This window comes from Pongo abelii, chromosome 6 (genome assembly GCF_028885655.2).
Source record: "Pongo abelii isolate AG06213 chromosome 6, NHGRI_mPonAbe1-v2.0_pri, whole genome shotgun sequence".
Classification (NCBI taxonomy): Eukaryota; Metazoa; Chordata; class Mammalia; order Primates; family Hominidae; genus Pongo; species Pongo abelii.
Window position 1 is genome coordinate 6,150,984 of NC_071991.2, and position 144,179 is coordinate 6,295,162.

Sequence of the window (144,179 nt, forward strand, 5' to 3'; positions counted from 1 at the left end):
CTGTGGTATTATTTGTACTGTCTTAGATACAACTCTACTATAACACAAAAAGCTATAACTGTAATATCTCTGAGATACTACAAATAATATCACAGCGAGTCTACACATAGTGTACACCCACTGAGATTTACAGTGATATCTCCCTATAGGACTACAAATATTATCGAAGTTTGTGCACCCCCTGTGACCTTAGGAGTAACATCCTTCTGGATATCGGGAATAATAAGGCATACACAACCTGTGACATTTTGTACACTCTTTGTGACATTCAAAGTCACAGCCCCCTAGTATATTAGGAATAATATCAAAGGCAGTTGACGCACACGGTGTACACCCCATGTGACATTAGAAGTAACATCCCCCGAGGATATAATGAAGAATATCAGAGAGTCTAACTGCACGGGGACATGAGGAGTAACATCTCCTAAGGACAATACGAGTAATATCAAAGGGTGTACACTCATTGTGAAATTAGTAGTGACTTCCCGCAAGGATATTACGAATTTTATGACAGGGTCTACATGCCCTGTGACATTAGTAGTCACGTTTTCCTAGAATATTACGAAGAATATAAAAGGGTGCACAGGACCTGTGACTTACGAGTAATATTTCTAGAGAATATTAAACGTAACACCACTGTGGGTAAACCCTGTGTGACATTAGCAATAACATCCCACAAAACTATAACGAAAAATTTGACAAGGTGTACACCCTCTGTGACATTAAAATCAACACTTCCCTGGAATATGACGATATTATCACAGAGTGTACATTCCCTGTGATATGAGGAGTGACATCTTCTAAGGATAATACGAGGAAATTGACAAGGTGGAGAAACGGTGTGACACAAGGAGTGAGATCCCACTAGCATATTACGAATCATATCAAAGGGAACATACCTCATGTGACAATAAAAGTAACTTCTCATTAGGAGACTAACAAAAACAACCCAAGGTGTACACACATTTTGACATTCTTCTTTAGGCCCGCTAGGATATTGGGAATAAAACAAGAGTGTATAGAGTCCTGTGACATCAGGATTAACATTCCTCTACAATATTAGGAACATCGCAAGGTGTATACCAACAGTGACTTTAATAGTGGCATCTTCCACAATACGGAAAATAATGTGCCAGGGGGTCAAACAAGAGTGGCAGAAGAGAACACCGTTTAAGAGTAATGGATTAATACACGCCGGCGATGAGAGGAGTAATATCAACGATCTCCCCCCCCGGATACTACGATTCACATCGTAGGGGGGAGAGGGAACACCCTGCGAAGCGTGGAGCAATAACACCCCGATTGGGGAGTGGGAGCCAGCCCCCTAGTCCCCCCCTGGCTCCCAGGAGCCCCCTCGCAGGGGGGTGAGGCACCCCCCGCGAGGCGGGGAGTGGGAGCCAGCCCCCTAGTCCCCCCCTGGCTCCCAGGAGCCCCCTCGCAGGGGGGTGAGGCACCCCCCGCGAGGCGGGGAGTGGGAGCCAGCCCCCTAGTCCCCCCCTGGCTCCCAGGAGCCCCCTCGCAGGGGGGTGAGGCACCCCCCGCGAGGCGGGGAGTGGGAGCCAGCCCCCTAGTCCCCCCCTGGCTCCCAGGAGCCCCCTCGCAGGGGGGTGAGGCACCCCCCGCGAGGCGGGGAGTGGGAGCCAGCCCCCTAGTCCCCCCCTGGCTCCCAGGAGCCCCCTCGCAGGGGGGTGAGGCACCCCCCGCGAGGCGGGGAGTGGGAGCCAGCCCCCTAGTCCCCCCCTGGCTCCCAGGAGCCGCGGTGGACTCACTGCCTCTTTAGCATATTGTGCGTCATATTATCTCCCCTCTGGAAATTATGAACTATTTCACAGATGGGTGTACACCCGTCTTTATTGGGAGGAATATCATCCTCTTGCTCTCTGAATATTAGGAACGGTATCATAGGGGTGTTTCTACTCCCTGCGGTATTGGGTGTCATATCCTCCTCTCCCGCGTTGCAGTTAGAAACAATATTAGTGGGGCGTGTCCACCTTCTGTGATATTTAAAGTAATATCATCCTCTTCCCTCCAGTATCATGGGTACAATATCCCTGGGGGGTGTACACTTTCTGTGATATATGTAGTCATATCACCCCCTCCGCCCTGGATTATCATGAAGGACCATCTCGCACGGGGGTGTACACTTCCTGTGATATTGGGAATAATATCCACTTCCCTGTCTCTGAATATTAGGAAAAATATCACAGGGTGGGTGTCCACCTCCTGCTCTATTATGGGGAGTAATATCTGTCTATTATCGGGAGAAATATCATCCCCTCCCTTTCAGGATATTAATAACCATATCACAGGGTGGGTGAACACAGCCTGCGGTGCTGGAATTATTATCATCCTCTGCCCCTCGGGTTACTAGGAACAATATCACAGAAGAGGTGTACAGTCCCTGCGATATTGGGAGTAATATCATACGCTTCTCCCGTGAATATTAGGAGCAATATCACCGGGTGGCTGTACATTCATTGCTATGTTGGCAGTCACGTCATACTCCACCCGCTGGATATTAGGATCAGTGTCCCAGGGTGATTGTACACCTACTGTGATATTAAAACTAATGTCATGCTCTCCATGCCTGGATATTAGGAACAATATCACAGGTAGGTGTCCACCCCCTGCGGTTTAGGAGTCATCATATTATGAATTATTAAACATCAGCCCCATTAATAATTATCAATGGTAATATTAATTAATAGTAGAACTTTATTAATCATTAATGATTATTTTAAAGATAGGATTCTGCATGATTAAAATTAATTCTTACTATTAATGTCATTTTTAATAATCTTAGTTATTAATGTTATTAATCATTGTCTTATTACCAACATCACTTACGATGGATTTAAGTAACATTAATGACGGATATCATTATTTTATTATTAATATTGATATTGCTATTAATTATTAATAGTAATCATTAATATTTTTAATCCGCATGAAGTTTTACTGTCTCCACTGTAGTTATTAATATCGATGATTACTATTAATTGCTATTATATTTATTATTTATTAATATTAATAATTAATAAAACTGTTCCCGATATCCGTGGGGGAGAGGATATGACTCCCATTATCGCAGAAAGTGTACACCCCTCTAGGATGTGACTCCTAATAGTCAGGGGGTAGAGGATGACATGATGGAAAATATCGCACTGGGTGGACATCCCTCCTGTGATCCTGTTGCTGATCTCCAGGCGGGGAGTGGACGGTATGAATCCCACGAATCCAGAAGGTGTAGACCTCCCCGGTGATATTGTCCCTAATATCCAAAGGGAGGAAAATTATCGTCTCTTCCCCTGGATATTAGGGAGGGTATGAGAGGGGGAGGGTGTACATTCCCTGCGATATTCAATGTAATCTTATCCTCTCCCTCCCAGGGTATTAAGAACAATATGACAGGAGGGGTGTACACCCCCTGCGATATTGGGAGTCATATCATCCTGTCGCCCTGAGGAGAGAAGGCATTTCTCTTTCTGTCTCCTGTCTCTGAAGAGGAGGACGAAGTAAAAGTTGAAAAACAAGAGGAATGAAGCCAGTGGCAAGACCAGCCGGTGCCACTGATGAGCCGGCCTGAGGTGAAAAGATGAACCTCCCCCACCCCCACTCGAAGCACATGTGCTCTGAATCCACCACGAAAGACCCTTTCAGGTGGAACCTCTTAGAGTTGTAAGCCCTGAGAAAAGGGCCAGGAACTCTGTCTTCCTTCGGGGGGAGCTCCGCTCTTAAGACGCGTCTCCTGTCTCCTGGAGAGGATTAAAAGGAACATGGTCCTCCTGGAATCCGGTGTCTGAGGGGTTTGTCCGCGGCTCGTCCTGCTCCGCTTCTTGGTTCAACATGACCGGGAATTGAACCTGAGCCGTGGCAGTGAGCGTACCGATTCCTAACCACCAGACCACCGGGGAACTTAGAACTTTGTGGGAAATAGATTGCCTGACATTAGAAGTGGCTCGGCCGTCAGAAGGAAGCCTGGACAGGTCCCTTGTTTCTCAGGTGTGGCACAAGGGAACTGGGAAAGGATACCTAGACCAGTTCCCATACATAGACACCTGGTGACGGCTGGTGCTAGAACCCCCACAGTGGCTTAAGAGGGCAGGCAGCAGCAACACTAGTAGCAAAGGGACAGATAGCTAAGGAAGGATCCTGCTCCACCCGCCCACGGAAATCAACTCCTCAAGTTCTGTTCGACCCAACATCAGAAGGTCCACTGCAGGAGATAGCACCAGTGATCCCAGTGGTGCCCTCCCCTTCCCAGGGAAAGAGGCTCCCCACTCTTGAGCCCACAGTGCTTGCGCCTCCGCAAGACAAGCCTATCCCTAGGCCATCCAGAGTAGACAAGAGAGGAAGTGAAGACTCGGGAGAAACCCCTCCCTTGGCAGCTGGTTGATGACCCAAAACGGGGATCCAAATGCCCCTGAGAGAGCAGCGGTATGCTGGGAGAGATGAGGATGGTCACGTGGTGGACAGGCGTGTTTTTCTCTACCAGCCCTTCACCTCTGCCGACCTTCTCCACTGGAAAAACAATAACCCGTCCTATCCCGAAAAGCCACAGGCTGGAATTGATTTGCTCCAAACTATTCTCCAGACCCACAACCCCACCTGGGCTGATCGCCACCAGTGGCTCATGTTCCTCTTTCACAGAGATGAAAGGCGGAGGGTGCTCCAAGCAGCAACTGAGTGGCTAGAGGAACAGGCACCAGCTGATTCTCAAAACCCCCAAGAGTACGGAAGGACCCAGTTACCAGGAACCGACCCCCAGTGGGACCCAAATGAAAGAGAGGATATGCAAAGGCTAAACCGAGACAGGGAAGCTCTCTTGGAAGCATTCAAGAGGGGAGCTCAGAAGGCCACAAACGTTATCAAGGTCTCTGAGGTTATTCAGGGAAAAGAAGAAAGTCCAGCACAATTCTACCAGAGACTGTGTGAGGCCTACCGTATGTGTACTGGCTTTCATCCCCATAGCCCTGAAAATCAGCGCACGATTCACGTAGTTTGAGCCAGTCAGAGCGCAGAAGACATGTGAAGAAAACTGCAGAAACAGGCTGGCTTTGCAGGGATGAATACATCACAATTCTTAGAAATAGCTAAACAGTTGTTTGTAAACAGGGATGCAGTAAGCTGTAAGGAAAACCACAAAGAGAGTGAACGTCAGGCCCGGTGAAACACCGACCTGTTAGCTGCAGCAATCAGAGGGGTCCCCCCAGAGAGGCAAGGGAAGGGGGGCCCTGGGAAAGAAACTCAGCTTGGCTGTCAGAGTTGGCAGCGTGAGCAGTGTGCTTATTGAACAGAAATCGGACATTGGAAGAACAGATGCCTTCAGCTCAAAAGAAAACAAGGTGACTCAGAGCAAGAGGCCCCGGACAAGGAGGAAGGGGCCCAGCTCGACCTGGCAGAAGTAAGTGTTCTTGGACTGAGGGAGACCGGGCTCAAGGGTCCCCAAAGAGCCTGTGGACAGAATGACAGTCGGGGGTAGAGACGTTGATTTTCTTGTAGATACCGGTGCTGAACATTCGGTAGTAACCGCCCCGGTCGCCCCCTTCTCCAAAGAGACTATTGACATCATCGGAGCCACGGGGGTTTCAGCAAAGCAAGCTGTCTGCTTGCCTCGGACTTGCACTGTAGGAGGACATAGAGTGATTCATCAGTTTTTGTCCGCGCCTGACTGTCCCTTGCCCTTGTTGGGAAGGGACTTGCTTAGCCAGCTGAGAGCCACTGTCTCTTTGACAGAGCACGGCTCTTTGCTGCTAAAGTGACCCGGAACGGGAAGCATTATGACCCTTACGGTCCCCCGAGAGGAGGAATAGAGACTTTTCTTAACTGAGCTGGGCCAAGAGAGAAGACCAGCTCTGGCTAAGCGGTGGCCAAGAGTAGGGGCGGAAGACAACCCTCCAGGGTTGGCAATCAACCAAGCCCCCAGACTCATAGAAGTGAAGCCTGGGGCCCAGCCGGTTAGGCAAAAACAGGACCCGGTCCCCGGAGAAGCTCTTCAAGGTATCCAGGTCCATCTCAAGCACCTAAGAACTTCTGGAATTCGAGTTCCTTCTCAGTCCCATGGAACACTCCCCTCCTGCCTGTTCCCAAGCCAGGGACCAAGGACTACAGGCCGGTACAGGATTTGCGCTTGCTTCATCAAGCTACAATGACTTTCCATCCAACACTACCTAACCCGTACACATTGTTGGGGTTGCTGCCAGCTGAGGACAGCTGGTTCACCTGCTTGGACCTGAAAGAAGCTTTCTTTCATATCAGATTAGCCCCAGAGAGCCAGAAGCTGTTTGCCTTTCAGTGGGAAGATCCGGAGTCAGGTGTCACTACTCAGTACACTTGGACCCGGCTTCCCCAAGGGTTCAAGAACTTCCCCACCATCTTCGGGGAGGCGTTGGCCCCAGACCTCCAGAAGTTTCCCACAAGAAACATAGGCTGCCTGTTGCTCCAGTAGGTTGATGACCTTTTGCTGGGACACCCTATGGCAGTCGGGTGTGCCAAGGGAATAGATGCCCTGCTCCGGCACCTGGAGGACTGTGGGTATAAGGTGTCCAAGAAAAAGGCTCAGATCGGCCGACAGCGGGTACGTTCCTTGGGATTTACTATCTGACATGGGGAACGCAGCCTGGGAGCAGAAAGAAAGCAGGTGATTTGCAATCGACCGGAGCCTAAGAGCGGAAGGCATGTGAGAGAATTCTTAGGAGCTGTGGGGTTTTGTAGACTGTGGATCCCAAGCTTTGCAGTATGAGCCAAGCATTTGTATGAGGTCACAAAGGGGGGGACCAGGAACCTCTCGTATGGGGATCCCAACAGCAGCAAGCCTTTCATGAGTTAAAGGAAAAAACGGATGGCAGCCCCAGCCCTGGGGCTACCTGATCTGACAAAGCCTTTTCCATTGTATGCGTCAGAGAGAGAAAAGATGGCAGTTGGAGTTTTCACCCAAACTGTGGGGCCCTGGCCGAGGCTGGTGGCCTACCTCTCTCAACAACTAGACGGGGTTCCTAAAGGATGGCCCCCGTGTTTGAGGGCCTTGGCAGCAACTGCCCTGCTAGTACAAGAAGCAAATAAGCTGACTCCTGGGCAAAACCTGCACATAAAAGCCCCCCATGCTGTGCTGACTCTAATGAATACTAAAGGACACTGTTGGCTAATGAATGCTAGACTCACCAAGTACCAAAGTTTGCTCTGTGAAAATCCCCATATAACCACTGAAGTTTGGAACACCCTAAACCCTGCCACCCTGCTCCCGGTATCAGAGAGAGCCCTGTCGAGCATGATCGTGTACAAGTGTTGGACGCAGTTGACTCTAGCAGACCTGACCTCCAGGACCAGCCTTGGGCATCAGTAGACCGGGAACTGTAAGTGGACGGGAGCAGCTTCATCAAGCCACAAGGAGAGAGATGTGCAGGGTATGCAGTGGTAACCCTGGACACTGTGGTTGAAGCCAGATCGTTGCCCCAGGGCACTTCAGCCCAGAAAGCTGAACTCATTGCTTTAATTCGGGCCTCAGAACTCCCTGAAGGTAAGACTGTCAACATTTACACTGATTCTCGGTATGCCTTTTGAACGCTTCAAGCGCATGGAGCATTCTAGAAAGAAAAGAGCCTATTGAACTCTGGGGGAAAAGACAGAAAATATCAACAAGGAATCTTGCAATGATTAGAAGCAGTATGGAAACCCCACAAGGTGGCAGTTACGCATCGCAGAGGACACCTGCGAGCTTCCACCTTGGTGGGTTTGGGGAATTCCCGCGCTGACTCAGAGGCTGGAAAAGCAGCATCTGCCCCCTTCCGGGCACCAGTCACAGCCCCTCTGCTCCCTCAGGCACCTGATCTTCTACCTACTTCTTCTAAAGAAGAAAGAGACTTTCTCCAGGTAGAGGGAAGGACAAGTGATGGAGAAAGGATCGACTGGGTTACCAGATGGGAGAGCAGCTGTGCCACAGCTGCTAGGAGCCACAGTTGTACTGGCTTTCCATGAAACCACCCATCTAGGTCAGGAATCACCGCAAAAGTTGTTAGGCCAGTATTTCGACATCGCGCATTTGTCAGCCCTTGCCAACACGGTGACGCAGCCGTGTGGTGTGTAACCTGCCGACAGCATAAGGCGAGGCAAGGTCCAGCCATTGAGTCCGGCATACAAGCTGATGGAGCAGCCCCCTTTCAAGATCTCCAGGTAGACTTCACAGAGATGCCAAAGTGTGGAGGTAACAAGTATTTACTTGTTCTTGGGTGTACCTACTCTGGGTGGGTGGAGGCTTCTCCAACACGAACTGAGAAAGCTCGTGAACTAGCCCGTGTGCTTCTTTGAGATCTCATTCCTAGATTTGGACTGCCCTTACGGATCGGCTCAGATAACGGGCCTGCGTTTGTGGCTGACTTGGGGAACAGAAGACGGCACAGGTATCGGGGATCACATGGAAACTACATGCCGCCTACCGGCCTCAGAGTTCCGGAAAGGTGGAGTGGATGAATCGGACTATCCAAAATAGTATTCTTGTCTTCCCCGCTGGATATTAAAAACAATACCACAAGGGGCGTCCAACCACCTGCCAAAGTTGAGGGGATGTTATCCTCTCCACCCCGCCCCCGGATATTAGAGACAACAACTCAGGGGTAATGTACACCCACTGCTTTCTTGGGAGTAATATCATCCTCTCCCTTCTTGGATATGAGGCAAAATATCACAGTGTGCGTGTACGCCTGTCGCGAAATTGGATGTAATGTCATCCTGTGCCTCCCTGGATATGACGAACAATATCACGGGGGTTGTACAACTTCTGAGATATGGGGAGTGATATCATCCTCTCCCCTCTGGAAGTTAGGGACTATATCACAGGGGTAGTGTACACCCTCTGTGATGTTGGGTCTAATATCGTCCTCCCGCCCCCTGGATATTACAAACCATATCACAAGGGGCGTGTACACACACTTTGATATCGGTATGAATACCATCCTCTCCCTCTTTGGATATTCGGCGCAATATTTCAGGTGGGGTGTACACCACCTGCGATATTAGAAGTAGTATTATTTTCTCCCCCCGTGGATATTAGCAACAATATCACAGGGGCTGTGAATATCCCCTGCAATATTTCGAGTAGTATCGTCATCTCCCCTCATGAATATTAAGAACAATATCGTGGGGGGACCTGTACACCCCCTTTGATATTTGATATCATCCTCTTCCCCCCGGATATTAGGAACAATATCAGGAAGGGATGGACACACCCTGCGATATTTGCTGTCACCTAATTGTCTCTCCCCTAGATATTAGGAAAAATGTAACTGGGGATGTGAACAGCCCTGCGATATTGGGAGAAGTATCATCCTCTCCCTCCTTGCATATTAGGAACAATAGCACGGGGTGAGGGGTGTACTGCCTCTGCGATATTGGGAGTAAAATTATCCTCTCTTCCCCTGGATATTAGGAAGGGTATCAGAGTGGAAGGGTGTACATTCCCTGCGATACTCAATGGAATCTTATCCTCTCCCTCCCAAGGTACTAAGAACAATATGACAGGAGGGTCATACACCCTCTGCGATATTGAGAGTCATATCATCCTCTTTCGCTCTGCATATGAGGAACAATATCACAGGGTTGTGTACACCCCCTGCGATATTGGGAGTAATATCATCCTCTCTCCCTCTGGATATGAGGAAGAGAATCACAGGGCCGTGGACGCCCCCTGCGGTAGTGGGAGTGATATCATCCTCTCTCCCTCTGGATATGAGGGAGAGTTTCCCAGGGATGTGTGCAACCCCTGCAATATTGGGAATAATATCCTGTCGCCCTCTGGATATCAGGAAGAGTATCACATGGGTGGGTACACTCCCTGCAACACGGGGAGTAATATCATCCTCTGCCCCCCGGATGTTCAAAACCAAATCATGCGGTTGGTACACCTGTTGCGATATTGGGAGTAATATCTTCCTCTCTCCGCCTGGATATTAGGAGTAATATCACAGGGGTGGTTTATATCCCCTGCGATATTGGGAGTAATATCACCCTCTCTCCCCCTGGATATTAGGAACAACATCACAGGGGGTGTCCACCCCCTGGGATATTGGTGTCAAACCCCCGTGATATTAGGAGTCATATCATGCTCTCGCTGAAGGGGTGGCCTGCCCCTCCACACCTGTGGGTATTTCTAGTCTCGTGGGATGAGAGACGGAGAAAAGAAATAAGGCACACAGACAAAGTAGAAAGAAACAACAGTGGGTCTAGGGGACTGGCACTCAGCACACCAAGGACCTGCACCGGCACCGGCCTCTGAGTTCCCTCAGTTTTCATTGATTATTATTCTCATTATTTCTGCAAAAAGGAATGTAGTAGGAGAGCAGGGTGATAATAAGGAGAAGGTCAACAAAAGACATGGGAGCAAAAGAATCTATATCATGATTAAGTTCAAGGGAAGGTACTACACCTGGACGTGCACGTTGGCCTGATTTATGTTTCTCTCCACCTGAACATCTCAGCGGAGTAAAGAATAACAAGGCAGCATTACTGCAAGCATGTCTCCCCTCCCGCCACAGGGCAGCTTTTCTCCTATGTCAGAGTTGAACAAGTGTACAGTCGGGTTTTACACCGAGACATTCAGTTCCCAGGGGCAAGCAGGAGACAGTGGCCTTCCTCCATCTCAGCTGCAAGAGACTTTCCTCTTTTACTAATCCACCTCAGTACAGACCCTTTACGGGTGTCAGGCTGGGGGACAGTCAGGCCTTTCTCATCCCACGAGGCCATATTTCAGACTATGACATGGGGAGAAACTTTGGACAACACACCGCTGTCAAGGGCAGAGGTCCCTGCGGCTTTCCACAGTGCATTGTGACCTTGGTTTATTGAGACTAGAGAATGGCAATGACTTTTTCCAAGTATACTCCCTATAAACATTTTGTTAACAAGGCACATCCTGCACAGCTCTAGATCCCGTAAACCTTGATTTTATACAACACATGTTTTTGTGAGCTCCAGGTTGGGTCCAAGTGGCTGGGTCAAAGTGGCTGGGGCAAAGCTACAAATTAACAACATCTCAGCAAAGCCATTGTTTAAAGTTCAGGTCTTTTTCAAAATGGAGTCTCTTATGTCCTCCGTTTCTACATAGACACAGTGACAGTCTGATCTCTCTTTCTTTTCCCTACACTTCCCCCTTTTCATTTTGACAAAACCGCCATCGTCATCATGGCCCATTCTCGCTGGTCACTGTTTCTCCAGAGCTGCCGGATACACCGGTAGAATAACAATAGAGAACACAGACATACAAGGATTAATACAAAATTTGCAATAGTGGAATTTCCAGTGGTTTTAACCCAAGTGACAGGGTTAAGATTTGTGAGGCTATTAACAGATTTTACCATTGCCTCCCATTCTGGCACCAGATTTCACTGGGCTTTTGATGTTTCAAAAATTTGTTCTTTCAATTTAGAAACATCTAAGGTTAGATTATCTTCTCTTCCTTGTAGATGGCATCTAACCATGTCCCAGTGATGTTCAGATTCATTCTTGGCTCCAGGTGTAATACAAAAATCTAATGTATTCCAGTCACACTGTAACTGAGAAAGATATTCCAAGCTCATGAGCCTATCTCCCATCCAGATAACAGTTTGTCTAAGATCATTAATTGGATTTCCCAATTTTTGATCTATTTGAGTCTAAGAATTCCACAATTTTGAGGAATTCTTTTGCCAATTATTCACATATTCTGCAGTTTGAACAGAGGAGTGTAAAGCAATTCCAGCAGCTGCAGCAGTAGCTGTGACTGCAATAAGACCCATAATCACTGCAATTAAAGTAAAAATGAATTTTTTAGATCTGGTTAGGACTCCTTTTAATACTTCTGTGATGATATGTACGGATGGAGAAGCCTCCCACGGTTGGTCCGTGGACACGGGGATCCACACGCCTTCTCTTGCCATTACTAACAGAACACGATGCTGCCAATCCAAAGTTGAATCAATGCAAGTAAACAACCTGCAATTTTCACAGGTTATAGTTTGGGAATCTGGTTTAAGAACTATGTTTCCTACAACCAGCATAGAAGGGGGTTTTACACAACTTTGCAAAGGAATTGTCAGATTGGAACTTAGGTTAATAGTATAATATGGCTTATGATTTCTTCTTCCCATAAGTTGATTTCCAGACCAAATTCTAATGTGGTATGAGGCCACAGTGAGCTTCCATAATTCTGGGTGTTCAGGACCAACAACAGGACTAAGTAACTTTGGTCAGGGTGATGAAATCCCCTTTTCACCCCCTTTCCAATGATAGGGTGATTCTAGCCTTCTATAAACCTGGTCTAGCTTTTTAGTTAAATCACTATCATAGGCTGGATTAGTGGGCCAGACAGATGGAGCCTGTGAACATGAGTGAGTCTGGCCCATACAATCATAATATAATTGGCCTCGAGGGGCCCAGTCTATAATAATTCCAAATTTATGGTTTTGTAGTACCACTGCAGTATCAGCCACACATTCTTCCCAAACTAAGACTTCTGGGTCTTTTGATTCTTTTGGAATTTCCTTGGGACATGGTTTCCCTTTAGGCCTAAATTGTAAGGATCTTTGATAGGAAGAATTCTGTAAATTATTCACTTGTGACTCAAGTGACATTCCACTTATCCTATGATAAGTAAATTTACTGGTGGCACTGACAGTAGGTACTTCTACCAATCAATTTTGGATTGTAGGCATTAAGCATCCTGGTGCTTTTCCCAGGCAAATAGGAGGATAATGGTACCCAGTGGAAATGTTTATCATCATTCCTTCTTCTTCAGGTTGGGCAGGGCCACGGTCATCTGTGGGGCCTTGTACCCATGCACTGTTATTAACATCTACTTCAATAGGATTATCTATCCAAGTGACTGCCCGAATTCAGGCTGGGAAAGGCACATAGGCCCAATAAGTATAGTTAGCTGCAGCGGCTCCTGCAGACATAGGGAGACTTACCACCGTTGATACAATCACGAAAGCTGCAAGCAGCATATTCTCTGGAGTTTGTGTTACCCTGGTGTTTTCCAGGCTTTTTTCAGCTAACTGTGCCAGCTTCTTTAGCTGGGGCCAGGTCGGAGGCTCCGCCTTCTTGGTGGATGGCAGCTTCATCTGTTCTTCTGATATCACCATTTTGTTCACCCTGCGAGTTGATGATGTTCGATTGCGGGTTCTCTGTGTCTGGGGAGGCGCCTTCCTTTGCATCTCTGGTGGGTTCATTGTAGAACTTCACATGTCTAGCGGGTACCCAAACAGGAAGCTGATTTTCTCCTGCTGAAACACAAGCAAAACCTCTCCCCCATGTTATCACCTTACCTATTTCCCATGTTTTATGTTTGTTGTGTTTCCACCAAGTCAGTTTTCCCTCATGTGGGCTGTTCTTTTTACCAGTCAAATGTTGTTCTGCAGAAGTAGTGGTCTGATTTCTATATATATTTTAAAAATTTAAAGTATAGAGTGCTAGATTAAGTTGCATCTGGGTAGTGTTATACTCATTACTGTCTTTTTCCTTTTTTTATTTTGTTTAACCGATTGAGCTTTGAGTGTTCTATTAGTTCTTTCAATTATGGCCTGTTCTTGGGAATTAGAAAGGATTCCTGTGGTATGTGTAATATTCCACTGATTTAAGAATATTTGAAATCCTTTACTAGAGTATCCTGGCCCATTATCTGTTTTAATTTTTTCTGGAACTCCCATGACTGCAAAAGAAGCTAATAAATGTCTTTTAACATGGGAAGTACTTTCTCCTGTCTGGCAGGTTGCCCATATGAAATGTGAATAAGTATCAACTGTCACATGGACAAATGACAATTTTCAAAATGAAGGTGCATGTGTAACATCCATTTGTCATAATGCATCAGGACATAAGCTTCTGGCATTAACTCCTGCCTCTTGAGTGGGCAGGTGTAAGACTTGACACTGAGCACAATGTTGTACAATATTTTTTGCTTGTTTCCGTGTGATATCAAATTTGTTTTTAATCCTGTTGCATTTACATGAGTCAGCGCATGAAGTTCTTGTGCTTCCATGAAGGCAGATGATACTAGCAAATCAGCTTGTTCATTGGCCTTAGTTAAAGGCCCTGGGAAATTAGTATGTGCTCGAATATGAGTAATATAAAATGGGAAATTTCTCTTTTCTCACAGTTTGTTGTAACAATTTAAAGAGCTGATTTAACTGATCATCCATCCTATATTTGATTAGGGTTGTCTCAACATCCTTTGTAGCCTGTACTACATATGCAGAATCTGAAACAATGTTAATAGGCTGATTAAAATCTTGTAAAACTGAAATGACAGCAATCAATTCTGCTCTTTGAGATGAGTGATATTGAGTTTCAATGACTCATTCTTTTGGCCCAGTGTAAGCCACTTTTCCATTGCTGGAACCCTCAGTAAACACTGTGAGAGCATTTTCTAAAGGTTTATGTCTGGTAATTTTAGGTAAAATCCAAGTAGTCAATTTCAAAAACTGGAAGATTTTTGCTTGTGGGTAATGATTATCAATAATTCCCACAAAATCAGCAAGACCAATCTGCCATGCACCAGAATTGATAAAGCTTGTCCAACCTGTTCCTTGTTTAAAGGAACAGTGATTTTATCTGGGTCATTTCCACACAATTTTACTATTCGTAGTCTTGCCTGACCAATTAATGTAGCCATTTGATCTAAGTACAATGTAAAAGTCTGAAGTTTACTGTGGGGAAGGAATGACCACTCCACAAGATCTGTATTTTGAACAATAATGCCTGTTGGAGAATGTGCAGTAGCAAAAATTAAAAGTTGAACTGGGGCTAAGTGATGTATTCTATTTACTTGTGCTGACTGAAATTTTTCTTCAACTAATTCAATTTCTTTAGTTGCCTCTGGAGTTAATGTTCTTTTACTATTCAAGTCTGGATCCCCTCTGAAGATAGAGAACAAATTTGATCTGGCATAAGTAGGGATGCCTAGAGTTGGCCGAATCCAATTAATATCTCCTAGCAATTTTTGAAAGTCATTTAATGTTCTTAATGTGTCTTTTCTTATTTCTACTTTGTGTGGTTGAATTTTTCTCTCCTCTACCTGCATTCCCAAATAATGAAAAGGAGTGGAGGTCTGAATCTTATCAGATGCCATTGTCAGGCCTGCGTTTGCAACCTGTGTCTGCAGAAATGTGTAACAGTCAATTAATTTGTCTCTTGTTTCTGCAGCACACAAAATATCATCAAGATAATGAATGATATAAGAGTCTGAAAACTTGTCTCTAACTGGTTGAAGAACTTGAGCTACAAAAGTCTGACACATAGTTAGACTACTAAGCATTCCCTGAGGCAACACTTTCCACTGAAATCTGGTGGCTGGTTCTTCATTATTTATGGCTGGTATCATAAAAGCAAATTTTTCAAAATCCTGTTTTGCCAGAGGAATGGTAAAAAAGCAATCCTTCAGATCAATTATAATTAAAGGCCAATCTTTGGGGATCACGGCTGGAGAGGGCAGCCCAGGTTGGAGAGGCCCCATGGGTTGAATTCTTGCATTAACGGCTCTTAAATCGGTTAGCATGCGCCCTCTGCCTGATTTTTTCTGACTTGCAAACACAGGAGAATGCCAAGGTGGAAATAAAGGCTCAATATGTCCCTTTTCTAATTTTTCCTTTGCCAAGAAGTGTAAGACCTGCAGCTTTTGTTTTGGTAGTGGCCACTGATTTACATATACAGGCTTTTCCGTTTTCCAAGCTCATGGAATGAGTTTTGGAGGCTCTACAGTGGCCACCCCGAAAAAGGATACCCTAGTCCTTTTCTTTCTGGATTTCCCTTAGCCTCAACCGGAACTTTAATGTCTTCTCCATTTTTCCCTAGTCCTTTTCCAGGGAGATATCCCATTTGTGTCATGATTTTTTGACTCAGGGGGCTGTATATGGAGACTGGAATAGTAATCTCTGCATACCACTGTTCTAATAAGTCTCGGCCCCATAAATTAATTGGAATAGAAGTAATCATAGGCTGAACTGTACTTTCTTGATTATCAGGTCCTAGACAATGTAAAATTTTGGCACTTTGATACACTTCTGAGGCAGTGCCCACACCAACAAATCCTGCAACAGGCTTTTGTTTAGACCAATTATTTTTGGCCATTGATTTAAGGCAATGATAGAAACATCAGCCCCAGTACCTACTAGTCCTTCAAACTGCTTTCCCTGAATAGTAACTGTACACACAAGTCTATTCTCTGAGACCTGACTAGCCCAATAAACAGCTTTCGCAGCAGGGTTGGTACTTCCAAACCCTCCTGTTCTTTCTGTTTTGCTATCCCCAATTTTACTATAAGGCAAGAGCAGTAATTAAGCAATTCTATCACCTGGATTGGCACTCCAGGGAACAGTAGAGCTGATCACTAACTGAATTTCCCCTTTATAATCTGAATCAATTACCCCAGTATGAATTTGAACTCCCTTCAGATTTAGACTTGATCGTCCTCAAATAAGGCCTACCGTCCCTTCTGGCAGCGGGCCATATACCCCTGTAGGAATCTTTTGCGGGGGCTCTCCAAGGAGTAAAGAAATCATTTGTGTAGAACATAAATCTACTGCAGCGCTGCCTGCCGTGGCGGGGGAGAACTGTTGTATTGTTGTAATTGGCCGATTTCCTGAAATGGTGGTATTTACTGTGGGGGTTGTTGTCCCTGAAAACCCTCAAGAAAAAATGGCTGAATCAGGAATGCCCCACTTTTTTGCAGGGCCTGGGACTGGCCCCTGTTCCTTTTTCCTGACAATGGTTGTCCATTTTTATCGAATGTAGAACGACATTCCTTAGCCCAATGATTTCCTTTTCCACATCTTGGACACAGGCCAGGAGGCTCCTTTTTATTGCTCTGTTTATTTAAGCCTGGGCAATTCTTTTTTAGATGACCGATTTGACCACAATCATAACATTTTCCCCCAAATGTTTCAACTTGTCCTCCTAAAGCAGCCCCTGTAATTGCTTGAGCCAATAGCATTGCTTTATGCATAGCTCCTCCAATCCCATCACAGGCCTTCACCTATTCTGTAATTACATCAACTCCTGCTGAAACCTTTCCTCTTAATGGCTTTATGGCCGATTGACATTCTGGATTTGCATTTTGAGAAGCCATTATTTCTACAATAACTTTTTGGACGTTATTAACTGCAATGGATTTTGGAGCTGCATCTTGCAACCTTGCCACAAAGTCTGGATATGGCTCCTTAGAGCTTTGTCTGATTGAACTAAAAGAAGGGCAGGAGATTCCTGGGTCCTGAATCTTTTCCCAGGCCCTGAGGCAAATAGCTCTTAGTTGTTCAATAGCTTCATTTTCCATTACTGATTGTTGGTTAATAGTGCCCCAATTTGGACCTGTTCCTAGCAATTGGTCTGCATCTATATAAACAACAGGGTTAATAGCATGATTTTTATGTACCTGTTCTTGTACCCCATCAATCCACCAGGTTTTAAACTGTAGATACTGAGAGGGTGAAAGGGAAGATTTAGCCAAAATTTCCCAATCATAAGGAATAAGTCTATTTCCACGAGCAATGGAATCTAATAATGTTCTCATATAAGGAGACGTGGTTCTTTCGTATCTTTTAACATTTTCTTTCTGCTTCTTTCATATCTTTTAACATTTTCATGGTGAAAGATTCATATCTAGCCTCAGTTCGGACAGACGCTCCTGCTTGACTCCCTTTCCCGACCGGCATCGGTTGTAACATTACCGGATACTGCCATGCCTCAAGATCTCCCCGTTTTCTGGCTGTAGCAACGGTCCCATGCAGTGCACTATCTTGTCCACTAGGTGGTAATGTAGGATCAAACGCCATCGCCCTGGGTTGTTGCTATAGTGCCTTGCTATTTGGCACAGGACGCACAGCCTGAGATCCATACGGAACCTCTGGAGATGGCGGATACTGACATTCGGCTGGCGGCTGGTGTTGACAAACTACCGATGGTTGGGTTTTATTTTCTACTGGCTGCTATTGCGGATACTGTGCCTGGATTGGCTTTTGAGATTGTGATGTCACAGGCATCTGAACCGCAGGAGAAGGAGTTGGTGGCCATCGTGGTTTAAACTCTGATGGCCCAAATAATTCTGGACCTCCTTCCCCCAGTTTTGATGATTCAGGATATATTACCTCCTGTAATTGATTATAGTCAACATTTTGGGTTGACCGAGCCATTCCAGGCTCTACTGCATTTTTACAACGTGAACTTTCCATTCCTTTTTTAACTCTGTTCCTGCCTCTTCTTCACAATCTATTACTCAGCTTTCAGGGGCATCAAAGACTGAAATGCTGTCTTCTTCTCTTTGAAATGGTTCTAAAGTTGCTTTAGTAATGGCCCAATCATTCCATACTGTAAGTGGGATGATTTGACCTTCCCTAGTTGCTTGTTTTAGTTCTTTGCCAATTTCTTCCCAATCTTTTAAATCTAAAGTTCCCTATTCTGGAAACCATGGGCAGACTTGTTCTATTGTTTGAGATAGCGTGACTAGATTTTCTGTAGAAGCTTTAACTCCCCGTCTTCTTAAGAGAATTTTAATGAAGCTGAGATAAGAGGCATATTTACTTTCAATTTGCCCCATTGTTACCCTGGATTCCTCCAAGGGCACAAGCTTACCGCAAGGCTGACTGGATGTACTCGGGAATCTCTCGTCGGCTGTCCTCAATGTTCACATTGTTAGCGTACCTTCACCCTAGAGAAAGGCACCTGCGTTGGGTGGCAGAAGAAGGGGTGGCCTGCCCCTCCACACCTGTGGGTATTTCTAGTCGTGTGGCATGAGAGATGGAGAAAAGAATTAAGACACAGAGACAAAGTAGAAAGAAACAACAGTGGGTCTAGGGGACTGGCACTCAGCACACCAAGGACCTGCACCGGCACCGGCCTCTGAGTTCCCTCAGTTTTTATTGATTATTATTTTCATTATTTCTGCAAAAAGGAATGTAGTAGGAGAGCAGGGTGATAATAAAGAGAAGATCAGCAAAAAACATGGGAGCAAAAGAATCTATATCATGATTAAGTTCAAGGGAAGGTACTATGCCTGGACGTGCACGTAGGCCAGATTTATGTTTCTCTCCACCTGAACATCTCAGCGGAGTAAAGAATAACAAGGCAGCATTACTGCCAACATGTCTCGCCTCCCGCCACAGAGCAGCTTTTCTCCTTTGTCAGAGTTGAACAAATGTACAGTCGGGTTTTACACCGAGACATTCAGTTCCCAGGGGCAAGCAGGAGACAGTGGCCTTCCTCCATCTCAGCTGCAAGAGACTTTCCTCTTTCACTAATCCACCTCAGCACAGACCCTTTACGGGTGTCAGGCTGGGGGACAGTCAGGTCTTTCTCATCCCATGAGGAAATATTTCAGACTATCATATGGGGAGAAACCATGGACAATACCCCGCTTTCAAGGGCAGAGGCCCCTGCAGCTTTCCACAGTTCATTGTTCCCCTGGTTTATTGAGACTAGAGAATGGCGATGACTTTTACCAAGTATACTGCCTGTAAACATTTTGTTAGCAAGGCACGTCCTGCACAGCCCTAGATCCCTTAAACCTTGATTTTATACAACACATGTTTTTGGGAGCTCCAACTTGGGTCGAAGTGGCTGGGTGAAAGTGGCTGGGGCAAAGCTACAAATTAACAACATCTCAGCAAAGCAATTGTTTCAAGTACAGGTCTTTTTCAAAATGGAGTCTCTTATGTCTTCCCTTTCTACATAGACACAGTGACAGTCTGATCTCTCTTTCTTTTCCCTATACTCGCCCTCTGGCTATTAGGAACAATATCACGGGGTGAAGTGTGTACACCTGTGCGATATTGAAAGTACTATCATCCTCTGTGCCACGGGTTTTAGAAAAGAAATCACAGTGGGTTGTACAGCTGGTGTGATATTGGTAGTAATATCGGTCCCTCCTTCCCTGGATATTGGGAACAACGTTACAAGGGGCCTGTACACCACCTGCGATATTCGCAGTCATATGATTCTTTGCCCACCTGCATATTAGGAACAGCATCACGGCGCGGGTGTCGTGGAAAACCCCGGCTATTTGGAAAGTATCATCCTCTTTTTCCCTGGATACTATGAAAAATATCACAGCAGAGATGTACACCTTCTGCGATATTGGGAGTAATATTATCCTATCCCACCCTGAGTATTTAGAAATCCATCACGGTGGGGTGTACACCCCTGCCATATTGGGAGTAGTATCATCCTGTCCACTCAGGAAATTACGAACAAGGTCATGGGGGGTGTACTCCCCCTGTGATATTGGGAGTAATGTCGTCCTCCCCAAACCTGGATGTTAGCAACAAGATCACAGAGGGGGTGTACGCACCCTGCGATATTGGAAGTAGCATGATCCTCTGCCCCCCGGATATTGGCAAAATTATCACAGGGCGGGTGTACATTTCCTCCCGTGTTGGGAGTCATATCATACTTTTCCTTTCTGGATATCAGGAGTTAAATCCCAGGGTGGTGTGCATTTCCTCCGATATGGGGGGTAATATCATCCTCTCCCCGTTGGGATATTCAGAACTGTATCCGGGGGGGTGTCCACCCTGTGCGATATTGAAACCAATGTCATCCTCTGTTTGCTTGGATATTAGACACAATATCACAAAAATGTGTACAACCCCTGCGATATTGGAAGTAATATCATACCCTCCTTCCCTGGATATTAGAAAACAGTATCATCGGGGTGAACACCCCCTGCGATTATGGAAGTAAGATTTTCTTTTTTTTTCTTCTTTTCTTTTTCTTTCTTTTTTTTTTTGAGACAGAATTTCACTCTAGTTGCCCAGGCTGGAGTGCAATGGCACGATCTCGGCTCACTGCAACCTCTGCCTCCCGTATTCAAGCAATTCTTCTGTCTCAGCCTTCCGAGTAGCTGGGATTACAGGCATGTGCTACCATGCCCCGTTAATTTTTTTTTTTTTTTGTATTTTTAGTAGAGACATTGTTTCTCCATATTGGTCACGCTGGTCTTCAACTCCCGACCTCAGGTGATCCGCCCGCTTCGGCCTCCCAAAGTGCCGGGATTACAGGCGTGAGCGACGGCACCCAGCCACCACTTAGCATTTTCATTGTACATTTCTTGAAGTTATAGATTTCTACACACATTGATTGTTGCTTTGTTGTACACTTATTTAGACATAAAATGAGAAATCGAAAAGAATAAAATGGGCACAGTATCCCTAAAGTTTCACATTCCGAGACATCTTAAAAATATTTGCTTTTTAGAAATTTGTTTCAATGAAGAAACTGTGGTATGCACACACAATGAAGTATTCTTCAGCCTCAAGAGGAATAAAATCCTCTCCACTGCAGAAAAAATGGATGAGACTGCAGGGTCTGTATGTTAAGTGAAATAAGGCAGGCACAGAATGACAAATATTACACGTCCTCACTTCTGTGTAGGAATAAAAAAGAAAATGTTGGCCAGATGTGGTGGCTCAGGCCTGTAATCTCAGCATCTTGGAAGACCGAGGTGGGCGGATCACCTGAGGTCAGGAGTTCAAGGCCAGCCTGGCCAACTTGGTGAAACCCTGTCTCTACTGAAAATGCAAAAAATTAGCCAAGGGTGGTGGCGTGCGCCTATAGTCCCAGCTACTCGGGAGGCTGAGGCACAAGAATCGCTTGAACCCGGGAGGTGGAGGCTGCAGTGAGCCCAGATTGTGCCACTGCACTCCAGTCTGTGCCACAGAGTGCGACTCCATGTAAACACAGCACAAAACAAAATGAAACAAAACCAAAAAACAAAAACAAAAACAAAACCAGACAGACACTTCTGACACAGGAGGCAACATGGATGAACCTTGAAGACATTATCGTCAGTGAAATAAATAAATCCCAAAAGGATAAACACGACCAGGCTCAGTGGTTCGCACCTGTAACCCCAGCACTTTGGGAGGCTGAGGCAGGCGGATCCCTTAAGGTCAGGAGTTCGAGAGCAGCCTGGCCAATATGGTGAAAGCTCCTCTCTATTAAAAATACAAAAATTAGCTGGGCGTGGTGGCGCACGCCTTTAATCCCAGGTACTCCGGAGACTGGGACACAAGAATCGCTCAGACCCATGATATGGAGGTTGCAGTGAGCCGAGATCACGCCGCTGCACTCCAGCCTGGGTGACAGAGAAGTACTCTGTCTCCAAAAGAAAAAAAAAACATTCACCACGGCATGATTCCAACTTCTATCAAGTGTCTAGAGTAGTTAAACTCACAGAGTTGCAAATTAGAATGGTGGCCCCCGGGGTGAGTGAGAGAGAGGAGTGGAGAGTTTGGTGAATGGTGCAATTTCCATTTTGAAAGATAAAACTGTTCTGGAGATGATGGCGGTGATGGTTGCTAAACAATGTGAACGTACTTAATGTCATTCAACTGCCAACTGAAAAGTAGTGGAAATTGTCGTGTTTATAGTGGCCATTCTAGATGAAATCATATATATTTATAACTTTTAGTATTGATACGTGGTATATTTTCCCATAATAAAAGATGAAAATGAAAGCAGTTGGATCTTTAAAAAGAAAAGAAAGAGGCGAATAATGAAGGGGGTGGGTCGCCCCTTCACAGCTGTGGGTGTTTCTCGTTGGGTGGAACGAGAGACTTGGAAAAGGAAAAGACACAAAGTGAAGAGAAAGAAATAAGGGGACCCAGGGGACCAGCGTTCAGCAGATGGAGGATCCCACTGGCTTCTGAGTTCCCTTAGTATTTATTGATTACTTATCGGTGTTTTTTAGAGAGGGGGATGTGTCATGGTCACAAGACAATAGTGGGGAGAGGGTCAGCAGACAAACACGTGAACAAAGGCCTTTGCATCATAGACAAGGTAAAGAATCAAGTGCTGTGCTTTAGAAATGCATAGACATAAACATTTCAATGCTTTGTTAAGCAGTACTGCCGCCCACATGTCTCACCTCCAGCCCTAAGGCAGTTTTCCCTATCTCAGTAGATGGAACGTACAATTGGGTTTCATACCGAGACCTTCCATTGCCCAGGGACAGGCAGGAGACAGATGCCTTTGTCTTGTCTCAACTGCAAGAGGTATGCCTTCCTCTTCTACTAATCCTCCTCAGCACAGACCCTTTACGGGTGTCGGGCTGGGGGACGGTCAGGTCTTTCCCTTCCCACGAGGCCATATTTCAGACTATCACATGAGGAGAAACCTTGGACAATACCTGGCTTTCCTAGGCAGAGGTCCCTGCGGCCTTCCGCAGTTTTTGTGTCCCTGGGTACTTGAGATTAGGGAGTGGTGATGACTCTTAAGGAGCATGCTGCCTTCAAGCATTTGTTTAACAAAGCACACCTTGCACAACCCTTAATCCATTTAACCTTGAGTTTGACACAGCACATGTTTTAGAGAGCACGGGGTTGGGGGTAAGTTCACAGATTAACAGCATCTCAAGGCGGAAGAATTTTTCTTCATACAGAACAAAATGGAGTCTCTTATGTCTACTTCTTTCTATACAGACATATTAACAATCTGATCTCTCTTGCTTTTCCCCACAAATAATACACACAAGCTCCCTCCTGATGACAGGAAGAGCCCCAAAGCTTCTGTGGACACTCACTTTTCTCTTCTTCCTGCATTCTTATGAGGAAATCTGTAGAGATTGGGGAACTTGGGCGACTGTGGCTAATGAGGAGCTCTGTGCCTTGAGCCCCCCAGGCCATAGAATAGTCAATACTCGGTCTGTGCCTCCAGCCCTGCAGTGTGAGGTTCCAGTCCTGTGGGCTCCACACCCGTCACCTGTATCAGGAGGCTCATGTCTCACCCTGTCTTCTTGCCAGCCTTGAGGACGGAGTCTGAGCCTCCATCGTGCACCACGCAGGGAGGACAGTGGACCTGTTCTCTGTGGTCATGGCCCAGCAGAGGGGAAGGGCAGTTCAGTGAGTGCTCAGGGACGGACGGTCGGGAGCCTTGCTTTGTTTCCTCATCCTCAGGACAAACAGGACAGTGCGGTGGGCAGGTGGGAGGAGACCAAGGTGCAAACTCTCCGCTCAGCAGACTGTGGAGTTTCTGTTCTTGCTTGTGGTGGGGGGTCTCAGAAATCTTCTTCAAAATTTTGCCTTCCTCCCCCACTGCTTGTCCTTTTCATAGACGCCTCACCCATGATAGCAGGGAATGACTCCCTCTTAACTAATCCATAAGAACAACAAAAAGATGATGAAGGTGATGATGAGGATAAAGAGGCTGAAGACAGACAGCGGGGCATCATGAACCCTTACTGAGGCCTTCGTAAAGGCCAGGCTCTGAGCTCTGTGGTCTATGCAGCTTGTTTCATTTCAGCTGTGTAGTCTCCCAGTTATTAGTGCACACTTCATGCTGATTTTACGGACTAGAAAAGGAGCAACGCATTTTCATAGAACTTGTACCAGATCATGAAGTCAAAAAGGGTGAAGTCCAATTTGAACCAGGCAGTCAAAGTCCAGACACATGGCATTTGGCCAGTCCTCTCCCTGCATCCAACCTGCCCTCCCAAATCCTTGTCCCTCAGGCCGATGTCCCTGCTCACTGTGCCCTTCCCTTTGGGGGTTCCTCGTAGACCACAGCTAGGCCAGTGGGTGCCACAATCACTGTGTCAAGTAGAGAAAGGGCAGCTGAGATGACATCAGAGGTTCCAGAAAACATGGGCACAGGATCATTCGGGACACATCTCTCTCTTGCCCCTGTTCCTGGCTTTCCTTACCGCTCTCGACTTCCTCAAAGGAGTCATCAATTCGGAGTTTGGCTTCCATTCCTATTGAGGAAGCTGGAAACCATTTCAAAAAATGCTCCTCAGGTGTGCCTGTGGTTAAGAACTCTGAGCTCTGCTTACAACTTTTGGAAACTGGGCGCGGTGGCTCACGCCTGTAATCCCAGCCCTTTGGGAGGCTGAGGCAGGCGAATCACAAGGTCAGGTGTTGGAGACCAGCCTGGACAACATGGTGAAACCCCGTCTCTACTAAAAATAGAAAAAAATGAGCCGGGCATAGTGGCGGGCGCCTGTCATCTCAGCTACTCGGCAGGTTGAGGCAGGAGAATAGCTTGAACCTGGGATGCGGAGGTTGCAGTGAGCCGAGATCACTCCACTGCACTCCAGTCTGGGCAATGGAAAGACCCCGTCTCAAAAAAGCAAAACCAAAACCAAAACCAAAACCACAACTTTTGGAGAGTTGGAAGACCATGAAGTCTAGTACCCGGGACTCAGAGTCTGGCCATGAATTTGGAATACCATCCTTTCTACTTCTCTGTATGGCAAGGGGTGAGAGGTCCATCCTCTGAGACTCAGCACTCTCATCTGAGCTGATTTCGAGTTGATCCAATGGAAGCGAGCGATGATGAAACCGATCGTGGGTGCCCGCTGCGTGATCTCTCTGTGATGGATGCATAAAGTCAAGGCAAATTGAATTTTAGGTACATTCGTGACTATTTTCAGCTTCAACTCCATGCAATTCAACGGAAATATCCCCTGACCTGCAGTTCTGCTTTCCCTGCATTCCAGACGGGACATTTTCTTTTGCCCTTATCTCAGAAATTACTGAGTATTGTGAGAGGAACAAGTGAGTCTCTTTTCTTTCTGATGCCCCAGAGCCTATATCTTGCTTGGCACAGAAGAGATGTCAAAAGTAACAATCTATGTTAACTCTTGAATTGACACTTCCTTGGTTCGCAAATATTGGCTGTCATCGGTGTGACTTCGACTTACTTGATTCTTTTTGTTTTTTGTTTTTTCAGACAGAGTTTTTCTCCTGTTGCCCAGGCTGGAGTGCAGTGGTGTGATCTCGGCTCACCGTAGCCTCTGCCTCCCAGGTTCAAGCCATTCTCCCGCCTCAGCCTCCCGAGTAGCTGGGACTACAGGCACGCGCCGCCATACCGGGCGAAGTTTTTGTATTTTTAGTAGAGTCGGGGTTTCACCATGTTGGCCAGGCTGGTCTTGATCTCCTGACCCCGTGATCCGCCCTCCTCGGCCTCCCAAAGTGCTGGGATTACAGGAGTGAGCCACCGCGTCTGGCCGAACTTTCTGATGAAAAGTCTAAGTCCACCTAAGCTAAGGACAGGAGTTATAGCTTACATGAATTTTCAAAGAAGACTCACCGATTTGAGGAAGCAATTACTCTCTTGAAGGAGAAAAGTCAGAAAACGTAATGATGAAATCACTAGGACCTAACCGGCATGTGGAAATATTTTCTGCTTATGAACTATCAACTTTCATTTCATTTCCAGATGACATGGTCTCAGCTGTTATACAGTGTTTATAAATGCTCTAAATCAAGGGAATTTGTATCAATCTAGTAGCACAAAATAAAATATTTTATTTTATTAGTAATAACATCCTTCTAGGGTATTACAGATAACGTCACAAGGTTAACACCTTCTGTGACATTTTGTATACTCTTTGTGACATTGAGAGAAACATTCCCCTAGGATTTTATGAATAATGAGACACGCGGTGTACACACATGCTGTACACCACCTGTGCCATCAGGAGTAACATTCCCCTAGGATATTACGAATAATATCACAGCAGGTGTACACACGTGGTGTACACCCCATGTGACATTAGGAGGAACATGTCCCTAGGATATTAGGAATAGTATCACTGGCGTTGAATCCACATGATACACACCCCAAGTGACATTAAAAGTAACATCCTCCTAGGATATGACAAATAATATCACAGGGAGTACACCTCATGTGACATTAGGAGTGACATCCCCCGAGGATATATTGAATACTATCAGAGGGTGTAGATGCATTGTGATCTTAGTAGCAACACTCTTTAGGATATTACAAATCATCACACGGTGTACACGCATTGTGACATTGGTAGTAACGTCCCGCTACGATATGACGAGTAATATCACAGGCTGTACACCCCATGTGACAATAGTAGTAACATTCCCCTAGAATATGATGAATAATATCACAGGAGGTACAGCCCCTGTGATTTCTGAGTAACATTTCTATAGAATATTACAGGTTGTATCACTGTGTGAGTCTGTGTACACCCCGTGTGACATTAGGAGTAACATCCCACAACACTATTACGAGTAGTATCACAGGGTGAACACCCCCTGTGACATGAGGAGTAACATACTTTTAGGATATTATGAATGATATGACAAGGTGTACACGCCCTGTGACATTAGGAGCAATATCCATCTAGGATATTAGGAACAATATCACAGGGAACACACCCCCTGTGACATTAGGATATTAAGAGTAATATCCCAAGGTGTACATGCATTGTGACATTAGTACTAATATCCCTCTGGTATACTGTGAATAATATCACAGGGTGTACATCCCTGTGACATTAGGAGTAACGTCCCCCAAGAATAGGACGAATAATATCACAGGGGGTACACACACTGTGACTTTAGGCGTATCACCGCCCTGGAATATGAGGAATACTGTCCCAGGGTATGAACCCCCTGTGACCTGAGGAGTAACATCCCGCTGGAATATTAGGAATCACATCACAGTGTGTACACCAACTGTGATCAATAAAATAAAATGCAGCATGGTAACTAGAGAAAATGAAGGAAGAAAATTAAAATTAAAATGTTAAAAAGACCAGTCTGGACAGCATAGGGAGACCGTGTCTCTACAAAAAAAAACTTAAAAATTAGCTGGGTGTGGTAGGATGCACCTGTGGTCCCAGCTACTCGGGAGGCTGAGGTGGGAGGATCCCTTGATCCTGGAAGTTGAGGCCACAGTGAGCCATGATCATGCCACTACACTCCAGTCTGAAAATACTTTTTTGTAAATACTACTAATTAGTAAATACTTTAGTATTTTTTAAATAGTAAGTCTTTTAATATTTACCGCTACTACATAATTGCACAAAATCTGTCATTAATTAGTATTTTGTAATAGTTGTTTGCTAAGTACTGCTACTCAGGAAATATGTTAGCATTTTGTACGCAGTCTTTTGCTAAGTACTGCTACACAGTAAATACTTTCATATTATCAAAGTAGTCATTTGCTAAGTATGGCTATTAAGTAAATATTTTAGTATTCTGTATGTGGTCATTTGCTAAGTACTGATACTCAGTAAATGCTTTAGTATTTTGTGAGTAGATAATTACTAAGTAGTAGTACTTAGTAAAGACTTAGCAGCAGTATTTACAAACTAGTTGTTTCTAGCTCATAAGCAAAGGATAGCAAAACAGTGAAGACAGGAAATACTTGTCCATTTGTACAGGTTTACAAGGTACATAGTTAATTCTCTGTCACGACTACAGTTTAAGTTTATGTAATGGGCACTCAGGAATCCTACTGCAAGCAAAAACCTATCTTCTGTCTCTTCTGCTCATGTGAAGGTATGCGGTTCCTTTGCAAACACTTAAGAAGACAGATGAAATTGGAATCACCAGGATGGTTTCCACCTGGCCTGTTAATTTATTCACTGGAAAGACATTTGTGTACATTTTCACGGGTTTCAAAAAGTCAAGTTTTTTTTGGTGGGGGGTATACATTTTGACATTGTTTTCCTAGGGGCTCTACAATGAATGTAAATCTATTCACCTTAAATTATTTTGTTTTTGAGACAGGGTCTTGCTGTGTTGCCCAGGCTGGCATACAGGGGACTCATCACGGCTCACTGCAGCCTTGACCTCCCCAGGCTCAGGTGATCCTCCCACCTCAGCCTCCCGAGTAGCTTGGATTACAGCTGCGTGCCATCATGCCCAGCTAAGTTTTTTTCATTTCTTTCTTCTTTTTTCTTTTTTTTGTAGAGGTGGGGTCTCACTATGTCGCCCAGGCTGGTTTCCAACACCCGGGCTCAAGTGATTTGCCTGCCTCAGCCTCCCAAAGTGCTAAGATTATGGGTGTGAGTCACTGCACCTGGCCCTTAAATTATTTTTAAATCATAAAGTATCTCAAACATAAGGAGAATACTGAGCAACATAATACCTGTGCACCTGCCACCTCACTTTATCAAATCCTGGTATTACTTGCATGATGGCTTTTTCATACGAGTTTGGGACCAGCCTGGCCAACATGGAGAAACCCTATCTCTACCAAAGATGCAAAGAATGAACTGGGCATGGTGATGCACACCTGTGATCTTAGCTACTCAGGAGGCTGAGGCAGAAGGATCACTTGAGCTTGGGAGGCAGAGGTTGCAGTGAGCCAAGATCGCACCACTGCACTCCAGCCTGGGCGATAGAGAGAGAACCTGTGTCAAACAAACCAAAACACCAGATTTTTTGACGCTCCTTCACAAGTGATCTCAGCAGGAGATGGAAGTCAAGGACAATTTTAACTGCTGGAGAAAGATGTACCCTCACAGTAAAGGTGACCTCTGACTGACACAGTGTCTCTGGTCTCTAAATCAACAGAGAAAAGATTGGTAACTCCATTCACTGGTCTGATATTTCTGCCAACAGAATAGGATGAAGAGGCTCTTTGTCTTAGAGGTGTTCATTGCACCCAAACCTTTACCCCGCAGCTGCTTCTTAGAGCTCAGTGCTGAGCGGAGTAGAGAACTCACCTGAACTTCAGATCAGCCTGTGGACGGAGCTCCATTCACAGGATAAGCAGTAGCTGAGCTCTGAAGGATGAAAGCCCATGTCTGATGTCTGTTTCCCCCTCCTCCCCATACCCCACCTCCTCCATTCATTCGTTCAACACACATGGACTGTGTCCTGTGATGCAGGCACTGTGTTAGACAACAGGAACCAGAAGATGACGCCAACAGAGTCCTGGCCTCAAGAAGGTCACTTTCCTTGATAGGAAGGAGGGCACAGAGGCCCGCGCCTGTAGGCCCAGCTATATAGGAGGCAGAGGCAGGAGGATCACTGGAGCCCAGGAGTTAGAGGCTGCAGTGAGCTATGATCATACCACTGCACTATAAACTGGGCAACAGAGCAAGACTCTGTCTCAAACCTATATATAATATGTGTGTGTATATACATGTATACACACACATATATATATACACATATATGTATATATTCATATATATATATGTATATACTCTTGATAGGGAGGAGACAGACATATGTGACAACCTATGTCCAGAACCAGCTAGCCTGCAACTGTGACTTTTTTTCTTTTTTTGTAGACAGAGCCTCACTTTGCAGCCCAGGCTGGAGTGCAGTGGCACAATCTCTGCTCACTGCAAATTCCAACTCCCAGGTTCAAGTGATTCTAGTGCCTCTGCCTCCCCAGAAGCTGGGATTACAGGTGCTTGCCACCACACTCGGCTAATTTTTGTTTTTTTTTTTTTAGTGGAGACGGGGTTTCACCAAGTTGGCCAGCCTGGTCTCAATCTCCTGACCTCAAGTGATCTGCCCACCTTGGCCTCCTAAATTGCCGGGATTACAGACGTGAGCCACTGCGCCCGGCTGGAACTGTGACTTTCTACTTGGAATGGAGCTCCCTTTCCAGCACCAAAATGTGTCTTTCCCACAGCTCATTCCTTTGGAATTTGACTTCGCAAATTCTTTGTGCAAAACATCTAACTTCTATTTGTATAACGGAACTTGATTTGAATTCCCATTGTGCTGGGTATCAGAATCTTAATTATGTCAGGTAATTAAGCAACCTCTTCTCCCTTCTTACCATAGGCTGGGGGAGAGTCGAGGCCCAAGACGGGACTGGAGTATTCTCAGTCCGAATAGTGAACGGAGAGTCATCCTCAATCCTCTCTACTCTGGTGGTCTTGAGGGGCCACTGCTACCTCCTCCTGGTCCTGACCTTGAGGCTTCTCAGCACTGGCTTTCTCTGAATTCCTTCTGTGCACAAGTAAATCATTCAGCTTCTTCCTGAACCAATAAGGATTTCTCACCGAGATAATCCTGTTCCGTGGTTACTCTACTGTTACTGAACCATGCTTGACCCAGAGGGGAACTCTGCAAAGCTCACCACCTCCCCCAGCTTCCCCAGGGAGAAAGACACACACACCCTCTCCTCTGAGACCTCCAAACCTATGTGGGTGTCTGTCATCACTGCCACTCCTGCCTCGTACGCGTGCACACCCAAGGACTGTGTTTGGTGAGGCAGATGCATTGATGTCTAAGCGTTCTTGCATCCTTAACTTTGAAACCGTAAAAGCATATTCTTTTCTTTGATCTCTGGATGTTTCATTTTGTTTTTGGTCATCTCCCTCTTTCGATGCCTCCTGCAACGAATTGTATGTGGGAGGAAGGGAGAGGCAAACATGTACAGGGACACAGAGGTATCCTGGGAGAAACTGTGACTCATACTATAAAATATTAATCACACTCACTTATATAGCACCTTCTACTTCATTTATATTTATTTATTTATTTATTTATTTATTTATGTATTTATTTATTTATTGAGGCAGAGTCTCTCTGTCACCCAGGCTGGAGTGCAGTGGCGCTATCTCAGCTCACTGCAACCTCCACCTCCCGGGTTCAAGCAATTCTTCTGCCTATGCCTCCTGAGTAGCTGGGACTAAAGGCGCCTGACACCACGCAGGACTATTTTTTTATTTTTATTTTTTAGTAGAGACAGTGTTTCACAATGTTGGGCCTCAAACTCCTGACCTTAAGTGATCTGCAAGCTTCGGCCTCCCAAAGTGCTGGGATTACAGGCATGAGCCACCACACCCAGCCAAAACATATATTTCTCATGGAATAATTTCATGCACTAGAGCAAGCTAATTGGGAAAGTCAATAGCAAGGAACAGTAGCAATCGTTTATGAAATAGTGATCAGGTGCTGATACTTGATGCACAGTCATAGTCCCATTTAATTCTTCAAGTGAGATTCTCACTTCGGGAATTTACTATTAGCCATTTTCCAAATAAGAGATAGAGACGAGCGAGTCTCTATCTCTGGTGCAAGGAGATTGGTGCAGTCTGTGAATGGCAAAAGTGGATATGTACCCAGATGTGTCTCAAGTCCAAATTCCAACTCATCATTTCCTTAAATGTGGTCTATTCTGCCAGGCTGGATAAGGGAAGTGGTTCTGCTTCCAATCTTAATATGTGACAGATGAGGCAATCTAAACCAAAGTCTTCTTGAGTTTGGTCAAACCATATGCTGCCAAGGCGTGAATGCAAATAGCAAATAACTGTAACGAGCCATCCCAACTATGCCACAACTCACACAACTCAAAGGCAAGGGAATCCCAGGCGACAAGGTCCAGGAACAGCCACTCTGGGGAGTCTGCCACCTCTGATATTGCTCCCGTGGCACACACAGTGCCCCATCTGCCTCCAGACCTGCGCTGAAGGAATGGGGGGCAGGGGCAAGCTTTGTAGGTGTGGGTGATCCAATGGCCACTTGAGGTCTCTCAAACAAGGACCCTGTAGATGATGTTCATGGGCCAAACGGAATGCACATCTGCCCCGAAATGTGTTTCTTTTCTTTTTTCTTTTTTTTTTTTTTTTTTGTTGAGACAGGGTCTTGCTCTGTTGCCCAGACTGGAGTGTAGTGGTGCAGTCTTGGCTCACTGCAACCTCCACCTACTGGGTTCAAGTAATTCTTCTGCCTCAAGCCTCCCAAGTAGCTGGAATCACAGGCATGTGTCACCACGCCTGGCTTGTTTTTGGTATTTTAGTAGAGACGGGGCTGGTCTCGAACTCCGGGCCTCAAGTGATTCACCCACCTCAGCCTCCCAAAGTGCTGGGATTACAGGAATGAGCCACCGTGCCCAGCCTTGTTTCTTTCTAAATGACGCTTCCTTTTTGTCTTTACAGTTCCTTCTACAAAAAACACTGCCATGGCACAGGGGCTTATGCCTATAATCCCAGCATTTGGAGAGCCCAAGGCCAGTGGATCACTTGAGCCCAGGAGTTCGAGACCAGCCTGGGTTAACTTAGTGAGACCCCAGCTCTACGAAAAATTTAAAAATTAGCCAGCCATGGTGGCATGCACCTGTGGTCCCAGCTATTCGCGAGGCTGAGGTGGGAGGATCACTTGAGCCCAGGAGTTCCAGGCTGCAGTGAAGTATGATCTGGCCACTGCACTCCGGCCTGGGCAACGGAGCAAAGTGCTGTCTTAGAATAAAATACTTTTTAAATAAACTAAAAGCAAAACAATGGGCCAGGTGTGGGTGGCTCTATCTGTAATCCCAGCACTTTGGGAGGCCAGGTGAGGCAGAACAGGGATTGAGGGGAACCAAGGCTTAAGGCATAAACAAAAGAACAGCAGATGCAGCCAGTTCTAGGCAAGATTAGGCAGCATAGAGGCCACGTGTGCATCCCGTCAATCAGAGGCTGATTGACGGCGGGGGCAGGAGGGCGAGGGGGGAGGGTGACAGCCTCTGATTGACGGCGGGGGCGGGGGTGGTGGTGCGCAAGTCTCCATTTCAGCCTCTGATTGGTCACAGGCCAATCCTTCAGAGGGTGTAACCAATCGGAGGCCTCTAACGGGCACCTAGGGGCGTTATCTAATTCTTCCAGCTTAATAAAAATCCTAATGTGGGCTATTGAGCCGTTTGCTCTATCCCGCTCATGCTGTGTGAATTGTACTTTCGCTTCAATAAATCTGTCTCTTCCTTACTCCGGTTTTTTCTTTTGTTTCTTTTCGTTGCTTTGATCTTTTGTTACTTTGTGCATTTTGTTCAATTCTTTGTTCAACACGCCAAGAACCTGGGCAATCCACGGTCAAGACCTTCCATCCAGTAACAGAGGCAGCACGATCCCTTGATGCCAGGAGTTCGAGACCAGCTGGGGCAACAAAGTGAGACCCTGTGTCTACCATCTGTCTGTCTATCTATCTGTCTGTCTATTTTTTTTTTTTTTTTTAATTATCTGGGCATGGTGGTGCATGCCTGTGGTCTCAGCTACTCCTCAGGCTGAGGTGGGAAGACCGTCTGAGCCTGGGAGTTGAGGCTGCACTGAGCTATGATGGCACAACTGCACTCCAACCTCGGTGACAAAGCGAGATCCTGTCTCTAAATTAAATTAAAAACAATACCACCAAAACAACAGCAGGTTGGGCGGTGGTGTCTCACGCCTATAATCAGAGCACTTTGGGAGGTCGAAATGGAAGACCGTGTGAAGCCAGGAGTTCGAGAGCAGCCTGGGCAACAGAAACCTCACCTCTACAAAAAATATAACTGGCCTTGGTGGCGGGCGCCTGTAATCCTAGCTACTTGGGAGGCTGAGGCAGGGGGATTGCTTGAGTCCCAGAGGTTGAGGTTGCAGTGAGCTGAGATCCCGCCGTTACACTCCAGCCTGGATGACAAACTGAGATCCCATCCAAAAAAAGCCAGTGCCCCGCTGAGTTTTTCCTGAAACGAGAAACCCTCGCCTGTAGCCAGGAGAAAAGTCCGCGAGCCAGCAAAAAACAAACTCGGCCAGGAAACAGATAACAAGGCCACCCTGGCGTGCCAGAAGACGACGCTGCGAGGCGGGTTCTTCTTCCTGGTCAGCGGTGATCGCTTCCGGGGTGGTGGCGAGGGAGGCGGAAGTGTGATGTTGTAGCAGGTGGCTGCTGTCTGTGGGCGGCTGTGGGAGGCTCCCGAGGTGGGGGGCTGGGCCAGGATGGCTGCAGCGGCAGCCAGGGCAGGGAGCGGACCCTGGGCGGCCCAGAAGAAGCAGTTCCCGCCGGCGCTGCTGAGTTTCTTCATCTACAACCCGCGCTTCTGGCCGCGGGAAGGAGAGGTATGCGGAGGGGGCGGCGTCGGTGCTCCCCGGGGAGGTGGCCCTGTGGTTCTGCCCACCTCGAGCGGCACTGACCTAGCCTGCGTTGTGCCAGTTGCGAGCCCGGGCGGGGGGCTGCGGCGGGGTCTTGACAGCAGGCGGGGACCGCTTGAGGTCCTGGGTCCACGCTTGTCTGTGGAATAAAGCCCCGTCAGGTCTGGTATCACTCCACACCCCAGGTTGAGGCTGTTTGCGCTTTGCTTTGCGTCAGTTCTGGGAAACTAAAATTGAACTTGGCTTTGTTAAGTGGGTAGTCCCCAACTAGAAGCGTGGAAGCAGAGTGGCAGACGCTAGCCTTCAAATGATACAAGCCTGGAGGACCCTGTAAAAGTTTTCACCGAAATGAGGAAATTAATTCCGGGGCGTGTGTGTGTGTGTGGGGGGGTGTGGGGGTGTGGGTGTGGGTGGTTTTTCTGAGGTGGGGACGGCGACTTTCTCAAAGGATGTCCGGAGCTGTGTTTCATTACCAGCAAGTCAGAGTTCTTTTAAAGACTGTCCAGGCTGGGCGCCCTGACTCGCGCCTGTAATCCCAGCACTTTAGGAGGCGGAGATGGGAGGAGTACTTGGGGCCAGGTGTTCCAGACCAGCCTGGGCAACATAGCAAGACCCCCAGCTCTACCAAAAAAAATAATAATAATCGGAAAATGAGCCAGGCGTGGTGGCACGCACCTGTATTTCCATCTACTCAGGAGGCTGAGGACAGAGGATCGCTTGAGCCCAAGTGATGGAGGCTGCAGGTGAGCTGTAATTGGGCCACTGCACTACAGCCTGAGTGACAGAGACCCCATCTCCAGAAAATGAAAAAGAAAAAAAAAAAAAAACTCGTCAGTTCAAATGCCTGGGAACTGGCTGGATTTAATTTTCAGGGAGCTATGTGTCTGCAGATGTGCACACCTTTATTTCTTACAAGCATTGGTGTATTACAAATTAGCACTAGGAAAGAAATCTGGAGACTTGAGTTTTCATAAAAATTACCTGGTGCTACTTCAGATGTGACTTATTGACTATCGAAATTGCCTTTCTGACTGGTGGGCAGTATTTGCACAATGATGAGATATTTCCTGTTCTTCTTCTTTTAAATAGAGACAAGGTCTCACGGTGTTGCCCAGGCTGGTCTTGAACTCCTGAGCTCAGGTGATCCTCTCTTCTCGGCCTCTCAAAGTGCCAGAATTACAATTCCTGTTTTTCTAAAACCGGTTTTTCTTTTGTTTTGTCATTAGCATGTGCGCCACAAGAGGTCGACACTGAACTTAGCGTTTTCAGTAGCTAAGATGAAATGTTTCTCTTCATGATGTGCTTCTCTTTCCTCAGTTTCAGGAGGAAAATAAGATTTGATTTTATCATCCAAATGAGGTAGAAGAGAAGAGGCCGGGCGCGGGGGCTCAAGCCTGTAATCCTAGCACTTTGGGAGGCTGAGGCGGACGGATCACGAGATCAGGAGATGTAGACCACCCTGGCTAACAAAATGAAACTATGTCTCTACTAAAAATACAAAGAAATTAGCCAGGCGTGGTGGCGGGCGTCTTTAGTCCCAGCTACTCGGGAGGCTGAGGCAGGAGAATGGTGTGAAACCGGGAGGCGGAGGTTGCAGTGAGCGGAGATTGCACCACTGCACTCCAGCCTGGGCGACAGAGTGAGACTCCGTCTCCAAAAAAAAAAAAAAAAAACAGAAAAAGAATGAGAAGAGAGAAGATTAGAAATGTCGGATTGTGTGAAGCCATTGTACAGTTTACAAGGTAATACCTCTAAGCGTGCCTTTTAGAGTTCAGTGAATTCTTAAAACTGCTGCTGGAGAATTGTCCCAAAGATAATTTTTTCACCTTTGTAAGACCTTTAGCCCATCAAAACCTGCAAAATCTTTACATACACAGAAGAACAGACAGTTCTTTAATGAACCAGAAGGAAATTTCTGGATGGTCATGATATTTACATACACAGTGTATCTTTCTGAGATTGTATGGTGAAGTTACGGGTGATCTTTGCTATTCAGAATTTAGGAAAGTTCTCTGGCTGTTGCATCCAAATAAAATTACAATAAAATTGGTTGCAATTTTAAAATCAAGTTCTTCCTATTTGCTTTATTCGTTCTTGGGGCTGCTTTAAGAAGCTGTGTGTCTGGTGCTGTCGCATGTTCAAAATTTTTAAACTAAGGCAAAATAAAAAACATGGTCTAATGAATTCATTGTATAAATTGAGTATATCAAACTTTGTGGGTTGTTCGGAATCCTATAATTGAAAAACAGTAAAGATGGAAACAAGTTATTGAATATCAAGAGGAGGAGTTGTTGGTAATGTGTCATTGTTTATTTATTTTTTTTAAATGTATTGATTAGTATGTTGAATGCCTTACTTGGTCGGATTTAAACTAGGTGGCTTTTGCGGAAGTTTCTCGGGGTATATAGCAAAGGTTTATGTTTATCATTTACACTAGCACAATCTTTTAAAAATATATATGCACCCTATCTCACTAATAGCTTCTATTCTTCATCTATATTGAAAGCCCTCCTCTACTAAGGCTTACTGATTCACAAATTAGAATGTAAACACTTCTGGCTGGGAACAGTGATTCACACCTGTAATCCTAGTACTTTGGGAGGCCGAGGTGAGGTGGGCCGATCACTTGAGGTCAGGGGTTCAAGACCAGCCTGGCCAATATGGCAGAACCCTGTCTGTACTAAAACTACAACAACTGGCCAGGGATGGTGGCACACACCTGTCATCCCGGCTACTCGGGAGGCTGAGGCAGGGGAATCTCTTGAACCAGGGAAGCAAACGTTGCAGTGAGCCAAGATTCCACCACTGCACTCCAACCTGGACAACAGAGCAAGACTCCCATCTCAAAGAAAAAAAAAGAACAGAAACACTTTTTTTCAGCACACGACTATGGTGGGACAAAGTTTATAAACATTATACTGTTTGGCCAAGAGTCAGTGTACCTTTGCCATCTATCCAGTGGACATTGATTTTCCCTTGAATTGAGATGTGTGCTGTGTTTTCGTGTTTGCAGGACAAGGTTTATAGTTCGCTGCCGCAGCAGTGCTACAGCATGTAGAAGGTAAGCATGGCATTCTTTTTGAACTGAGAGTCCAGCCACTTACCCCTATTTCTAGGCTCCACGGGTGTTTAAAGAGAAATCTGTAAATGACTGCAAAGTGACTCTATCTTAGAGAAGAAAATAATGAGACCTTTGAAACAGGTAGTGAGGTTTATGCCTACATTTATTCAGTAAGTATTGAACTCCCTTCTCTTTTCTCAGCCTTATAGTAGGAATGTGTCCCCAGTGATGAAAATGTGTGTCTATGCGCTCAAGGAACGTACAGAATGCAGATAATTTTATGATGTAAAAAGTTCAGTGAGGCAGGGCACAGTGGATCACACCTGTAATTTCAGCATTCTGGGAGGCTAAGGCGGGAGGATTGCTTGAGCCCAGGAGTTCAGGACCAGTCTGGGCAATATAGCAAGATGTCATCTCTACAAAAAAATTTTATAAAAGTTAGCCAGGTATCATGATGCATGCCTCTACTGCCAGCTACCTGGGAGGCTGAGGTGGGAGGATCACTTTAGCCTCAGAGGTGGAGGTTGCAGTGAACTTTGATTGTGCCACTGCCCTCTACCCTGGGCAACAGAGTGAGATTCCATCTTAAAAAAAAAAAAAAAAAAGATGGTGATTCCGTTCATTCAGTGAAAACTGAAAAAAGACAAAAATGTGGATGATATTCTGAATGTAAATTGAAATTCAGGGTAAGTTGAAATTTTTGAAAGATGCCTAGAGCAATTAGGTGGTTTCATAAATAAAACAGCATCACATAACAGTATTTTTTGTAACATATTTTTAACTTAAGTTTTGTCATGTAAATATTCTCTGTATTGAAAAGAACTGGGAGATTTAATAAGCTGAATTAATAATTCCCCAGAGCCTATATCTTGCCTGGCATAGAGGAGAGAGCAAAAGTAAAAATCTATGTTAATTATTGAATTGACGCTTCCTTGGTTCACAAAAATTGGCTGTCATAAGTGTGACTTTGACTTACTTGATCCCTCTTGTTTTTTGTTTTTTGAGACGGAGTTTTGCTCTTGTTGCCCAGGCTGCAGTGCAGTGGTGTGATCTCGGCTCACCGTAGCCTCTGCCTCCCAGGTTCAAGCCATTCTCCCGTCTCAGCCTCCTGAGTAGCTGGGACTACAGGTGCGTGCCACCGTACCAGGTGAAGTTTTTGAATTTTTAGTAGAGGCAGGGTCTCACCATGTTGGCCAGGATGGTCTTGATCTCCTGACCTCCATGATCCGCCCTCCTCGGCCTCCCAAAGTGCTGGGATTACAGGTGTGAGCCACCGCGTCCGGCCAAACTTTCTGATGAAAACTCTTAAGTCCTCCTAAGCTAAGGACAGGAGTTATAGCTTACATGAAGTTTAAAGCCAGACCCACCGATTTGAGGAAGCAATTACTCTCTTGAAGGAGAAAAGTCCGAAAACATAACGATGAAATCACTAGGACCTAACTGGCATGTGGAATGATTTTCTGCTTATGAACTATCAACTTTAATTTCATTTCCAGATGGCATGGTCTCAGCTGTTATACAGTGTTTATAAATGTTCTAAATCAAGGGAATTTGTATCAACCTTCTAGACTAAAATATTTGAGTTCTTAATTTGCTTTAATTAGGATAACCTTTTTCTTCAAGTGAAGAGAATCGTATTTTTACGTAGTTTTTTTCAGAAAAGATAGGCTGTATTTTCTAGCAGTTACAAATTTGTTATGTATGATGATCTCGTTCTTGGAACATTCTTGAATCTAATGTCTCTAAGGTGTGTACAGGAAGAAATGAATAACACAGAAATCAAAGATGAAAGCATTAGAAGACAATTGAGTCTGTCAGAACTGCAAAATATTGCTGAGTGTGGATTGCTCAGAAATCTGAGAACATGACTTGTGAATTGCTTCTATTCAAAATGCAGACACAATGCCGGGGTTTGTTTATTTGTTTCCGATTTTTCAACACTCTTTTCTATGCAAAAGGTGTCCAAACTATGCAGACCCACAGAATCTAACAGATGTCTCTCTATTCCTCCTCCTAGAACTCTCAGGGGATCCAGAACTGCAGCCGGTCCTCGCTGGGCTGTTCCTGCCCATGTGCCTGGTCACAGTGCTGGGGAACCTGCTCATCATCCTGGGCATCAGCGCTGACTCCCACCTCCACACCCCCATGTACTTCTTTCTCTCCAACCTGTCCTTGCCTGAAATCGGTTTCACCTCCACCACGGTCCCCAAGATTGTGGACATCCAATCTCACAGCAGAGTCATCTCCTCTGCAGGCTTGCCTGACTCAGATGTCTCTTTGCCATTTTTGGAGGCACGGAAGAGAGACATGCTCCTGAGTGTGATGGCCTATGACCGGTTTGTAGCCATCTGTCACCCTCTATATCATTCAGTCATCATGAGCCCGTGTTTCTGTGGCTTCCTAGTTTTGTTGTCTTTTTTTTTCTTCTCAGTCTTTTAGACTCCCAGCTGCACCACTTGATTGCCTTGCTAATGACCTACTTCAAGGATGTGGAAATTCCGAATTTCTTCTGTGATCCTTCTCAACTCCCCCATATTGCATGTTGTGATGCCTTCACCAATAACATCATCATGTATTTCCCTGCCGCCATGTTTGCTTTTCTTCCCATCTCGGGGACCATTTTCTCTTACTCTAAAATTGTTTCCTCAATTCTGAGGGTTTCGTCGTCAGGTGGGAAAGTATAAAGCCCTCTCCACCTGTGGGTCTCACCTGTCAGCTGTTTGCTGAGTTTATGGAACAGGCGTTGGGGGGTACCTCAGTTCAGATGTGTCATCTTCCCCCAGAAAGGGTGCAGTGGCCTCAGTGATGTGCACGGTGGTCACCGCCATGCTGAACCCCTTCATCTACAGCCTGAGAAACGGATATTAAAGGTGTCCTGCGGCGGCCGTACGGCAGGACAGTCTAATCTCAATATCTTATCTGTTCTATTCTTTTGTAGTGTGGGTTAAAAAAGGCAGCAAGTTCAAATAAGAATGATATCCCAGGGTGAACACCCACTGTGATATTAGGAGTAATACCTCCCTAGGATACAAAAAATACTGTCACGGGATATACACACATGGGGTACACCCACTGTGATCTTAGAAGGAATATCTCCCTATAATATGAAAAATATCACAGGGTGTGCACACTGTGTAATGTTACGAGTAATCTTTACCCTGGATATTACGACTAATATCAAGGGTGTACACACATGGGGTACGCGCACTGTGATATCAGGAGTTGTATCTCCCTAGGGTGTTATGAATCATATCACAGGGTATATACTACGTGTGTACATCCACTGTGATATTTGAAGTCATATCTCTCTATGAGATTACAAATAATATCAAAGTGTATGCACCCCTGTGACCTATTAGGAGTAACATCCTTCCAGGCTATTACAGATAATGTCACAAGGTGAACACCTCGTGTGACATTTTGTACACCTTCTGTGACATTAAAAGAAACATCCTCCTAGGATATTACAAGTAATGGCACAGTGTACACACATGGTGTACACTGCCTGTGCCATCAGGAGTAACATTCCCCTAGGATATTACGAATAATATCACAGCAGGTGTACACACATGGTGAACATCCCATGTGACATTAGGCGGGACATGCCCCTAGGATATTAGGAATAGTATCAAAGTCGTTGAACATGCATGATCTACACCCCCGGTGACATTAAAAGTAACATCCCCCTAGGATATTATGAAGAATATCACAGGGAGTACACCCCGTGTGACAGGAGTAACATCCCCCGAGGATAGAACGAATAATATCAGAGGGTGTAGATGCATTGTGACCTTAGTAGTAACATCTCTTTAGGATATTGTAAATCATATCACAGGGTGTACACGCATTGTGACATAGATAGTAACATCCCGCTAGGATATGATGAGTAATATCACAAGGTGTACACCCCCTGTGACAACAGTAGTGACATTCCCCTAGAATATGACGAATAATATCACAGGAGGTGCAGCCCCTGTGATTTACGAGTAACATTTCTGTAGAATATTACAGGTCGTATCACTGTGTGACTCTGTACACCCCCTGTGACATCAGGAGTAACAGCCCACAAAACTATTACGAATAATATCACAGGGTGAACACCCCCTGTGAGAAGAGGAATAATGTGGTTTTAGGACATTATGAATGATATGACAAGGTGTATACACCCTGTGATGTTAGGAGCAATATCCGTCTAGGATATTAGGAATGATATCACAGGGGACACACCTCCTGTGACATTAGGATATTACGAATAATATCCCGAGGTGTACACGCATTGTGACAGTACTAACATCCCTGTGGTATACTATGAATAATATCACAGGGTGTACATCCCTGTGACATTAGGAGTAATGTCCCCTTGAATAGGAGGAATAATATCAAAGAGGATACACACCCCTGTGACATTAGGAGTAACGTCCCCTTGAATAGGAGGAATAATATCACAGAGGGTACACACCCTGTGACTTTAGGAGTATCACTGCTCTGGAATATGAGGAATACTGTCCCAAGGTATTAACCCCCTGGGACCTGAAGAGTAACATCCCACTGGAAGATTAGGAATCATATCAGAGTGTGTACACCAACTGTGATATTAGGAGTCCTATTTATTTTTAGGATATTGGGAATAATATCCCAGTAGGCATACACAAATAGTATGTACGTGTACGGTGATATTAAGAGATATCTCCCTAGGGTACTGCGAATAACATCACAGTGGGTGTACACCCAGTGTGATATTTGAAGTCATATCTCCCTAAGATATGATCAAAAATATCAAAGGGTGAACCCTATCTGTGACATGAAAAGTAACATCTCTGTGGATATTCCGAATAATATCACAGGGTGTACACAGCCTGTGACGTTAGGAGTAGCATCCCCATAAGATATTCCGAGTAATATCACAGGGTGTACAACCCATGTGACATTAACATCTTCTTAGGATATTACGAACAACCTTAGGATATTACAAACGCCCCCTGTGACTTTAAAAGTAACATCCCCCTAGAATATTAGGACTAATATCAAGGGCGTACACCCCGTGTGACATTAGGAGTAACATCTCCCTAGGCTAGTAGGAAGAATATCACTGGGTGTACACCCTCTGTCTTGTTAGGAGTAACATCCTTCTAGGATATTATGAAGAATATCACAAGGTGTACACACACTGTGATATTCGGAGAGAGATCTCCCTGTGATGTAAGGTACATCACAGGATGTACACGCAGGGTGTACACCCACTGCGACATGAAAAGCAGTATCTCCCTATGAGAGTATGAGAAATATCAAAGGGAGAACACTCTCTGTGATATTAGATGTAATGTTTACCATGGATATTACAAATAATATCACAGAGTGTACCCACGTGAGGTACACCCACTGTGGTATTATTTGTACTGTCTTAGATATAACTCTACTATAACACAAAAAGCTATAACTGTAATATCTCTGAGATACTACAAATAATATCACAGTGAGTCTACACACAGTGTACACCCACTGAGATTTACAGTGATATCTCCCTATAGGACTACAAATATTATCGAAGTTTGTGCACCCCCTGTGACCTTAGGAGTAACATCCTTCTGGATATCGGGAATAATAAGGCATACACAACCTGTGACATTTTGTACACTCTTTGTGACATTCAAAGTCACAGCCCCCTAGTATATTAGGAATAATATCAAAGGCAGTTGACGCACACGGTGTACACCCCATGTGACATTAGAAGTAACATCCCCCGAGGATATAATGAAGAATATCAGAGAGTCTAACTGCACGGGGACATGAGGAGTAACATCTCCTAAGGACAATACGAGTAATATCAAAGGGTGTACACTCATTGTGAAATTAGTAGTGACTTCCCGCAAGGATATTACGAATTTTATGACAGGGTCTACATGCCCTGTGACATTAGTAGTCACGTTTTCCTAGAATATTACGAAGAATATAAAAGGGTGCACAGGACCTGTGACTTACGAGTAATATTTCTAGAGAATATTAAACGTAACACCACTGTGGGTACACCCTGTGTGACATTAGCAATAACATCCCACAAAACTATAACGAAAAATTTGACAAGGTGTACACCCTGTGTGACATGAAAATCAACACTTCCCTGGAATATGACGATATTATCACAGAGTGTACATTCCCTGTGATATGAGGAGTGACATCTTCTAAGGATAATACGAGGAAATTGACAAGGTGGAGAAACCGTGTGACACAAGCAGTGAGATCCCACTAGCATATTACGAATCATATCAAAGGGAACATACCTCATGTGACAATAGAAGTAACTTCTCATTAGGAGACTAACAAAAACAACCCAAGGTGTACACACATTTTGACATTCTTCTTTAGGCCCGCTAGGATATTGGGAATAAAACAAGAGTGTATAGAGTCCTGTGACATCAGGATTAACATTCCTCTACAATATTAGGAACATCGCAAGGTGTATACCAACAGTGACTTTAATAGTGGCATCTTCCACAATACGGAAAATAATGTGCCAGGGGGTCAAACAAGAGTGGCAGAAGAGAACACCGTTTAAGAGTAATGGATTAATACACGCCGGCGATGAGAGGAGTAATATCAACGATCTCCCCCCCCGGATACTACGATTCACATGGTAGGGGGGCGAGGGAACACCCTGCGAACCGTGGAGCAATAACACCCCGATTGGGGAGTGGGAGCCAGCCCCCTAGTCCCCCCCTGGCTCCCAGGGGCCCCCTCGCAGGGGGGCGAGGCACCCCCCGCGAGGCGGGGAGTGGGAGCCAGCCCCCTAGTCCCCCCCTGGCTCCCAGGGGCCCCCTCGCAGGGGGGCGCGGCACCCCCCGCGAGGCGGGGAGTGGGAGCCAGCCCCCTAGTCCCCCCCTGGCTCCCAGGGGCCCCCTCGCAGGGGGGCGCGGCACCCCCCGCGAGGCGGGGAGTGGGAGCCAGCCCCCTAGTCCCCCCCTGGCTCCCAGGGGCCCCCTCGCAGGGGGGCGAGGCACCCCCCGCGAGGCGGGGAGTGGGAGCCAGCCCCCTAGTCCCCCCCTGGCTCCCAGGGGCCCCCTCGCAGGGGGGCGAGGCACCCCCCGCGAGGCGGGGAGTGGGAGCCAGCCCCCTAGTCCCCCCCTGGCTCCCAGGGGCCCCCTCGCAGGGGGGCGAGGCACCCCCCGCGAGGCGGGGAGTGGGAGCCAGCCCCCTAGTCCCCCCCTGGCTCCCAGGGGCCCCCTCGCAGGGGGGCGAGGCACCCCCCGCGAGGCGGGGAGTGGGAGCCAGCCCCCTAGTCCCCCCCTGGCTCCCAGGGGCCCCCTCGCAGGGGGGCGAGGCACCCCCCGCGAGGCGGGGAGTGGGAGCCAGCCCCCTAGTCCCCCCCTGGCTCCCAGGGGCCCCCTCGCAGGGGGGCGAGGCACCCCCCGCGAGGCGGGGAGTGGGAGCCAGCCCCCTAGTCCCCCCCTGGCTCCCAGGGGCCCCCTCGCAGGGGGGCGAGGCACCCCCCGCGAGGCGGGGAGTGGGAGCCAGTCCCCTAGTCCCCCCCTGGCTCCCAGGGGCCCCCTCGCAGGGGGGCGAGGCACCCCCCGCGAGGCGGGGAGTGGGAGCCAGCCCCCTAGTCCCCCCCTGGCTCCCAGGGGCCCCCTCGCAGGGGGGCGAGGCACCCCCCGCGAGGCGGGGAGTGGGAGCCAGCCCCCTAGTCCCCCCCTGGCTCCCAGGGGCCCCCTCGCAGGGGGGCGAGGCACCCCCCGCCAGGCGGGGAGTGGGAGCCAGCCCCCTAGTCCCCCCCTGGCTCCCAGGGGCCCCCTCGCAGGGGGGCGAGGCACCCCCCGCCAGGCGGGGAGTGGGAGCCAGCCCCCTAGTCCCCCCCTGGCTCCCAGGGGCCCCCTCGCAGGGGGGCGAGGCACCCCCCGCCAGGCGGGGAGTGGGAGCCAGCCCCCTAGTCCCCCCCTGGCTCCCAGGGGCCCCCTCGCAGGGGGGCGAGGCACCCCCCGCGAGGCGGGGAGTGGGAGCCAGCCCCCTAGTCCCCCCCTGGCTCCCAGGGGCCCCCTCGCAGGGGGGCGAGGCACCCCCCGCGAGGCGGGGAGTGGGAGCCAGCCCCCTAGTCCCCCCCTGGCTCCCAGGGGCCCCCTCGCAGGGGGGCGAGGCACCCCCCGCGAGGCGGGGAGTGGGAGCCAGCCCCCTAGTCCCCCCCTGGCTCCCAGGGGCCCCCTCGCAGGGGGGCGAGGCACCCCCCGCGAGGCGGGGAGTGGGAGCCAGCCCCCTAGTCCCCCCCTGGCTCCCAGGGGCCCCCTCGCAGGGGGGCGAGGCACCCCCCGCGAGGCGGGGAGTGGGAGCCAGCCCCCTAGTCCCCCCCTGGCTCCCAGGGGCCCCCTCGCAGGGGGGCGAGGCACCCCCCGCGAGGCGGGGAGTGGGAGCCAGCCCCCTAGTCCCCCCCTGGCTCCCAGGGGCCCCCTCGCAGGGGGGCGAGGCACCCCCCGCGAGGCGGGGAGTGGGAGCCAGCCCCCTAGTCCCCCCCTGGCTCCCAGGGGCCCCCTCGCAGGGGGGCGAGGCACCCCCCGCGAGGCGGGGAGTGGGAGCCAGCCCCCTAGTCCCCCCCTGGCTCCCAGGGGCCCCCTCGCAGGGGGGCGAGGCACCCCCCGCGAGGCGGGGAGTGGGAGCCAGCCCCCTAGTCCCCCCCTGGCTCCCAGGGGCCCCCTCGCAGGGGGGCGAGGCACCCCCCGCGAGGCGGGGAGTGGGAGCCAGCCCCCTAGTCCCCCCCTGGCTCCCAGGGGCCCCCTCGCAGGGGGGCGAGGCACCCCCCGCGAGGCGGGGAGTGGGAGCCAGCCCCCTAGTCCCCCCCTGGCTCCCAGGGGCCCCCTCGCAGGGGGGCGAGGCACCCCCCGCGAGGCGGGGAGTGGGAGCCAGCCCCCTAGTCCCCCCCTGGCTCCCAGGGGCCCCCTCGCAGGGGGGCGAGGCACCCCCCGCGAGGCGGGGAGTGGGAGCCAGCCCCCTAGTCCCCCCCTGGCTCCCAGGGGCCCCCTCGCAGGGGGGCGAGGCACCCCCCGCGAGGCGGGGAGTGGGAGCCAGCCCCCTAGTCCCCCCCTGGCTCCCAGGGGCCCCCTCGCAGGGGGGTGAGGCACCCCCCGCGAGGCGGGGAGTGGGAGCCAGCCCCCTAGTCCCCCCCTGGCTCCCAGGAGCCGCGGTGGACTCACTGCCTCTTTAGCATATTGTGCGTCATATTATCTCCCCTCTGGAAATTATGAACTATTTCACAGATGGGTGTACACCCGTCTTTATTGGGAGGAATATCATCCTCTTGCTCTCTGAATATTAGGAACGGTATCATAGGGGTGTTTCTACTCCCTGCGGTATTGGGTGTCATATCCTCCTCTCCCGCGTTGCAGTTAGAAACAGTATTAGTGGGGCGTGTCCACCTTCTGTGATATTTAAAGTAATATCATCCTCTTCCCTCCAGTATCATGGGTACAATATCCCTGGGGGGTGTACACTTTCTGTGATATATGTAGTCATATCACCCCCTCCGCCCTGGATTATCATGAAGGACCATCTCGCACGGGGGTGTACACTTCCTGTGATATTGGGAATAATATCCACTTCCCTGTCTCTGAATATTAGGAAAAATATCACAGGGTGGGTGTCCACCTCCTGCTCTATTATGGGGAGTAATATCTGTCTATTATCGGGAGAAATATCATCCCCTCCCTTTCAGGATATTAATAACCATATCACAGGGTGGGTGAACACAGCCTGCGGTGCTGGAATTATTATCATCCTCTGCCCCTCGGGTTACTAGGAACAATATCACAGAAGAGGTGTACAGTCCCTGCGATATTGGGAGTAATATCATACGCTTCTCCCGTGAATATTAGGAGCAATATCACCGGGTGGCTGTACATTCATTGCTATGTTGGCAGTCACGTCATACTCCACCCGCTGGATATTAGGATCAGTGTCCCAGGGTGATTGTACACCTACTGTGATATTAAAACTAATGTCATGCTCTCCATGCCTGGATATTAGGAACAATATCACAGGTAGGTGTCCACCCCCTGCGGTATTAGGAGTCATCATATTATGAATTATTAAACATCAGCCCCATTAATAATTATCAATGGCAATATTAATTATTAGTAGAACTTTATTAATCATTAATGATTATTTTAAAGAGGATTCTGCATGATTAAAATTAATTCTTACTATTAATGTCATTTTTAATAATATTAGTTATTAATATTATTAATCATTGTCTTATTACCAACATCACTTACGATGGATTTAAGTAACATTAATGACGGATATCATTATTTTATTATTACTATTGATATTGCTATTAATTATTAATAGTAATCATTAATATTTTTAATCCGCATGAAGTTTTACTGTCTCCACTGTAGTTATTAATATCGATGATTACTATTAATTGCTATTATATTTATTATTTATTAATATTAATAATTAATAAAACTGTTCCCGATATCCGTGGGGGAGAGGATATGACTCCCATTATCGCAGAAAGTGTACACCCCTCTAGGATGTGACTCCTAATAGTCAGGGGGTAGAGGATGACATGATGGAAAATATCGCACTGGGTGGACATCCCTCCTGTGATCCTGTTGCTGATCTCCAGGCGGGGAGTGGACGGTATGAATCCCACGAATCCAGAAGGTGTAGACCTCCCCGGTGATATTGTCCCTAATATCCAAAGGGAGGAAAATTATCGTCTCTTCCCCTGGATATTAGGGAGGGTATGAGAGGGGGAGGGTGTACATTCCCTGCGATATTCAATGTAATCTTATCCTCTCCCTCCCAGGGTATTAAGAACAATATGACAGGAGGGGTGTACACCCCCTGCGATATTGGGAGTCATATCATCCTGTCGCCCTGAGGAGAGAAGGCATTTCTCTTTCCGTCTCCTGTCTCTGAAGAGGAGGACGAAGTAAAAGTTGAAAAACAAGAGGAATGAAGCCAGTGGCAAGACCAGCCGGTGCCACTGATGAGCCGGCCTGAGGTGAAAAGATGAACCTCCCCCACCCCCACTCGAAGCACATGTGCTCTGAATCCACCACGAAAGACCCTTTCAGGTGGAACCTCTTAGAGTTGTAAGCCCTGAGAAAAGGGCCAGGAACTCTGTCTTCCTTCGGGGGGAGCTCCGCTCTTAAGACGCGTCTCCTGTCTCCTGGAGAGGATTAAAAGGAACATGGTCCTCCTGGAATCCGGTGTCTGAGGGGTTTGTCCGCGGCTCGTCCTGCTCCGCTTCTTGGTTCAACATGACCGGGAATTGAACCTGAGCCGTGGCAGTGGGCGTGCCGATTCCTAACCACCAGACCACCGGGGAACTTAGAGCTTTGTGGGAAATAGATTGCCCGACATTAGAAGTGGCTCGGCCGTCAGAAGGAAGCCTGGACAGGTCCCTTGTTTCTCAGGTGTGGCACAAGGGAACTGGGAAAGGATACCTAGACCAGTTCCCATACATAGACACCTGGTGACGGCTGGTGCTAGAACCCCCACAGTGGCTTAAGAGGGCAGGCAGCAGCAACACTAGTAGCAAAGGGACAGATAGCTAAGGAAGGATCCTGCTCCACCCGCCCACGGAAATCAACTCCTCAAGTTCTGTTCGACCCAACATCAGAAGGTCCACTGCAGGAGATAGCACCAGTGATCCCAGTGGTGCCCTCCCCTTCCCAGGGAAAGAGGCTCCCCACTCTTGAGCCCACAGTGCTTGCGCCTCCGCAAGACAAGCCTATCCCTAGGCCATCCAGAGTAGACAAGAGAGGAAGTGAAGACTCGGGAGAAACCCCTCCCTTGGCAGCTGGTTGATGACCCAAAACGGGGATCCAAATGCCCCTGAGAGAGCAGCGGTATGCTGGGAGAGATGAGGATGGTCACGTGGTGGACAGGCGTGTTTTTCTCTACCAGCCCTTCACCTCTGCCGACCTTCTCCACTGGAAAAACAATAACCCGTCCTATCCCGAAAAGCCACAGGCTGGAATTGATTTGCTCCAAACTATTCTCCAGACCCACAACCCCACCTGGGCTGATCGCCACCAGTGGCTCATGTTCCTCTTTCACAGAGATGAAAGGCGGAGGGTGCTCCAAGCAGCAACTGAGTGGCTAGAGGAACAGGCACCAGCTGATTCTCAAAACCCCCAAGAGTACAGAAGGACCCAGTTACCAGGAACCGACCCCCAGTGGGACCCAAATGAAAGAGAGGATATGCAAAGGCTAAACCGAGACAGGGAAGCTCTCTTGGAAGCATTCAAGAGGGGAGCTCAGAAGGCCACAAACGTTATCAAGGTCTCTGAGGTTATTCAGGGAAAAGAAGAAAGTCCAGCACAATTCTACCAGAGACTGTGTGAGGCCTATCGTATGTGTACTGGCTTTCATCCCCATAGCCCTGAAAATCAGCGCACGATTCACGTAGTTTGAGCCAGTCAGAGCGCAGAAGACATGTGAAGAAAACTGCAGAAACAGGCTGGGTTTGCAGGGATGAATACATCACAATTTTTAGAAATAGCTAAACAGGTGTTTGTAAACAGGGATGCAGTAAGCTATAAGGAAAACCACAAAGAGAGTGAACGTCAGGCCCGGTGAAACACCGACCTGTTAGCTGCAGCAATCAGAGGGGTCCCCCCAGAGAGGCAAGGGAAGGGGGGCCCTGGGAAAGAAACTCAGCTTGGCTGTCAGAGTTGGCAGCGTGAGCAGTGTGCTTATTGAACAGAAATCGGACATTGGAAGAACAGATGCCCTCAGCTGAAAAGAAAACAAGGTGACTCAGAGCAAGAGGCCCCGGACAAGGAGGAAGGGGCCCAGCTCGACCTGGCAGAAGTGTTCTTGGACTGAGGGAGACCGGGCTCAAGGGTCCCCAAAGAGCCTGTGGACAGAATGACAGTCGGGGGTAGAGACGTTGATTTTCTTGTAGATACCGGTGCTGAACATTCGGTAGTAACCGCCCCGGTCGCCCCCTTCTCCAAAGAGACTATTGACATCATCGGAGCCACGGGGGTTTCAGCAAAGCAAGCTGTCTGCTTGCCTCGGACTTGCACTGTAGGAGGACATAGAGTGATTCATCAGTTTTTGTCCGCGCCTGACTGTCCCTTGCCCTTGTTGGGAAGGGACTTGCTTAGCCAGCTGAGAGCCACTGTCTCTTTGACAGAGCACGGCTCTTTGCTGCTAAAGTGACCCGGAACGGGAAGCATTATGACCCTTACGGTCCCCCGAGAGGAGGAATAGAGACTTTTCTTAACTGAGCTGGGCCAAGAGAGAAGACCAGCTCTGGCTAAGCGGTGGCCAAGAGTAGGGGCGGAAGACAACCCTCCAGGGTTGGCAATCAACCAAGCCCCCAGACTCATAGAAGTGAAGCCTGGGGCCCAGCCGGTTAGGCAAAAACAGGACCCGGTCCCCGGAGAAGCTCTTCAAGGTATCCAGGTCCATCTCAAGCACCTAAGAACTTCTGGAATTCGAGTTCCTTCTCAGTCCCATGGAACACTCCCCTCCTGCCTGTTCCCAAGCCAGGGACCAAGGACTACAGGCCGGTACAGGATTTGCGCTTGCTTCATCAAGCTACAATGACTTTCCATCCAACACTACCTAACCCGTACACATTGTTGGGGTTGCTGCCAGCTGAGGACAGCTGGTTCACCTGCTTGGACCTGAAAGAAGCTTTCTTTCATATCAGATTAGCCCCAGAGAGCCAGAAGCTGTTTGCCTTTCAGTGGGAAGATCCGGAGTCAGGTGTCACTACTCAGTACACTTGGACCCGGCTTCCCCAAGGGTTCAAGAACTTCCCCACCATCTTCGGGGAGGCGTTGGCCCCAGACCTCCAGAAGTTTCCCACCAGAAACATAGGCTGCCTGTTGCTCCAGTAGGTTGATGACCTTTTGCTGGGACACCCTATGGCAGTCGGGTGTGCCAAGGGAATAGATGCCCTGCTCCAGCACCTGGAGGACTGTGGGTATAAGGTGTCCAAGAAAAAGGCTCAGATCGGCCGACAGCGGGTACGTTCCTTGGGATTTACTATCTGACATGGGGAACGCAGCCTGGGAGCAGAAAGAAAGCAGGTGATTTGCAATCGACCGGAGCCTAAGAGCGGAAGGCATGTGAGAGAATTCTTAGGAGCTGTGGGGTTTTGTAGACTGTGGATCCCAAGCTTTGCAGTATGAGCCAAGCATTTGTATGAGGTCACAAAGGGGGGGACCAGGAACCTCTCGTATGGGGATCCCAACAGCAGCAAGCCTTTCATGAGTTAAAGGAAAAAACGGATGGCAGCCCCAGCCCTGGGGCTACCTGATCTGACAAAGCCTTTTCCATTGTATGCGTCAGAGAGAGAAAAGATGGCAGTTGGAGTTTTCACCCAAACTGTGGGGCCCTGGCCGAGGCTGGTGGCCTACCTCTCTCAACAACTAGACGGGGTTCCTAAAGGATGGCCCCCGTGTTTGAGGGCCTTGGCAGCAACTGCCCTGCTAGTACAAGAAGCAAATAAGCTGACTCCTGGGCAAAACCTGCACATAAAAGCCCCCCATGCTGTGCTGACTCTAATGAATACTAAAGGACACTGTTGGCTAATGAATGCTAGACTCACCAAGTACCAAAGTTTGCTCTGTGAAAATCCCCATATAACCACTGAAGTTTGGAACACCCTAAACCCTGCCACCTTGCTCCCGGTATCAGAGAGAGCCCTGTCGAGCATGATCGTGTACAAGTGTTGGACGCAGTTGACTCTAGCAGACCTGACCTCCAGGACCAGCCTTGGGCATCAGTAGACCGGGAACTGTAAGTGGACGGGAGCAGCTTCATCAAGCCACAAGGAGAGAGATGTGCAGGGTATGCAGTGGTAACCCTGGACACTGTGGTTGAAGCCAGATCGTTGCCCCAGGGCACTTCAGCCCAGAAAGCTGAACTCATTGCTTTAATTCGGGCCTCAGAACTCCCTGAAGGTAAGACTGTCAACATTTACACTGATTCTCGGTATGCCTTTTGAACGCTTCAAGCGCATGGAGCATTCTAGAAAGAAAAGAGCCTATTGAACTCTGGGGGAAAAGACAGAAAATATCAACAAGGAATCTTGCAATGATTAGAAGCAGTATGGAAACCCCACAAGGTGGCAGTTACGCATCGCAGAGGACACCTGCGAGCTTCCACCTTGGTGGGTTTGGGGAATTCCCGCGCTGACTCAGAGGCTGGAAAAGCAGCATCTGCCCCCTTCCGGGCACCAGTCACAGCCCCTCTGCTCCCTCAGGCACCTGATCTTCTACCTACTTCTTCTAAAGAAGAAAGAGACTTTCTCCAGGTAGAGGGAAGGACAAGTGATGGAGAAAGGATCGACTGGGTTACCAGATGGGAGAGCAGCTGTGCCACAGCTGCTAGGAGCCACAGTTGTACTGGCTTTCCATGAAACCACCCATCTAGGTCAGGAATCACCGCAAAAGTTGTTAGGCCAGTATTTCGACATCGCGCATTTGTCAGCCCTTGCCAACACGGTGACGCAGCCGTGTGGTGTGTAACCTGCCGACAGCATAAGGCGAGGCAAGGTCCAGCCATTGAGTCCGGCATACAAGCTGATGGAGCAGCCCCCTTTCAAGATCTCCAGGTAGACTTCACAGAGATGCCAAAGTGTGGAGGTAACAAGTATTTACTTGTTCTTGGGTGTACCTAATCTGGGTGGGTGGAGGCTTCTCCAACACGAACTGAGAAAGCTCGTGAACTAGCCCGTGTGCTTCTTTGAGATCTCATTCCTAGATTTGGACTGCCCTTACGGATCGGCTCAGATAACGGGCCTGCGTTTGTGGCTGACTTGGGGAACAGAAGACGGCACAGGTATCGGGGATCACATGGAAACTACATGCCGCCTACCGGCCTCAGAGTTCCGGAAAGGTGGAGTGGATGAATCGGACTATCCAAAATAGTATTCTTGTCTTCCCCGCTGGATATTAAAAACAATACCACAAGGGGCGTCCAACCACCTGCCAAAGTTGAGGGGATGTTATCCTCTCCACCCCGCCCCCGGATATTAGAGACAACAACTCAGGGGTAATGTACACCCACTGCTTTCTTGGGAGTAATATCATCCTCTCCCTTCTTGGATATGAGGCAAAATATCACAGTGTGCGTGTACGCCTGTCGCGAAATTGGATGTAATGTCATCCTGTGCCTCCCTGGATATGACGAACAATATCACGGGGGTTGTACAACTTCTGAGATATGGGGAGTGATATCATCCTCTCCCCTCTGGAAGTCAGGGACTATATCACAGGGGTAGTGTACACCCTCTGTGATGTTGGGTCTAATATCGTCCTCCCGCCCCCTGGATATTACAAACCATATCACAAGGGGCGTGTACACACACTTTGATATTGGTATGAATACCATCCTCTCCCTCTTTGGATATTCGGCGCAATATTTCAGGTGGGGTGTACACCACCTGCGATATTAGAAGTAGTATTATTTTCTCCCCCCGTGGATATTAGCAACAATATCACAGGGGCTGTGAATATCCCCTGCAATATTTCGAGTAGTATCGTCATCTCCCCTCATGAATATTAAGAACAATATCGTGGGGGGACCTGTACACCCCCTTTGATATTTGATATCATCCTCTTCCCCCCGGATATTAGGAACAATATCAGGAAGGGATGGACACACCCTGCGATATTTGCTGTCATCTAATTGTCTCTCCCCTAGATATTAGGAAAAATGTAACTGGGGATGTGAACAGCCCTGCGATATTGGGAGAAGTATCATCCTCTCCCCCCTTGCATATTAGGAACAATAGCACGGGGTGGGGGGTGGGGGTGTACTGCCTCTGCGATATTGGGAGTAAAATTATCCTCTCTTCCCCTGGATATTAGGAAGGGTATCAGAGTGGAAGGGTGTACATTCCCTGCGATGCTCAATGGAATCTTATCCTCTCCCTCCCAAGGTACTAAGAACAATATGACAAGAGGGTCATACACCCTCTGCGATATTGAGAGTCATATCATCCTCTTTCGCTCTGCATATGAGGAACAATATCACAGGGTTGTGTACACCCCCTGCGATATTGGGAGTAATATCATCCTCTCTCCCTCTGGATATGAGGAAGAGTATCACAGGGCCGTGGACGCCCCCTGCGGTAGTGGGAGTGATATCATCCTCTCTCCCTCTGGATATGAGGGAGAGTTTCCCAGGGATGTGTGCAACCCCTGCAATATTGGGAATAATATCCTGTCGCCCTCTGGATATCAGGAAGAGTATCACATGGGTGGGTACACTCCCTGCAACACGGGGAGTGATATCATCCTCTGCCCCCCGGATGTTCAAAACCAAATCATGCGGTTGGTACACCTGTTGCGATATTGGGAGTAATATCTTCCTCTCTCCGCCTGGATATTAGGAGTAATACCACAGGGGTGGTTTATATCCCCTGCGATATTGGGAGTAATATCACCCTCTCTCCCCCTGGATATTAGGAACAACATCCCAGGGAGGTGTCCACCCCCTGGGATATTGGTGTCAAACCCCCTGTGATATTAGGAGTCATATCATGCTCTCGCTGAAGGGGTGGCCTGCCCCTCCACACCTGTGGGTATTTCTAGTCTCGTGGGATGAGAGACGGAGAAAAGAAATAAGGCACACAGACAAAGTAGAAAGAAACAACAGTGGGTCTAGGGGACTGGCACTCAGCACACCAAGGACCTGCACCGGCACCGGCCTCTGAGTTCCCTCAGTTTTCATTGATTATTATTCTCATTATTTCTGCAAAAAGAATGTAGTAGGAGAGCAGGGTGATAATAAGGAGAAGGTCAACAAAAGACATGGGAGCAAAAGAATCTATATCATGATTAAGTTCAAGGGAAGGTACTACACCTGGACGTGCACGTTGGCCTGATTTATGTTTCTCTCCACCTGAACATCTCAGCGGAGTAAAGAATAACAAGGCAGCATTACTGCAAGCATGTCTCCCCTCCCGCCACAGGGCAGCTTTTCTCCTATGTCAGAGTTGAACAAGTGTACAGTCGGGTTTTACACCGAGACATTCAGTTCCCAGGGGCAAGCAGGAGACAGTGGCCTTCCTCCATCTCAGCTGCAAGAGACTTTCCTCTTTTACTAATCCACCTCAGTACAGACCCTTTACGGGTGTCAGGCTGGGGGACAGTCAGGCCTTTCTCATCCCACGAGGCCATATTTCAGACTGTGACATGGGGAGAAACTTTGGACAACACACCGCTGTCAAGGGCAGAGGTCCCTGCGGCTTTCCACAGTGCATTGTGACCTTGGTTTATTGAGACTAGAGAATGGCAATGACTTTTTCCAAGTATACTGCCTATAAACATTTTGTTAACAAGGCACATCCTGCACAGCTCTAGATCCCGTAAACCTTGATTTTATACAACACATGGTTTTGTGAGCTCCAAGTTGGGTCCAAGTGGCTGGGTCAAAGTGGCTGGGGCAAAGCTACAAATTAACAACATCTCAGCAAAGCCATTGTTTAAAGTTCAGGTCTTTTTCAAAATGGAGTCTCTTATGTCCTCCGTTTCTACATAGACACAGTGACAGTCTGATCTCTCTTTCTTTTCCCTACATTTCCCCCTTTTCATTTTGACAAAACCGCCATCGGCATCATGGCCCATTCTCGCTGGTCACTGTTTCTCCAGAGCTGCCGGATACACCCGTAGAATAACAATAGAGAACACAGACATACAAGGATTAATACAAAATTTGCAATAGTGGAATTTCCAGTGGTTTTAACCCAAGTGACAGGGTTAAGATTTGTGAGGCTATTAACAGATTTTACCATTGCCTCCCTTTCTGGCACCAGATTTCACTGGGCTTTTGATGTTTCAAAAATTTGTTCTTTCAATTTAGAAACATCTAAGGTTAGATTATCTTCTCTTCCTTGTAGATGGCATCTAACCATGTCCCAGTGATGTTCAGATTCGTTCTTGGCTCCAGGTGTAATACAAAAATCTGATGTATTCCAGTCACACTGTAACTGAGAAAGATATTCCAAGCTCATGAGCCTATCTCCCATCCAGATAACAGTTTGTCTAAGATCATTAATTGGATTTCCCAATTTTTGATCTATTTGAGTCTAAGAATTCCACAATTTTGAGGAATTCTTTTGCCAATTATTCACATATTCTGCAGTTTGAACAGAGGAGTGTAAAGCAATTCCAGCAGCTGCAGCAGTAGCTGTGACTGCAATAAGACCCATAATCACTGCAATTAAAGTAAAAATGAATTTTTTAGATCTGGTTAGGACTCCTTTCAATACTTCTGTGATGATATGTACGGATGGAGAAGCCTCCCACGGTTGGTCCGTGGACACGGGGATCCACACGCCTTCTCTTGCCATTACTAACAGAACACGATGCTGCCAATCCAAAGTTGAATCAATGCAAGTAAACAACCTGCAATTTTCACAGGTTATAGTTTGGGAATCTGGTTTAAGAACTATGTTTCCTACAACCAGCATAGAAGGGGGTTTTACACAACTTTGCAAAGGAATTGTCAGATTGGAACTTAGGTTAATAGTATAATATGGCTTATGATTTCTTCTTCCCATAAGTTGATTTCCAGACCAAATTCTAATGTGGTATGAGGCCACAGTGAGCTTCCATAATTCTGGGTGTTCAGGACCAACAACAGGACTAAGTAACTTTGGTCAGGGTGATGAAATCCCCTTTTCACCCCCTTTCCAATGATAGGGTGATTCTAGCCTTCTATAAACCTGGTCTAGCTTTTTAGTTAAATCACTATCATAGGCTGGATTAGTGGGCCAGACAGATGGAGCCTGTGAACATGAGTGAGTCTGGCCCATACAATCATAATATAATTGGCCTCGAGGGGCCCAGTCTATAATAATTCCAAATTTATGGTTTTGTAGTACCACTGCAGTATCAGCCACACATTCTTCCCAAACTAAGACTTCTGGGTCTTTTGATTCTTTTGGAATTTCCTTGGGACATGGTTTCCCTTTAGGCCTAAATTGTAAGGATCTTTGATAGGAAGAATTCTGTAAATTATTCACTTGTGACTCAAGTGACATTCCACTTATCCTATGATAAGTAAATTTACTGGTGGCACTGACAGTAGGTACTTCTACCAATCAATTTTGGATTGTGGGCATTAAGCATCCTGGTGCTTTTCCCAGGCAAATAGGAGGATAATGGTACCCAGTGGAAATGTTTATCATCATTCCTTCTTCTTCAGGTTGGGCAGGGCCACGGTCATCTGTGGGGCCTTGTACCCATGCACTGTTATTAACATCTACTTCAATAGGATTATCTATCCAAGTGACTGCCCGAATTCAGGCTGGGAAAGGCACATAGGCCCAATAAGTATAGTTAGCTGCAGCGGCTCCTGCAGACATAGGGAGACTTACCACCGTTGATACAATCACGAAAGCTGCAAGCAGCATATTCTCTGGAGTTTGTGTTACCCTGGTGTTTTCCAGGCTTTTTTCAGCTAACTGTGCCAGCTTCTTTAGCTGGGGCCAGGTCGGAGGCTCCGCCTTCTTGGTGGATGGCAGCTTCATCTGTTCTTCTGATATCACCATTTTGTTCACCCTGCGAGTTGATGATGTTCGATTGCGGGTTCTCTGTCTCTGCAGAGGCGCCTTCCTTTGCATCTCTGGTGGGTTCATTGTAGAACTTCACATGTCTAGCGGGTACCCAAACAGGAAGCTGATTTTCTCCTGCTGAAACACAAGCAAAACCTCTCCCCCATGTTATCACCTTACCTATTTCCCATGTTTTATGTTTGTTGTGTTTCCACCAAGTCAGTTTTCCCTCATGTGGGCTGTTCTTTTTACCAGTCAAATGTTGTTCTGCAGAAGTAGTGGTCTGATTTCTATATATATTTTAAAAATTTAAAGTATAGAGTGCTAGATTAAGTTGCATCTGGGTAGTGTTATACTCATTACTGTCTTTTTCCTTTTTTTATTTTGTTTAACCAATTGAGCTTTGAGTGTTCTATTAGTTCTTTCAATTATGGCCTGTTCTTGGGAATTAGAAAGGATTCCTGTTGCATGTGTAATATTCCACTGATTTAAGAATATTTGAAATCCTTTACTAGAGTATCCTGGCCCATTATCTGTTTTAATTTTTTCTGGAACTCCCATGACTGCAAAAGAAGATAATAAATGTCTTTTAACATGGGAAGTACTTTCTCCTGTCTGGCAGGTTGCCCATATGAAATGTGAATAAGTATCAACTGTCACATGGACAAATGACAATTTTCAAAATGAAGGTGCATGTGTAACATCCATTTGTCATAATGCATCAGGACATAAGCTTCTGGCATTAACTCCTGCCTCTTGAGTGGGCAGGTGTAAGACTTGACACTGAGCACAATGTTGTACAATATTTTTTGCTTGTTTCCGTGTGATATCAAATTTGTTTTTTAATCCTGTTGCATTTACATGAGTCAGCGCATGAAGTTCTTGTGCTTCCATGAAGGCAGATGATACTAGCAAATCAGCTTGTTCATTGGCCTTAGTTAAAGGCCCTGGGAAATTAGTATGTGCTCGAATATGAGTAATATAAAATGGGAAATTTCTCTTTTCTCACAGTTTGTTGTAACAATTTAAACAGCCGATTTAACTGATCATCCATCCTGTATTTGATTAGGGTTGTCTCATCATCCTTTGTAGCCTGTACTACATATGCAGAATCTGAAACAATGTTAATAGGCTGATTAAAATCTTGTAACACTGAAATGACAGCAATCAATTCTGCTCTTTGAGATGAGCGATATTGAGTTTCAATGACTCATTCTTTTGGCCCAGTGTAAGCCACTTTTCCATTGCTGGAACCCTCAGTAAACACTGTGAGAGCATTTTCTAAAGGTTTATGTCTGGTAATTTTAGGTAAAATCCAAGTAGTCAATTTCAAAAACTGGAAGATTTTTGCTTGTGGGTAATGATTATCAATAATTCCCACAAAATCAGCAAGACCAATCTGCCATGCACCAGAATTGATAAAGCTTGTCCAACCTGTTCCTTGTTTAAAGGAACAGTGATTTTATCTGGGTCATTTCCACACAATTTTACTATTCGTAGTCTTGCCTGACCAATTAATGTAGCCATTTGATCTAAGTACAATGTAAAAGTCTGAAGTTTACTGTGGGGAAGGAATGACCACTCCACAAGATCTGTATTTTGAACAATAATGCCTGTTGGAGAATGTGCAGTAGCAAAAATTAAAAGTTGAACTGGGGCTAAGTGATGTATTCTATTTACTTGTGCTGACTGAAATTTTTCTTCAACTAATTCAATTTCTTTAGTTGCCTCTGGAGTTAATGTTCTTTTACTATTCAAGTCTGGATCCCCTCTGAAGATAGAGAACAAATTTGATCTGGCATAAGTAGGGATGCCTAGAGTTGGCCGAATCCAATTAATATCTCCTAGCAATTTTTGAAAGTCATTTAATGTTCTTAATGTGTCTTTTCTTATTTCTACCTTGTGTGGTTGAATTTTTCTCTCCTCTACCTGCATTCCCAAATAATGAAAAGGAGTGGAGGTCTGAATCTTATCAGATGCCATTGTCAGGCCTGCGTTTGCAACCTGTGTCTGCAGAAATGTGTAACAGTCAATTAATTTGTCTCTTGTTTCTGCAGCACACAAAATATCATCAAGATAATGAATGATATAAGAGTCTGAAAACTTGTCTCTAACTGGTTGAAGAACTTGAGCTACAAAAGTCTGACACATAGTTAGACTACTAAGCATTCCCTGAGGCAACACTTTCCACTGAAATCTGGTGGCTGGTTCTTCATTATTTATGGCTGGTATCATAAAAGCAAATTTTTCAAAATCCTGTTTTGCCAGAGGAATGGTAAAAAAGCAATCTTCAGATCAATTATAATTAAAGGCCAATCTTTGGGGATCACGGCTGGAGAGGGCAGCCCAGGTTGGAGAGGCCCCATGGGTTGAATTCTTGCATTAACGGCTCTTAAATCGGTTAGCATGCGCCCTCTGCCTGATTTTTTCTGACTTGCAAACACAGGAGAATTCCAAGGCGGAAATAAAGGCTCAATATGTCCCTTTTCTAATTGTTCCTTTGCCAAGAAGTGTAAGGCCTGCAGCTTTTGTTTCGGTAGTGGCCACTGATTTACATATACAGGCTTTTCCATTTTCCAAGCTCATGGAATGAGTTTTGGAGGCTCTACAGTGGCCACCCCGCAAAAGGATACCCTAGTCCTTTTCTTTCTGGATTTCCCTTAGCCTCAACCGGAACTTTAATGTCTTCTCCATTTTTCCCTAGTCCTTTTCCAGGGAGATATCCCATTTGTGTCATGATTTTTTGACTCAGGGGGCTGTATACGGAGACTGGAATAGTAATCTCTGCATACCACTGTTCTAATAAGTCTCGGCCCCATAAATTAATTGGAATAGAAGTAATCATAGGCTGAACTGTACTTTCTTGATTATCAGGTCCTAGACAATGTGAAATTTTGGCACTTTGATACACTTCTGAGGCAGTGCCCACACCAACAAATCCTGCAACAGGCTTTTGTTTAGACCAATTATTTTTGGCCATTGATTTAAGGCAATGATAGAAACATCAGCCCCAGTACCTACTAATCCTTCAAACTGCTTTCCCTGAATAGTAACTGTACACACAAGTCTATTCTCTGAGACCTGACTAGCCCAATAAACAGCTTTCGCAGCAGGGTTGGTACTTCCAAACCCTCCTGTTCTTTCTGTTTTGCTATCCCCAATTTTAATATAAGGCAAGAGCAGTAATTAAGCAATTCTATCACCTGGATTGGCACTCCAGGGAACAGTAGAGCTGATCACTAACTGAATTTCCCCTTTATAATCTGAATCAATTACCCCAGTATGAATTTGCACTCCCTTCAGATTTAGACTTGATCGTCCTCAAATAAGGCCTACCGTCCCTTCTGGCAGCGGGCCATATACCCCTGTAGGAATCTTTTGCGGGGGCTCTCCAAGGAGTAAAGAAATCATTTGTGTAGAACATAAATCTACTGCAGCGCTGCCTGCTGTGGCGGGGGAGAACTGTTGTATTGTTGTAATTGGCCGATTTCCTGAAATGGTGGTATTTACTGTGGGGGTTGTTGTCCCTGAAAATCCTCAAGAAAAAATGGCTGAATCAGGAATGCCCCACTTTTTTGCAGGGCCTGGGACTGGCCCCTGTTCCTTTTTCCTGACAATGGTTGTCCATTTTTATCGAATGTAGAACGACATTCCTTAGCCCAATGATTTCCTTTTCCACATCTTGGACACAGGCCAGGAGGCTCCTTTTTATTGCTCTGTTTATTTAAGCCTGGGCAATTCTTTTTTAGATGACCGATTTGACCACAATCATAACATTTTCCCCCAAATGTTTCAACTTGTCCTCCTAAAGCAGCCCCTGTAATTGCTTGAGCCAATAGCATTGCTTTATGCATAGCTCCTCCAATCCCATCACAGGCCTTCACCTATTCTGTAATTACATCAACTCCTGCTGAAACCTTTCCTCTTAATGGCTTTATGGCCGATTGACATTCTGGATTTTCATTTTGAGAAGCCATTATTTCTACAATAACTTTTCGGACGTTATTAACTGCAATGGATTTTGGAGCTGCATCTTGCAACCTTGCCACAAAGTCTGGATATGGCTCCTTAGAGCTTTGTCTGATTGAACTAAAAGAAGGGCAGGAGATTCCTGGGTCCTGAATCTTTTCCCAGGCCCTGAGGCAAATAGCCCTTAGTTGTTCAATAGCTTCATTTTCCATTACTGATTGTTGGTTAATAGTGCCCCAATTTGGACCTGTTCCTAGCAATTGGTCTGCATCTATATAAACAACAGGGTTAATAGCATGATTTTTATGTACCTGTTCTTGTACCCCATCAATCCACCAGGTTTTAAACTGTAGATACTGAGAGGGTGAAAGGGAAGATTTAGCCAAAATTTCCCAATCATAAGGAATAAGTCTATTTCCACGAGCAATGGAATCTAATAATGTTCTCATATAAGGAGACGTGGTTCTTTCGTATCTTTTAACATTTTCTTTCTGCTTCTTTCATATCTTTTAACATTTTCATGGTGAAAGATTCATATCTAGCCTCAGTTCGGACAGACGCTCCTGCTTGACTCCCTTTCCCGGCCGGCATCGGTTGTAACATTACCGGATACTGCCATGCCTCAAGATCTCCCCGTTTTCTGGCTGTAGCAATGGTCCCATGCAGTGCACTATCTCGTCCACTAGGTGGTAATGTAGGATCAAACGCCATCGCCCTGGGTTGTTGCTATAGTGCCTTGCTATTTGGCACAGGACGCACAGCCTGAGATCCATACGGAACCTCTGGAGATGGCGGATACTGACATTCGGCTGGCGGCTGGTGTTGACAAACTACCGATGGTTGGGTTTTATTTTCTACTGGCTGCTATTGCGGATACTGTGCCTGGATTGGCTTTTGAGATTGTGATGTCACAGGCATCTGAACCGCAGGAGAAGGAGTTGGTGGCCATCGTGGTTTAAACTCTGATGGCCCAAATAATTCTGGACCTCCTTCCCCCAGTTTTGATGATTCAGGATATATTACCTCCTGTAATTGATTATAGTCAACATTTTGGGTTGACCGAGCCATTCCAGGCTCTACTGCATTTTTACAACGTGAACTTTCCATTCCTTTTTTAACTCTGTTCCTGCCTCTTCTTCACAATCTATTACTCAGCTTTCAGGGGCATCAAAGACTGAAATGCTGTCTTCTTCTCTTTGAAATGGTTCTAAAGTTGCTTTAGTAATGGCCCAATCATTCCATACTGTAAGTGGGATGATTTCACCTTCCCTAGTTGCTTGTTTTAGTTCTTTGCCAATTTCTTCCCAATCTTTTAAATCTAAAGTTCCCTATTCTGGAAACCATGGGCAGACTTGTTCTATTGTTTGAGATAGCGTGACTAGATTTTCTGTAGAAGCTTTAACTCCCCGTCTTAAGAGAATTTTAATGAAGCTGAGATAAGAGGCATATTTACTTTCAATTTGCCCCATTGTTACCCTGGATTCCTCCAAGGGCACAAGCTTACCGCAAGGCTGACTGGATGTACTCGGGAATCTCTCGTCGGCTGTCCTCAATGTTCACATTGTTAGCGTACCTTCACCCTAGAGAAAGGCACCTGCGTTGGGTGGCAGAAGAAGGGGTGGCCTGCCCCTCCACAGCTGTGGGTATTTCTAGTCGGGTGGCATGAGAGACGGAGAAAAGAATTAAGACACAGAGACAAAGTAGAAAGAAACAACAGTGGGTGTAGGGGACTGGCACTCAGCACACCAAGGACCTGCACCGGCACCGGCCTCTGAGTTCCCTCAGTTTTTATTGATTATTATTTTCATTATTTCTGCAAAAAGGAATGTAGTAGGAGAGCAGGGTGATAATAAAGAGAAGATCAGCAAAAAACATGGGAGCAAAAGAATCTATATCATGATTAAGTTCAAGGGAAGGTACTATGCCTGGACGTGCACGTAGGCCAGATTTATGTTTCTCTCCACCTGAACATCTCAGCGGAGTAAAGAATAACAAGGCAGCATTACTGCCAACATGTCTCGCCTCCCGCCACAGAGCAGCTTTTCTCCTTTGTCAGAGTTGAACAAATGTACAGTCGGGTTTTACACCGAGACATTCAGTTCCCAGGGGCAAGCAGGAGACAGTGGCCTTCCTCCATCTCAGCTGCAAGAGACTTTCCTCTTTCACTAATCCACCTCAGCACAGACCCTTTACGGGTGTCAGGCTGGGGGACAGTCAGGTCTTTCTCATCCCATGAGGAAATATTTCAGACTATCATATGGGGAGAAACCTTGGACAATACCCCGCTTTCAAGGGCAGAGGCCCCTGCAGCTTTCCACAGTTCATTGTTCCCCTGGTTTATTGAGACTAGAGAATGGCGATGACTTTTACCAAGTATACTGCCTGTAAACATTTTGTTAGCAAGGCACGTCCGGCACAGCCCTAGATCCCTTAAACCTTGATTTTATACAACACATGTTTTTGTGAGCTCCAACTTGGGTCGAAGTGGCTGGGTGAAAGTGGCTGGGGCAAAGCTACAAATTAACAACATCTCAGCAAAGCAATTGTTTCAAGTACAGGTCTTTTTCAAAATGGAGTCTCTTATGTCTTCCCTTTCTACATAGACACAGTGACAGTCTGATCTCTCTTTCTTTTCCCTATACTCGCCCTCTGGCTATTAGGAACAATATCACGGGGTGAAGTGTGTACACCTGTGCGATATTGAAAGTACTATCATCCTCTGTGCCACGGGTTTTAGAAAAGAAATCACAGTGGGTTGTACAGCTGGTGTGATATTGGTAGTAATATCGGTCCCTCCTTCCCTGGATATTGGGAACAACGTTACAAGGGGCCTGTACACCACCTGCGATATTCGCAGTCATATGATTCTTTGCCCACCTGCATATTAGGAACAACATCACGGCGCGGGCGTCGTGGAAAACCCCGGCTATTTGGAAAGTATCATCCTCTTTTTCCCTGGATACTATGAAAAATATCACAGCAGAGATGTACACCTTCTGCGATATTGGGAGTAATATTATCCTATCCCGCCCTGAGTATTTAGAAATCCATCACGGTGGGGTGTACACCCCTGCCATATTGGGAGTAGTATCATCCTCTCCACTCAGGAAATTACGAACAAGGTCATGGGGGGTGTACTCCCCCTGTGATATTGGGAGTAATGTCGTCCTCCCCAAACCTGGATGTTAGCAACAAGATCACAGAGGGGGTGTACGCACCCTGCGATATTGGAAGTAACATGATCCTCTGCCCCCCGGATATTGGCAAAATTATCACAGGGCGGGTGTACATTTCCTCCCGTGTTGGGAGTCATATCATACTTTTCCTTTCTGGATATCAGGAGTTAAATCCCAGGGTGGTGTGCATTTCCTCCGATATGGGGGGTAATATCATCCTCTCCCCGTTGGGATATTCAGAACTGTATCCGGGGGGGTGTCCACCCTGTGCGATATTGAAACCAATGTCATCCTCTGTTTGCTTGGATATTAGACACAATATCACAAAAATGTGTACAACCCCTGCGATATTGGGAGTAATATCATACCCTCCTTCCCTGGATATTAGAAAACAGTATCATCGGGGTGAACACCCCCTGCGATTATGGAAGTAAGATTTTCTTTTTTTTTCTTCTTTTCTTTTTCTTTCTTTCTTTTTTTTTTTTTTTTTTTGAGACAGAATTTCACTCTAGTTGCCCAGGCTGGAGTGCAATGGCACGATCTCGGCTCACTGCAACCTCTGCCTCCCGTATTCAAGCAATTCTTCTGTCTCAGCCTTCCGAGTAGCTGGGATTACAGGCATGTGCTACCATGCCCCGTTAATTTTTTTTTTTTTTTTGTATTTTTAGTAGAGACATTGTTTCTCCATATTGGTCACGCTGGTCTTCAACTCCCGACCTCAGGTGATCCGCCCGCTTCGGCCTCCCAAAGTGCCGGGATTACAGGCGTGAGCGACGGCACCCAGCCACCACTTAGCATTTTCATTGTACATTTCTTGAAGTTATAGATTTCTACACACATTGATTGTTGCTTTGTTGTACACTTACATAGACATAAAATGAGAAATCGAAAAGAATAAAATCGGCACCGTATCCCTAAAGTTTCACATTCCGAGACATCTTAAAAATATTTGCTTCTTAGAAATTTGTTTCAATGAAGAAACTGTGGTATGCACACACAATGAAGTATTCTTCAGCCTCAAGAGGAATAAAATCCTCTCCACTGCAGAAAAAATGGATGAGACTGCAGGGTCTGTATGTTAAGTGAAATAAGGCAGGCACAGAATGACAAATATTACATGTCCTCACTTCTGTGTAGGAATAAAAAAGAAAATGTTGGCCAGATGTGGTGGCTCAGGCCTGTAATCCCAGCACGATGGGAGGCCGAGTCGCACGGATCACTTGAGGCCAGGAGTTCGAGACCAGCCTGGCCAACATGGTGAAACCCCGTCTCTACTAATAACACAAACAATTAGCCGGGCGTGGTGACGCGTGCCTGTAGCCTCAGCTACTCGGAAGGCTGAAGCCCAAGAAGCGCTTGACCTCCGGAGGCAGAGGTGGCATTGAGCCCGGATTCTGCCTGTGTACCCCAACCTGGGCAACAGAAAGAGACTCCATCTCACACCTACACACAAAGGGAATCTCAGGAAGGTGGAGAGTAACAGACGCTGGGAAGAAAAGGGGTGGGATGGGGAATGAAGCGAAGTGGATAATTCGGTCCCAAAATACAGCAAGGTGGAATCAGTGAGTTCTAGTGTTTGACAGTACAGTATGAAAATTGGAGTTCACAAGAATTTCTTGTCTATTTCCAGACGCTTTGGTAAGAAGCTTCCCAACTTTCTCATTATGCTGGTTTTGAAGCTCTTCTCTTTCTGCTCTTGAATTTCATGCTGGTTTTTTGTTTTTTGTTTTGAGATGGAGTTTCGCTCTTGTTGCCCAGGCTGGAGTGGAATGGTGCAATCGTGGCTCACTGCAACCTCTGCCTCCTGGGTTCAAGCGACTCTCCTGCCTCCACCTCCCGAGTAGCTGGGATTACAGGCATGCGCAAGCACGCCCAGCTAATGTTGTATTTGTAGTAGAGACGGGGGTTTCTCCCTGTCGCTCAGGCTGGTCTTGAACTCCTGACCTCAGATGATCCGCCCGCCTCAGTCTCCCAAAGTGCTGGGGTTACAGGCATGAGCGACTGCGCCCGGCCCATGCTGTATCCTTATCTGTTGTCTCTTCTTGTTTGTTTGTTTGTTTTTGAGCCCAGAAATAACTTCTCACCTCTATGTTCAAACGATTTTTCACATGAGTGCTAAGAAAGCTCATTGGTGGAAAAGCAGCCTTCTCAAGAAATGGTGTCGGAGGACATTGATTTCCACATGCAGAGGAATGAAGGTGGACCCTATGGCACACCGGGTGCAAAAATTAACACCAACTGGACCGAAGAGCTAACCCCAAGTGCTAAAGGTATCATAGGCCTAAAAGAAAACATTGGCCACACATTCATGACAGATTGGGCAATGCTTTCTGGGATATGACACCAAAAGCATAGGCAACAAAAGAAAATTAGATTCCTTGGATTACATCTAAATGACAGACACTTTTGTGCAGCAAAAAACACTGTGAACTGTGTGAAAAGATAACCCATGGATGAGGAAACATATTTGCAAATCATCTATCTGAAAAGAGGCTGATATCCGTCATATATCAAGAACAGCTAGAACAAAACAACAAGAAACCCAAAGAATCCCATTCACAATGCTCAGAAGACTCGAGTAGACGCGCCCCTAAAGAAGATATAGCAATGGCCAATAAGCATCTAAAATGATGGTCAAAATCACTCATCATAGGGAAACGCAAATCAAACAAATAATGTGATACCACACGTTAGGATGGATATGATAAACAAACAAGCATTGGTGAGACTAGAGGGAAGTAGGAATGCTCGAATATGATTGAAGGGAATGTAAAACCGTGAAGGAAAAGGGAAAATACTATGGCGTGTACCGGAAAAACTAGAAATAGAATGATCAGATGTTCCCGCAGTTGCATTTGTGGGTACCTACGAAAAAGAATGAGAAGGCATTAGTGGAAGAGAGATTTGTGAACCCATATTCAGAGTAGCATTATTCACAACAGCGAAAATGTGGAAGCAACCCAAGGGTTCATGGACAGATGAATGAGAAAGCACACTGCAGTGCCTTCATAGAGTGGAAGACTATTCAGCCTTCAAAAGGCAGGCACTTCTGGCCGGTGCGGTGGCTCAAGCCTGTAATCCCAGCATCTTGGAAGACCGAGGTGGGCGGATCACCTGAGGTCAGGAGTTCAAGGCCAGCCTGGCCAACTTGGTGAAACCCTGTCTCTACTGAAAATGCAAAAAATTAGCCGAGGGTGGTGGCGTGCGCCTATAGTCCCAGCTACTCGGGAGGCTGAGGCACAAGAATCGCTTGAACCCGGGAGGTGGAGGCTGCAGTGAGCCCAGATTGTGCCACTGCACTCCAGTCTGTGCCACAGAGTGAGACTCCATGTAAACACAACACAAAACAAAATGAAACAAAACCAAAAAACAAAAACAAAAACAAAACCAGACAGACACTTCTGACACAGGAGGCAACATGGATGAACCTTGAAGACATTATCGTCAGTGAAATAAATAAATCCCAAAAGGATAAACACGACCAGGCTCAGTGGCTCGCACCTGTAACCCCAGCACTTTGGGAGGCTGAGGCAGGCGGATCCCTTAAGGTCAGGAGTTCGAGAGCAGCCTGGCCAATATGGTGAAAGCTCCTCTCTATTAAAAATACAAAAATTAGCTGGGCGTGGTGGCGCACGCCTTTAATCCCAGGTACTCCGGAGACTGGGACACAAGAATCGCTCAGACCCATGATATGGAGGTTGCAGTGAGCCGAGATCACGCCGCTGCACTCCAGCCTGGGTGACAGAGAAGTACTCTGTCTCCAAAAGAAAAAAAAAACATTCACGACGGCATGATTCCACTTCTATCAAGTGTCTAGAGTAGTTAAACTCACAGAGTTGCAAATTAGAATGGTGGCCCCCAGGGTGAGTGAGAGAGAGGAGTGGAGAATTTGGTGAATGGTGCAATTTCCATTTTGAAAGATAAAACTGTTCTGGAGATGATGGCGGTGATGGTTGCTAAACAATGTGAACGTACTTAATGTCATTCAACTGCCAACTGAAAAGTAGTGGAAATTGTCGTGTTTATAGTGGCCATTCTAGATGAAATCATATATATTTATAAGTTTTAGTATTGATACGTGGTATATTTTCCCATAATAAAAGATGAAAATGAAAGCAGTTGGATCTTTAAAAAGAAAAGAAAGAGGCGAATAATATACACAAGCTCCCTCCTGATGACAGGAAGAGCCCCAAAGCTTCTATGGACACTCACTTTTCTCTTCTTCCTGCATTCTTATGAGGAAATCTGTAGAGATTGGGGAACTTGGGCGACTGTGGCTAATGAGGAGCTCTGTGCCTTGAGCCCCCCAGGCCATAGAATAGTCAATACTCAGTCTGTGCCTCCAGCCCTGCAGTGTGAGGTTCCAGTCCTGTGGGCTCCACACCCGTCACCTGTATCAGGAGGCTCATGTCTCACCCTGTCTTCTTGCCAGCCTTGAGGACGGAGTCTGAGCCTCCATCGTGCACCACGCAGGGAGGACAGTGGACCTGTTCTCTGTGGTCATGGCCCAGCAGAGGGGAAGGGCAGTTCAGTGAGTGCTCAGGGACGGACGGTCGGGAGCCTTGCTTTGTTTCCTCATCCTCAGGACAAACAGGACAGTGTGGTGGGCAGGTGGGAGGAGACCAAGGTGCAAACTCTCCGCTCAGCAGACTGTGGAGTTTCTGTTCTTGCTTGTGGTGGGGGGTCTCAGAAATCTTCTTCAAAATTTTGCCTTCCTCCCCCACTGCTTGTCCTTTTCATAGACGCCTCACCCATGATAGCAGGGAATGACTCCCTCTTAACTAATCCATAAGAACAACAAAAAGATGATGAAGGTGATGATGAGGATAAAGAGGCTGAAGACAGACACCAGGGCATCATGAACCCTTACTGAGGCCTTCGTAAAGGCCAGGCTCTGAGCTCTGTGGTCTATGCAGCTTGTTTCATTTCAGCTGCGTAGTCTCCCAGTTATTAGTGCACACTTCATGCTGATTTTACGGACTAGAAAAGGAGCAACGCATTTTCATAGAACTTGTACCAGATCATGAAGTCAAAAAAGGTGAAGTCCAATTTGAACCAGGCAGTCAAAGTCCAGACACATGGCATTTGGCCAGTCCTCTCCCTGCATCCAACCTGCCCTCCCAAATCCTTGTCCCTCAGGCCGATGTCCCTGCTCACTGTGCCCTTCCCTTTGGGGGTTCCTCGTAGACCACACCTAGGCCAGTGGGTGCCACAATCACTGTGTCAAGTAGAGAAAGGGCAGCTGAGATGACATCAGAGGTTCCAGAAAACATGGGCACAGGATCATTCGGGACACATCTCTCTCTTGCCCCTGTTCCTGGCTTTCCTTACCGCTCTCAACTTCCTCAAAGGAGTCATCAATTCGGAGTTTGGCTTCCATTCCTATTGAGGAAGCTGGAAACCATTTCAAAAAATGCTCCTCAGGTGTGCCTGTGGTTAAGAACTCTGAGCTCTGCTTACAACTTTTGGAAACTGGGCGCGGTGGCTCACGCCTGTAATCCCAGCACTTTGGGAGGCTGAGGCGGGCGAATCACAAGGTCAGGTGTTGGAGACCAGCCTGGACAACATGGTGAAACCCCGTCTCTACTAAAAATAGAAAAAAATGAGCCGGGCATAGTGGCGGGCGCCTGTCATCTCAGCTACTCGGCAGGTTGAGGCAGGAGAATAGCTTGAACCTGGGATGCGGAGGTTGCAGTGAGCCGAGATCACTCCACTGCACTCCAGTCTGGGCAATGGAAAGACTCCGTCTCAAAAAAGCAAAACCAAAACCAAAACCAAAACCACAACTTTTGGAGAGTTGGAAGACCATGAAGTCTAGTACCCGGGACTCAGAGTCTGGCCATGAATTTGGAATACCATCCTTTCTACTTCTCTGTATGGCAAGGGGTGAGAGGTCCATCCTCTGAGACTCAGCACTCTCATCTGAGCTGATTTCGAGTTGATCCAATGGAAGCGAGCGATGATGAAACCGATCGTGGGTGCCCGCTGCGTGATCTCTCTGTGATGGATGCATAAAGTCAAGGCAAATTGAATTTTAGGTACATTCGTGACTATTTTCAGCTTCAACTCCATGCAATTCAACGGAAATATCCCCTGACCTGCAGTTCTGCTTTCCCTGCATTCCAGACGGGACATTTTCTTTTGCCCTTATCTCAGAAATTACTGAGTATTGTGAGAGGAACAAGTGAGTCTCTTTTCTTTCTGATGCCCCAGAGCCTATATCTTGCTTGGCACAGAAGAGATGTCAAAAGTAACAATCTATGTTAACTCTTGAATTGACACTTCCTTGGTTCGCAAATATTGGCTGTCATCGGTGTGACTTCGACTTACTTGATTCTTTTTGTTTTTTGTTTTTTCAGACAGAGTTTTTCTCTTGTTGCCCAGGCTGGAGTGCAGTGGTGTGATCTCGGCTCACCGTAGCCTCTGTCTCCCAGGTTCAAGCCATTCTCCCGCCTCAGCCTCCCGAGTAGCTGGGACTACAGGCACGCGCCGCCATACCGGGCGAAGTTTTTGTATTTTTAGTAGAGGCGGGGTTTCACCATGTTGGCCAGGCTGGTCTTGATCTCCTGACCCCGTGATCCGCCCTCCTCGGCCTCCCAAAGTGCTGGGATTACAGGAGTGAGCCACCGCGTCCGGCCGAACTTTCTGATGATAACTCTAAGTCCACCTAAGCTAAGGACAGGAGTTATAGCTTACGTGAATTTTCAAAGAAGACTCACCGATTTGAGGAAGCAATTACTCTCTTGAAGGAGAAAAGTCAGAAAACGTAATGATGAAATCACTAGGACCTAACCGGCATGTGGAAATATTTTCTGCTTATGAACTATCAACTTTCATTTCATTTCCAGATGACATGGTCTCAGCTGTTATACAGTGTTTATAAATGTTCTAAATCAAGGGAATTTGTATCAATCTAGTAGCACAAAATAAAATGTTTTATTTTATTAGTAATAACATCCTTCTAGGGTATTACAGATAACGTCACAAGGTTAACACCTTCTGTGACATTTTGTATACTCTTTGTGACATTGAGAGAAACATTCCCCTAGGATTTTATAAATAATGAGACACGCGGTGTACACACATGCTGTACACCACCTGTGCCATCAGGAGTAACATTCCCCTAGGATATTACGAATAATATCACAGCAGGTGTACACACGTGGTGTATACCCCATGTGACATTAGGAGGAACATGTCCCTAGGATATTAGGAATAGTATCACTGGCGTTGAATCCACATGATACACACCCCCAGTGACATGAAAAGTAACATCCTCCTAGGATATGACAAATAATATCACAGGGAGTACACCTCATGTGACATTAGGAGTGACATCCCCCGAGGATATATTGAATACTATCAGAGGGTGTAGATGCATTGTGACCTTAGTAGCAACACTCTTTAGGATATTACAAATCATCACACGGTGTACACGCATTGTGACATTGGTAGTAACGTCCCGCTACGATGTGACGAGTAATATCACAGGCTGTACACCCCATGTGACAATAGTAGTAACATTCCCCTAGAATATGATGAATAATATCACAGGAGGTACAGCCCCTGTGATTTCTGAGTAACATTTCTATAGAATATTACAGGTGGTATCACTGTGTGAGTCTGTGTACACCCCGTGTGACATTAGGAGTAACGTCCCACAACACTATTACGAGTAATATCACAGGGTGAACACCCCCTGTGACATGAGGAGTAACATACTTTTAGGATATTATGAATGATATGACAAGGTGTACACGCCCTGTGACATTAGGAGCAATGTCCATCTAGGATATTAGGAACAATATCACAGGGAACACACCCCCTGTGACATTAGGATATTACGAATAATATTCCAAGGTGTACATGCATTGTGACATTAGTACTAATATCCCTCTGGTATACTGTGAATAATATCACAGGGTGTACATCCCTGTGACATTAGGAGTAACGTCCCCCTAGAATAGGACGAATAATATCACAGGGGGTAGACACCCTGTGACTTTAGGCGTATCACCGCCCTGGAATATGAGGAATACTGTCCCAGGGTATTAACCCCCTGTGACCTGAGGAGTAACATCCCGCTGGAATATTAGGAATCACATCACAGTGTGTACACCAACTGTGATCAATAAAATAAAATGCAGCATGGTAAGTAGAGAAAATGAAGGAAGAAAATTAAAATTAAAATGTTAAACAGACCAGTCTGGACAGCATAGGGAGACCGTGTCTCTACAAAAAAAACCTTAAAAATTAGCTGGGTGTGGTAGGATGCACCTGTGGTCCCAGCTACTCGGGAGGCTGAGGTGGGAGGATCCCTTGATCCTGGAAGTTGAGGCCACAGTGAGACATGATCATGCCACTACACTCCAGTCTGAAAATACTTTTTTGTAAATACTACTAATTAGTAAATACTTTAGTATTTTTTAAATAGTAAGTCTTTTAATATTTACCGCTACTACATAATTGCACAAAATCTGACATTAATTAGTATTTTGTAATAGTTGTTTGCTAAGTACTGCTACTCAGGAAATATGTTAGCATTTTGTACGCAGTCTTTTGCTAAGTACTGCTACACAGTAAATACTTTCATATTATCAAAGTAGTCATTTGCTAAGTATGGCTATTAAGTAACTATTTTAGTATTCTGTATGTGGTCATTTGCTAAGTACTGATACTCAGTAAATGCTTTAGTATTTTGTGAGTAGATAATTACTAAGTAGTAGTACTTAGTAAAGACTTAGCAGCAGTATTTACAAACTAGTTGTTTCTAGCTCATAAGCAAAGGATAGCAAAACAGTGAAGATAGGAAATACTTGTCCATTTGTACAGGTTTACAAGGTACATAGTTAATTCTCTGTCACGACTACAGTTTAAGTTTATGTAATGGGCACTCAGGAATCCTACTGCAAGCAAAAACCTATCTTCTGTCTCTTCTGCTCATGTGAAGGTATGCGGTTCCTTTGCAAACACTTAAGAAGACAGATGAAATTGGAATCACCAGGATGGTTTCCACCTGGCCTGTTAATTTACTCACTGGAAAGACATTTGTGTACATTTTCACGGGTTTCAAAAAGTCAAGTTTTTTTTGGTGGGGGGTATACATTTTGACATTGTTTTCCTAGGGGCTCTACAATGAATGTAAATCTATTCACCTTAAATTATTTTGTTTTTGAGACAGGGTCTTGCTGTGTTGCCCAGGCTGGCATACAGGGGAGTCATCACGGCTCACTGCAGCCTTGACCTCCCCAGGCTCAGGTGATCCTCCCACCTCAGCCTCCTGAGTAGCTTGGATTACAGCTGCGTGCCATCATGCCCAGCTAAGTTTTTTTCATTTCTTTCTTCTTTTTTCTTTTTTTTGTAGAGGTGGGGTCTCACTATGTCTCCCAGGCTGGTTTCCAGCACCCGGGCTCAAGTGATTTGCCTGCCTCAGCCTCCCAAAGTGCTAAGATTATGGGTGTGAGTCACCGCACCTGGCCTTTAAATTATTTTTAAATCATACAGTATCTCAAACATAAGGAGAATACTGAGCAACATAATACCTGTGCACCTGCCACCTCACTTTATCAAATTGTGGTATTACTTGCATGATGGCTTTTTCATACGAGTTTGGGACCAGCCTGGCCAACATGGAGAAACCCTATCTCTACCAAAGATGCAAAGAATGAACTGGGCATGGTGATGCACACCTGTGATCTTAGCTACTCAGGAGGCTGAGGCAGAAGGATCACTTGAGCTTGGGAGGCAGAGGTTGCAGTGAGCCAAGATCGCACCACTGCACTCCAGCCTGGGCGATAGAGAGAGAACCTGTGTCAAACAAACCAAAAAACCAGATTTTTTGAAGCTCCTTCACAAGTGATCTCAGCAGGAGATGGAAGTCAAGGACAATTTTAACTGCTGGAGAAAGATGTACCCTCACAGTAAAGGTGACCTCTGACTGACACAGGGTCTCTGTGCTCTAAATCAACAGAGAAAAGATTGGTAACTCCATTCACTGGTCTGATATTTCTGCCAACAGAATAGGATGAAGAGGCCCTTTGTCTTAGAGGTGTTCATTGCACCCAAACCTTTACCCCGCAGCTGCTTCTTAGAGCTCAGTGCTGAGCGGAGTAGAGAACTCACCTGAACTTCAGATCAGCCTGTGGACAGAGCTCCATTCACAGGATAAGCAGTAGCTGAGCTCTGAAGGATGAAAGCCCATGTCTGATGTCTGTTGCCCCCTCCTCCCCATCCCCCGCCTCCTCCATTCATTCATTCAACACACATGGACTGTGTCCTGTGATGCAGGCACTGTGTTAGACAACAGGAACCAGAAGATGATGCCAACAGAGTCCTGGCCTCAAGAAGGTCACTTTCCTTGATAGGAAGGAGGGCACAGAGGCCCGCGCCTGTAGGCCCAGCTATATAGGAGGCAGAGGCAGGAGGATCACTGGAGCCCAGGAGTTAGAGGCTGCAGTGAGCTATGATCATACCACTGCACTATAAACTGGGCAACAGAGCAAGACTCTGTCTCAAACCTATATATAATATGTGTGTGTATATACATGTATACACACACATATATATACACACATATATGTATATATTCATATATATATGTATATACCCTTGATAGGGAGGAGACAGACATATGTGACAACCTATGTCCAGAACCAGCTAGCCTGCAACTGTCACTTTTTTTCTTTTTTTGTAGACAGAGCCTCACTTTGCAGCCCAGGGTGGAGTGCAGTGGCACAATCTCTGCTCACTGCAAATTCCAACTCCCAGGTTCAAGTGATTCTAGTGCCTCTGCCTCCCCAGAAGCTGGGATTGCAGGTGCTTGCCACCACACTCGGCTAATTTTTGTTTTTTTTTTTTTAGTGGAGACGGGGTTTCACCAAGTTGGCCAGCCTGGTCTCAATCTCCTGACCTCAAGTGATCTGCCCACCTTGGCCTCCTAAATTGCCGGGATTACAGACGTGAGCCACTGCGCCCGGCTGGAACTGTGACTTTCTACTTGGAATGGAGCTCCCTTTCCAGCACCAAAATGTGTCTTTCCCACAGCTCATTCCTTTGGAATTTGACTTCGCAAATTCTTTGTGCAAAACATCTAACTTCTATTTCTATAACTGAACTTGATTTGAATTCCCATTGTGCTGGGTATCAGAATCTTAATTATGTCAGGTAATTAAGCAACCTCTTCTCCCTTCTTACCATAGGCTGGGGGAGAGTCGAGGCCCCAGACGGGACTGGAGTATTCTCAGTCGAATAGTGACCATAGAGTCATCCTCAATCCTCTCTACTCTGGTGGTCTTGAGGGGCCACTGCTACCTCCTCCTGGTCCTGACCTTGAGGCTTCTCAGCACTGGCTTTCTCTGAATTCCTTCTGTGCACAAGTAAATCATTCAGCTTCTTCCTGAACCAATAAGGATTTCTCACCGAGATAATCCTGTTCCGTGGTTACTCTACTGTTACTGAACCATGCTTGACCCAGAGGGGAACTCTGCAAAGCTCACCACCTCCCCCAGCTTCCCCAGGGAGAAAGACACACACACCCTCTCCTCTGAGACCTCCAAACCTATGTGGGTGTCTGTCATCACTGCCACTCCTGCCTCGTACCCGTGCACACCCAAGGACTGTGTTTGGTGAGGCAGATGCATTGATGTCTAAGCGTTCTTGCATCCTTAACTTTGAAACCGTAAAAGCATATTCTTTTCTTTGATCTCTGGATGTTTCATTTTGTTTTTGGTCATCTCCCTCTTTCGATGCCTCCTGCAATGAATTGTATGTGGGAGGAAGGGAGAGGCAAACATGTACAGGGACACAGAGGTATCCTGGGAGAAACTGTGACTCATACTATAAAATATTAATCACACTCACTTATATAGCACCTTGTACTTCATTTATATTTATTTATTTATGTATTTATTTATTTATTGAGGCAGAGTCTCTCTGTCACCCAGGCTGGAGTGCAGTGGCGCTATCTCAGCTCACTGCAACCTCCACCTCCCGGGTTCAAGCAATTCTTCTGCCTCTGCCTCCTGAGTAGCTGGGACTACAGGCGCCTGACACCACGCAGGACTATTTTTTTATTTTTATTTTTTAGTAGAGACAGTGTTTCACCATGTTGGGCCTCAAACTCCTGACCTTAAGTGATCTGCAAGCTTCGGCCTCCCAAAGTGCTGAGATTACAGGCATGAGCCACCACACCCAGCCAAAACATGTATTTCTCATGGAATAATTTCATGCACTAGAGCAAGCTAATTGGGAAAGTCAATAGCAAGGAACAGTAGCAATCGTTTATGAAATAGTGATTAGGTGCTGATACTTGATGCACAGTCATAGTCCCATTTAATTCTTCAAGTGAGATTCTCACTTCGGGAATTTACTATTAGCCATTTTCCAAATAAGAGATAGAGACGAGCGAGTCTCTATCTCTGGTGCAAGGAGATTGGTGCAGTCTGTGAATGGCAAAAGTGGATATGTACCCAGATCTGTCTCAAGTCCAAATTCCAACTCATCATTTCCTTAAATGTGGTCTATTCTGCCAGGCTGGATAAGGGAAGTGGTTCTGCTTCCAAACTTAATATGTGACAGATGAGGCAATCTAAACCAAAGTCTTCTTGAGTTTGGTCAAACCATATGCTGCCAAGGCGTGAATGCAAATAGCAAATAACTGTAACGAGCCATCCCAACTATGCCACAACTCACACAACTCAAAGGCAAGGGAATCCCAGGCGACAAGGTCCAGGAACAGCCACTCTGGGGAGTCTGCCACCTCTGATATTGCTCCCGTGGCACACACAGTGCCCCATCTGCCTCCAGACCTGCGCTGAAGGAATGGGGGGCAGGAGCAAGCTTTGTAGGTGTGGGTCATCCAATGGCCACTTGAGGTCTCTCAAACAAGGACCCTGTAGATGATGTTCATGGGCCAAACGGAATGCACATCTGCCCCGAAATGTGTTTCTTTTCTTTTTTCTTTTCTTTTTTTTTTTGTTGAGACAGGGTCTTGCTCTGTTGCCCAGACTGGAGTGTAGTGGTGCAGTCTTGGCTCACTGCAACCTCCACCTACTGGGTTCAAGTAATTCTTCTGCCTCAAGCCTCCCAAGTAGCTGGAATCACAGGCATGTGTCACCACGCCTGGCTTGTTTTTGGTATTTTAGTAGAGACGGGGCTGGTCTCGAACTCCGGGCCTCAAGTGATTCACCCACCTCAGCCTCCCAAAGTGCTGGGATTACAGGAATGAGCCACCGTGCCCAGCCTTGTTTCTTTCTAAATGACGCTTCCTTTTTGTCTTTACAGTTCCTTCTACAAAAAACACTGCCATGGCACAGGGGCTTATGCCTATAATCCCAGCATTTGGAGAGCCCAAGGCCAGTGGATCACTTGAGCCCAGGAGTTCGAGACCAGCCTGGGTTAACTTAGTGAGACCCCAGCTCTACGAAAAATTTAAAAATTAGCCAGCCATGGTGGCATGCACCTGTGGTCCCAGCTATTCGGGAGGCTGAGGTGGGAGGATCACTTGAGCCCAGGAGTTCCAGGCTGCAGTGAAGTATGATCTGGCCACTGCACTCCGGCCTGGGCAACGGAGCAAAGTGCTGTCTTAGAATAAAATACTTTTTAAATAAACTAAAAGCAAAACAATGGGCCAGGTGTGGGTGGCTCTATCTGTAATCCCAGCACTTTGGGAGGCCAGGTGAGGCAGAATAGGGAATGAGGGGAACCAAGACTTAAGGCATAAACAAAAGAACAGCAGATGCAGCCAGTTCTAGGCAAGATTAGGCAGCATAGAGGCCACGTGTGCATCCCGTCAATCAGAGGCTGATTGATGGCGGGGGCAGGAGGGCGAGGGGGGAGGGTGACAGCCTCTGATTGACGGCGGGGGCGGGGGTGGTGGTGCGCAAGTCTCCATTTCAGCCTCTGATTGGTCACAGGCCAATCCTTCAGAGGGTGTAACCAATCGGAGGCCTCTAACGGGCACCTAGGGGCGTTATCTAATTCTTCCAGCTTAATAAAAATCCTAATGTGGGCTATTGAGCCGTTTGCTCTATCCCGCTCATGCTGTGTGAATTGTACTTTCGCTTCAATAAAGCTGTCTCTTCCTTACTCCGGTTTTTTCTTTTGTTTCTTTTCGTTGCTTTGATCTTTTGTTACTTTGTGCATTTTGTTCAATTCTTTGTTCAACACGCCAAGAACCTGGGCAATCCACGGTCAAGACCTTCCATCCAGTAACAGAGGCAGCACGATCCCTTGATGCCAGGAGTTCGAGACCAGCTGGGGCAACAAAGTGAGACCCTGTGTCTACCATCTGTCTGTCTATCTATCTGTCTGTCTATTTTTTTTTTTTTTTTTTTAATTATCTGGGCATGGTGGTGCATGCCTGTGGTCTCAGCTACTCCTCAGGCTGAGGTGGGAAGACCGTCTGAGCCTGGGAGTTGAGGCTGCACTGAGCTATGATGGCACAACTGCACTCCAACCTCGGTGACAAAGCGAGATCCTGTCTCTAAATTAAATTAAAAACAATACCACCAAAACAACAGCAGGTTGGGCGGTGGTGTCTCACGCCTATAATCAGAGCACTTTGGGAGGTCGAAATGGAAGACCGTGTGAAGCCAGGAGTTCGAGAGCAGCCTGGGCAACAGAAACCTCACCTCTACAAAAAATATAACTGGCCTTGGTGGCGGGCGCCTGTAATCCTAGCTACTTGGGAGGCTGAGGCAGGGGGATTGCTTGAGTCCCAGAGGTTGAGGTTGCAGTGAGCTGAGATCCCGCCGTTACACTCCAGCCTGGATGACAAACTGAGATCCCATCCAAAAAAAGCCAGTGCCCCGCTGAGTTTTTCCTGAAACGAGAAACCCTCGCCTGTAGCCAGGAGAAAAGTCCGCGAGCCAGCAAAAAACAAACTCGGCCAGGAAACAGATAACAAGGCCACCCTGGCGTGCCAGAAGACGACGCTGCGAGGCGGGTTCTTCTTCCTGGTCAGCGGTGATCGCTTCCGGGGTGGTGGCGAGGGAGGCGGAAGTGTGATGTTGTAGCAGGTGGCTGCTGTCTATGGGCGGCTGTGGGAGGCTCCCGAGGTGGGGGGCTGGGCCAGGATGGCTGCAGCGGCAGCCAGGGCAGGGAGCGGGCCCTGGGCGGCCCAGAAGAAGCAGTTCCCGCCGGCGCTGCTGAGTTTCTTCATCTACAACCCGCGCTTCTGGCCGCGGGAAGGAGAGGTATGGGGAGGGGGCGGCGTCGGTGCTCCCCGGGGAGGTGGCCCTGTGGTTCTGCCCACCTCGAGCGGCACTGACCTAGCCTGCGTTGTGCCACTTGCGAGCCCGGGCGGGGGGCTGCGGCGGGGTCTTGACAGCAGGCGGGGACCGCTTGAGGTCCTGGGTCCACGCTTGTCTATGGAATAAAGCCCCGTCAGGTCTGGTATCACTCCACACCCCAGGTTGAGGCTGTTTGCGCTTTGCTTTGCGTCAGTTCTGGGAAACTAAAATTGAACTTGGCTTTGTTAAGTGGGTAGTCCCCAACTAGAAGCGTGGAAGCAGAGTGGCAGACGCTAGCCTTCAAATGATACAAGCCTGGAGGACCCTGTAAAAGTTTTCACCGAAATGAGGAAATTAATTCCGGGGCGTGTGTGTGTGTGTGTGTGTGGTTTTTCTGAGGTGGGGACGGCGACTTTCTCAAAGGATGTCCGGAGCTGTGTTTCATTACCAGCAAGTCGGAGTTCTTTTAAAGACTGTCCAGGCTGGGCGCCCTGACTCGCGCCTGTAATCCCAGCACTTTAGGAGGCGGAGATGGGAGGAGTACTTGGGGCCAGGTGTTCCAGACCAGCCTGGGCAACATAGCAAGACCCCCAGCTCTACCAAAAAAACATAATAATAATCGGAAAATGAGCCAGGCGTGGTGGCACGCACCTGTATTTCCATCTACTCAGGAGGCTGAGGACAGAGGATCGCTTGAGCCCAAGTGATGGAGGCTGCAGGTGAGCTGTAATTGGGCCACTGCACTACAGCCTGAGTGACAGAGACCCCATCTCCAGAAAATGAAAAAGAAAAAAAAAAAAAACTCGTCAGTTCAAATGCCTGGGAACTGGCTGGATTTAATTTTCAGGGAGCTATGTGTCTGCAGATGTGCACACCTTTATTTCTTACAAGCATTGGTGTATTACAAATTAGCACTAGGAAAGAAATCTGGAGACTTGAGTTTTCATAAAAATTACCTGGTGCTACTTCAGATGTGACTTATTGACTATCGAAATTGCCTTTCTGACTGGTGGGCAGTATTTGCACAATGATGAGATAATTCCTGTTCTTCTTCTTTTAAATAGAGACAAGGTCTCACGGTGTTGCCCAGGCTGGTCTTGAACTCCTGAGCTCAGGTGATCCTCTCTTCTCGGCCTCTCAAAGTGCCAGAATTACAATTCCTGTTTTTCTAAAACCGGTTTTTCTTTTGTTTTGTCATTAGCATGTGCGCCACAAGAGGTCGACACTGAACTTAGCGTTTTCAGTAGCTAAGATGAAATGTTTCTCTTCATGATGTGCTTCTCTTTCCTCAGTTTCAGGAGGAAAATAAGATTTGATTTTATCATCCAAATGAGGTAGAAGAGAAGAGGCCGGGCGCGGGGGCTCAAGCCTGTAATCCCAGCACTTTGGGAGGCTGAGGCGGACGGATCACGAGATCAGGAGATGTAGACCACCCTGGCTAACAAAATGAAACTATGTCTCTACTAAAAATACAAAGAAATTAGCCAGGCGTGGTGGCGGGCGTCTTTAGTCCCAGCTACTCGGGAGGCTGAGGCAGGAGAATGGTGTGAACCCGGGAGGCGGAGGTTGCAGTGAGCGGAGATTGCACCACTGCACTCCAGCCTGGGCGACAGAGTGAGACTCCGTCTCCAAAAAAAAAAAAAAAAACAGAAAAAGAATGAGAAGAGAGAAGATTAAAAATGTCGGATTGTGTGAAGCCATTGTACAGTTTAAAAGGTAATACCTCTAAGCGTGCCTTTTAGAGTTCAGTGAATTCTTAAAACTGCTGCTGGAGAATTGTCCCAAAGATAATTTTTTCACCTTTGTAAGACCTTTAGCCCATCAAAACCTGCAAAATCTTTACATACACAGAAGAACAGACAGTTCTTTAATGAACCAGAAGGAAATTTCTGGATGGTCATGATATTTACATACACAGTGTATCTTTCTGAAATTGTATGGTGAAGTTACGGGTGATCTTTGCTATTCAGAATTTAGGAAAGTTCTCTGGCTGTTGCATCCAAATAAAATTACAATAAAATTGGTTGCAATTTTAAAATCAAGTTCTTCCTATTTGCTTTATTCGTTCTTGGGGCTGCTTTAAGAAGCTGTGTGTCTGGTGCTGTCGCATGTTCAAAATTTTTAAACTAAGGCAAAATAAAAAACATGGTCTAATGAATTCATTGTATAAATTGAGTATATCAAACTTTGTGGGTTGTTCGGAATCCTATAATTGAAAAACAGTAAAGATGGAAACAAGTTATTGAATATCAAGAGGAGGAGTTGTTGGTAATGTGTCATTGTTTGTTTATTTATTTTTTTAAATGTATTGATTAGTATGTTGAATGCCTTACTTGGTCGGATTTAAACTAGGTGGCTTTTGCGGAAGTTTCTCGGGGTATATAGCAAAGGTTTATGTTTATCATTTACACTAGCACAATCTCTTAAAAATATATATGCACCCTATCTCACTAATAGCTTCTATTCTTCATCTATATTGAAAGCCCTCCTCTACTAAGGCTTACTGATTCACAAATTAGAATGTAAACACTTCTGGCTGGGAACAGTGATTCACACCTGTAATCCTAGTACTTTGGGAGGCCGAGGTGAGGTGGGCTGATCACTTGAGGTCAGGGGTTCAAGACCAGCCTGGCCAATATGGCGGAACCCTGTCTGTACTAAAACTACAACAACTGGCCAGGGATGGTGGCACATACCTGTCATCCCGGCTACTCGGGAGGCTGAGGCAGGGGAATCTCTTGAACCAGGGAAGCAGACGTTGCAGTGAGCCAAGATTCCACCACTGCACTCCAACCTGGACAACAGAGCAAGACTCCCATCTCAAAGAAAAAAAAAGAACAGAAACACTTTTTTTCAGCACACGACTATGGTGGGACCAAGTTTATAAACATTATACTGTTTGGCCAAGAGTCAGTGTACCTTTGCCATCTATCCAGTGGACATTGTTTTTCCCTTGAATTCAGATGTGTGCTGTGTTTTCGTGTTTGCAGGACAAGGTTTATAGTTCGCTGCCGCAGCAGTGCTACAGCATGTACAAGGTAAGCATGGCATTCTTTTTGAACTGAGAGTCCAGCCACTTACCCCTATTTCTAGGCTCCACGGGTGTTTAAAGAGAAATCTGTAAATGACTGCAAAGTGACTCTATCTTAGAGAAGAAAATAATGAGGCCTTTGAAACAGGTAGTGAGGTTTATGCCTACATTTCTTCAGTAAGTATTGAACTCCCTTCTCTTAGCCTTATCGTAGGAATGTGTCCCCAATGATGAAAAAGTGTGTCTATGCGCTCAAGGAACGTACAGAATGAAGATAATTTTATGATGTAAAAAGTTCAGTGAGGCAGGGCACAGTGGATCACACCTGTAATTTCAGCATTCTGGGAGGCTAAGGCGGGAGGATTGCTTGAGCCCAGGAGTTCAGGACCAGTCTGGGCAATATAGCAAGATGTCATCTCTACAAAAAGATTTTATAAAAGTTAGCCAGGTATCATGATGCATGCCTCTACTGCCAGCTACCTGGGAGGCTGAGGTGGGAGGATCACTTTAGCCTCAGAGGTGGAGGTTGCAGTGAACTTTGATTGTGCCACTGCCCTCTACCCTGGGCAACAGAGTGAGATTCCATCTTAAAAAAAAAAACAAAAGATGGTGATTCCATTCATTCAGTGAAAACTGAAAAATGACAAAAATGTGGATGATATTCTGAATGTAAATTGAAATTCGGGGTAAGTTGAAATTTTTGAAAGATGCCTAGAGCAATTAGGTGGTTTCATAAATAAAACAGCATCACATAACAGTATTTTTTGTAACATATTTTTAACTTAAGTTTTGTCATGTAAATATTCTCTGTATTGAAAAGAACTGGGAGATTTAATAAGCTGAATTAATAATTCCCCAGAGCGCCTATATCTTGCCTGGCATAGAGGAGAGAGCAAAAGTAAAAATCTATGTTAATTATTGAATTGACGCTTCCTTGGTTCACAAAAATTGGCTGTCATAAGTGTGACTTTGACTTACTTGATTCCTCTTGTTTTTTGTTTTTTGAGAGGGAGTTTTGCTCTTGTTGCCCAGGCTGCAGTGCAGTGGTGTGATCTCGGCTCACCGTAGCCTCTGCCTCCCAGGTTCAAGCCCTTCTCCCGTCTCAGCCTCCTGAGTAGCTGGGACTACAGGTGCGTGCCACCGTACCAGGTGAAGTTTTCAAATTTTTAGTAGAGGCAGGGTCTCACCATGTTGGCCAGGATGGTCTTGATCTCCTGACCTCCATGATCCGCCCTCCTCGGCCTCCCAAAGTGCTGGGATTACAGGTGTGAGCCACCGCGTCCGGCCAAATTTTCTGATGAAAACTCTTAAGTCCTCCTAAGCTAAGGGCAGGAGTTATAGCTTACATGAATTTCAAAGCCAGACCCACGGATTTGAGGAAGCAATTACTCTCTTGAAGGAGAAAAGTCCGAAAACATAACGATGAAATCACTAGGACCTAATTGGCATGTGGAATGATTTTCTGCTTATGAACTATCCACTTTAATTTCATTTCCAGATGGCATGGTCTCAGCTGTTATACAGTGTTTATAAATGTTCTAAATCAAGGGAATTTGTATCAACCTTCTAGACTAAAATATTTGAGTTCTTAATTTGCTTTAATTAGGATAACCTTTTTCTTCAAGTGAAGAGAATCGTATTTTTACGTAGTTTTTTTCAGAAAAGATAGGCTGTATTTTCTAGCAGTTACAAATTTGTTATGTATGATGATCTCGTTCTTGGAACATTCTTGAATCTAGTGTCTCTAAGGTGTGTACAGGAAGAAATGAATAACACAGAAATCAAAGATGAAAGCATTAGAAGACAATTGAGTCTGTCAGAACTGCAAAATATTGCTGAGTGTGGATTGCTCAGAAATCTGAGAACATGACTTGTGAATTGCTTCTATTCAAAATGCAGACACAATGCCAGGGTTTGTTTATTTGTTTCCGATTTTTCAACACTCTTTTCTATGCAAAAGGTGTCCAAACTATGCAGACCCACAGAATCTAACAGATGTCTCTCTATTCCTCCTCCTAGAACTCTCAGGGGATCCAGAACTGCAGCCGGTCCTCGCTGGGCTGTTCCTGCCCATGTGCCTGGTCACAGTGCTGGGGAACCTGCTCATCATCCTGGCCATCAGCGCTGACTCCCACCTCCACACCCCCATGTACTTCTTTCTCTCCAACCTGTCCTTGCCTGAAATCGGTTTCACCTCCACCACGGTCCCCAAGATGATTGTGGACATCCAATCTCACAGCAGAGTCATCTCCTCTGCAGGCTTGCCTGACTCAGATGTCTCTTTGCCATTTTTGGAGGCATGGAAGAGAGACATGCTCCTGAGTGTGATGGCCTATGACCGGTTTGTAGCCATCTGTCACCCTCTATATCATTCAGTCATCATGAGCCCGTGTTTCTGTGGCTTCCTAGTTTTGTTGTCTTTTTTTTTCTTCTCAGTCTTTTAGACTCCCAGCTGCACCACTTGATTGCCTTGCTAATGACCTACTTCAAGGATGTGGAAATTCCGAATTTCTTCTGTGATCCTTCTCAACTCCCCCATCTTGCATGTTGTGACGCCTTCACCAATAAGATCATCATGTATTTCCCTGCCGCCATGTTTGCTTTTCTTCCCATCTCGGGGACCATTTTCTCTTACTCTAAAATTGTTTCCTCAATTCTGAGGGTTTCGTCGTCAGGTGGGAAAGTATAAAGCCCTCTCCACCTGTGGGTCTCACCTGTCAGCTGTTTGCTGAGTTTATGGAACAGGCGTTGGGGGGTACCTCAGTTCAGATGTGTCATCTTCCCCCAGAAAGGGTGCAGTGGCCTCAGTGATGTGCACGGTGGTCACCGCCATGCTGAACCCTTTCATCTACAGCCTGAGAAACGGATATTAAAGGTGTCCTGCGGCGGCCGTACGGCAGGACAGTCTAATCTCAATATCTTATCTGTTCTATTCTTTTGTAGTGTGGGTTAAAAAAGGCAGCAAGTTCAAATAAGAATGATATCCCAGGGTGAACACCCACTGTGATATTAGGAGTAATACCTCCCTAGGATACAAAAAATACTGTCACGGGATATACACACATGGGGTACACCCACTGTGATCTTAGAAGGAATATCTCCCTATAATATGAAAAATATCACAGGGTGTGCACACTGTGTAATGTTACGAGTAATCTTTACCCTGGATATTACGACTAATATCAAGGGTGTACACACATGGGGTACGCGCACTGTGATATCAGGAGTTGTATCTCCCTAGGGTGTTATGAATCATATCACAGGGTATATACTACGTGTGTACATCCACTGTGATATTTGAAGTCATATCTCTCTATGAGATTACAAATAATATCAAAGTGTATGCACCCCTGTGACCTATTAGGAGTAACATCCTTCCAGGCTATTACAGATAATGTCACAAGGTGAACACCTTGTGTGACATTTTGTACACCTGTGACATTAAAAGAAACATCCTCCTAGGATATTACAAGTAATGGCACAGTGTACACACATGGTGTACACTGCCTGTGCCATCAGGAGTAACATTACCCTAGGATATTACGAATAATATCACAGCAGGTGTACACACATGGTGAACATCCCATGTGACATTAGGCGGGACATGCCCCTAGGATATTAGGAATAGTATCAAAGTCGTTGAACATGCATGATCTACACCCCCGGTGACATTAAAAGTAACATCCCCCTAGGATATTATGAAGAATATCACAGGGAGTACACCCCGTGTGACAGGAGTAACATCCCCGAGGATAGAACGAATAATATCAGAGGGTGTAGATGCATTGTGACCTTAGTAGTAACATCTCTTTAGGATATTGTAAATCATATCACAGGGTGTACACGCATTGTGACATAGGTAGTAACATCCCGCTAGGATATGATGAGTAATATCACAAGGTGTACACCCCCTGTGACAACAGTAGTGACATTCCCCTAGAATATGACGAATAATATCACAGGAGGTGCAGCCCCTGTGATTTACGAGTAACATTTCTATAGAATATTACAGGTCGTATCACTGTGTGACCCTGTACACCCCGTGTGACATCAGGAGTAACAGCCCACAAAACTATTACGAATAATATCACAGGGTGAACACCCCCTGTGAGAAGAGGAATAATGTAGTTTTAGGACATTATGAATGATATGACAAGGTGTATACACCCTGTGATGTTAGGAGCAATATCCGTCTAGGATATTAGGAATGATATCACAGGGGACACACCTCCTGTGACATTAGGATATTACGAATAATATCCCGAGGTGTACACGCATTGTGACAGTACTAACATCCCTGTGGTATACTGTGAATAATATCACAGGGTGTACATCCCTGTGACATTAGGAGTAATGTCCCCTTGAATAGGAGGAATAATATCAAAGAGGATACACACCCCTGTGACATTAGGAGTAACGTCCCCTTGAATAGGAGGAATAATATCACAGAGGGTACACACCCTGTGACTTTAGGAGTATCACTGCTCTGGAATATGAGGAATACTGTCCCAAGGTATTAACCCCCTGGGACCTGAAGAGTAACATCCCACTGGAAGATTAGGAATCATATCAGAGTGTGTACACCAACTGTGATATTAGGAGTCCTATTTATTTTTAGGATATTGGGAATAATATCCCAGTAGGCATACACAAATAGTATGTACGTGTACGGTGATATTAAGAGATATCTCCCTAGGGTACTGCGAATAACATCACAGTGGGTGTACACCCAGTGTGATATTTGAAGTCATATCTCCCTAAGATATGATCAAAAATATCAAAGGGTGAACCCTATCTGTGACATGAAAAGTAACATCTCTGTGGATATTCCGAATAATATCACAGGGTGTACACAGCCTGTGACGTTAGGAGTAGCATCCCCATAAGATATTCCGAGTAATATCACAGGGTGTACAACCCATGTGACATTAACATCTTCTTAGGATATTACGAACAACCTTAGGATATTACAAACGCCCCCTGTGACTTTAAAAGTAACATCCCCCTAGAATATTAGGACTAATATCAAGGGCGTACACCCCGTGTGACATTAGGAGTAACATCTCCCTAGGCTAGTAGGAAGAATATCACTGGGTGTACACCCTCTGTCTTGTTAGGAGTAACATCCTTCTAGGATATTATGAAGAATATCACAAGGTGTACACACACTGTGATATTCGGAGAGAGATCTCCCTGTGATGTAAGGTACATCACAGAACGTACACGCAGGGTGTACACCCACTGCGACATGAAAAGCAGTATCTCCCTATGAGAGTATGAGAAATATCAAAGGGAGAACACTCTCTGTGATATTAGATGTAATGTTTACCATGGATATTACAAATAATATCACAGAGTGTACCCACGTGAGGTACACCCACTGTGGTATTATTTGTACTGTCTTAGATATAACTCTAATATAACACAAAAAGCTATAGCTGTAATATCTCTGAGATACTACAAATAATATCACAGCGAGTCTACACATAGTGTACACCCACTGAGATTTACAGTGATATCTCCCTATAGGACTACAAATATTATCGAAGTTTGTGCACCCCCTGTGACCTTAGGAGTAACATCCTTCTGGATATCGGGAATAATAAGGCATACACAACCTGTGACATTTTGTACACTCTTTGTGACATTCAAAGTCACAGTCCCCTAGTATATTAGGAATAATATCAAAGGCAGTTGACGCACACGGTGTACACCCCATGTGACATTAGAAGTAACATCCCCCGAGGATATAATGAAGAATATCAGAGAGTCTAACTGCACGGGGACATGAGGAGTAACATCTCCTAAGGACAATACGAGTAATATCAAAGGGTGTACACTCATTGTGAAATTAGTAGTGAATTCCCGCAAGGATATTACGAATTTTATGACAGGGTCTACATGCCCTGTGACATTAGTAGTCACGTTTTCCTAGAATATTACGAAGAATATAAAAGGGTGCACAGGACCTGTGACTTACGAGTAATATTTCTAGAGAATATTAAACGTAACACCACTGTGGGTACACCCTGTGTGACATTAGCAATAACATCCCACAAAACTATAACGAAAAATTTGACAAGGTGTACACCCTGTGTGACATGAAAATCAACACTTCCCTGGAATATGACGATATTATCACAGAGTGTACATTCCCTGTGATATGAGGAGTGACATCTTCTAAGGATAATACGAGGAAATTGACAAGGTGGAGAAACCGTGTGACACAAGGAGTGAGATCCCACTAGCATATTACGAATCATATCAAAGGGAACATACCTCATGTGACAATAGAAGTAACTTCTCATTAAGAGACTAACAAAAACAACCCACGGTGTACACACGTTTTGACATTCTTCTTTAGGCCCGCTAGGATATTGGGAATAAAACAAGAGTGTATAGAGTCCTGTGACATCAGGATTAACATTCCTCTACAATATTAGGAACATCGCAAGGTGTATACCAACAGTGACTTTAATAGTGGCATCTTCCACAATACGGAAAATAATGTGCCAGGGGGTCAAACAAGCGTGGCAGCAGAGAACACCGTTTAAGAGTAATGGATTAATACACGCCGGCGATGAGAGGAGTAATATCAACGATCTCCCTACCCTGGATACTACGATTCACATCGTAGGGGGGCGAGGGAACACCCTGCGAAGCGTGGAGCAATAACACCCCGATGGCGGGGAGTGGGAGCCAGCCCCCTAGTCCCCCCCTGGCTCCCAGGAGCCCCCTCGCAGGGGGGTGAGGCACCCCCCGCGAGGCGGGGAGTGGGAGCCAGGCCCCTAGTCCCCCCCTGGCTCCCAGGAGCCCCCTCGCAGGGGGGTGAGGCACCCCCCGCGAGGCGGGGTGTGGGAGCCAGGCCCCTAGTCCCCCCCTGGCTCCCAGGAGGCCCCTCGCAGGGGGGTGAGGCACCCCCCGCGAGGCGGGGAGTGGGAGCCAGCCCCCTAGTCCCCCCCTGGCTCCCAGGAGCCCCCTCGCAGGGGGGTGAGGCACCCCCCGCGAGGCGGGGAGTGGGAGCCAGCCCCCTAGTCCCCCCCTGGCTCCCAGGAGCCCCCTCGCAGGGGGGTGAGGCACCCCCCGCGAGGCGGGGAGTGGGAGCCAGCCCCCTAGTCCCCCCCTGGCTCCCAGGAGCCCCCTCGCAGGGGGGTGAGGCACCCCCCGCGAGGCGGGGAGTGGGAGCCAGCCCCCTAGTCCCCCCCTGGCTCCCAGGAGGCCCCTCGCAGGGGGGTGAGGCACCCCCCGCGAGGCGGGGAGTGGGAGCCAGCCCCCTAGTCCCCCCCTGGCTCCCAGGAGGCCCCTCGCAGGGGGGTGAGGCACCCCCCGCGAGGCGGGGAGTGGGAGCCAGCCCCCTAGTTCCCCCCTGGCTCCCAGGAGGCCCCTCGCAGGGGGGTGAGGCACCCCCCGCGAGGCGGGGAGTGGGAGCCAGCCCCCTAGTCCCCCCCTGGCTCCCAGGAGGCCCCTCGCAGGGGGGTGAGGCACCCCCCGCGAGGCGGGGAGTGGGAGCCAGCCCCCTAGTCCCCCCCTGGCTCCCAGGAGGCCCCTCGCAGGGGGGTGAGGCACCCCCCGCGAGGCGGGGAGTGGGAGCCAGCCCCCTAGTCCCCCCCTGGCTCCCAGGAGGCCCCTCGCAGGGGGGTGAGGCACCCCCCGCGAGGCGGGGAGTGGGAGCCAGCCCCCTAGTCCCCCCCTGGCTCCCAGGAGCCCCCTCGCAGGGGGGTGAGGCACCCCCCGCGAGGCGGGGAGTGGGAGCCAGCCCCCTAGTCCCCCCCTGGCTCCCAGGAGCCCCCTCGCAGGGGGGTGAGGCACCCCCCGCGAGGCGGGGAGTGGGAGCCAGCCCCCTAGTCCCCCCCTGGCTCCCAGGAGCCCCCTCGCAGGGGGGTGAGGCACCCCCCGCGAGGCGGGGAGTGGGAGCCAGCCCCCTAGTCCCCCCCTGGCTCCCAGGAGCCCCCTCGCAGGGGGGTGAGGCACCCCCCGCGAGGCGGGGAGTGGGAGCCAGCCCCCTAGTCCCCCCCTGGCTCCCAGGAGCCGCGGTGGACTCACTGCCTCTTTAGCGTATTGTGCGTCATATTATCTCCCCTCTGGAAATTATGAACTATTTCACAGATGGGTGTACACCCGTCTTTATTGGGAGGAATATCATCCTCTTGCTCTCTGAATATTAGGAACGGTATCATAGGGGTGTTTCTACTCCCTGCGGTATTGGGTGTCATATCCTCCTCTCCCGCGTTGCAGTTAGAAACAATATTAGTGGGGCGTGTCCACCTTCTGTGATATTTAAAGTAATATCATCCTCTTCCCTCCAGTATCATGGGTACAATATCCCTGGGGGGTGTACACTTTCTGTGATATATGTAGTCATATCACCCCCTCCGCCCTGGATTATCATGAAGGACCATCTCGCACGGGGGTGTACACTTCCTGTGATATTGGGAATAATATCCACTTCCCTGTCTCTGAATATTAGGAAAAATATCACAGGGTGGGTGTCCACCTCCTGCTCTATTATGGGGAGTAATATCTGTCTATTATCGGGAGAAATATCATCCCCTCCCTTTCAGGATATTAATAACCATATCACAGGGTGGGTGAACACAGCCTGCGGTGCTGGAATTATTATCATCCTCTGCCCCTCGGGTTACTAGGAACAATATCACAGAAGAGGTGTACAGTCCCTGCGATATTGGGAGTAATATCATACGCTTCTCCCGTGAATATTAGGAGCAATATCACCGGGTGGCTGTACATTCATTGCTATGTTGGCAGTCACGTCATACTCCACCCGCTGGATATTAGGATCAGTGTCCCAGGGTGATTGTACACCTACTGTGATATTAAAACTAATGTCATGCTCTCCATGCCTGGATATTAGGAACAATATCACAGGTAGGTGTCCACCCCCTGCGGTTTAGGAGTCATCATATTATGAATTATTAAACATCAGCCCCATTAATAATTATCAATGGTAATATTAATTAATAGTAGAACTTTATTAATCATTAATGATTATTTTAAAGATAGGATTCTGCATGATTAAAATTAATTCTTACTATTAATGTCATTTTTAATAATCTTAGTTATTAATGTTATTAATCATTGTCTTATTACCAACATCACTTACGATGGATTTAAGTAACATTAATTACGGATATCATTATTTTATTATTAATATTGATATTGCTATTAATTATTAATAGTAATCATTAATATTTTTAATCCGCATGAAGTTTTACTGTCTCCACTGTAGTTATTAATATCGATGATTACTATTAATTGCTATTATATTTATTATTTATTAATATTAATAATTAATAAAACTGTTCCCGATATCCGTGGGGGAGAGGATATGACTCCCATTATCGCAGAAAGTGTACACCCCTCTAGGATGTGACTCCTAATAGTCAGGGGGTAGAGGATGACATGATGGAAAATATCGCACTGGGTGGACATCCCTCCTGTGATCCTGTTGCTGATCTCCAGGCGGGGAGTGGACGGTATGAATCCCACGAATCCAGAAGGTGTAGACCTCCCCGGTGATATTGTCCCTAATATCCAAAGGGAGGAAAATTATCGTCTCTTCCCCTGGATATTAGGGAGGGTATGAGAGGGGGAGGGTGTACATTCCCTGCGATATTCAATGTAATCTTATCCTCTCCCTCCCAGGGTATTAAGAACAATATGACAGGAGGGGTGTACACCCCCTGCGATATTGGGAGTCATATCATCCTGTCGCCCTGAGGAGAGAAGGCATTTGTCTTTCCGTCTCCTGTCTCTGAAGAGGAGGACGAAGTAAAAGTTGAAAAACAAGAGGAATGAAGCCAGTGGCAAGACCAGCCGGTGCCACTGATGAGCCGGCCTGAGGTGAAAAGATGAACCTCCCCCACCCCCACTCGAAGCACATGTGCTCTGAATCCACCACGAAAGACCCTTTCAGGTGGAACCTCTTAGAGTTGTAAGCCCTGAGAAAAGGGCCAGGAACTCTGTCTTCCTTCGGGGGGAGCTCCGCTCTTAAGACGCGTCTCCTGTCTCCTGGAGAGGATTAAAAGGAACATGGTCCTCCTGGAATCCGGTGTCTGAGGGGTTTGTCCGCGGCTCGTCCTGCTCCGCTTCTTGGTTCAACATGACCGGGAATTGAACCTGAGCCGTGGCAGTGAGCGTACCGATTCCTAACCACCAGACCACCGGGGAACTTAGAGCTTTGTGGGAAATAGATTGCCTGACATTAGAAGTGGCTCGGCCATCAGAAGGAAGCCTGGACAGGTCCCTTGTTTCTCAGGTGTGGCACAAGGGAACTGGGAAAGGATACCTAGACCAGTTCCCATACATAGACACCTGGTGACGGCTGGTGCTAGAACCCCCACAGTGGCTTAAGAGGGCAGGCAGCAGCAACACTAGTAGCAAAGGGACAGATAGCTAAGGAAGGATCCTGCTCCACCCGCCCACGGAAATCAACTCCTCAAGTTCTGTTCGACCCAACATCAGAAGGTCCACTGCAGGAGATAGCACCAGTGATCCCAGTGGTGCCCTCCCCTTCCCAGGGAAAGAGGCTCCCCACTCTTGAGCCCACAGTGCTTGCGCCTCCGCAAGACAAGCCTATCCCTAGGCCATCCAGAGTAGACAAGAGAGGAAGTGAAGACTCGGGAGAAACCCCTCCCTTGGCAGCTGGTTGATGACCCAAAACGGGGATCCAAATGCCCCTGAGAGAGCAGCGGTATGCTGGGAGAGATGAGGATGGTCACGTGGTGGACAGGCGTGTTTTTCTCTACCAGCCCTTCACCTCTGCCGACCTTCTCCACTGGAAAAACAATAACCCGTCCTATCCCGAAAAGCCACAGGCTGGAATTGATTTGCTCCAAACTATTCTCCAGACCCACAACCCCACCTGGGCTGATCGCCACCAGTGGCTCATGTTCCTCTTTCACAGAGATGAAAGGCGGAGGGTGCTCCAAGCAGCAACTGAGTGGCTAGAGGAACAGGCACCAGCTGATTCTCAAAACCCCCAAGAGTACGGAAGGACCCAGTTACCAGGAACCGACCCCCAGTGGGACCCAAATGAAAGAGAGGATATGCAAAGGCTAAACCGAGACAGGGAAGCTCTCTTGGAAGCATTCAAGAGGGGAGCTCAGAAGGCCACAAACGTTATCAAGGTCTCTGAGGTTATTCAGGGAAAAGAAGAAAGTCCAGCACAATTCTACCAGAGACTGTGTGAGGCCTACCGTATGTGTACTGGCTTTCATCCCCATAGCCCTGAAAATCAGCGCACGATTCACGTAGTTTGAGCCAGTCAGAGCGCAGAAGACATGTGAAGAAAACTGCAGAAACAGGCTGGCTTTGCAGGGATGAATACATCACAATTCTTAGAAATAGCTAAACAGTTGTTTGTAAACAGGGATGCAGTAAGCTGTAAGGAAAACCACAAAGAGAGTGAACGTCAGGCCCGGTGAAACACCGACCTGTTAGCTGCAGCAATCAGAGGGGTCCCCCCAGAGAGGCAAGGGAAGGGGGGCCCTGGGAAAGAAACTCAGCTTGGCTGTCAGAGTTGGCAGCGTGAGCAGTGTGCTTATTGAACAGAAATCGGACATTGGAAGAACAGATGCCTTCAGCTCAAAAGAAAACAAGGTGACTCAGAGCAAGAGGCCCCGGACAAGGAGGAAGGGGCCCAGCTCGACCTGGCAGAAGTAAGTGTTCTTGGACTGAGGGAGACCGGGCTCAAGGGTCCCCAAAGAGCCTGTGGACAGAATGACAGTCGGGGGTAGAGACGTTGATTTTCTTGTAGATACCGGTGCTGAACATTCGGTAGTAACCGCCCCGGTCGCCCCCTTCTCCAAAGAGACTATTGACATCATCGGAGCCACGGGGGTTTCAGCAAAGCAAGCTGTCTGCTTGCCTCGGACTTGCACTGTAGGAGGACATAGAGTGATTCATCAGTTTTTGTCCGCGCCTGACTGTCCCTTGCCCTTGTTGGGAAGGGACTTGCTTAGCCAGCTGAGAGCCACTGTCTCTTTGACAGAGCACGGCTCTTTGCTGCTAAAGTGACCCGGAACGGGAAGCATTATGACCCTTACGGTCCCCCGAGAGGAGGAATAGAGACTTTTCTTAACTGAGCTGGGCCAAGAGAGAAGACCAGCTCTGGCTAAGCGGTGGCCAAGAGTAGGGGCGGAAGACAACCCTCCAGGGTTGGCAATCAACCAAGCCCCCAGACTCATAGAAGTGAAGCCTGGGGCCCAGCCGGTTAGGCAAAAACAGGACCCGGTCCCCGGAGAAGCTCTTCAAGGTATCCAGGTCCATCTCAAGCACCTAAGAACTTCTGGAATTCGAGTTCCTTCTCAGTCCCATGGAACACTCCCCTCCTGCCTGTTCCCAAGCCAGGGACCAAGGACTACAGGCCGGTACAGGATTTGCGCTTGCTTCATCAAGCTACAATGACTTTCCATCCAACACTACCTAACCCGTACACATTGTTGGGGTTGCTGCCAGCTGAGGACAGCTGGTTCACCTGCTTGGACCTGAAAGAAGCTTTCTTTCATATCAGATTAGCCCCAGAGAGCCAGAAGCTGTTTGCCTTTCAGTGGGAAGATCCGGAGTCAGGTGTCACTACTCAGTACACTTGGACCCGGCTTCCCCAAGGGTTCAAGAACTTCCCCACCATCTTCGGGGAGGCGTTGGCCCCAGACCTCCAGAAGTTTCCCACCAGAAACATAGGCTGCCTGTTGCTCCAGTAGGTTGATGACCTTTTGCTGGGACACCCTATGGCAGTCGGGTGTGCCAAGGGAATAGATGCCCTGCTCCGGCACCTGGAGGACTGTGGGTATAAGGTGTCCAAGAAAAAGGCTCAGATCGGCCGACAGCGGGTACGTTCCTTGGGATTTACTATCTGACATGGGGAACGCAGCCTGGGAGCAGAAAGAAAGCAGGTGATTTGCAATCGACCGGAGCCTAAGAGCGGAAGGCATGTGAGAGAATTCTTAGGAGCTGTGGGGTTTTGTAGACTGTGGATCCCAAGCTCTGCAGTATGAGCCAAGCATTTGTATGAGGTCACAAAGGGGGGGACCAGGAACCTCTCGTATGGGGATCCCAACAGCAGCAAGCCTTTCATGAGTTAAAGGAAAAAACGGATGGCAGCCCCAGCCCTGGGGCTACCTGATCTGACAAAGCCTTTTCCATTGTATGCGTCAGAGAGAGAAAAGATGGCAGTTGGAGTTTTCACCCAAACTGTGGGGCCCTGGCCGAGGCTGGTGGCCTACCTCTCTCAACAACTAGACGGGGTTCCTAAAGGATGGCCCCCGTGTTTGAGGGCCTTGGCAGCAACTGCCCTGCTAGTACAAGAAGCAAATAAGCTGACTCCTGGGCAAAACCTGCACATAAAAGCCCCCCATGCTGTGCTGACTCTAATGAATACTAAAGGACACTGTTGGCTAATGAATGCTAGACTCACCAAGTACCAAAGTTTGCTCTGTGAAAATCCCCATATAACCACTGAAGTTTGGAACACCCTAAACCCTGCCACCTTGCTCCCGGTATCAGAGAGAGCCCTGTCGAGCATGATCGTGTACAAGTGTTGGACGCAGTTGACTCTAGCAGACCTGACCTCCAGGACCAGCCTTGGGCATCAGTAGACCGGGAACTGTAAGTGGACGGGAGCAGCTTCATCAAGCCACAAGGAGAGAGATGTGCAGGGTATGCAGTGGTAACCCTGGACACTGTGGTTGAAGCCAGATCGTTGCCCCAGGGCACTTCAGCCCAGAAAGCTGAACTCATTGCTTTAATTCGGGCCTCAGAACTCCCTGAAGGTAAGACTGTCAACATTTACACTGATTCTCGGTATGCCTTTTGAACGCTTCAAGCGCATGGAGCATTCTAGAAAGAAAAGAGCCTATTGAACTCTGGGGGAAAAGACAGAAAATATCAACAAGGAATCTTGCAATGATTAGAAGCAGTATGGAAACCCCACAAGGTGGCAGTTACGCATCGCAGAGGACACCTGCGAGCTTCCACCTTGGTGGGTTTGGGGAATTCCCGCGCTGACTCAGAGGCTGGAAAAGCAGCATCTGCCCCCTTCCGGGCACCAGTCACAGCCCCTCTGCTCCCTCAGGCACCTGATCTTCTACCTACTTCTTCTAAAGAAGAAAGAGACTTTCTCCAGGTAGAGGGAAGGACAAGTGATGGAGAAAGGATCGACTGGGTTACCAGATGGGAGAGCAGCTGTGCCACAGCTGCTAGGAGCCACAGTTGTACTGGCTTTCCATGAAACCACCCATCTAGGTCAGGAATCACCGCAAAAGTTGTTAGGCCAGTATTTCGACATCGCGCATTTGTCAGCCCTTGCCAACACGGTGACGCAGCCGTGTGGTGTGTAACCTGCCGACAGCATAAGGCGAGGCAAGGTCCAGCCATTGAGTCCGGCATACAAGCTGATGGAGCAGCCCCCTTTCAAGATCTCCAGGTAGACTTCACAGAGATGCCAAAGTGTGGAGGTAACAAGTATTTACTTGTTCTTGGGTGTACCTACTCTGGGTGGGTGGAGGCTTCTCCAACACGAACTGAGAAAGCTCGTGAACTAGCCCGTGTGCTTCTTTGAGATCTCATTCCTAGATTTGGACTGCCCTTACGGATCGGCTCAGATAACGGGCCTGCGTTTGTGGCTGACTTGGGGAACAGAAGACGGCACAGGTATCGGGGATCACATGGAAACTACATGCCGCCTACCGGCCTCAGAGTTCCGGAAAGGTGGAGTGGATGAATCGGACTATCCAAAATAGTATTCTTGTCTTCCCCGCTGGATATTAAAAACAATACCACAAGGGGCGTCCAACCACCTGCCAAAGTTGAGGGGATGTTATCCTCTCCACCCCGCCCCCGGATATTAGAGACAACAACTCAGGGGTAATGTACACCCACTGCTTTCTTGGGAGTAATATCATCCTCTCCCTTCTTGGATATGAGGCAAACTATCACAGTGTGCGTGTACGCCTGTCGCGAAATTGGATGTAATGTCATCCTGTGCCTCCCTGGATATGACGAACAATATCACGGGGGTTGTACAACTTCTGAGATATGGGGAGTGATATCATCCTCTCCCCTCTGGAAGTTAGGGACTATATCACAGGGGTAGTGTACACCCTCTGTGATGTTGGGTCTAATATCGTCCTCCCGCCCCCTGGATATTACAAACCATATCACAAGGGGCGTGTACACACACTTTGATATTGGTATGAATACCATCCTCTCCCTCTTTGGATATTCGGCGCAATATTTCAGGTGGGGTGTACACCACCTGCGATATTAGAAGTAGTATTATTTTCTCCCCCCGTGGATATTAGCAACAATATCACAGGGGCTGTGAATATCCCCTGCAATATTTCGAGTAGTATCGTCATCTCCCCTCATGAATATTAAGAACAATATCGTGGGGGGACCTGTACACCCCCTTTGATATTTGATATCATCCTCTTCCCCCCGGATATTAGGAACAATATCAGGAAGGGATGGACACACCCTGCGATATTTGCTGTCACCTAATTGTCTCTCCCCTAGATATTAGGAAAAATGTAACTGGGGATGTGAACAGCCCTGCGATATTGGGAGAAGTATCATCCTCTCCCCCCTTGCATATTAGGAACAATAGCACGGGGTGGGGGGTGTACTGCCTCTGCGATATTGGGAGTAAAATTATCCTCTCTTCCCCTGGATATTAGGAAGGGTATCAGAGTGGAAGGGTGTACATTCCCTGCGATACTCAATGGAATCTTATCCTCTCCCTCCCAAGGTACTAAGAACAATATGACAGGAGGGTCATACACCCTCTGCGATATTGAGAGTCATATCATCCTCTTTCGCTCTGCATATGAGGAACAATATCACAGGGTTGTGTACACCCCCTGCGATATTGGGAGTAATATCAGCCTCTCTCCCTCTGGATATGAGGAAGAGTATCACAGGGCCGTGTACGCCCCCTGCGGTAGTGGGAGTGATATCATCCTCTCTCCCTCTGGATATGAGGGAGAGTTTCCCAGGGATGTGTGCAACCCCTGCAATATTGGGAATAATATCCTGTCGCCCTCTGGATATCAGGAAGAGTATCACATGGGTGGGTACACTCCCTGCAACACGGGGAGTAATATCATCCTCTGCCCCCCAGATGTTCAAAACCAAATCATGCGGTTGGTACACCTGTTGCGATATTGGGAGTAATATCTTCCTCTCTCCGCCTGGATATTAGGAGTAATATCACAGGGGTGGTTTATATCCCCTGCGATATTGGGAGTAATATCACCCTCTCTCCCCCTGGATATTAGGAACAACATCACAGGGGGTGTCCACCCCCTGGGATATTGGTGTCAAACCCCCGTGATATTAGGAGTCATATCATGCTCTCGCTGAAGGGGTGGCCTGCCCCTCCACACCTGTGGGTATTTCTAGTCTCGTGGGATGAGAGACGGAGAAAAGAAATAAGGCACACAGACAAAGTAGAAAGAAACAACAGTGGGTCTAGGGGACTGGCACTCAGCACACCAAGGACCTGCACCGGCACCGGCCTCTGAGTTCCCTCAGTTTTCATTGATTATTATTCTGATTATTTCTGCAAAAAGGAATGTAGTAGGAGAGCAGGGTGATAATAAGGAGAAGGTCAACAAAAGACATGGGAGCAAAAGAATCTATATCATGATTAAGTTCAAGGGAAGGTACTACACCTGGACGTGCACGTTGGCCTGATTTATGTTTCTCTCCACCTGAACATCTCAGCGGAGTAAAGAATAACAAGGCAGCATTACTGCAAGCATGTCTCCCCTCCCGCCACAGGGCAGCTTTTCTCCTATGTCAGAGTTGAACAAGTGTACAGTCGGGTTTTACACCGAGACATTCAGTTCCCAGGGGCAAGCAGGAGACAGTGGCCTTCCTCCATCTCAGCTGCAAGAGACTTTCCTCTTTTACTAATCCACCTCAGTACAGACCCTTTACGGGTGTCAGGCTGGGGGACAGTCAGGCCTTTCTCATCCCACGAGGCCATATTTCAGACTGTGACATGGGGAGAAACTTTGGACAACACACCGCTGTCAAGGGCAGAGGTCCCTGCGGCTTTCCACAGTGCATTGTGACCTTGGTTTATTGAGACTAGAGAATGGCAATGACTTTTTCCAAGTATACTCCCTATAAACATTTTGTTAACAAGGCACATCCTGCACAGCTCTAGATCCCGTAAACCTTGATTTTATACAACACATGGTTTTGTGAGCTCCAAGTTGGGTCCAAGTGGCTGGGTCAAAGTGGCTGGGGCAAAGCTGCAAATTAACAACATCTCAGCAAAGCCATTGTTTAAAGTTCAGGTCTTTTTCAAAATGGAGTCTCTTATGTCCTCCGTTTCTACATAGACACAGTGACAGTCTGATCTCTCTTTCTTTTCCCTACATTTCCCCCTTTTCATTTTGACAAAACCGCCATCGGCATCATGGCCCATTCTCGCTGGTCACTGTTTCTCCAGAGCTGCCGGATACACCCGTAGAATAACAATAGAGAACACAGACATACAAGGATTAATACAAAATTTGCAATAGTGGAATTTCCAGTGGTTTTAACCCAAGTGACAGGGTTAAGATTTGTGAGGCTATTAACAGATTTTACCATTGCCTCCCATTCTGGCACCAGATTTCACTGGGCTTTTGATGTTTCAAAAATTTGTTCTTTCAATTTAGAAACATCTAAGGTTAGATTATCTTCTCTTCCTTGTAGATGGCATCTAACCATGTCCCAGTGATGTTCAGATTCATTCTTGGCTCCAGGTGTAATACAAAAATCTAATGTATTCCAGTCACACTGTAACTGAGAAAGATATTCCAAGCTCATGAGCCTATCTCCCATCCAGATAACAGTTTGTCTAAGATCATTAATTGGATTTCCCAATTTTTGATCTATTTGAGTCTAAGAATTCCACAATTTTGAGGAATTCTTTTGCCAATTATTCACATATTCTGCAGTTTGAACAGAGGAGTGTAAAGCAATTCCAGCAGCTGCAGCAGTAGCTGTGACTGCAATAAGACCCATAATCACTGCAATTAAAGTAAAAATGAATTTTTTAGATCTGGTTAGGACTCCTTTTAATACTTCTGTGATGATATGTACGGATGGAGAAGCCTCCCACGGTTGGTCCGTGGACACGGGGATCCACACGCCTTCTCTTGCCATTACTAACAGAACACGATGCTGCCAATCCAAAGTTGAATCAATGCAAGTAAACAACCTGCAATTTTCACAGGTTATAGTTTGGGAATCTGGTTTAAGAACTATGTTTCCTACAACCAGCATAGAAGGGGGTTTTACACAACTTTGCAAAGGAATTGTCAGATTGGAACTTAGGTTAATAGTATAATATGGCTTATGATTTCTTCTTCCCATAAGTTGATTTCCAGACCAAATTCTAATGTGGTATGAGGCCACAGTGAGCTTCCATAATTCTGGGTGTTCAGGACCAACAACAGGACTAAGTAACTTTGGTCAGGGTGATGAAATCCCCTTTTCACCCCCTTTCCAATGATAGGGTGATTCTAGCCTTCTATAAACCTGGTCTAGCTTTTTAGTTAAATCACTATCATAGGCTGGATTAGTGGGCCAGACAGATGGAGCCTGTGAACATGAGTGAGTCTGGCCCATACAATCATAATATAATTGGCCTCGAGGGGCCCAGTCTATAATAATTCCAAATTTATGGTTTTGTAGTACCACTGCAGTATCAGCCACACATTCTTCCCAAACTAAGACTTCTGGGTCTTTTGATTCTTTTGGAATTTCCTTGGGACATGGTTTCCCTTTAGGCCTAAATTGTAAGGATCTTTGATAGGAAGAATTCTGTAAATTATTCACTTGTGACTCAAGTGACATTCCACTTATCCTATGATAAGTAAATTTACTGGTGGCACTGACAGTAGGTACTTCTACCAATCAATTTTGGATTGTAGGCATTAAGCATCCTGGTGCTTTTCCCAGGCAAATAGGAGGATAATGGTACCCAGTGGAAATGTTTATCATCATTCCTTCTTCTTCAGGTTGGGCAGGGCCACGGTCATCTGTGGGGCCTTGTACCCATGCACTGTTATTAACATCTACTTCAATAGGATTATCTATCCAAGTGACTGCCCGAATTCAGGCTGGGAAAGGCACATAGGCCCAATAAGTATAGTTAGCTGCAGCGGCTCCTGCAGACATAGGGAGACTTACCACCGTTGATACAATCACGAAAGCTGCAAGCAGCATATTCTCTGGAGTTTGTGTTACCCTGGTGTTTTCCAGGCTTTTTTCAGCTAACTGTGCCAGCTTCTTTAGCTGGGGCCAGGTCGGAGGCTCCGCCTTCTTGGTGGATGGCAGCTTCATCTGTTCTTCTGATATCACCATTTTGTTCACCCTGCGAGTTGATGATGTTCGATTGCGGGTTCTCTGTGTCTGGGGAGGCGCCTTCCTTTGCATCTCTGGTGGGTTCATTGTAGAACTTCACATGTCTAGCGGGTACCCAAACAGGAAGCTGATTTTCTCCTGCTGAAACACAAGCAAAACCTCTCCCCCATGTTATCACCTTACCTATTTCCCATGTTTTATGTTTGTTGTGTTTCCACCAAGTCAGTTTTCCCTCATGTGGGCTGTTCTTTTTACCAGTCAAATGTTGTTCTGCAGAAGTAGTGGTCTGATTTCTATATATATTTTAAAAATTTAAAGTATAGAGTGCTAGATTAAGTTGCATCTGGGTAGTGTTATACTCATTACTGTCTTTTTCCTTTTTTTATTTTGTTTAACCAATTGAGCTTTGAGTGTTCTATTAGTTCTTTCAATTATGGCCTGTTCTTGGGAATTAGAAAGGATTCCTGTGGTATGTGTAATATTCCACTGATTTAAGAATATTTGAAATCCTTTACTAGAGTATCCTGGCCCATTATCTGTTTTAATTTTTTCTGGAACTCCCATGACTGCAAAAGAAGATAATAAATGTCTTTTAACATGGGAAGTACTTTCTCCTGTCTGGCAGGTTGCCCATATGAAATGTGAATAAGTATCAACTGTCACATGGACAAATGACAATTTTCAAAATGAAGGTGCATGTGTAACATCCATTTGTCATAATGCATCAGGACATAAGCTTCTGGCATTAACTCCTGCCTCTTGAGTGGGCAGGTGTAAGACTTGACACTGAGCACAATGTTGTACAATATTTTTTGCTTGTTTCCGTGTGATATCAAATTTGTTTTTAATCCTGTTGCATTTACATGAGTCAGCGCATGAAGTTCTTGTGCTTCCATGAAGGCAGATGATACTAGCAAATCAGCTTGTTCATTGGCCTTAGTTAAAGGCCCTGGGAAATTAGTATGTGCTCGAATATGAGTAATATAAAATGGGAAATTTCTCTTTTCTCACAGTTTGTTGTAACAATTTAAAGAGCTGATTTAACTGATCATCCATCCTATATTTGATTAGGGTTGTCTCAACATCCTTTGTAGCCTGTACTACATATGCAGAATCTGAAACAATGTTAATAGGCTGATTAAAATCTTGTAAAACTGAAATGACAGCAATCAATTCTGCTCTTTGAGATGAGTGATATTGAGTTTCAATGACTCATTCTTTTGGCCCAGTGTAAGCCACTTTTCCATTGCTGGAACCCTCAGTAAACACTGTGAGAGCATTTTCTAAAGGTTTATGTCTGGTAATTTAGGTAAAATCCAAGTAGTCAATTTCAAAAACTGGAAGATTTTTGCTTGTGGGTAATGATTATCAATAATTCCCACAAAATCAGCAAGACCAATCTGCCATGCACCAGAATTGATAAAGCTTGTCCAACCTGTTCCTTGTTTAAAGGAACAGTGATTTTATCTGGGTCATTTCCACACAATTTTACTATTCGTAGTCTTGCCTGACCAATTAATGTAGCCATTTGATCTAAGTACAATGTAAAAGTCTGAAGTGTACTGTGAGGAAGGAGTGACCACCCCACAAGATCTGTATTTTGAACAATAATGCCTGTTGGAGAATATGCAGTAGCAAAAATTAAAAGTTGAACTGGGGCTAAGTGATCTATTCTATTTACTTGTGCTGACTGAATTTTTTCTTCAACTAATTCAATTTCTTTAGTTGCCTCTGGAGTTAATGTTCTTTTACTATTCAACTCTGGATCCCCTCTGAAGAGAGAGAACAAATTTGACGTGGCATAAGTAGGGATGCCTAGAGTTGGCCGAATCCAATTAATATCTCCTAGCAATTTTTGAAAGTCATTTAATGTTCCTAATGTGTCTTTTCTTATTTCTACCTTGTGTGGTTTAATTTTTCTCTCCTCTACCTGCATTCCCAAATAATGAAAAGGAGTGGAGATCTGAATCTTATCAGATGCCATTGTCAGGCCTGCGTTTGCAACCTCTGTCTGCAGAAATGTGTAACAGTCAATTAATTTGTCTCTTGTTTCTGCAGCACACAAAATATCATCAAGATAATGAATGATATAAGAGTCTGAAAACTTGTCTCTAACTGGTTGAAGAACTTGAGCTACAAAAGTCTGACACATAGTTAGACTACTAAGCATTCCCTGAGGCAACAGTTTCCACTGAAATCTGGTGGCTTGTTCTTCATTATTTATGGCTGGTATCGTAAAAGCAAATTTTTCAAAACCCTGTTCTGCCAGAGGAATGGTAAAAAAGCAATCCTTCAGATCAATTATAATTAAAGGCCAATCTTTGGGGATCATGGCTGGAGAGGGCCGCCCAGGTTGGAGAGGCCCCATGGGTTGAATTACTGCATTAACGGCTCTTAAATTGGTTAGCATGCGCCCTCTGCCTGATTTTTTCTGACTTGCAAACACAGGAGAATTCCAAGGCGGAAATAAAGGCTCAATATGTCCCTTTTCTAATTGTTCCTTTGCCAATAAGTGTAAGGCCTGCAGTTTTGTTTTGGTAGTGGCCACTGATTTACCTATACAGGCTTTTCCGTTTTCCAAGCTCATGGAATGAGTTTTGGAGGCTCTACAGTGGCCACCCCGAAAAAGGATACCCTAGTCCTTTTCTTTCAGGATTTCCCTTAGCCTAAACTGGAACTTTAATGTCTTCTCCATTTTTCCCTAGTCCTTTGCCAGGGAGATATCCCATTTGTGTCATGATTTTTTGACTCGGGGGCCTGTATAGGGAGACTGGAATAGTAATCTCTGCATACCACTGTTCTAATAAGTCTTGGCCCCATAAATTAATTGGAATAGAAGTAATCATAGGCTGAACTGTACTTTCTTGATTATCAGGTCCTAGACAATGTAAAATTTTGGCACTTTGATACGCTTCTGGGGCATTGCCCACACCAACAAATCCTGCAACAGGCTTTTGTTTAGACCAATTTTTTTTGGCCATTGATTTAAGGCAACGATAGAAACTTCAACCCTAGTACCTACTAATCCTTCAAACTGCTTTCCCCGAACAGTAACTCTACACACAAGTCTGTTCTCTGAGACCTGACTAGCCCAATAAACAGCTTTCGCAGCAGGGTTGGTACTTCCAAACCCTCCTGTTCTTTCTGTTTTGCTATCCCCAATTTTAATATAAGGCAAGAGCAGTAATTGAGCAATTCTATCTCCTGGATTGGCACTCCAGGGAACAGTAGAGCTGATCACTAACTGAATTTCCCCTTTATAATCTGAATCAATTACCCCAGTATGAATTTGAACTCCCTTCAGATTTAGACTTGATCGTCCTAAAATAAGGCCTATCGTCCCTTCTGGCAGCGGGCCATATACCCCTGTAGGAATCTTTTGGGGGGGCTCTCCAGGGAGTAAAGAAATCATTTGTGTAGAACATAAATCTACTGCAGCGCTGCCTGCTGTGGCGGGGGAGAACTGTTGTATTGTTGTAATTGGCCGATTTCCTGAAATGGTGGTATTTACTGTGGGCGTTGTTGTCCCTGAAAACCCTGAAGAAAAAATGGCTGAATCAGGAATGCCCCACTTTGTTGCAGGGCCTGGGACTGGTCCCTCTTCCCTTTTCCTGACAATGGTTGCCCATTTTTATCAAATGTAGAACGACATTCCTTATCCCAATGTTTTCCTTTTCCACATCTTGGACACAGGCCAGGTGGCTCCTTTTTATTGCTCTGTTTATTTAAGCCTGGGCAATTCTTTTTTAGATGACCGATTTGACCACAATTATAACATTTTCCCCCAAATGTTTTAACTTGTCCTCCTAAAGCAGCCCCTGTAATTGCTTGAGCCAATAGCATTGCTTTATGCATAGCTCCTCCAATCCCATCACAGGCCTTCACCTATTCTGTAATTACATCAACTCCTGCTGAAACCTTTCCTCTTAATGGCTTTATGGCCGATTGACATTCTGGATTTGCATTTTGAGAAGCCATTATTTCTACAATAACTTTTCGGACGTTATTATCTGCAATGGATTTTGCAGCTGCATCTTGCAACCTTGCCACAAAGTCTGGATATGGCTCCTTAGAGCTTTGTCTGATTGAACTAAAAGAAGGGCAGGAGATTCCTGGGTCCTGAATCTTTTCCCAGGCCCTGAGGCAAATAGCCCTTAGTTGTTCAATAGCTTCATTTTCCATTACTGATTGTTGGTTAATAGTGCCCCAATTTGGACCTCTTCCTAGCAATTGGTCTGCATCTATATAAACAACAGGGTTAATAGCCTGATTTTTCCATACCTGTTCTTGTACCCCATCAATCCACCAGGTTTTTAACTGTAGATACTGAGAGGGTGAAAGGGAAGATTTAGCCAAAATTTCCCAATCATAAGGAATAAGTCTATTTCCAGAAGCAATGGAGTCTAATAATGTTCTCATATAAGGAGAGGTGGGTCCATATTGTTTAACTGCTTCTTTCATATCTTTTAACATTTTCATGGTGAAAGATTCATATCTAGCCTCAGTTCAGACAGACGCTCCTGCTTGACTCCCTTTCCCGACCGGCATCGGTTGTAACATTACCGGATACTGCCATGCCTCAAGATCTCCCCGTTTTCTGGCTGTAGCAATGGTCTCATGCAGCGCACTATCTTGTCCACTAGGTGGTACTGTAGGATCAAACGCCATCGCCCTGGGTTGTTGCTATAGTGCCTTGCTATTTGGCACAGGACACACAGCCTGAGATCCATACTGAACCTCTGGAGATGGCGGATACTGACATTCGGCTGGTGGGTGTTGTTGACAAACTACCGATGGTTGGGTTTTATTTTCTACTGGCTGCTATTGCGGATACTGTGCCTGGATTGGCTTTTGAGATTGTGATGTCACAGGCATCTGAACCTCGGGAGAAGGAGTTGGTGGCCATCGTGGTTTAAACTCTGATGGCCCAAATAATTCTGGAACTCCTTCCCCCAATTTTGATGATTCAGGATATATTACCTCCTGTAACTGATTATAGTCAACATTTTGTGTTGACCGAGCCATTACAGGCTCTACTGCATTTTTACAATGTGAACTTTCTATTCCTTTTTTAACTCTGTTCCTGCCTCTTCTTCACAATCTATTACTCAGCTTTCAGGGGCATCAAAGACTGAAATGCTGTCTTCTTCTATTTGAAATGGTTCTAAAGTTGCTTTAGTAATGGCCCAATCATTCCATACTGTAAGTGGGATGATTTGACCTTCCCTAGTTGCTTGTTTTAGTTCTTTGCCAATTTCTTCCCAATCTTTTAAATCTAAAGTTCCCTATTCTGGAAACCATGGGCAGAATTGTTCTATTGTTTGAAATAGCCTGACTCGATTTTCTGTAGAAGCTTTAACTCCCCCTCTTCTTAAGAGAATTTTAATGAAGCTGAGATAAGAGGCATATTTACTTTCAGTTTGCCCCATTGTTACCCTGGATTCCTCCAAGGGCACAAGCTTACCGCAAGGCTGACTGTGGACGTACTCAGGAATCTCTCATCGGCTGTCCTCAATGCTCACGTTGTTAGCGTACCTTCACCCTAGAGAAAGGCACCTGCGTCGGGTGGCAGATGAAGGGGTGGCCTGCCCCTTCACACCTGTGGGTATTTCTAGTCGGGTGGCATGAGAGATGGAGAAAAGAAATAAGACACAGAGACAAAGTAGAAAGAAACAACAGTGGGTCCAGGGGACTGGCACTCAGCACACCAAGGACCTGCACCGGCACCAGCCTCTGAGTTCCCTCAGTTTTTATTGATTATTATTTTCATTATTTCTTCAAGAAGGAATGTAGTAGGAGAGCAGGGTGATGACAAAGAGAAGGTCAGCAAAAGACATGGGAGCAATAGAATCTATATCATGATTAAGTTCAAGGGAAGGTACTATGCCTGGACGTGCACGTAGGCCAGATTTATGTTTCTCTCCAACTGAACATCTCAGCGGAGTAAAGAATAACAAGGCAGCATTACTGCCAACATGTCTCACCTCTCACCACAGGGCAGCTTTTCTCCTATGTCAGAGTTGAACAAATGTACAGTCGGGTTTTACACCGAGACATTCAGTTCCCAGGGGCAAGCAGGAGACAGTGGCCTTCCTCCATCTCAGTTGCAAGAGACTTTCCTCTTTCACTAATCCACCTCAGCACAGACCCTTTACGGGTGTCAGGCTGAGGGACAGTCAGGTCTTTCTCATCCCATGAGGAAATATTTCAGACTATCATATGGGGAGAAACCTTGGACAATACCCCGCTTTCAAGGGCAGAGATCACTGCAGCTTTCCACAGTGCATTGTGCCCCTGGTTTGTTGAGACTAGAGAATGGCGATGACTTTTACCAAGTATACTGCCTGTAAACATTTTGTTAACAAGGCATGTCCTGCACAGCCCTAGATCCCTTAAACCTTGATTTTATACAACACATGTTTTTGTGAGCTCCAACTTGGGTCGAAGTGGCTGGGTCAAAGCGGCTGGGGCAAAGCTACAATTTAACAACATCTCAGCAAAGCAATTGTTTAAAGTACAGGTCTTTTTCAAAATGGAGTCTCTTATGTCTTCCCTTTCTACATAGACACAGTGACAGTCTGATCTCTCTTTCTTTTCCCTACACTCGACCTCTGGCTATTAGGAACAATATCACGGGGTGAAGTGTGTAAACCTGTGCGATATTGAAAGTACTATCATCCTCTGTGCCACGGGTTTTAGAAAAGAAATCACAGTGGGTTTTAGAAAAGAAATCACAGTGGTACAGCTGATGTGATATTGGTAGTTATATCGTTCCCTCCTTCCCTGGATATTGGGAACAACATTACAAGGGGGCTGTACACCACCTGCGATATTCGCAGTCATATGATTCTTTGCCCACCTGGATATTAGGAAAAACATCACGGCGCGGGCGTCGTGGAAAACCCCGGCTATTTGGAAAGTATCATCCTCTTTTTCCCTGGATACTATGAAAAATATCACAGCAGAGATGTACACCTTCTGCGATATTGGGAGTAATATTATCCTATCCCGCCCTGAGTATTTAGAAATCCATCACAGTGGGGTGTACACCCCTGCGATATTGGGAGTAATATCATCCTCTCCACTCAGGAAATTACGAACAAGGTCACAGGGGGTGTACTCCCCCTGTGATATTGGGAGTAATATCGTCCTCCCCAAACCTGGATGTTAGCAACAAGATCACAGAGGGGGTGTACACACTCTTCGATGTTGGAAGTAATATCGTCCTCTGCCCCCCAGATATTGGCAAAACTATCACAGCGCGGGTATACATTTCCTACCGTGTTGGGAGTCATATCATTCTTTTCCTCTCTGGATATCAGGCGTTAAATCCCAGGGGTGGTGTGCATTTCCTCCGATATGGGGAGTAATATCATCCTCTCCCCGTTGGGATATTCAGAACAGTATCCCGGGGGGTGTCCACCCTGTGCGATATTGGAACTAATGTCATCCTCTGTTTGCTTGGATATTAGACACAATATCACAAAAAGGTGTACAACCCCTGCGACATTGGGAGTAATATCATACAATCCTTCCCTGGATATTAGAAAACAGTATCGTCAGGGGTGAACACCCCCTGCGATTATGGAAGTAATATTTTCTCTTTTTTTCTTCTTTTCTTTTTCTTTCTTTCTTTTTTTTTTTTTTTTTGAGACGGAGTTTCACTCTAGTTGCCCAGGCTGGAGTGCAATGGCACAATCTCGGCTCACTGCAACCTCTGCCTCCCGTATTCTAGCAATTCTCCTGTCTCAGCCTTCCGAGTAGCTAGGATTACAGGCATGTGTTACCATGCCCCGTTAATTTTTTTTTTTTTTTTTTGTATTTTTAGTAGAGACATTGTCTCTCCATATTGGTCAGGCTGGTCTTCAACTCCCGACCTCAGGTGATCCGCCCGCCTTGGCCTCCCAATGTGCCGGGATTACAGGCGTGAGCGACGGCGCCCAGCCACCACTTAGCATTTTCATTGTGCATTTCTTGAACTTATAGATTTCTACACACATTGATTGTTGCTTTGTTATACACTTACATAGACATAAAATGAGAAATCGAAAAGAATAAAATGGGCACAGTATCCCTAAAGTTTCACATTCCGAGACATCTTAAAAATATTTGCTTTTTAGAAATTTGTTTCAATGAAGAAACTGTGGTATGCACACACAATGAAGTATTCTTCAGCCTCAAAAGGAATAAAATCCTCTCCACTGCAGAAAAAATGGATGAGACTGCAGGGTCTGTATGTTAAGTGAAGTAAGGCAGGCACAGAATGACAAATATTACATGTCCTCACTTCTATGTAGGAATAAAAAAGAAAATCTTGGCCAGATGTGGTGGCTCAGGCCTGTAATCCCATCACTTTTGGAGGCCGAGTCGCACGGATCACTTGAGGCCAGGAGTTCGAGACCAGCCTGGCCAACATGGTGAAACCCCGTCTCTACTAATAACACAAACAATTAGCCGGGCATGGTGACGCGTGCCTGCAGTCTCAGCTACTCGGAAGGCTGAGGCCCAAGAAGCGCTTGAACTCCGGAGGCGGAGGTGGCATTGAGCCCGGATTCTGCCTGTGTACCCCAACCTAGGCAACAGAAAGAGACTCCATCACACACCTACACACAAAGGGAATCTCAGGAAAGTGGAGAGTAACAGACGCTGGGAACAGAAGGGGTGGGATGGGGAATGAAGCTAAGTGGATAATTCGGTCCCAAAATATAGCAAGATGGAATCAGTGAGTTCTAGTGTTTGACAGTACAGTATGAAAATTGGAGTTCACAAGAATTTCTTGTCTATTTCCAGACGCTTTGGTAAGAAGCTTCCCAACTTTCTCATTATGCTGGTTTTGAAGATCTTCTCTTTCTCCTCTTGAATTCATGCTGGTTTTTTGTTTTTTGTTTTGAGATGGAGTTTCCCTCTTGTTGCCCAGGCTGGAGTGGAATGGTGCAATCGTGGCTCACTGCAACCTCTGCCTCCTGGGTTCAAGCGACTCTCCTGCCTCCACCTCCCGAGTAGCTGGGATTACAGGCATGCGCAAGCACGCCCAGCTAATGTTGTATTTGTAGTAGAGACGGGGGTTTCTCCCTGTCGGTCAGGCTGGTCTTGAACTCCTGACCTCAGATGATCCACCCACCTCAGTCTCCCAAAGTGCTGGAGTTATAGGCCTGAGCGACCGCGCCCGGCCCATTCTGTATCCTTATCTGTTGTCCCTTGTTGTTTGTTTGTTTTTGAGCCCAGAAATAACTTCTCACCTCTATGTTCAAATGATTTTTCACATAAGTGCTAAGAAAGCTCATTGGTGGAAAAGCAGCCTTCTCAAGAAATGGTGTCGGAGGACATTGATTTCCACATGCAGAAGAATGAAGGTGGACCCTATGTCACACCAGGTGCAAAAATTAACACCAACTGGACCGAAGAGCTAACCCCAAGTGCTAAAAGTATCATAGGCCTAAAAGAAAACATTGGCCACACTTTCATGACAGATTGGGCAATGCTTTCTGGGATATGACACCAAAAGCATAGGCAACAAAAGATAATTAGATTCCTTGGATTACATCTAAATGACAGACACTTTTGTGCAGCAAAAACCACTGTGAACTGAGTGAAAAGATAACCCATGGATGAGGAAACATATTTGCAAATCATCTATCTGAAAAGAGGCTGATATCCATCATATATCAAGAACAGCTAGAACTATACAACAAGAAACCCAAAGAATCCCATTCACAATGCTCAGAAGACTCGAGTAGACGCGTCCCTAAAGAAGATGTAGCAATGGCCAATAAGCATCTAAAATGGTGGTCAAAATCACTCATCATAGGGAAACGCAAATCAAACCAATAATGTGATACCACACGTTAGGATGGATATGATAAACAAACAAGCACTGGTGAGACTAGAGGGAAGTAGGAATGCTCGAATATGATTGAAGGGAATGTAAAACCGTGAAGGAAAAGGGAAAATACTATGGCGTGTACCCGAAAAACTAGAAATAGAATGATCAGATGTTCCCGCAGTTGCATTTGTGGGTACCTACCCAAAAGAATGAGAAGGCATTAGTGGAAGAGAGATTTGTGAACCCATATTCATAGCAGCATTCTTCACAACAGCGAAAATGTGGAAGCAACCCAAGGGTTCATGGACAAATGAATGAGAAAGCACACTGCAGTGCCTTCATACAGTGGAAGACTATTCAGCCTTCAAAAGGCAGGCACTTCTGGCCGGTGCGGTGGCTCAAGCCTGTAATCCCAGCATCTTGGAAGACCGAGGTGGGCGGATCACCTGAGGTCAGGAGTTCAAGGCCAGCCTGGCCAACTTGGTGAAACCGTGTCTCTACTAAAAATGCAAAAAATTAGCCGAGCGTGGTGGCGTGTGCCTATAGTCCCAGCTACTCGGGACCCTGAGGCACAAGAATCGCTTGAACCCGGGAGGTGGAGGCTGCAGTGAGCCCAGATTGTGCCACTGCACTCCAGTCTGTGCCACAGAGTGAGACTCCATGTAAACACAACACAAAACAAAATGAAACAAAACCAAAAAACAAAAACAAAAACAAAACCAGACAGACACTTCTGACACAGGAGGCAACATGGATGAACCTTGAAGACATTATCGTCAGTGAAATAAATAAATCCCAAAAGGATAAACACGACCAGGCTCAGTGGCTCGCACCTGTAACCTCAGCACTTTGGGAGGCTGAGGCAGGCGGATCCCTTAAGGTCAGGAGTCCGAGAGCAGCCTGGCCAATATGGTGAAAGCTCCTCTCTATTAAAAATACAAAAATTAGCTGGGCGTGGCGGCGCACGCCTTTAATCCCAGCTACTCCGGAGAATGGTACACAAGAATCTCTCAGACCCATGATATGGAGGTTGCAGTGAGCCGAGATCACGCCGCTGCACTCCAGCCTGGGTGACAGAGAAGTACTCTGTCTCCAAAAGAAAAAAAAAATTCACCACGGTATGATTCCACTTCTATCAAGTTTCTAGAGTAGTTAAACTCACAGAGTTGAAAATTAGAATGGTGGCCCCCTGGGTGAGTGAGAGAGAGGAATGGAGAGTTTGGTGAATGGTGCAATTTCCATTTTGAAAGATAAAACTCTTCTGGAGATGATGGCGGTGATGGTTGCTAAACAATGTGAATGTACTTAATGTCATTCAACTGCCAACTGAAAAGTAATGGAAATTGTCGTGTTTATAGTGGCCATTCTAGATGAAATCATATATATTTATAACTTTTAGTATTGATACGTGGTATATTTTCCCATAATAAAAGATGAAAATGAAAGCAGTTGGATCTTTAAAAAGAAAAGAAAGAGGCGAATAATACACATAAGCTTCCTCCTGATGACAGGAAGAGCCCCAAAGCTTCTATGGACACTCACTTTTCTCTTCTTCTTGCATTCTTATGAGGAAATCTGTAGAGATTGGGGAACTTGGGCGACTGTGTCTAATGAGGAGCTCTGTGCCTTGAGACCGCAGGTCATAGAATAGTCAATACTCAGTCTGCGCCTCCAGCCCTGTAGTGTGAGGTTCCAGTCCTGTGGGCTCCACACCCGTCACCTGTATCAGGAGGCTCATGTCTCACCCTGTCTTCTTGCCAGCCTTGAGGACGGAGTCTGAGCCTCCATCGTGCACCACGCAGGGAGGACACTGGACCTGTTCTCTGTGGTCATGGCCCAGCAGAGGGGAAGGGCAGTTCAGTGAGTGCTCAGGGACGGACGGTCAGGAGCCTTGCTTTGTTTCCTCATCCTCAGGACAAACAGGACAGTGCGGGGGGCAGATGGGAGGAGACCAAGGTGCAAACTCTCTGCTCAGCAGACTGTGGAGTTTCTGTTCTTGCTTGTGGTGGGGGGTCTCAGAAATCTTCCTCAAAATTTCGCCTTCCTGCCCTACTGCTTGTCCTTTTCATAGACACCTCACCCATGATAGCAGGGAATGAATCCCTCTTAACTATTCCCTAAGAACAACAAAAGGATGATGAAGGTGATGATGAGGATAAAGAGGATGAAGACAGACACCAGGGCATCATGAACCCTTACTGAGGGCTTCATAAAGGCCAGGCTCTGAGCTCTGTGGTCTATGCAGCTTGTGTCGTTTCATCTCTGTAGTCTCCCAGTTATTAGTGCACAGTTCATGATGATTTTACACACTAGAAAAGGAGCAACGCATTTTCATAGAACTTGTACCAGATCATGAAGTCAAAGAGGGTGAAGTCCAATTTGAACCAGGCAGTCTAAGTCCAGACACATGGCATGTGGCCAGTCCTCTCCCTGCATCAAACCTGCCCTCCCAAATCCTTGTCCCTCAGGCCGATGCCCCTGCTCACTGTGCCCTTCCCTTTGGGGGTTCCTTGTAGACCACAGCTAGGCCAGTGGGTGCCACAATCACTGTGTCAAGTAGAGAAAGGGCAACTGAGATGACATCAGAGGTTCCAGAAAACATGGGCACAGGATCATTTGGGACACATGTCTCTCCTGGACCTGTTCCTGGCTTTCCTTACCACTCTCGACTTCCTCAAAGGAGTCATCAATTCGGAGTTTGGCTTCCATTCCTATTGTGGAAGCTGGAAACCATTTCAAAATATGCTCCTCAGATGTGCCTGTGGGTAAGACCTCTGAGCTCTGCTTACAACTTTTGGAAGCTAGGTGTGGTGGCTCACGCCTGTAATCCCAGCACTTTGGGAGGCTGAGACAGGCGAATCACAAGGTCAGGTGTTGGAGACCAGCCTGGACAACATGGTGAAACCCCGTCTCTACTAAAAATAGAAAAAAATGAGCCGGGCATAGTGGCGTGCGCCTGTCATCTCAGCTACTCGGCAGCTTGAGGCAGGAGAATAGCTTGAACTTGGGATGCGGAGGTTGCAGTGAGCCAAGATCACTCCACTGCACTCCAGCCTGGGCAATGGAACGAGACTCTGTCTCAAAAAAGCAAAACCAAAACGAAAACCAAAACCACAACTCTTTGAGTTTTGGAAGACCATGAAGTCTAGTACCCGGGACTCAGAGTGTGGCCATGAATTTGGAATACCATCCTTTCTACTTCTCTGTATGGCAAGGGGTGAGAGGTCCATCCTCTGAGACTCAGCACTCTCATCTGAGCTGATTTCGAGTTGATCCAGTGGAAGCGAGCGATGATGAAACCGATCGTGGGTGCCCACTGCGTGATCTCTCTGTGATGGATGCATAAAGTCAAGGCAAAGTGAATTTTACGTACATTCGTGACTATTTTCAGCTTCAACTCCATACAATTCAACGGAAATATCCCCTGACCTGCAGTTCTGCTTTCCCTGAATTCCAGACAGGACATTTTCTTTTGTCCCTATCTCAGAAATTACTGAGAATTGTGAGAGGAACAAGTGAGTCTCTTTTCTTTCTGTTGCCCCAGAGCCTATATCTTGCTTGGCACAGAAGAGATGGCAAAAGTAACAATCTATGTTAACTCTTGAATTGACACTTCCTTGGTTCGCAAATATTGGCTGTCATCAGTGTGACTTCGCCTTACTTGATTCTTTTTGTTTTTTGTTTTTTGAGACGGAGTTTTGCTCCTGTTGTCCAGGCTGGAGTGCAGTGGTGTGATCTCGGCTCACCGTAGCCTCTGCCTCCCAGGTTCAAGCCATTCTCCCGCCTCAGCCTCCCGAGTAGCTGGGACTACAGGCACGCGCCGCCATACCGGGCGAAGTTTTTGTATTTTTAGTAGAGTCGGGGTTTCACCATGTTGGCCAGGCTGGTCTTGATCTCCTGACCCCGTGATCCGCCCTCCTCGGCCTCCCAAAGTGCTGGGATTACAGGAATGAGCCAGCGCATCCGGCCGAACATTCTGATGAAAACTCTAAGTACAAGTAAGCTTAGGACAGGAGTTATAGCTTACGTGAATTTTCAAAGAAGACCCATCGATTTGAGGAAGCAATTACTCTCTCGAAGGAGAAAAGTCAGAAAACGTAATGATGGCCCTCTCCCTCTCCCTCTCCCTCTCCCTCTCCCTCTCCCTCTCCCTCTCCCTCTCCCTCTCCCTCTCCCTCTCCCTCTCCCTCTCCCTCTCCCTCTCCCCTCTCCCCTCTCCCCTTTCTCCCTCCCCCTCTCCCTCTCCCTCTCCCTCTCCCTCTCCCTGTCCCTCTTTCTCCCTCTCCCCCTCCCTTCTTCGGTCTCCCTTTCCTTCTTTTTTCAGTCTCCCTCTGTTGCCGAAGCTGGATTGTAATGCGGTGATCTCGGCTCGATGCAACCTCCCTACTTCGGGCTCCTCTGATTCGCCTGCCTCGGCCTGCCGAGTGCCTGGGATTGCAGGCATGTGCCGCCACGACTGACTGGTTTTTGTGTTTTTGGTGGAGATGGGGTTTCGCCCTGTTGACCGGGCTGGTCTCCAGCTCCTGGCCTCGAGTGATCTGCCCACCTCAGCCTCCCGAGGTGCTGGGATTGCAGATGGAGCCTCGCTCACTGAGTGCTTAATGTTGCTCAGGCTGGAGTGCAGTGGCGTGATCTCGGCTCGCTACAACCTCCACCACCCAACCGCCTGCCTTGGCCTCCTAAAGTGCTAAGATTACAGCCTCTGCCCCGCCGCCACCCCTTCTAGGAAGTGAGGGGCGTCTGTGCCTGGCTGCCCATCTTCTGGGATGTGAGGAGCACCTTTGCCCGGCCGCCCCGTCTGCGAAGTGAGGAGCGCCTCTGCCCGGCTGCCCTGTCTGGGAGGTGAGGAGCGCCTCTGCCCGGCCGCCCTGTCTGGGAGGTGTATCCAACAGCTCCGAAGAGACAGCGACCATCGGGAGTGGGCCATGAGGACGATGGCGGTTTTCTTGAAAAGAAGGGGGGGGAAGTGTGGGGAAAGGAAGGACAGATCAGATTGTTGCTGTGTCTGTGTAGAAAGAGGTGGGCATAGGAGACTCCATTTTGTTCTGACTAGGAGAAATTCTTCTGCCTTGGGATGCTGTTGATCTATGGCCTTTCCCCCAGGCCCCTGCTCTCTGGAACATGTGCTGTGTCAACTCAGGGTTAAATGGATTAAGGGCGGTGCAAGATGTGCTCTGTTAAACAGATGCTTGAAGGCAGCATGCTCTTTAAGAGTCATCACCACTCCCTAATCTCAAGTACCCAGGGCCACAAACACTGCAGAATGCCGCAGGGACCTCTGCCTAGGAAAACCAGAGACCTTTGTTCATGTGTTTATCTCCTGACCTTCTCTGCACTATCATCCTATGACCCTGCCATATCCCCCTCTCCGAGAAACACCCAAGAATCATCAATAAATACTTCATCATAAAAAAAAACCGTAATGATGAAATCACTAGGACCTAACCGGCATGTGGAAATATTTTCTGCTTATGAACTATCAACTTTCATTTCATTTCCAGATGACATGGTCCCAGCTGTTATACACTGTTTATAAATGTTCTAAATCAAGGGAATTTGTATCCATCTAGTAGAATAAAATAAAATATTTTATTTTGTTAGTGATAACATCCTTCTAGGGTATTACAGATAACATCACAAGGTTAACACCTTCTGTGACATTTTGTACACTCTTTGTGACATTGAGAGAAACATCCCCCTAGGATTTTATGAATAATTAGACACGCGGTGTACACACATGGTGTACACCGCCTGTGCCATCAGGAGTAACATTCCCCTAGGATATTACGAATAATATCACAGCAGGTGTACACATGTGGTGTACACCCCATGTGACATTAGGAGGAACATGCCCCTAGGATATTAGGAATAGTATCACTGGCATTGAATCCACATGATACACACCCCCGGTGACATTAAAAGTAACATCCTCCTAGGATATGACAAATAATATCACAGGGAGTACACCTCGTGTGACATTAGGAGTGACATCCCCTGAGGATATATTGAATACTATCAGAGGGTGTAGATGCATTGTGACCTTAGTAGCAACACTCTTTAGGATATTACAAATCATCACACGGTGTACACGCATTGTGACATTGGTAGTAACGTCCCGCTACGATATGACGAGTAATATCACAGGCTGTACACCCCACGTGACAATAGTAGTAACATTCCCCTAGAATATGATGAATAATATCACAGGAGGTACAGCCCCTGTGATTTCTGAGTAACATTTCTATAGAATATTACAGTTTGTATGACTGTGTGAGTCTGGGTACACCCCGTGTGACATTAGGAGTAACATCCAACAACACTATTACGAGTAGTATCACAGGGTGAACACCCCCTGTGACATGAGGAGTAACATACTTTTAGGATATTATGAATGATATGACAAGGTGTACACGCCCTGTGACATTAGGAGCAATATCCATCTAGGATATTACGAACAATGTCACAGGGAACACACCCCCTGTGACATTAGGATATTACAAATAATATCCCAAGGTGTACATGCATTGTGACATTAGTACTAATATCCCTCTGGTATACTGTGAATAATATCACAGGGTGTACATCCCTGTGACATTAGGAGTAACGTCCCCCTAGAATAGGACAAATAATATCACAGGGGGTATACATCCTGTGACTTTAGGCGTATCACCGCCCTGGAATATGAGGAATACTGTCCCAGGGTATTAACCCCTGTGACCTGAGGAGTAACATCCCACTGGAATATTAGGAATCATATCACAGTGTGTTCACCAACTGTGATCAATAAAATAAAATGCAGCCTGGTAACTAGAGAAAATGAAGGAAGAAAATTAAAATTAAAATTTTAAACAGACTAGTCTGGAAAACATAGGGAGACCGTGTCTCTACAAAAAAAACTTAAAAATTAGCTGGGTGTGGTAGGATGCACCTGTGGTCCCAGCTACTCGGGAGGCTGAGGTGGGAGGATCCCTTGATCCTGGAAGTTGAGGCCACAGTGAGACATGATCATGCCACTACACTCCAGTCTGAAAATACTTTTTTGTAAATACTACTAATAGTAAATACTTTAGTATTTTTTAAATAGTAAGTCTTTTAATATTTACCACTACTACATAATGGCACAAAATCTGTCATTAATTAGTGTTTTGTAATAGTTGTTTGCTAAGTACTGCTACTCAGGAAATATGTTAGCATTTTGTACACAGTCTTTTGCTAAGTACTGCTACACAGTAAATACTTTCATATTATCGAAGTAGTCATTTGCTAAGTATGGCTATTAAGTAAATGTTTTAGTATTCTGTATGTGGTCATTTGCTAAGTACTGATACTCAGTAAATGCTTTAGTATTTTGTAAGTAGATATTTACTAAGTAGTAGTACTTAGTAAAGACTTAGTAGCAGTATTTACAAACTAGTTGTTTCTAGCTCATAAGCAAAGGATAGCAAAACAGTGAAGATAGGAAATACTTGTCCATTTGTACAGGTTTACAAGGTACATAGTTAATTCTCTGTCACGACTACAGTTTAAGTTTATGTAATGGGCACTCAGGAATCCTACTGCAAGCAAAAACCTATCTTCTGTCTCTTCTGCTCATGTGAAGGTATGCGGTTCCTTTGCAAACACTTAAGAAGACAGATGAAATTGGAATCACCAGGATGGTTTCCACCTGGCCTGTTAATTTATTCACTGGAAAGACATTTGTGTACATTTTCACCGGTTTCAAAAAGTCAACTTTTTTTTGGCGGTGGGTATACATTTTGACATTGTTTTCCTAGGGGCTCTAAAATGAATGTAAATCTATTCACCTTAAATCATTTTGTTTTTGAGACAGGGTCTTGCTGTGTTGCCCAGGCTGGCATACAGGGGAGTGATCATGGCTCACTGCAGCCTCGACCTCCCCAGGCTCAGGTGATCCTCCCACCTCAGCCTCCTGAGTAGCTTGGATTACAGCTGCGTGCCATCATGCCCAGCTAAGTTTTTTTCATTTCTTTCTTCTTTTTTCTTTTTTTTGTAGAGGTGGGGTCTCACTATGTCGCCCAGGCTGGTTTCCAACACCCGGGCTCAAGTGATTTGCCTGCCTCAGCCTCCCAAAGTGCTAAGATTATGGGTGTGAGTCACTGCGCCTGGCCCTTAAATTATTTTTAAATCATAAAGTATTTCAAACATAAGGAGAATACTGAGCAACATAATACCTGTGCACCTGCCACCTCACTTTATCAAATCATGGAAATACTTGCATGATGGCTTTTTCATACGAGTTTGGGACCAGCCTGGCCAACATGGAGAAACCCTATCTCTACCAAAAATGCAAAGAATGAGCTGGGCATGGTGATGCACACCTGTGATCTTAGCTACTCAGGAGGCTGAGGCAGAAGGATCACTTGAGCTTGGGAGGCAGAGGTTGCAGTGAGCCAAGATCAAACCACTGCACTCCAGCCTGGGCGATAGAGTGAGAACCTGTCTCAAACAAACCAAAAAACCAGATTTTTTGAAGCTCCTTCACAAGTGATCTCAGGAGGAGATGGAAGTCAAGGACAATTTTAACTGCTGGAGAAAGATGTACCCTCACAGTAAAGGTGACCTCTGACTGACACAGTGTCTCTGGGCTCTAAATCAACAGAGAAAAGATTGGTTACTCCATTCACTGGTCTGATATTTCTGCCGACAGAATAGGATGAAGAGGCCCTTTGTCTTAGAGGTGTTCATTGCACCCAAACCTTTACCCCGCAGCTGCTTGTTAGAGCTCAGTGCTGAGCGGAGTAGAGAACTCACCTGAACTTCAGATCAGCCTGTGGACGGAGCTCCATTCACAGGATAAGCAGTAGCTGAGCTCTGAAGGATGAAAGCCCATGTCTGATGTCTGTTGCCCCCTCCTCCCCATCCCCCACCTCCTCCATTCATTCATTCAACACACATGGACTGTGTCCTGTGATGCAGGCACTGTGTTAGACAACAGGAACCAGAAGATGACGCCAACAGAGTCCTGGCCTCAAGAAGGTCACTTTCCTTGATAGGAAGGAGGGCACAGCGGCCCGCGCCTGTAGGCCCAGGTATATAGGAGGCAGAGGCAGGAGGATCACTTGAGCCCAGGAGTTAGAGGCTGCAGTGAGCTATGACCATACCACTGCACTATAAACTGGGCAACAGAGCAAGTCTCTGTCTCAAACCTATATATAATATGTGTGTGTATATACATGTATACCCACACATATATATACACACATATAATGTATATATTCGTATATATGTATGTATTCATATATATGTATATATTCATATATATGTTTATATTCATATATGTATATATTCGTATATATGTATATATTCGTATATGTATATATACATATATGTATATATTCGTATATGTATATATTCATATATATATGTATATACCCTTGACAGGGAGGAGACAGACATATGTGACAACCTATGTCCAGAACCACCTAGCCTGCAACTGTGACTCTTTTTTTTCTTTTTTTGTAGACAGAGTCTCACTTTCTAGCCCAGGCTGGAGTGCAGTGGCACAATCTCGGCTCACTGCAAATTCCAACTCCCAGGTTCAAGTGATTCTAGTGCCTCTGCCTCCCCAGAAGCTGGGATTACAGGTGCTTGCCACCACACTCGGCTAATTTTTGTGGTTTTTTTTTAGTGGAGACGGGGTTTCACCAAGTTGGCCAGCCTGGTCTCAATCTCCTGACCTCAAGTGATCTGCCCACCTTGGCCTCCTAAATTGCTGGGATTACAGACGTGAGCCACTGCGCCCGGCTGGAACTGTGACTTTCTACTTGGAATGGAGCTCCCTTTCCAGCACCAAAATGTGTCTTTCCCACAGCTCATTCCTTTGGAGTTTAACTTCGCAAATTCTTTGTGCAAAACATCTAACTTCTATTTCTATAACTGAACTTGATTTGAATTCCCATTGTGCTGCGTGTCAGAATCTTAATTATGTCAGGTAATTAAGCAACCTCTTCTCCCTTCTTACCATAGGCTGGGGGAAAGTCGAGGCCCCAGATGGGACTGGAGTATTCTCAGTCCGAATAGTGAACGCAGAGTCATCCTCAATCCTCTCTACTCTGGTGGTCTTGAGGGGCCACTGCTACCTCCTCCTGGTCCTGACCTTGAGGCTTCTCAGCACTGACTGTCTCTGAATTCCTTCTGTGCACAAGTAAATCATTCACCTTCTTCCTGAACCAATAAGGATTTCTCACCCAGATAATCCTGTTCCGTGGTTACTCTACTGTTACTAAATCATGCTTGACCCAGAGGGGAACTCTGCAAAGCTCACCACCTCCCCCAGCTTCCCCAGGGAGAAAGACACACACACCCTCTCCTCTGAGACCTCCAAACCTATGTGGGTGTCTGTCATCACTGCCACTCCTGCCTCGTACCCGTGCACACCCAAGGACTGTGTTTGGAGAGGCAGATGCATTGATGTCTAAGCATTCTTGCATCCTTAACTTTGAAACCGTAAAAGCATATTCTTTTCTTTGATCTCTGGATGTTTCATTTTGTTTTTCGTCATCTCCCTCTTTCGATGCCTCCTGCAATGAATTGTATGTGGGAGGAAGGGAGAGGCAAACATGTACAGGGACACAGAGGTATCCTGGGAGAAACTGTGACTCATACTATAAAATATTAATCCCACTCACTTATATAGCAAGTTGTACTTCATTTATGTTGATTTACTTATTTATGTATTTATTTATTTATTGAGGCAGAGTCTCTCTGTCACCCAGGCTGGAGTGCAGTGGCGCTATCTCAGCTCACTGCAACCTCCACCTCCCGGGTTCAAGCAATTCTTCTGCCTCGGCCTCCTGCGGAGCTGGGACTACAGGCGCCTGCCACCAAGCAGGACTATTTTTTTATTTTTATTTTTTAGTAGAGACAGTGTTTCACCATGTTGGGCCTCAAACTGCTGACCTTAAGTGATCTGCAAGCTTCGGCCTCCCAAAGTGCTGGGATTACAGGCATGAGCCACCACACCCAGCCAAAACATGTATTTCTCATGGAATAATTTCATGCACTAGAGCAAGCTAATTGGGAAAGTCCATAGCAAGGAACAGTAGCAATCGTTTATGAAATAATGATTAGGTGCTAACACTTGATGCACAGTCATAGTCCCATTTAATTCTTCAAGTGAAATTCTCACTTCAGGAATTTACTATTAGACATTTTCCAAATAAGAGATAGAGACGAGCGAGTCTCTATCTCTTCTTTGGTGCAAGGAGATTGATGCAGTCGGTGAATGGCAAAAGTGGATATGTACCCAGATCTGTCTCAAGTCCAAATTCCAACTCATCATTTCCCTAAATGTGGTCTATTCTGAGGCTGGATAAGGGAAGTGGTTCTGCTTCCAAACTTAACATGTGACAGATGAGGCAATCTAAACCAAAGTCTTCTTGAGTTTGGTCAAACCATATGCTGCCAAGGCTTGAATGCAAATAACAAATAATTGTAACGAGCCATCCCAACTATGCCACAACCCACACAACTCAAAGGCAAGGGAATCCCAGGCGACAAGGTCCAGGAACAGCCACTCTGGGGAGTCTGCCACCTCTGATGTTGCTCGCGTGGCACACAGAGTGCCCCATCTGCCTCCAGACCTGCACTGAAGGAATGGGGGGAAGGGGCAAGCTTTGTAGGTGTGGGTGATCCAATGGTCACTTGAGGTCTCTCAAACAAGGACTCTGTAGACGATGTTCATGGGCCAAACGAAACGCACATCTGCCCCGAAATGTGTTTCTTTTCTTTCTTTCTTTTTTTTTTTTTTTGTTGAGACTGTGTCTTGCTCTGTTGCCCAGGCTGGAGTGTACTGGTGCAATCTTGGCTCACTACAACCTCCACCTACTGGGTTCAAGTAATTCTTCTGCCTCAAGCCTCCCAAGTAGCTGGAACCACAGGCATGTGTCACCACGCCTGGCTTGTTTTTTGTATTTTGGTAGAGATGGGGCTGGTCTCGAACTCCGGGCCTCAAGTGATTCACCCACCTTGGCCTCCCAAAGTGCTGCGATTACAAGCATGAGCCACCGTGCCCAGACTTGTTTCTTTCTAAATGAGGCTTCCTTTGTGTCTTTACATTTCCTTCTACAAAAAACGCTGCCATGGCACAGGGGCTTATGCCTACAATCCCAACACTTGGAGAGCCCAAGGCCAGTGGATTACTTGAGCCCAGGAGTTCGAGACCAGCATGGGTTAACTTAGTGAGACCCCAGCTCTACGAAAAATTTAAAAATTAGCCAGCCATGGTGGCATGCACCTGTGGTCCCAGCTATTCGGGAGGCTGAGGTGGGAGGATCACTTGATCCCAGGAGTTCCAGGCTGCAGTGAGGTATGTTCTGGCCACTGCACTCCGGCCTGGGCAACAGAGCAAAGTGCTGTCTTAGAATAAAATACTTTTTAAATAAACTAAAAACAAATCAATGGGCCAGGTGTGGGTGGCTCTATCTGTAATCCCAGCACTTTGGGAGGCCAGGTGAGGCAGAATAGGGAATGAGGGGAACCAAGGCTTAAGGCATAAACTAAAGAACAGCAGGTGCAGCCAGTTCTAGGCAACATTAGGCAGCATAGATGCCACGTGTGCATTCCGTCAATCAGAGGCTGATTGACGGTAGGGGCGGGAGGGCGAGGGGGGAGAGTGACAGCCTCTGATTGACGGCGGGGCTGGGGGTGGTGATGCGCAAGTCTCCACTTCAGCCTCTGATTGGTCACAGGCCAATCCTTCAGAGGGTATAACCAATCGGAGGCCTCTAACGGGCACCTAGGGGCGTTACCTAATTCTTCCAGCTTAATAAAAATCCTAATGGGGGCTTTTGAGTCGTTTGCTCTATCCCGCTTCTGCTGTGTGAATTGTACTTTCGCTTCAATAAATCTGTCTCTTCCTTACTCCGGTTTTTTCTTTTGTTTCTTTTCGTTGCTTTGTTCTTTTCTCACTTTGTGCATTTTGTTCAATTCTTTGTTCAACACGCCAAGAATCTGGGCAATCCACGGTCAAGACCTTCCATGCAGTAACAGAGGCAGGACGATCCCTTGATGCCAAGAGTTCGAGACCAGCTGGGGCAAAAAAGTGAGACCCTGTGTCTACCATCTGTTTGTCTGTCTATCTATCTATCTATCAATCTATCTGTCTGTCTATTTATCTATTTTTTGTTTTAATTATCTGGGCATGGTGGTGCATGCCTGTGGTCTCAGCTACGCCTCAGGCTGAGGTGGAAAGACCGCCTGAGCCTGGGAGTTGAGGCTGCAGTGAGCTATGATGGCACAACTGCACTCCAACCTGGGTGACAAAGCGAGATCCTGTCTCTAAATTAAATTAAAAACAATACCACCAAAACAACAGCAGGTTGGGCGGTGGTGTCTCACGCCTATAATCGGAGCAATTTGGGAGGTCGAAATGGGGGACCATGTGAAGCCAGGAGTTCGAGAGCAGCCTGGGTAACACACCCCGCCTCTACAAAAAATAAAACTGGCCTTGGTGGCGGGCGCTTGTAATCCTAGGTACCTGGGAGGCTGAAGCGGGGGATTGCTTGAGTCCCAGAGGTTGAGGTTGCAGTGAGCTGAGATCCCGCCGCTACACTCCAGCCTGGGTGACAAACTGAGATCCCATCAAAAAAAAAAAAGAAAAAGAAAACCAGTGCCCCGCTCAGTTTTTCCTGAAACGCGAAACCCTCCCCTGTAGCCAGGAGAAAACTCCGCGAGCCAGCAAAAAACAAACTCGGCCGGGAAAGAGATAACAAGGCCACCCTGGGGTGCCAGAAGAGGACGCTGCGAGGCGGGTTCTTCTTCCTGGTCAGCGGCGAGCTCTTCCGGGGTGGTGGCGAGGGAGGCGGAAGTGCGATGTTGTAGCAGGTGGCTGCTGTCTCTGGGCTGGCTATGGGAGGCTCCCGACGTGGGGGGCCGGGCCAGGATGGCTGCAGTGGCGGCCGGGGCAGGGAGCGGGCCCTGGGCGGCCCAGGAGAAGCAGTCCCCGCCGGCGCTGCTGAGTTTCTTCATCTACAACCCGCGCTTCTGGCCGCGGGAAGGAGAGGTATGCGGAGGGGGCGGCCCGCGAGCGGGCGGTGTCGGTGCTCCCTGGGAGGCGGCCCTGTGGTTCTGCTCACCTTGAGCGGCACTGACCTAGCCTGCGTTGTGCCAGTTGCGAGCCCGGGCCGGGGGCTGCGGCGGGGTCCTGACAGCAGGCGGGGACCGCTTGAGGTCCTGGGTCGATGCTTGTCTATGGAATAAAGCCCCGTCAGGTCTGTATCACTCCACACCCCAGGTTGAGGCTCTTTGCGCTTTGCTTTTCGTCAGTTCTGGGAAATTAAAATTGAACTTGGCTTTGTTAAGTGGGTAGTCCCCAACTAGAAGCGTGGAAGCAGAGTGGCAGACGCTAGCCTTCAAATGATACAAGCCTGGAGGACCCTGTAAAAGTTTTCACCCAAATAAGGAAATTAATTCCGGGACACGTGTGTTTGTGTGTGTGTGTGTGTGTGTGTGTGTGTGTTAAAGACTGTGCGGGCTGGGCGCCGTGACTCGCGCCTGTAATCCCAGCACTTTAGGAGGCGGAGATGGGAGGAGTACTTGGGGCCAGGAGTTCCAGACCAGCCTGGGCAACATAGCAAGACCCCCAGCTCTACCAAAAAAAAAAAAATCGAAAAATGAGCCAGGCGTGGTGGCACGCACCTGTATTTCCATCTACTCAGGAGATTGAGGACAGAGGATCGCTTGAGCCCAAGTGTTTGAGACTGCAGGTGAGCTGTAATTGAGCCACTGCACTACAGCCTGGGCGACAGAGACCCCACCTCCAGAAAAAGAAAAAGAGGAAAAAAAAAAACAAAACACTCGTCAGTTCAAATGCCTGGGAACTGGCTGGATTTAATTTTCAGGGAGCTATGTGTCTGCAGATGTGCACACCTTTATTTCTTACAAGCATTGGTGTATTACAAATTAGCACTAGGAAAGAAATCTGGAGACTTGAGTTTTCATAAAAATTACTTGGTGCTACTTCAGATGTGACTTACTGACTGTCGAAATTGCCTTTCTGACTGGTGGGCAGTATTTGCACAATGATGAGATAATTACTGTTCTTCTTTTAAATAGAGACGAGGTCTCACGGTGTTGCCCAGGCTGGTCTTGAACTCCTGAGCTCAGGTGATCCTCTCTTCTCGGCCTCTCAAAGTGCCAGAATTACAATTCCTGTTTTTCTAAAACCGGTTTTTCTTTTGTTTTGTCATTAGCATGTGCGCCACAGGAGGTCGATACTGAACTTAGCGTTTTCAATAGCTAAGATGAAATGTTTCTCTTCATGATGTGCTTCTGTTTCCTCATGTTTCAGGAGGAAAATAAGATTTCATTTTATCATCCAAATGAGGTAGAAAAGAAGAGGCTGGGCGCGGTGGCTCAAGCCTGTAATCCCAGCACTTTGGGAGGCTGAGGCGGGCGGATCACGAGGTCAGGAGATGTAGACCACCCTGGCTAACAAAATGAAACTCTGTCTCTACTAAAAATACACAGAATTTAGCCAGGCGTGGTGGCGGGCGCCTGTAGTCCCAGCTACTCGGGAGGCTGAGGCAGGAGAATGGTGTGAACCCGAGAGGCGGAGGTTGCAGTGAGCGGAGATTGCACCACTGCACTCCAGCCTGGGCAACCGAGTGAGACTCCGTCTCCAAAAAAAAAAAAAAAAAAACAGAAAAAGAATGAGAAGAGAGAAGATTAGAAATGTCGGATTGTGTGAAGCCATTGTGCAGTTTACAAGGTAATACCTCTAAGTGTGCCTTTTAGAGTTCAGTGAATTCTTAAAACTGCTGCTGGAGAATTGTCCCAAAGATAATTTTTTCACCTTTGTAAGACCTTTAGCCCATCAAAACCTGCAAAATCTTTACATACACAGAAGAACAGACAGTTCTTTAATGAACCAGAAGGAAATTTCTGGATGGTCATGGTATTTACATACACAGTGTATCTTTCTGAAATTGTATGGTGAAGTTACGGGTGATCTTTGCTATTCAGAATTTAGGAAAGTTCTCTGGCTGTTGCATCCAAATAAAATTACAATAAAATTGGTTGCAATTTTAAAATCAAGTTCTTCCTATTTGCTTTATTCGTTCTTGGGGCTGCTTTAAGAAGCTGTGTTTCTGGTGCTGTAGCATGTTCAAAGTTTTTAAACTAAGGCAAAATAAAAAACATGGTCTAATGAATTCATTGTATAATTTGAGTTTATCAAACTTTGTAGGTTGTTCGGAATCCTATAATTGAAAAACAGAGTAAAGATGGAAACCAGTTATTGAATATCAAGAGGAGGAGTTGTTGGTAACGTGTCATTGTTTATTTATTTATTTATTTAAATGTATTGAGTATGTCGAATGCCTTACTTGGTCGGATTTAAACTAGGTGGCTTTTGCAGAAGTTTCTCGCAGTATATAGCAAAGGTTTATGTTTATCATTTACACTAGCACAATCTTTTAAAAATGTATATGCACCCTATCTCACTAATAGCTTGTATTCTTCATCTATATTGAAAGCCCTTCTCTACTAAGGCTTACTGATTCACAAATTAGAATTTAAACACTTCTGGCTGGGAACAGTGGTTCACACCTGTAACCCTAGTACTTTCGGAGGCTGAGGTGAGGTGGGCCAATCACTTGAGGTCAGGGGTTCAAGACCAGCCTGGCCAATAGGGCGGAACCCTGTCTCTACTAAAACTACAACTGGCCAGGGATGGTGGCACACACCTGTCATCCCGGCTACTCGGGAGGCTGAGGCGGGAGAATCTCTTGAACCAGAGAAGCAAATGTTGCAGTGAGCCAAGATTCCACCACTGCACTCTGGCCTGGACAACAGAGCAAGACTCCCATCTGAAAGAAAAAAAAGAACGTAAACACTTTTTTCAGCACAGGACTATGGTGGGACCAAGTTTATAAACATTATACTGTTTGGCCAAGAGTCAGTGTACCTTTGCCATCTATCCAGTAGACATTGTTTTTCCCTTGAATTGACATGTGTGCTGTGTTTTCGTGTTTGCAGGACAAGGTTTATAGTTTGCTGCCGCAGCAGTGCTACAGCATGTACAAGGTAAGCATGGCATTCTTTTTGAACTGAGAGTCCAGCCACTTACCCCTATTTCTAGGCTTCACGGGTGTTTAAAGGGAAATCTGTAAATGACTGCAAAGTGACTCTGTCTTAGAGAAGAAAATAATGAGGCCTTTGAAACAGGTAGTGAGGTTTATGTCTACATTTATTCAGTAAGTATTGAACTCCCTTCTCTTTTCTCAGCCTTATAGTAGGAATGTGTCCCCATTGATGAAAAAGTGTGTCTCTGTCCTCAAGGAACATACAGAAAGCAGATAATTTTATGATTTAAAAATTTCAGTGAGGCAGGGCACAGTGGATCACACCTGTAATTTCAGCATTCTGGGAGGCTAAGGCAGGAGGATTGCTTGAGCCCAGGAGTTCAGGACCAGTCTGGGCAATATAGCAAGACGTCATCTCTACAAAAAAATTTTATAAAATTTAGCCAGGTATCATGGTGCATGTCTGTAGTGCCAGCTACCTGGGAGGCTGAGGTGGGAGGGTCGCTTGAGCCTCGAAAGTGGAGGTTGCAGTCAACTGTGATTGTGCCACTGCCGTCTACCCTGGGCAACAGAATGAGATTCCATCTTAAAAAAAAAAAAAAAAAAACGGGTAAAAATGGTGATTCCATTCATTGAGAGAAAACTGAAATATAACAAAAATGTGGGTGATATTCTGTATGTAAGTTGAAATTCAGGGTAAGTTGAAATTTTTGAAAGATTCCTAGAGCAATTAGGTGGTTTCATAAATAAAACAGCATCACTTCACGGTATTTTTTGTAACATATTTTTAACTTAAATTTTCTCATGTAAATGTTCTCTGTATTGAAAATAAGTGGGAGATCTAATAAGCTGAACTAATAATTCCCAAGAGCCTATATTTTGCTTGGCACAGAGGAGAGAGCAAAAGTAAAAATCTGTTAATTGTTGAATTGACGCTTCCTTGGTTCACAAAAATTGGCTGTCATAAGTGTGACTTTGACTTACTTGATTCCTCTTGTTTTTTGTTTTTTGAGACAGAGTTTTGCTCTTGTTACCCAGGCTGGAGTGCAGTGGTGTGATCTCAGCTCACCGTAGCCTCTGCCTCCCAGGTTCAAGCCATTCTCCTGCCTCAGCCTCCGGAGTAGCTGGGACTACAGGTGCGTGACACCATACCAGGTGAAGTTTTTGAATTTTTAGTGGAGTCAGGGTTTCACCATGTTGGTCAGGATGGTCTTGATCCCCTGAACCCCGTGATCCACCCTTCTCAGCCTCCCAAAGTGCTGGGATTACAGGCGTGAGCCACCGCATCCGGCCAAACTTTCTGATGAAAACTGTTAAGTCCTCCTAAGCTAAGGACAGGAGTTATAGCTTACATGAAGTTTAAAGCCAGACCCACCGATTTGAGGAAGCAATTACTCTCTTGAAGGAGAAATGTCAGAAAACATAACGATGAAATCACTAGGACCTACCCAGCATGTGGAAGGATTTTCTGCTTATGAACTATCAACTTTAATTTCATCTCCAGATGACATGGTCTCAGCTGTTATACAGCGTTTATAAATGTTCTAAATCAAGGGAATTTGTATCAACCTACTAGAATAAAATATTTGAGTTCTTAATTTGCTTTAATTAGGATAACCTTTTTCTTCAAGTGAAGAGAATCATATTATTACATAGTGCTTTTTGGAAAATATCGGCTGTATTTTCTAGCAGTTACAAATTTGTTATGTATGATGATCTCATTCCTGGAACTTTCTTGAATCTAGTATCTCTAAGGCAGGTGTGTACAGGAAGAAATGAATAACACAGAAATCAAAGATGAAAGCATTAGAAGACAATTGAGTCTGTCAGAACTGCAAAATATTGCTGAGTGTGGATTGCTCTGAAATCTGAAAACATGACTTGTGAATTGCTTCTATTCAAAATGCAGACACAATGCCGGGGTTCGTTTGTTTCTGATTTTTCAGCCCTCTTTTCTAGGCAAAAGGTGTCCACACTATGCAGACCCACAGAATCTAACAGACATCTCTCTATTCCTCCTCCTAGAACTCTCAGGGGATCCAGAACTGCAGCCGGTCCTCGCTGGGCTGTTCCTGCCCATGTGCCTGGTCATGGTGCTGAGGAACCTGCTCATCATCCTGGGCATCAGCGCTGACTCCCACCTCCACACCCCCATGTACTTCTTCCCCTCCAACCTGTCCTTGCCTGAAATCGGTTTCACCTCCACCACGGTCCCCAAGATGATTGTGGACATCCAATCTCACAGCAGAGTCATCTCCTCTGCAGGCTGCCTGACTCAGATGTCTCTTTGCAATTTTTGCAGGCACGGAAGAGAGACATGCTACTGAGTGTGATGGCCTATGACCGGTTTGTAGCCATCTGTCACCCTCTATGTCATTCAGCCATCATGAACCCGTGTTTCTGTGGCTTCCTAGTTTTGTTGTCTTTTTTTTTCTTCTCAGTCTTTTAGACTCCCAGCTGCACCACTTGATTGCCTTGCTAATGACCTGCTTCAAGGATGTGGAAATTCCGAATTTCTTCTGTGATCCTTCTCAACTCCCCCATCTTGCATGTTGTGACGCCTTCACCAATAACACCATCATGTATTTCCCTGCCGCCATATTTGCTTTTCTTCCCATCTCGGGGACCATTTTCTCTTACTCTAAAATTGTTTCCCCCATTCTGAGGGTTTCGTCGTCAGGTGGGAAATATAAAGCCCTCTCCACCTGTGGGTCTCACCTGTCAGTTGTTTGCTGAGCTTCTGGAACAGGCGTTGGAGGGTACCTCAGTTCAGATGTGTCGTCTTCCCCCAGAAAGGGTGCAGTGGCCTCAGTGATGTGCACGGTGGTCACCGCCATGCTGAACCCTTTCATCTACAGCCTGAGAAACGGATATTAAAGGTGTCCTGCGGCGGCCGTACGGCAGGACAGTCTAATCTCAATATCTTATCTGTTCCATTCCTTTGTAGTGTGGGTTAAAAAAGGCAGCAAGTTCAAATAAGAATGATATCCCAGGGTGAACACCCACTGTGATATTAGGAGTAATACCTCCCTAGGATACAAAAAATGCTGTCACGGAATATACACACATGGGGTACACCCACTGTGATATTAGAAGCAATATCTCCCTATAATATGAAAAATATCTCAGGGTGTGCACACTGTAATCTTAGGAGTAATCTTTAACCTGGATATTATGACTAATATCAAGGGTGTACACACATGGGGTATGCGCACTGTGATATCAGGAGTTGTATCTCCCTAGGATGTTAGGAATCATATCACAGGGTATATACTATGTGTGTACATCATCTCTCTATGAGATTACAAATAATACAAAGGGTATATGCCCCTGTGACCTATTAGGAGTAACGTCCTACCAGGGTATTACAGATGATGTCACAAGGTGAACACCTTGTGTGACATTTTGTACAACTTCTGTGACATTAAAAGAAACATCCTCCTAGGATATTACAAGTAATGACTCAGGCAGTGTACACACATGATGTGCACCGCCTGTGCCATCAGGGGTAACATTCCCCTAGGATATTATGAATATCATCACAGCAGGTGTACACACATGGTGTACATCCCATGTGACATTAGGCGGGACATGCCCCTAGGATATTAGGAATAGTATGAAAGTCGTTGAACATGCATGATATACACCCCCGGTGACATTAAAAGTAACATCCCCCTAGGATATTATGAAGAATATCACAGGGAGTACACCCCGTGTGACATTAGGATTACCATCCCCCGAGGATAGAACGAATAATATCAGAGGGTGTAGATGCATTGTGACCTTAGTAGTAACATCTCTTTATGATATTTTAAATCATATCACAGGGTGTACACGCATTGTGACATTGCTAGTAACATCCCGCTAGGATATGATGAGTAATATCACAGGGTGTACAGCTCCTGTGACAATAGTAGTGACATTCCCCTAGAATATGATGAATAATATCACAGGAGGTGCGGCCCCTGTGATTTACGAGTAACATCTCTATAGAATATTGCAGGTCGTATCACTGTGTGACTCTGTACACCCCGTGTGACATCAGGAGTAACAGCCCACAAAACTATTATGAATAATATCACAGGGTGAACACCTCCTGTGAGAAGAGGAATAATATAGTTTTAGGACATTACCAATGATATGACAAGGTGTACACACCCTGTGATGTTAGGAGCAATATCCGTCTAGGGTATTAGGAATGATATCACAGGGGACACACCTCCTGTGACATTAGGATATTATGAATAATATCCCGAGGTGTACACGCATTGTGACAGTACTAACATCCCTGTGGTATACTATGAAAAATATCACAGGGTGTACACCCCTGTGACATTAGGAGTAATGTCCCCTTGAATAGGAGGAATAATATCAAAGAGGATACACATCCCTGTGACATTAGAAGTAACGTCTCCCTTGAATAGGAGGAAAAATATCACAGGGGGTACACACCCTGTGACTTTAGGAGTATCACTGCCCTGGAATATGAGGAATACTGTCCCAGGGTATTAACCGCCTGGGACCTGAAGAGTAACACCCCGCTGGAAGATTAGGAATCATATCAGAGTGTGTACACCAACTGTGATATTTGGAGTCCTATTTATTTTTAGGATATTAGGAATAATATCACAGTAGGCATACATAAATAGTATGTGCATGTATGGTGATATTAAAAGTTATATCTCCCTAGGGTATTGCGAATAACATCAAAATGGGTGTACACCCAGTGTGATATTTGAAGTCATATCTCCCTAAGATATGATAAAAAATATCAAAGGGTGAACTGTCTGTGACATCAAAAGTAACATCTCTGTGGATATTCTGAATAATATCACAGGGTGTACACAGCCTGTGACGTTAGGAGTAGCATCCCCATAAGATATTCCGAGTAATATCACAGGGTGTACACCCCAGGTGATAGTAACATCTTCTTAGGATATTACGAAAAACCTCACAGGGTGTACGCCCCCTGTGACTTTAAAAGTAATATCCCCCTAGAATATTAGGAATAATGTCAAGGGCGTACACCCCGTGTGACATTAGGAGTAACATCTCCCTAGGATAGTAGGAAGAATATCACTGGGTGTACACCCTCTGTCTTATTAGGAGTAACATCCTTCTAGGATATTATGAAGAATATCACAAGGTGTACACACACTGTGATATTCGGAGAGAGATCTCCCTGTGATATAAGGTACATCACAGGATGTACACGCAGGGTGTACACCCACTGCGACATTAAAAAGTATCTCCCTATGAGAGTATGAGAAATACCAAAGGGAGAACACTCTCTGTGATATTAGATGTAATGTTTACCATGGATATTACAAATAATATCACAGAGTGTACACACGTGAGGTACACCCACTGTGGTATTATCTGTACTGTCTTAGATATAACTCTAATATAACACAAAAAGCTATAACTGTAATATCTCTGAGATACTACAAATAATATCACAGTGAGTCTACACACAGTGTACACCCAATGAGATTTACAGTAATATCTCCCTATAAGACTACAAATATTATTGAAGTGTGTGCACGCCCTGTGACCTTAGGAGTAACATCCTTCTGGATATCGGGAATAATAAGGCATACACAACCTGTGACATTTTGTACACTCTTTCTGACATTCAATGTCACAGCCCACTAGTATATTAGGAATAATATCAAAGGCGGTTGACGCACACGGTGTACACATCCTGTTATATTAGGCATAATCTTTTTCTGTGATTTATGAATAATATCACAGGAGGTGTACACACATGCTGTACACTCCAGGTAATGGGAGCAACATCCCCCCAACATATTAGAAATAATATTACCAGGGTTGCATACACATGGTGTACTCTCCCTGTGACAGTAGCAGCAACATTCCCCTAGAATATTACGAATACCATCAGAGGGGGTGTCCACACATAATGTACGCACCCTGTAAAATTAGGTCTAGCATCTCCCTATGATGTTAGGAATAATGTCACAGAAGGTGTACACACATGGCCTATACCCCATGTGATGTTCGGAGTTACATCTTTCTAGTATGTTAGGAATAATGCCACAATGGTGTTCACACATGGTTAACAGCATACGGAATATTAGGATTAGCATCCCTCAAGAATATTACAAATAACATCGCAGGGGCTGTGCACACATGGTGCACATGCCCTGTGACATTAGGAGTGCATTTCCCTGTCACATGACGAGTAATATCACAGAGTGTACACCTGTGACATTTGGAGTAACGTCCCCTAGGATAGTATGAATAATATCACAGGGTATACATCCCCTGTGACCTGAGGAGTAACATCTTTCTAGGACATTGTGAATAATGTCACAAAATGCACAGCCCCTGTGACATGAGAAGTAACAACCACCTAGGATATTCTGAATAATATCACAAAGAGTACACCCCATGCGACAGTAGGAGCAACCTCCCCCGAGGATATAACGAACAAATACAGAGGATGTACACGTGTTGTGTCATTAGCAGTAACATCCATTTAGGATATTATGAGTATTATCACAGTGTGAACACCCCCTGTCATATTAGGAGTAACATCCCCCTACAATATTGGGAATCATAGCATACGGTGTACACCCCGTGTGACATTAGAGGTAACATTTCATTAGGATATGATGAATAATATTACAAGGTGTAAGGCCCCTGCGACATTTGGTGTAACATTTCCATAAAATATTACGAATAATATCACTGTTTGTACACCACGGGTGACAGTACGAGTCACAGCCTCCAAAATTATTATAACTTCACAGGGTGTACACCCTCTGTGACATAAGGAGTCACATCTTTCTAAAATATGATGAATAATATCGCAAAATGTACACCCCCTGTGACATTAGAAGTAACATTCCCCGAGGATATAAGAAATAATATCAGATTGTGTACCTGCATTGTGACATCAGTAGTAACATCCCTTTAGGGTATGATGAGTATTACCAGAGTGTGAACACCTTCTGTGACATTAGGAGTAACATCACTCTGCAACATTAGGAAGAATACCACACCGTGTACACCGCCTGTGACATTAGCGGTAATATTTCTTTAAGATATTACGGATAGTATGACACGGTGTACAGCTCCTGTGATATTAGGAGTAACATATCCAAAAAGACAAATCATATCACGGCTTGTACACCAAATGTGACATTAGGAGTAATATCCTCTGAAACTATTATGAATAACTTCACAGATTGTACACTCTCTGGGATATTAGGAGTTCACATCTTCCTAGAATGTGAAGAATAACATCACAGGAGGAAGAGCCCCGTCATATGAGGGGTAACATCACTCTAGGATATTACGAATAATATAACAAAGTGTACCCAATTTGTATGGTAGGAGTAACATCCCCCTGGGATAGTACGAATCATAGCACAGAAAGCTCACCCCCTGTGACAACAGGAGGAACATCCCCTTAGGATATTATGAATAACATCACAAGGGGTACAGATTTTTTGACATTAGTAACAATATCCAGCTAGTAGATGGTGAATAATATCACAGCCTATACACATTTGCGACATTAGGAGTAACATCCCCCTAGAATATGACGAAGAATATCACAGGGTGTACACACCCTGCGACTTGACGATATGTACATCCACTGCGATATGAAAAGTTATCCCTCCCTCAGATATGGTGAATAATATCACAGGGTGTACACCATGTGTGCACACCCACTGTGATTTTTAAAGTAATATCTCCTTAGGATATTACAAATAATATCAACGGGTGTACACATCCTATGACATGAAGATAACATCCCTTTAGGATATTCGAAATAGTATCCCAGCGTGTACATTCCATGTGACATTACGAGTAACATCTTCCTAGGATACGACGAATAAGATCCCTGGGTTGACACCCCCTGTGATTTTAAAAGTAAAATCCCCCTAGAATATGACTAATAATACCACAGGCTGTACACCCCTGTGACGTTAGGAGGAACATCCTCCCAGGAGATTACGAATACTATCAGAAGGTGTACACACACGGTGACGTTAGTAGTAATCTCCGGCTAGTATATTGGGAATACTATCACAGGGTATACACACTTGTGACTTTACGAGTAACATCCCCCTGGAATATTCCGAATGCTATCACAGGGCGTACACCTCCTGAGACTTTAGGAGTATCATCCCGCTAGAGTATTATGAATAATGTCACAGGAGGTTAGCCTGTGCCATAGCCCAGGTTGTACACCCCCTATGACATTAGCAGTAACATCTTTCTAGGACATCACGAGTAATATCACAATGTGTACACCCCCTGTGACATTAAAAGTAAAATCCCCCTAAGATATTCCGAATAATATCACAGGGAGTACACCCTGTGTGACATAGGAGGAATAACCCGTGAGGATATGATGAATAATATCAGAGGGTGTACACGTATTGTGACATTAGTAGTCACATCCCGCTAGGATATTATGAATAATATCACAAGGTGTACACCCCGGGTGACATTAATTTAGGTAACATTCCCCTAGAATGTGACCAATAACATTACAGGCTGTAGAACACCTGTGATTTATGAGAAACATTATTATAGAATATGAGAAGTCATATCATTTGGTGTGCACCCCGTGTGACATGAGGAGTAACATCCCACGAAACTGTGATGAAGAATTTCAAAAGGTGCACACCCTCTGTGACATTAAAAGTAACATCTCGCTAGGATATTAGGAATAATATCACAGGGTATACAGCCCCTGTGACATGAGGAGTCATGTCTTTTTAGGATATCACGAATAATATAACAAGATGTACACACCCTGTGACATTAGGTGTCACATCTGTCTAGGAGACTACAAATACTTTCGCAGCGAACACACCCCCTGTGACAATAGGAGAAACATCCCCGTAGGATATTATGAATAATATCACAAGGTGTACACACATTGGGATTTCAGTGCTAATATCCCTCTCCTGCGCTGTGAATAATATCACAGTGTCTGCACACCTGTGATATTACATTAGGAGTAACATCACCCTAGAGTATTACGAATAATATCATAGGAGATACACATGCCTTTGGTTTAGGAGTAATATTCCCCTAGGACATTACAAAGAACATCACAGTGTGTACACTCACTGTGATATTAGGAGTCCCATTTGACTAGGATATTATGAATAATATCACAGGAGGTGTTCACACATCATGTGTACACCATGTGTGTACACCCAATGTGATATTTGAAGTACTATGTCCCTAGGATCTTACGAATAATATCAAAGGGTGTACACCCCATGTGACATTAAAAGTAACATCGCTTTTGGATATTCCGAATGCTATCACAGGGTGTGATATTAGGAGTGTGATATTCGGGGTGACGTGTTCCTAGCATAACCCACGTGATATTAGGAATAACCTCTTCCTAGGATATTACGAATAACATCACAGGGTGTACACCCTTGTGAGTTTAAAAGTAACACCCCCCTACAATATTACGAATACTATAACAGGGCATACACCCCCTGTGACATTAGGAGTAACATCTCCCTAGGATATTACTAATACTGTAAATGGGGGCACACCCTCTGTAATATTAGCAGCAGCATCTTTCTAGAAGATTACGAATGATATCACAGGGTGTACACTCACTGGGATATTAGAAGGAATAGCTCCCTAGGATATAAGCTATCATATCACAGCGTACACATGGTGTACACCCACTGTGTTATTAGAAGCAATATCTCCCTCTTACGTTATGAAAAATATCACAGGGTGTAGCCTCTGTCGGATACTAGAAGTCATGTTTACCATGGATATTACAAATAATATCACAGGGTATAAACACGTGGAGTACACCCACTGTGATATTAGGAGTGATGTCTCTCGAAGATATTACAAATAATATACCAGTGGGTGTTCCCCATGTGTGTACACCCACCGTGATATTTAAAATTATATCTCTCTATAAGATTAGAAATACTATCGAAGGGTGTACACCTCCTGTGACGTTAGGAGTAACATCCCCCTACAACATTGGGAACAATATCACACGGGGTACACCCCTGGAACGTTAGGAGTAACATCCCCCCAGAATATTACTAACAATATCACAAGGTGTACACGCATTGTGACATTAGTAGTCATATCCAGCTAGCATATTTTCAATAACATCACAGAAGGAACACACTTGTGACATTAAGAGTAACATTCTCCGAGAATAGTAAGAATAATATCTCAGGGTGTACACCCCCTGTGACATGAGTAGTATCCTCTCGCTAGAATATGATGAATAATGTCACAGGGTGTTATCCTCTGTGACATTAGGAGTATAGACACCTGGGAAATTCTGAATACTCTCACAGGGTGTACACCCCTGTGACATAAGGAGTAACATCTTTCTAGAATATCACGAATCATATCACAATGTCTACACCCCCTGAGTCAATAAAAGTAAAACTTCCCTAGGACATTATGAAATAGAACACAGGGAGTACACCCCATGTGACATTAGAAGTAACATCCCCCGAGGATATAATCAACAATATCAGAGAGCCTAACTGCACGGGGACATGAGGAGTAACATCTCCTAAGGACAATACGAGTAATATCAAAGGGTGTACACTCATTGTGAAATTAGTAGTGAATTCCCGCAAGGATATTACGAATTTTATCATAGGGTCTACACGCCCTGTGACATTAGTAGTCACGTTTTCCTAGAATATTACGAAGAATATAAAAGGGTGCACAGGACCTGTGACTTACCAGTAATATTTCTAGAGAATATTAAACGCAATACCACTGTGGGTACACCCTGTGTGACATTAGCAATAACATCCCACAAAACTATAAAGAAAAATTTGACAAGGTGTACACCATCTGTGACATTAAAATCAACACTTCCCTAGAATATGACGATATTATCACAGAGTATACACTCCCTGTGATATAAGGAGTGACACCTTCTAAGGATAATACGAGGAAATTAACAAGGTGTAGAAACCGTGTGACACAAGGGGTGACATCCCTCTAGCATATTACGAATCATATCAAAGGGAACATACCTCATGTGACAATAAAAGTACCTTCCCCTTAGGAGACTAAGAATAACAACCCAAGGTGTACAAACATTGTGACATCCTTCTTATTGTCCCACTAGGATATTGGGAATAAAACAAGAGTGCATAGAGTCCTGTGACATCAGGATTAACATCCCCCGACACTACTAGGAACATCGCAGGGTGTATAAACCCAGTGACTTTAATAGTGGCATCTTCCCACAATACGGAAAATAATGTGCCAGGGTGTCAAACAAGTGTGGCAGAAGAGAACACATTTTAGGAGTAATGGATTAATAACCGCCCGCGATGAGAGGAGTAATATCAAATACCTCTCCCCCCCTGGATATTACGATTCACATCGTAGGGGGGCAAGGGCGCACCCTGAGAAGCGGGGAACAATATCACCCCCCTGGGGGAGTGGGAGCCAGCCCCCTATTCCCCCCCTGGCTCCCAGGAGCCGCGGTGGACTCACTGCCTCTTTAGCATAATGTGCGTCATATTATCTCCCCTCTGGAAATTATGAACTATTTCACAGATGGGTGTACACCCGTCTGTATTGGGAGTAATATCATCCTCTTGCTCTCTGAATATTAGGAACGGTATCATAGGGGTGTTTCTACTCCCTGCGGTATTGGGTGTCATATCCTCCTCTCCCGCGTTGCAGTTAGAAACAATATTAGTGGGGGCGTGTCCACCTTCTGTGATATTTAAAGTAATATCATCCTCTTCCCTCCAGTATCATGGGTACAATATCCCTGGGGGATGTACACTTTCTGTGATATATGTAGTCATATCACCCCCTCCGCCTTGGATTATCATGAAGGACCATCTCGTACGGGGGTGTACACTTCCTGTGATATTGGGAATAATATCCACTTCCCTGTCTCTGAATATTAGGAAAAATATCACAGGGTGGGTGTCCACCTCCTGCTCTACTATGGGGAGTAATATCTATCTATTATCGGGAGAAATATCATCCCCTCCCTTTCAGGATATTAATAACCATATCACAGGGTGGGTGAACACAGCCTGCGGTGCTGGAATTATTATCATCCTCTGCCCCTCGGGTTACTAGGAACAATATCACAGAAGAGGTGTACAGTCCCTGCGATATTGGGAGTAATATCATACGCTTCTCCCGTGAATATTAGGAGCAATATCACCGGGTGGCTGTACATTCATTGCTATGTTGGCAGTCACGTCATACTCCACCCGCTGGATATTAGGATCAGTGTCCCAGGGTGATTGTACACCTACTGTGATATTAAAACTAATGTCATGCTCTCCATGCCTGGATATTAGGAACAATATCACAGGTAGGTGTCCACCCCCTGCGGTTTAGGAGTCATCATATTATGAATTATTAAACATCAGCCCCATTAATAATTATCAATGGTAATATTAATTAATAGTAGAACTTTATTAATCATTAATGATTATTTTAAAGATAGGATTCTGCATGATTAAAATTAATTCTTACTATTAATGTCATTTTTAATAATCTTAGTTATTAATGTTATTAATCATTGTCTTATTACCAACATCACTTACGATGGATTTAAGTAACATTAATGACGGATATCATTATTTTATTATTAATATTGATATTGCTATTAATTATTAATAGTAATCATTAATATTTTTAATCCGCATGAAGTTTTACTGTCTCCACTGTAGTTATTAATATCGATGATTACTATTAATTGCTATTATATTTATTATTTATTAATATTAATAATTAATAAAACTGTTCCCGATATCCGTGGGGGAGAGGATATGACTCCCATTATCGCAGAAAGTGTACACCCCTCTAGGATGTGACTCCTAATAGTCAGGGGGTAGAGGATGACATGATGGAAAATATCGCACTGGGTGGACATCCCTCCTGTGATCCTGTTGCTGATCTCCAGGCGGGGAGTGGACGGTATGAATCCCACGAATCCAGAAGGTGTAGACCTCCCCGGTGATATTGTCCCTAATATCCAAAGGGAGGAAAATTATCGTCTCTTCCCCTGGATATTAGGGAGGGTATGAGAGGGGGAGGGTGTACATTCCCTGCGATATTCAATGTAATCTTATCCTCTCCCTCCCAGGGTATTAAGAACAATATGACAGGAGGGGTGTACACCCCCTGCGATATTGGGAGTCATATCATCCTGTCGCCCTGAGGAGAGAAGGCATTTGTCTTTCCGTCTCCTGTCTCTGAAGAGGAGGACGAAGTAAAAGTTGAAAAACAAGAGGAATGAAGCCAGTGGCAAGACCAGCCGGTGCCACTGATGAGCCGGCCTGAGGTGAAAAGATGAACCTCCCCCACCCCCACTCGAAGCACATGTGCTCTGAATCCACCACGAAAGACCCTTTCAGGTGGAACCTCTTAGAGTTGTAAGCCCTGAGAAAAGGGCCAGGAACTCTGTCTTCCTTCGGGGGGAGCTCCGCTCTTAAGACGCGTCTCCTGTCTCCTGGAGAGGATTAAAAGGAACATGGTCCTCCTGGAATCCGGTGTCTGAGGGGTTTGTCCGCGGCTCGTCCTGCTCCGCTTCTTGGTTCAACATGACCGGGAATTGAACCTGAGCCGTGGCAGTGAGCGTGCCGATTCCTAACCACCAGACCACCGGGGAACTTAGAGCTTTGTGGGAAATAGATTGCCTGACATTAGAAGTGGCTCGGCCGTCAGAAGGAAGCCTGGACAGGTCCCTTGTTTCTCAGGTGTGGCACAAGGGAACTGGGAAAGGATACCTAGACCAGTTCCCATACATAGACACCTGGTGACGGCTGGTGCTAGAACCCCCACAGTGGCTAAGAGGGCAGGCAGCAGCAATACTAGTAGCAAAGGGACAGATAGCTAAGGAAGGATCCTGCTCCACCCGCCCACGGAAATCAACTCCTCAAGTTCTGTTCGACCCAACATCAGAACGTCCACTGCAGGAGATAGCACCAGTGATCCCAGTGGTGCCCTCCCCTTCCCAGGGAAAGAGGCTCCCCACTCTTGAGCCCACAGTGCTTGCGCCTCCGCAAGACAAGCCTATCCCTAGGCCATCCAGAGTAGACAAGAGAGGAAGTGAAGACTCGGGAGAAACCCCTCCCTTGGCAGCTGGTTGATGACCCAAAATGGGGATCCAAATGCCCCTGAGAGAGCAGCGGTATGCTGGGAGAGATGAGGATGGTCACGTGGTGGACAGGCGTGTTTTTCTCTACCAGCCCTTCACCTCTGCCGACCTTCTCCACTGGAAAAACAATAACCCGTCCTATCCCGAAAAGCCACAGGCTGGAATTGATTTGCTCCAAACTATTCTCCAGACCCACAACCCCACCTGGGCTGATGGCCACCAGTGGCTCATGT

At 46.1% G+C, this 144,179-nt stretch overlaps 2 protein-coding genes, 2 long non-coding RNA genes and 3 pseudogenes across 4 annotated transcripts; 5 read left to right on the forward strand and 2 right to left on the reverse strand.

Annotated features, from left to right (window-relative positions):
* The first annotated feature begins 6,430 nt into the window (after window positions 1-6,430).
* On the forward strand, window positions 6,431-76,488 carry LOC129060570 (uncharacterized). The gene is made up of 3 exons (XR_008527365.2): window positions 6,431-8,609; window positions 48,421-53,227; window positions 76,152-76,488. It is a non-coding gene; the product is annotated as an uncharacterized LOC129060570 (long non-coding RNA).
* LOC134761697 (uncharacterized) lies at window positions 9,659-19,476 on the reverse strand (annotated as a pseudogene).
* Window positions 33,733-40,539, forward strand: LOC129060568 (olfactory receptor 7E24-like; annotated as a pseudogene).
* A 3,802-nt stretch (window positions 76,489-80,290) lies between the features above and the next one.
* On the forward strand, window positions 80,291-86,468 carry LOC129060569 (olfactory receptor 7E24-like). Its single transcript, XM_063725638.1, has 2 exons — window positions 80,291-80,485; window positions 85,572-86,468. The coding sequence occupies exon 2, from the start codon at window positions 85,625-85,627 to the stop codon at window positions 85,994-85,996; it is 372 nt and encodes a 123-aa protein (XP_063581708.1). The 5' UTR covers window positions 80,291-80,485; window positions 85,572-85,624; the 3' UTR covers window positions 85,997-86,468.
* Window positions 82,244-85,565, forward strand: LOC134761670 (uncharacterized). The gene is made up of 3 exons (XR_010140641.1): window positions 82,244-82,789; window positions 83,512-83,559; window positions 85,302-85,565. It is a non-coding gene; the product is annotated as an uncharacterized LOC134761670 (long non-coding RNA).
* A 14,401-nt stretch (window positions 86,469-100,869) lies between the features above and the next one.
* Window positions 100,870-103,767, reverse strand: LOC134761741 (endogenous retrovirus group K member 6 Env polyprotein-like; annotated as a pseudogene).
* A 22,767-nt stretch (window positions 103,768-126,534) lies between these two features.
* On the forward strand, window positions 126,535-132,723 carry LOC112131610 (olfactory receptor 11G2-like). The gene is made up of 5 exons (XM_063725637.1): window positions 126,535-126,781; window positions 128,966-129,042; window positions 129,757-129,804; window positions 130,842-130,939; window positions 131,829-132,723. The coding sequence occupies exons 1-5, from the start codon at window positions 126,662-126,664 to the stop codon at window positions 132,128-132,130; spliced, it is 645 nt and encodes a 214-aa protein (XP_063581707.1). The 5' UTR covers window positions 126,535-126,661; the 3' UTR covers window positions 132,131-132,723.
* Window positions 132,724-144,179: the final 11,456 nt, after the last annotated feature.

Bases quoted from the DNA above. Each gene is read 5' to 3' on its own strand.
- LOC129060569 (XM_063725638.1), top strand. From the start codon at position 85,625: ATGTGCCTGGTCACAGTGCTGGGGAACCTGCTCATCATCCTGGCCATC.
- LOC112131610 (XM_063725637.1), top strand. From the start codon at position 126,662: ATGGCTGCAGTGGCGGCCGGGGCAGGGAGCGGGCCCTGGGCGGCCCAG. The intron at 126,782-128,965 runs GTATGCGGAGGG...CAAACTTTGTAG, and splicing joins TCTGGCCGCGGGAAGGAGAG to GTTGTTCGGAATCCTATAAT. The intron at 129,805-130,841 runs GTAAGCATGGCA...CTTGTTACCCAG, and splicing joins AGTGCTACAGCATGTACAAG to GCTGGAGTGCAGTGGTGTGA.